Source organism: Meles meles, chromosome 3, assembly GCF_922984935.1.
Source record: "Meles meles chromosome 3, mMelMel3.1 paternal haplotype, whole genome shotgun sequence".
NCBI classification, from domain to species: Eukaryota; Metazoa; Chordata; class Mammalia; order Carnivora; family Mustelidae; genus Meles; species Meles meles.
Genome location: NC_060068.1, coordinates 104,079,131 through 104,220,531, shown reverse-complemented (window position 1 = coordinate 104,220,531; position 141,401 = coordinate 104,079,131). Strand labels below are relative to the sequence as shown.

At 45.6% G+C, this 141,401-nt stretch overlaps 4 protein-coding genes and 1 long non-coding RNA gene across 14 annotated transcripts; 3 read left to right on the top strand and 2 right to left on the bottom strand.

The window, feature by feature from the left end:
* Positions 1–21,447: 21,447 nt before the first annotated feature.
* Positions 21,448–37,058, top strand: DELE1 (DAP3 binding cell death enhancer 1). Of its 2 annotated transcripts, XM_045999927.1 has the most exons (13): positions 21,448–23,220; positions 23,886–24,000; positions 24,092–24,215; positions 26,566–26,713; positions 27,667–27,828; positions 28,087–28,175; positions 28,275–28,371; positions 31,236–31,378; positions 32,215–32,373; positions 32,459–32,551; positions 34,758–34,923; positions 35,459–35,698; positions 36,475–37,058. In XM_045999927.1, the coding sequence occupies exons 1-12, from the start codon at positions 23,190–23,192 to the stop codon at positions 35,695–35,697; spliced, it is 1,566 nt and encodes a 521-aa protein (XP_045855883.1). In that variant the 5' UTR covers positions 21,448–23,189; the 3' UTR covers position 35,698; positions 36,475–37,058. The 2 variants fall into 2 exon arrangements, with proteins under 2 accessions (XP_045855883.1, XP_045855882.1); XM_045999926.1 differs by having other exon boundaries at positions 21,451–23,220; positions 35,459–37,058.
* Positions 37,059–42,353: 5,295 nt separating this feature from the next.
* PCDH12 (protocadherin 12) lies at positions 42,354–56,984 on the bottom strand. The gene is made up of 5 exons (XM_045999703.1): positions 56,931–56,984; positions 53,213–56,490; positions 49,668–49,765; positions 47,387–47,538; positions 42,354–43,495 (listed from the first exon to the last, which is right to left on the bottom strand). Exons 2-5 carry the CDS (start codon positions 56,090–56,092, stop codon positions 43,026–43,028), a joined length of 3,600 nt encoding a protein of 1,199 aa, XP_045855659.1. The 5' UTR covers positions 56,093–56,490; positions 56,931–56,984; the 3' UTR covers positions 42,354–43,025.
* Positions 43,273–85,270, top strand: RNF14 (ring finger protein 14). 9 transcript variants are annotated; one of them, XM_045999706.1, is made up of 11 exons: positions 43,282–43,399; positions 63,878–63,945; positions 65,122–65,285; positions 69,437–69,612; positions 71,500–71,669; positions 72,716–72,867; positions 75,688–76,215; positions 76,868–77,096; positions 79,666–79,838; positions 81,104–81,234; positions 83,024–85,270. In XM_045999706.1, the coding sequence occupies exons 5-11, from the start codon at positions 71,516–71,518 to the stop codon at positions 83,079–83,081; spliced, it is 1,425 nt and encodes a 474-aa protein (XP_045855662.1). In that variant the 5' UTR covers positions 43,282–43,399; positions 63,878–63,945; positions 65,122–65,285; positions 69,437–69,612; positions 71,500–71,515; the 3' UTR covers positions 83,082–85,270. The 9 variants fall into 9 exon arrangements, with proteins under 9 accessions (XP_045855663.1, XP_045855662.1, XP_045855664.1 ...); XM_045999707.1 differs by lacking the exon at positions 63,878–63,945 and having other exon boundaries at positions 43,273–43,399; XM_045999708.1 differs by lacking the exons at positions 43,282–43,399; positions 63,878–63,945; positions 65,122–65,285 and adding an exon at positions 67,002–67,095.
* A 450-nt stretch (positions 85,271–85,720) lies between these two features.
* On the top strand, positions 85,721–92,755 carry LOC123938485. The gene is made up of 2 exons (XR_006817724.1): positions 85,721–89,450; positions 90,852–92,755. It is a non-coding gene; the product is annotated as an uncharacterized LOC123938485 (long non-coding RNA).
* Positions 92,756–93,185: 430 nt separating this feature from the next.
* On the bottom strand, positions 93,186–104,550 carry GNPDA1 (glucosamine-6-phosphate deaminase 1). Its single transcript, XM_045999887.1, has 7 exons — positions 104,511–104,550; positions 103,491–103,620; positions 100,337–100,438; positions 98,739–98,921; positions 97,528–97,712; positions 95,494–95,668; positions 93,186–94,588 (listed from the first exon to the last, which is right to left on the bottom strand). Exons 2-7 carry the CDS (start codon positions 103,612–103,614, stop codon positions 94,488–94,490), a joined length of 870 nt encoding a protein of 289 aa, XP_045855843.1. The 5' UTR covers positions 103,615–103,620; positions 104,511–104,550; the 3' UTR covers positions 93,186–94,487.
* Positions 104,551–141,401: the final 36,851 nt, after the last annotated feature.

The window sequence follows — 141,401 nt, the reverse complement described above, 5'->3', positions numbered from 1 at the left end:
CCTGGGGGTCTGGGACCATGTCTTTTGGGGTTCCCCACTGAATTTGTGGCTAGGAGATGGGGTTGGAGGGTATGGACCTACCCCTGACTCAAGGGGAATACATATGATGTAGTGGTGAGGAACACTGGTTTTGAAGTCAGATAAGTTAGAATTCAAATCCTAACTCTGCCACTTACCATCTGTGTGACCTTGGATGAGTTACTTAAATGATCTGAGCCTCAGTTTCTTCATCTACTAATCGGGGATAATTTAATAATTGACTCATACAGCGTTTCTGTGGATTTAAGATGATGCATGTAAGTACTTACCAGAGTGCCTGGCTTATAGTAAAACTTAGTAAATGTTAGTGGTTATTAATATACGCATAACCCAACACATAACAACCCAACACAAAACAATCCTGTGTGATCCTGCCTCCCCCATCCTCCCTAATTTTGTTCTCCAGTTCAGTAAATGTATATCTAATGCCTAGTATTTTCCAATACTGTGCAATCGAGATGAAGTTATCCAGGAATGAGGAGGTTTGTTTGCTTGCTTATCTTCCCTAAAACACCCTTTCATTCACCTCCATCCCTCCTTTCAATTTAAGTTCACTCTCATTATACCCTCCCACCTACTTCTAGCTCTTCCTTCATTATTCCCACTCCATTCCTCCTTCGTTCACTGCAGTCTAATCACCTCACTTTGATTCTTATCCTCCTAACTCACATGCATCTTTTACCTTCTACATCATTCTTAATCCCATTTGGGGCCATCAAAGGGAATAAAGGAGTTGAATTTTCAAAAGAGGAGAGAGAGTCCTGAATTGTACTCTGTGTGTGTGTCTAAGGGTTCACATTCAGCAGTCGGTCTATATGAACACTCGTATTTGAAGATTTTATATATTTATTTGTCAGAGAGAGAGAGCACAAGAAGAGGGAGCAGCAGGCAGAGGGAGAAGCAGGCTCCTCACTGAGTAAGAAGCCTAATGTGGGACTCGATCCGAGGATCCCAGGATCATGACCTGAGCCGAAGGCAGATGCTTAACTGACTGAGCCACCCAGGCATCCCTGAACTGTCATATTTGAACTGTGTGCTTATTTGCTTGTTTATCCCCTATGTATAAGCCTTACTACACTTAAAATAGAAGTCTGTTTCTTTGCCTACCTATCTTCCTGCTCTGCCCCTGCCTTTATCTTCTTTTTCTCTGAATGGGAAACCCTGCTGTTAGTTAGTAAGAGAAACTGATTTATGATGATGCATTTGTGTCTCTGCTCAACTGGCTTCCTACCCTTCACCATACTGGCTTTTTTGCCCAATGTTTCCAAGAAGTCATTTCACAACTCTTTGAGGGCTTGGTTCAGTGCAAAAACAGTAACTACTCTATGTATTTTTTAAAGATTTTTTTTATCTATTTATTTGAGAGAGAGAGAGAGAGCGAGCACAGAGGGAGAAGGAGAGAGAGAACAAAAGTCCCAGCTGAGCAGAGAGCCTGACGTGGGACTCAACCCCAGGACCCTGAGATCATGACCTGAGCGAAGGTGGCTTAACTAACTGAACCACTAAGATGCCCCTACTCTATGTATTTTAAACTGAAAGGAAATTAACGTAGGGGATTCAGTGCTTACAAAAACAATGTAAACACTTGTGGAATAGACTCCTAATAACTGTACCAATAAAACTAATACCAGGAGAACTATGTATGTGCCATGATCAGGAAGATGGAGGTTAGAATGCCACCACTGAAACAACAGAACTAAAGAACACATTGCCAGAGATTTGCCATCTAGGAATTAGAAGAGACAGGAAGTTGGAATGGCTGTTGCAGGAGAACCCCATGTCTACAGGATCCTGCTTGCCAGCAGGAAGCCCAAAATAGCAAAAAGAAGGCCTCTTCCTCCTTTTTGTCTTCCAGTCACACAAGTGAATGTAAGAGAGTGAGAGAAATGTATACCAGCTTTCTAGTCTTTGTAACACAGCAAAAGAAAGTAGGAATGCAGGATGCATGCCAGCTGACCATATTCAAACTAAACTGGACTCTGGTATTTAGGTGTTCACAAACTGGAGGAGGTAACACCTGGATCAATGTAGATGGAAAGGATGAGCCAGAAAGTGTCTGTGACAGACCAAACTTCAGCCACATGAGGTATGGGATCTTAGTAGTCTTAAACTGATCCCAGATCTCATTTGGACTGTGGAGCTCAAGCTCTGCTAATCACTGGCAGAACAAAGCTGAAGAGTGTAGTAAGGAAAGGAAAAAAGAGGAGACCATGACCCATTGTCCAAGACAGTTCTCACTTCCAGCAAGGGGCTGTACGTGGTAATCTAGGGGGACCGGGAGTGCAGTCCCAAGAAAGGAGGGCCTATATTCAGTGGCAGCTCCTCCCACACCCTGGCTGGTTTTGGTTTATGTGGCCTTATGAGGCTCACCCATCACCTGCTTCAAGACCATCATTCTAAAGTGAGACCCCAGGATCACCACTGGAAGAAGAAAAGCACAGAGGAGAAAAGACTAAAGTGGGCCTATTTCTTGAGCAGGTGTGCCTGCACCTAGGAGTGTTTTGCTGGGCAACTCTGAGGAGCTGGCACCTTCCAGCTGTCTATATTTGCTTCCTCCTGTAATTCCAGATGGTTGGGCATCTCTCCTCTTCTATGACTCCAGGAACCAGGAATCAGGTTCAGGGGTGCCTGGGTGGCTCAGTGGGTTAAAGCCTCTGCCTTCAGCTCAGGTCATGATCCCAGGGTCCTGGGATAGAGCCCCGCATTGGGCTCTCTGCTCAGCAGGGAAACTGCTTCCTCCTCCCTCTCTGCTTACTTGTGATCTCTGTCTGTCAAATGAATGAATAAAGTCTTTAAAAAAAAAAAAAGGAATCAGGTCCAGTTTCTGGGACAATAATGGCAGCTTCCAAGATCCCCAATCAATCTCAAGTCCATAAATGACTTTAGTTTATATCTACTGAGTGAGTATGAAGGTTTAAGGATAAGGACTAGACTGGCATCTTCTTATGGGCTTAAAGTGGAAGGTAGCACATGCTGGTGGATAAAAGTGTGGCCTCAGGAGTCCTGTCCTGGATTAGCTGCTTCCTAGTTCTATGACCTTGGGCCAATGATCTAATCTCTCAAAAAAAAGAATATTATGTACTTATCTCAGAAGATGGTTGGATCATTAATTGAAATAATATTACATAAATATGTATAAAGTGCTTAGTCCAGTGCCTGGCATATAGTAAACTTCAAATAAATGGTAACTGGTAGTATTTTTGTTATTACTGTCAATATGGTATGTTCTCAGCAACAAACATCTTCCCTCTTAATTACCAGGAAACATATAGAAAAGGAGGTTCTTGGCATCCCTGGCTGGCTTAATCAGAGGAGGATGTCACTCTTGGTCTCAGGGTCTTGAATTTGAGCCCCATGCTTGGTGTAGAGATTACTTAAATAAGTAAAATCTTGAGGAAGGAGGAGGGGGAGGAGGGAGAGGGGGAGCCAAAGGGGGTGGGGAAAGGAGGAGGGGAGACGGGGAAGAGGAGAAGAAGAAGAGGTTCCTTATACAAAGCTTGCTCCAGAAATATGAGCTCTTGGTCACATTCTGGAAAAGTGGTGAATCAGATAGGTCAGGATGCCCCCTCCAGCCTGTTCCCTCCATCTGAGGAGTCGATCCCCTTCAATCCTAGTGCTATCCCTGTGTGCTTCCATTGGGCATCTTAACACAGCCCAGGAGGAGAGAAGTATGCTGTCACTCGGGCAGATGAGGGTGGGAGAGACTGGTGATATTCAGAGGTCCAAGATCAAAGTAGTTTGGAACATCTGCTCTGAAGTTGTGTGCCCCTTTCCCCGCTCTGCCCTCCTTTCTCCAAACCCTCCAGCTTCGTTTCAGTTTTATTGAGCATCTACTATGCACCAGGCGCTGTGCTCGGCACTGCTGGTACAGTAAAGCATAGAGAGAAAGGCAATCCCTAACCAACTGGAACTCTCAGTTGAATGGGGTCACAAACAATACAAATGTAATCACATAAATAATCACTTAATTATGGTTATAATAGGTGCATCCAAGGAAAATGTCAGAGAGTAATGAGAGTGGATAATGGGGGAAATTAACCTCCCTTGTTAGTCTGGGGGAGGAAGGTACAGGAAAAGAAGGCCAGATCAGACCTGAGGATTAAGAGTCAGCCAGCCAAGCATGAGGAAGTGCCCTGGGAAGACTGACTTCCTGCCAAAATGTTAGATGATAACATTATAGTGTGTTGTCTTGACCAGAGGTATTTGATTCTTAACTGGGGACTCCCAAAGGGATAAATAATTAATGGTGGGATTTTTGAGAAGCATATGACCAGCTGATAGGGTCAGAAGGCCTTCTCAATAGCATTCACATCAAACCATTTGGCCAGGAGTCCTATCTCTGGGTAATTTGTGTGAGTGAGTGTGAGTATGTGTGTGTAGGAGTGTAAATGCATGTTTGTGATTATAAATGTCAGTGCAGGTGTCTGTGGATAAATGTAGAGCTGTAACTAATAATTTTGAGATCTGGGCCGAGCAAGAGAAACATATCTTTAAATCCAGGGGTATTCCAGCTCATAGCGGAATTGGGGGAGAGCAGAGAAGGAAGACCATTTCTCTACGTGCACACAGGAGCCCCAACAGTTTGGTTTCCTGCCCATGACTTTGGACATCTCAGATCATCCATCTCTGCCAAGTGTCAGGGGCAAAGTAGCCAGCCCTGCTAGGAAAACATTGGTGCTAAAGGTCGGGGAGGAGGAGAGATTCTACATTTCCACAGGCTTTTAGAAAGTCAGTATGTAGAATGTTGGAACCCTCTATATTTTTATTCTTGGGCTCCTGGTGAGCATACCTTTATTGAGACTTTGAATGTACATATGCATATATATGTGTGAGAACCTTAGTTGTATGTGCTTCTGTGTGTATATGTATATTAGGTGTGTGTTTATTTTTTAAAAAAGAATTTATTTATTTGACAGAGAGAGAAAAAGCACAAACGGAGCAGCAAGAAGAGGGAGAGGGAGAAGCAGGCTCCCCACTGAGCAAAGAGCCCAGCGCAGCGGGGCTCAATCCCAGGACCCCAGGATCATGACCCAAGCTAAAGGCAGACGCCCAACCAACTGAGCCACCCAGGCACCCCTAGATATGTGTTTCTGAATAGGTGTTTGGGGACTACAATGTAAATTCTTTTTTTTTAAAGATTTTATTTATTTGACAGAGAGAGACATAGCAAGAGAGGGAACACAAGCAGAGGGAGTGGGAGAGGGAGAAGCAGGCTTTCTGCCAAGCTAGGAGCCCGACGCGGGGCTTGATCCCAGGACTCTGGGATCATGACCACAGGTGAAGGCAGACGCTTAATGGCTGAGCCACCCAGGTTCCCCTACAATATAAATTCTAATAATGAAGAGCCCCTGTGTGCTTGGGGCCAGCAGACATGTTGCTGCCCTCCTTCTTTCCAACTATGCCTGTCTCCACTGAGCTCATGAGGAACAGAGGCAGGGATTATCTGCTGGTCAGAGCAGAGTACCTTCATATTAACAACAGTCTGCAAATGTACTGACCACAACAAGGCAAACAGAAATAATATGCTCACATTCACCTCCATTCCATAAAGTAAGTGGAACCTGGGCCCATTGCAGTGAATGAGCTTCAATAATTCATCCCAGCTGCCAATGTGATATTGATATAAAGCTAATTTAACGCTGGGGGAGCCGAGGAGGTGAGGAGCAGTTATGCTTTCACCTGCAGCACAGTCTGCTGGCTCTCGGGTGCCACGGTGGAAAGCAGAACCCAAGAGTGGGAAAAGGGTCGAGAGGTCACTTACCCCCTTTTCTCTTTACAGACAGTTGACTTTCTGAAACTGTTAAAATGGCATTCTATTGTCTTCTTGATGATATTTTTAAAAAGGTTTTGTCAGAGACAGAGCGCACAAGCAGGGTGGGGAGCTCGATCCCAGGACACCTGAGCCAAAGGCAGATGCCCAACCGACTGAGCCACCCAGGTGCCCCTGCCCCTGATATTCTTTTGTTCTTTTTTAAGATTTTATTTATCCATTTGACAGACAGACATCGCAAGCAGGCAGAGAGGCAGGCAGAGAGAGAGGAAATAGGCTCCCCGCTGAGCAGAGAGCCCGATGTGGGGCTCGATCCCAGAACCCTGAGATCATGACCTGAGCCTAAAGCAGAGGCTTTAACCCACTGAGCCACCCACCCCCCATATTCTTGAATAGAGACTTTCTCATCCCCATCTCAGGATTCAAACCTGCCAACGGGGAAGGAGATGTTTCTTAGATCAGACCAATGTTTCTTCTATATCTCCTTCCAAGGGATCAAAACCACTGGCACCTTCAATTGGGTATAACAGTTAGGAAAGTGAGATTGAGGTTTGCCAGAGAGAGAGGGAATCTGTGGTTATTTTTTTTTTTAATTTTTTATTTTTAGTAGGCTCCATGCCCAGTCTGGAGCCCAACACAGGGCTTCAACTCACTACTCTGAGAGCAAGTATAGTTACTATCTTAAATGATAGCTCACAACCCATGTGGTTTTCTTTCTCAAAAATGAAACTCACCCATTTAATGTCCCCAAAACGTTTGAGTTCCTGTCTTTCTTCCTTTATTCAATAAATGCTTAGTAAGCACCTATTGGCCCTAGGTGAACCAAACAGTCTGGAATCTTGCCTTCATGGGTTGACAGTCTAATGGCAAAGAGAAGCATTAAACAAATACACAAATATATAATTCCAAATTGTTCTTGTTGCTACTTATTTTTATTAATGCATTAATTCAACCATCAATTCGATGAGGGAGAATAACTGTAAGGAACAGCTTTGGAGGGGTGCCTGGGTGGCTCAGTGGGTTAAGCCTCTGCCTTCAGCTCAGGTCATGGTCTCAGGGTCCTAGGATTGAGCCCTGCATCGGGCTCTCTGCTCAGTGAGGAGCCTGCTTCCCCCTCTCTCTCTGCCTGCCTTTCTGCCTACTTGTGATCTCTCTCTCTCTCTCTGTGTCAAATAAATAAAGAATCTTTAAAAAAAAGAAAGAAAGAAAGAAAAGAAAAGTAAAGGGAACAACTTTGGAATGGGATGACTTCTCTGGGCCCTAAAGAATGAATAGCCTGGAGAAGAATGTGGAAAGAATAGATCAGGGGAGGAAAAGGCACAGGTTTAATGTTTTGCTTCTTCCGTAAGCACATGATTAAATCTTACTGGGGTTGGTGGGAGAAAAGAAATTGGAAAAGAAAGATCTGAGTTCAAATTTTGCCTTTGCCACTTTGTAGTTGGATCACCTTGGGTGAGTTAATGCTCTCCTTCAAGTCTCAGTTATCTCATCTATAAAATGGAGATGATAATGTCCCCCACTTTATGGAACTATTGTGAAAAATTAAGTTAAATAATGTTCTAAAGTGCTTACCAATGCTTGGCATATAGTGTCAATAAATTACTATTATTGCTATTTTGATTAGCCTCAGACGCTCCAAGTTCATTATTACCCCCAGGCTTTGGCACAGTTTGTTCCCTCTGCCTGGATCACACCCCATTCCTTTTTCTCACTTATATGCATCTTTCAAATAACAGCTGAAATGCATTCCCTGGAAGGACTTTTCTGACCTCTATATCACTAGCTATCAAACTTCAGTGCATATAAGAATCACTGTGTGTGTGTGCAGGCGTGCACATGCACGCTTATTACAAAGCAGATTCCCAGGGTTGTTTTTTTTTTTTAAGATTTTACTTATTTATTTGGTAGAGAGACAGCGAGAGAGGGAATACAAACAGGGGAAGTGGGAGAGGGAGAAGCAGGCTTCCCAGCGGAGCAGGGAGCCTGATGTGGGGCTCGATCCCAAGACCCTGGGATCATGACTCGAGCCGAAGGCATCCGTTTAATGACTGAGCCACTCAGGTGCCCCTGATTCCCAGTTTTGACAAACTACCATAGTAATATAAGATGATAACATCAGGGGAAACCAAAACTGAATGAAAGATTTATAGGAACTCTCTCTACCATCTTTGCAACTTTTCTGCCAATCTAAGATTACTCCAAAGTAAAAAGCTTATTTAAAAAAAGCAGATTCCTAGACAATCAAAATAATGATGAGATACCACTTCACACTATAAAACCAACCAACAAACAGAAAGTAACAAGTGTTGACAAGGATGTGGTGAAATTGGAACACTGGTGTACTATTGGTGGGAATGTAAAATGACCCCTTTGGTAAATAGTATGGTGGTTTCTCCAAAAATTAAAAATGGAATTACCATATGATCCAGCAATTTCACTTCTGGTTATATACCCAGAAGAATTGAAAACAGGATCTCAGAGATCATTGTACACCCATGTTCATAGCAGCACTATTCACAACAGCCAAAAAAGTAGACACAAATGTTCATTGATGGATGAATAACCAAACAAAACGTGGTCTATACATCTGATGGAATATTACTCAACCTTAAAAAGGAAGGAAGTTCTGACATTTGCTACAACACGGATGAACCTAAGTGAAATAAGCCAGTCATAGAATGAAGAATACTGTACGATATTATCTATATAAGGGACCTAGAATAGACAAATTTATATAGACTGAAAATAGAAGAGTAGATGCCAGGGGTTGTGGGGAGGGAAAAATAGGGAGTTTTTGCTTAGTGGGTATAGAGTTTCTGTTTTGCAAGACAAAAAAATTTACTTACACTATTGAACTGTAAACTTAAAAATGATTAAGATGACAAATTTTGTGTGTGTTTACCATAATAAAAAAAAAATTTAAAGGGGTGCCTGGCTGGCTCAGTCAGTGGAGCATCTGGCTGTTATCTCACAGTTGTAAGTTCAAGCCCCACATGGGATATAGAAATTACTTTAAAAAAATGAAATCTTAGGGGCACCTGGGTGGCTCAGTGGGTTAAGCCTCTGCCTTCGGCTCGGGTCATGATCCAGGGTCCCGGGATCAAGCCCCACATCGGGCTCTCTGCTCAGCAGGGAGCCTGCTCCCTCCCTCCTGCCTGCCTCTCTACCTACTTGTGATCTCTGTCAAATAAATTTTAAAAAATATTTAAAAAATGAAATCTTAAAAAAATTTAAACAACAGATTTCTGGACTTCAACTTCAGAGCTTTTGACTCAGTGAAGAAATGGAAAAGATCCTAAAATTCATATGGAACTGTAAGGAACCCTAAATAGCCAAAACAATCTCGAAAAAAAGAACGGAGTTGGACCACTCACATTTCCTGATTTCAAAACTTACTACAAGGCTACAGTAATCAAAATAGTGTGACAGTGGCATAAAGACAGACATATAGATCAATTAAATAGAATTAGGAATCCAGAAATAAACTTATATATCTATGGCCACCTGGTTTCAACAAGACTGACAAGACCACCCAATGAGAAAAGAAGTTTCTTCAACAAATAGCGCTAGAACGACTGGATATCCACATAACAAAATGAACAAACAAAACAAAATGGAAAAACAAAAAGCAAAAAAAGAAGCTGGATCCCTACCTTACATTATATATAAAAATTAATTCCATTTGAACAGAGTTAAAACTATAAAACTCTTAGAAGAAAACTTAAGGGCATTGGAGTCCTCGTACAATTCTAGTCAGCTTGTAAAATTGTGTAGCTGCTGCCAAATACAGTTTTGTGGTTTCTTAAAGAGTTAAACATGGAATTACCATATGACCCAGCAGTTTGACTCCCAGGTATATATCCAAGAGAATTGAGAACAGGTACTCAAACAAATGCTTGTACAAGAATACTCGCAGTAACAATACTCACGATAGCCAAAAGGTAGAAACAACACAAATCTCTACGGATGGATTAATGGATAAACAAAATGTGGTATATCCATATAATGGAATATTATTCATCAATAAGAAGAAATGAAGTACTGACACAGGCTACAACATGAATGAGCCTCAAAAACATTATGCTTACTGAAAAAAGGAAGATACGAAAGGGTCAGGTAGTATGACTTCATTCTTTTTTTTTTTTAAGATTTAATTTATTTATTTGAGAGAGAAGAGGGTCAGAGGGAGAAGCAGACTCCCCACCAAGCAGGGAGCCCAATGAGGGACTCAAATCCCAGGACTCCAGGATCATGACCTGAGTTGAAGGCGATTGCTTAACCAGCTGAGCCACCCAGGCTCCCATGTGATTTCATTCTTATGAAATGTGCAGGATAGGTAAATCCATAGGGACAGAAAACAAATTAGGTTTACCAAGAGATGTCAGGAAGAGGAATGGAGTGTGACTGCTTGATGGGCATGGGGTTTCTTTTGGGGATTATGGCAATGTTTTGGAACTAGACAGAGATAATGACAGCATAACGTTGGGAATGTACTAAATATCAGTGAAGCATATACTCTTAGATGGCTAATTGCATGTTAGCTAATTTTGCTTCAGTTTTTAAAAAAGCATATTCCTGGCCCCAGCTTCAGAACTTTCGACTCATTGCATTTGGCACGAGGCCTAGGAATCTGAATTTTGTACAAGTACCTCAGGTGCCTTTGATGCAGGTGGGCCCACCTACCATATTTTGAGAAACTTTACTAAATTACGTTAAACCTTATTTGAGCCTCTTACGTAGATCCCCGAGCCTCTCCTTTTGTAACACACCTCATAATTGCAATTACCTTGCGCTTCTTTTCCCCTAGATTGTAAACTCCTTGAGGCAGGGCCCATGTCTCCCTCATTCACCACAAGATCCCCAGCATTTGAAAAGCACCTGGACATTGAATGTTCTCAGCCGATAGAGGGTGAATTGAATTACTAAACTGGATTAGCTAGAAGGGGTGAAGGTAAAGGGGAAAATCCTAAGGTATCTCTAGCCCAGGAACCCAGAGTCTGTGTGGTGAGTCCAATCTTTGAACTCCTTTCTCTCTGGGATATCTACCGCATGACAAAACCAATCGGCCCTTGGTGTGGAAATCAGCACACTCTGTCTGGAAAGGCCTTCCCCAGCACCGCATGCTGGGCTCTTCATGGGAGTACCTCTAGGGAGTGTCTGTACAAGCTTGGGCACCAGTCTCTGTTCTGAGTGCTGGAGTTCTGGCTGGAAGACCCTGGCCAGGTTTTCTTGGCTTCCTGGCTAATCTCAGTGCCTTTTGGCTGGGTGACAATTTTTATGCTTGGCCATTTCCATGGTGTCTTAGAGCCCACAGTCAGCAGAATGGCTCCTCTCCCTGTCACTAAGCTGGGCCCGGGCCACCCTACTGTGTCCTGTGCTGACATCTGAGGCCACAATCCACACTGCAGGAAGCGTGACTGCAGGAGATGTCTCAGGGACTGGCTGGAGCCTGATGCCCAGGCCTCGCATGTCGGGCCTGCACAGATGTAATCGTCTCCTCACTGCTCTTACCCCTCTTATCCGTGTCCCCAGTGTCTTCCTCCTCTCTGTGTCTTCTCTGAGCGGAATAGTTAAGTTTTCTGACTCTGTACTAAGTTTATGGCTGTGAATCATATCATCAGATCTTCTTAGCACACATGGGAGTTCCAGAAAACAGCATGAATGGATGAAGGGTTGAAGGGCATGTACATTTCTAGGGCGAGTTTAGAACCAAACCATAAAGCCCAAGATATGCAGCTCTACCCCACCCCGCAAGGAGAGTCCCACGTCACATGTGCAGAGAAGCTTGGACTGGGTGGGATAGACATCAGGAAAGAATGTGTGTTCAGTATGTGCTTCACAAAGGATGGTGCTGTGCAATAAATCTCACACTTGGAGTAATCCCTCCATTCTACTCAGGACTGGAGATATAGCCTTAGGCCTTCGCAACAGTAGGTCTTACGGGGCTTGGTTTCTTACATTCAGATGGTCCCATTCAGGGGTCTGTGGGTGTCCTAATACCTAAAGACATCCTCAAATAGAACAGGTAGCTCTGTAAGTGGGTGAATTTTCTGCAACTGTCAGGGAAGTCTGCAGGGATTAGGTAGGAGACAGGATGCGATGATCTTAAGATCCTTTCCATATCTGCGCCTATGTTCTAAGTTTAAATGGATACTGTTCCAAGGTGCCAGACATTCTGAACCACTAATTTCTAGTCTTTTCTTCTGCCTCATGGAAAAGAGGGTACACCCTTTCTGCCAGGCAGATGGCTGATCCTGGGAAGCTTGAAGGAGCAGCTGGACAAGGGGTGGGGATGAGATGGGATGAGGATGAGAAAAGCCTAGAAGTATGTTCTGGTTCTGTTCTACTTCAGCAAACCTCTTCACTACTCTCGGCCTCAGTTTCCTCATTTGCAAAATGTATCTGAAAACGAAGTCACCCCCATTTTATAGATGACGGATCTGAGGCTCAGAGATGCTAAGTTGCTCAAGAATTCAGAGACTCAGGATTCACACTCAGGTAGTCTGACTCTAAAGGTGAAGCTCTTCCTTACTAAGACTTACCAGTAAGCCAGGGTGCCTGGGTGGCTCAGTGGGTTAAAGCCTCTGCCTTTTGCTCAGGTCATGATCCCAGAGTCCTGGGATCGAGCCCCGCATCGGGCCCTCTGCTTGGCAGGGAGCCTGCTTCTCCTCTCTCTCTCTCTCTCTCTCTGCCTGCCTCTCTCCCTACTTGTGATCTTTGTCTGTCAAATAAATAAATAAAATCTTTAAAAAAAAAAAAAAAAGACTTACCACTGGGGTAGGGGCTGTGCAGAGTGAGTTGGGAGGAGGAGGAAATACTGTAACTATTTCATGCGGACCTCTACTGTTAAATGTTTCCTGGTTTCCAAATTGTTAAACCGAGAGTAAGTGTGTTTTAGCTTGAAGGGAACGCAGTATTGTGGGTGGGCAGGAAGGAGAAGGAATGGAGACCCGATGTGATTTGACTGTCTCATGCTGTTTCTTTCTTGGGTTTACAGCCACAGGCAGGCCCCAAGCAGGGGAAGAGTCAAGTTAGCACGTGCCTAGGGCGCCTGTCCCCCAAGATGAGAACGTGGAGCAGGCCTTTTCTAAAGTGTGCCGCTGACCACACCACCCCCCGCCCCACCCCGCTCCCCTCGAGCCAAGGTTTAGAGGAGGGAGGTTGCTGTGCAGGCCGTTCCCACAGTTTATGTTCCTCTAGAGCTTCGGAGCAAGATTTCCCCAAAAAGCCATATTAAATAAATAAAAGGAACTTCAGCAGATGGGAACATGAATCAATGAAAACTCCCATATGAGTGCGAAGATTTATGTCAAAAAACAAAACATCAACATCTGGGAGCTGCCGAGTCTCCTCTTGGCTGCTCGCTAGGAATGGATTCTCAGTGTCGCTTTCCTCCTCTTTCTGGCCCTGGGAGAGGACAGAAAGAAATAAAGAATGGAGCCCATTTAAAAAATAGTCAGTTTTTAATCAGGAGTGAACGCTGCTCTCCCCCCGCTCCCCCCATCCCCCCCGCCAAGACTGGATGGAACGTGATCCAGGCAGCAGGGGGGCGGCGCATGGCCCCGGAATGGCGGGCAGACAGAGCCCCCTGCTGGACGGCGAGGGGTGCCCCTCGCTCCCCGGCCCCTGCGCCTCTCGGGAGTCCATTACCTCCAGATGTCACAGCTGCCGGGCGGCGCGAACAGACACCCGTTGCGGCCCTCCGCACTGCGGGCCGCGCTCAGCTTCTCCGCGCTCGGCGCGTAGGTGGGGGCCCGGCCGGGGACGACGCAGAGCAGGCCACCCCCCTGCCGTCGCTGCTCCTGTGGCCAGAGCCACCTCTGCGTGGGTTTCCGCGGAGGAGAATCGCGCACACGCATTTGGTGAAAGAGGAACCCAGGCCTGAGGAACACGCGGCTGGGACGAAAGCCCTCACGCCACTCTTGGACGGCACCTGGCAGGGGTTAAGAGGGCAGGCCCTGGGTCCTGACGTTTGAGTTCAAATTCCAGGTCTGCCACGGCAATTGTGTGACCTTGAGCAACTTAACTTTTCCTGGGCCAGGGTTTTATTATCTGTAAAATGGGAATAATAGCACCAGTGTCCTAGGGAACTTGTGAAAAATAAGAAAACTTATGCAAAGTACTTAGTACATACAGCCCTCATATACATAACATTGAATGTTCCCTATTATCATTAGGATAAAGGCTCAAATTCTCATAGCCTGAAAGACTTTGCATAATCCATGCTGCTAGCTCTGTGGCGTTCCAGAGGCCACTGCCTGCCTTCATCTCTGAGCTTTGACTGCATTCACCTCTGGCTGCATTTAATCACCGGACAGCCTAGTTTCCTTCTGCCTCAGGACCTTTGCATGTACTATTTCATCTGCTTGGAAGGCTCTTTTCCACCCTCTGCTTCAAACCAGCCTGACCTTCCTTTGAGCCTGAATTTACTTGTCACACTATCCAGGAAACTCTCCCTGTTTTTCCCCTCCGCCTGATGTAGCCTCTTCTCTTTGTTCTTATAGCAGCCTGGGCTTCTTGCTAGCACTGCTCCTACTTAAAATGTATCATCAGTGTTGTCACCTTTAATGTCCACCACCTCCTGAAGAATTTGTTCCATGAGGCCAGAAGTCCATCCTATTGCATTCATCTGGATTCCCCAGCCCCCCAACAGTGCCTGGCCTGGGTCCTCTATCTGTTGTAAATGACTCACAGCTGGTGGTGAGACCCTGAGGCCAGAGGGAATCTGGAGTCTTCTCTACTGTTTCACCAGTTCCTTCCGATATTTCTTCCGACGTTCAAACAGGGGCACCTTCTGCTTTAAAGTCAGAGCTCCTGTGTCTTTGGCCACTCTGGCTCAGAGCAAACAGTTCTGAAGGTACCCTCAGCATGGTGCTGCCAGTAGGAATCCAGTCACCCAGAAGCAGAGAGGCAGGTGGGAACAAGGGGCTGAGGGCCAGGTGAAAGCTGTACACTCTGCTCCACACGTTGAGCTTAATGAGGAATGTTCATGAGGGTGGCAAAGGAGACCCGCAACGACTCAGCTAAAAACAGGAGTGCCTCTGGCTTCTGTGCTGCCATATCCCCGGCACCGGTGGGAGGTCCCTGCCTAAGCCAGCCTCAGCGCCCTGAGAGTGCTGTGCTCACCTTTCACACCCACCTCAAAGCTCCACTGATCCTGCTACAGCTCCTCTCACTACCCCTGCGGCCTTTTTTATTTTTATTTTTTAAAGATTGGATTCACATCCTTAATTTGCTCTCTTAATGGCAGCCCTGCCTGCTCTCCTGGATTCCGAGAGTCAGCCAGCAAAGGGTTTGGAGGCTTACAGGGGAATGGTTCCTCAGAGTTTTCTCTGCTGAAGCTTGGCTGAAGTGATGTCGGGGGTTCCTTTGAAGATTCAATGAGACCACCCTTCTTTGTTCCAGTCTCCTCCACCCTCCAGGGCTCAGAAATCTGCATCTTCCAGGAGTATCAGGTGAATTCTGACAGGTGGATCTGAGGTCACAACAGGACATCTAATGGAAAAGTCTAGCAGATGATGTCAGGCTAGAACTCAGGAAAAAGAACAAGGATAAGGCTAATAATTGTTGCCATTTATTGAGTTCTTTCTGTGTGCCAGGTGCTGTGCTAACTAAGCACTTTACGTGTGATTGCTCAGTGAATCTTCTCATCAGCCCTGTCAGGAAGGTACTGGTACTACCCCCATTTCACAGATGAGGAGTTTAGACTCAAAAAATGCAAGTCACCTTCCCAAGTTCACACAGCTAGTAAGTGGCGGGAGATTCGAATCCAGGCCGTTAGGACTCTGGAATTCAAACTCTTAACCACTCCGCTCTCCTTCAGGAGTCAACAACACAGAAGAGAGTTCGAGAAGAGGTCAATGGACAGAGAACTGAAACATGGGCAATGCTGTGGGCCAGAAGGACCCAGATCAGGAGAAAGAGGCAACAGCAGACACAGACTGATCAGGAGGTAAACAAACACGAGAGATGCAGTACAAGGGAAGCTGGAGAGGAGACAGATTCAAGGACCTGATGCAAAAGATGGTGATTTTTTATGGGTCTTAAGTGTGGGAGTATTTAGCACCTTTGCGGTATCTGTGCGGATCATGAGAAATCCAGAAAGGAAGCTAGAGAGAGGAGACTCACTTGATTGAGTCCTAGTTCCACGGTCCTGGTCTTTCCTGGGTTCTGCTTGCAGCCAATTTCTCTCCACTCCTCCATATCCTGATAAAACTTTTCCAAAAAGGTAGCTTCAGTGAATTTCCAATATTCGCACTAAAAGTCACAACCAGTGTGGGGGAGGGCAGAGAAGGGAGTTGAGCCAACCCTGAGTTCAGGGTTTCTTTCCTGAATGGCTTGGGGAAATGATACACTTGACAGAAATAAGGAAGTGGGGCGCCTGGGTGGCTCAGTGGTTTAAGCTGCTGCCTTTGGCTCAGGTCATGATCTCGGGATCCTGGGATCGAGTCCCGCATCGGGCTCTCTGCTTGGCAGGGAGCCTGCTTCCTTCTCACTCTCTCTGCCTACCTCTCTGCCTACTTGTGATTTCTCTCTGTCAAATAAATAAATAAAATCTTTAAAAAAAAAAAAAAGAATATCTTGTTAAAAAAAAAAAAAGAAATAAGGAAGTGGGATGATGAGGTGGTTTTGTATGTGGAATTAAGGAGTGGACAGTGAACTGAGTCAAGTGCTCTGGGCCAAGGAGATTGATTGAGCAAAGGCCCACTGGTGGTTAATGAGGTGGTCTTTGATGACTGCACTGACAGCTGTGTCAGAAGAACAGTGATGGAAGCTGGGAGACAAACCTGAAAAGCAAAGGAGTCGTGAAGTCAAGGGAGGCAGTATGTGCTACTTAATTAAGAAATCTGGCAGTAGAGAGAATGAAACAGAATGGTAGCTGAAAAGGGCAGGAGGATCAAATAAAGGATCTTCTCCCCAAGATAGGAAAGGTTCTTGTGTATTTCATAGGCAGAAAGAAAACAACTAGTAGAGAGACATGCTTTGGCATGAGGGTCAGGATAATTATAGAGACAAGGTTCTAGAAGAGACAGGAAGAGAATGGGACTAAGAGCAAACACAGAGTTTGGCCTTAGAACAAAGGGAAGAGACAGACATCTCCAAATGAGCCTATGTTCTTGTTATTTCCTCTAACTCCTCTTCATGCCTTACATTTATTTGTATAGTGTGCAACTAAACATCCACAGCTATATTCACAGCAGCTCTCAAGTTAGAACCTTCTTCATCATCACCATTTATTGACCATGTGTGTGTCAGGCAGTGTATCTATTGTTATCTCACAAGGAGGCTATGATTGTCATTCCCATCTTCCTGGTGAGGAAAGTGATGGAAAAGATTTTATAATTTTTTCTTTTAGTACTGTTTGGCTTTTTCCTAGACTAGGGACTCCTTTAACCAACTGTTTCTTTTTTTTTTTTTTAGATTTATTTATTTATTTGACAGACAGAGATCACAAGTAGGCAGAGAGGCAGGCAGAGAGATAGAGGAAGGGAAGCAGGGTCTCCACTGAGCAGAGAGCCTGATGCGGGGCTCGATCCCAGGACGCTGGGATCATGACCTGAGCCAAAGGCAGAGGCTTTAACCCACTGAGCCACCCAGGTGCCCCTAACCAACTGTTTCTTAACTGAAGGGTAAAATCCATGGAGCCTGGTCTGTTCCCTGTTCTTGGTAGGCAGGCTCTTCCTAACACACTTTATACTTACACTTAGCTACAAATTGTTTGGCCACCGAGCCAAGGTCACGTTCAAATCCTACCAGGTAGCAGGCTTCCTATGACATGTTCTTTTTATTTTTAAAAATATTTATTTATTTATTTATTTTAGGAAGGGTCAGAGGAAGAGACTCTCCAGCAGACTCCCTGCTGAGTGTGGAGTCCGAGTCAGGGCTCCATCCCACAACCCTGGGAGGGCATACCCTGAGCCATCCAGGTGCTCCTGATGTGTTCTCTTTAAAATAAAAACAAGGGGCGCCTGGGTGGCTCAGTGGGTTAAGCTTCTGCCTTCAGCTCAGGTCATGGTCTCAGGGTCCTGGGATCGAGCCCCGCATTGGGCTCTTTGGTCAATGGGGAGCCTGCTTCCCCCTCTCTCTCTGCCTGCCTCTCTGCCTACTTGTGGTTTCTCTCTCTGTGTCAAATAAGTAAACAAAATCTTTAAAAAACAAAAATAAAACAAAAACAAAAACAAGAAAACTTTTACAAAGCAGCTTGCATTGTTTCAATAATGAAAATTTCCACTAATGGGGTGCCTGGCTGGTTCAGTCAGTAGAGCATGTCCTTTTTTTTTTTTTTTTGAGATTTTATTAATTTATTAGGGGGAGACTGAGAACGACCAAAGGGAGTGGCAGGCGGAGGGAGAAGCAGGCTCTCCACTGAGCAAGGAGTCCTACACAAGAGTCAGTCCCAAAACCCTGGGATCATGACTTGAACTGAAGGCAGATGCATTCACCCAGGCATCCTGAGAATGCCACTCTTGATCTCAGGATCGTGAGTTCAAGCCTCATGTTGAGTGTAGAGAGTACTTAAAAGTAAAATGTTTTAAAGAAAAATTCCCTCTAATAAAAAGTGAAAAGAACTGGTATCAGTGTGTTGAGGCTGATTCCACGTTAAAACCTGTTAAACCCCGAGGGCCTGCGTGGGCCTACTTAGCCATCGTGACGCCATGTTGCCTACGTAGCCATTTTGTTGTTTAAAAAATGCCTCAGCAGTTACTGATACTGGTTCTGGGTAACCGTTGCTGAAATACATACCTAAAACAAGGCCATTTTGTTGTTTAATAAACGCCTCAGCAGTTACTAGTATCGGTTCCAGGTAACTTACTAAAACACACAGGTAGGAGACATCCAATCAGCCAAAGCCACACATGTAGATGTCTGCGGTTGTGCCATATAAAAACTAGCCTGTAAGACCGCTCTCTTCGGAGGCGGCCCTGGCCAGTCAGTCTGACTTCTAATGCTTGACATAGAATAAAGCTTTACATAACTTTCACTTTGTCTCAGTCTCGTTCCCCTGGCCGGTCAGTCTAACTTCCAATGCTTGGCATAGAATAAGGTTTTACATAACTTTCACTTTGTCTCAGTCTAGTTCCTTTGATAACGGACCCAACAAGTGCTAAGGTGATGACTCAATCCTCTCGGTGACAAAAGTGAGGTTGGTCACCGGATAGAAGGGTGAAAATGAAGATTTGACCCCCTGCAATCTGTGCCCCACACAGTAGCCAAGAGCCTGTGTAGGGTCCCTCTGGCCTGATCATGCCCCTGCTTCCTTCCTTGGTGTACCATGCCCTCAGGACAGAGTCTAGACCTCTTGGGGGACTTACAAGACTTTATGATCTGGCCCTGTTTATCTCTCCAGACTAAAGGACTATCACTATTCCATACCGTCCCCTCTACTACTTCCTCCCCTACCTCCCACCCTACTCCCCAACCAGCTACAGCCACACTGATCTTAAATTGTGCTCTCTTTGCCTCTCTGGGACTTTGCACCAGATGTTTTCCTTGCCTGAACTGCTTCCCCTTCCCTTCCTCATCTGCTTCTTTCCCAAACCTCATCATTCAGGTTCATTAGTTGAGATGTTGCTGTTTCCAGGAAGTCTTCCTGACTTCCATACCTAGATGTTCTCCTAGCTAGCACCCTGTACTTTCCCCACTAAACCACACTTTCTAGTATTTGTGCTCACATGTCTTACCCTCTGCACTGATTGTGGGCTGACTGTATGAACTGCTTCAGCCAGCAGAGTATAAGTGCAGGTTCTAGGCCTAAGGCTTAAGATGCCTGGGCGCTTGCACTTTTGTACATTGAGAAGGTCTGAACCACCATATAAGCTCAGCTACTCAGCTAGAGAGACCCTGAGACAACGTGGAGAAGGAAAGAGGCTCAGCCATTCCAGTGTCCTAGTTGAGCCTTCATAGGACTCCAGCTGTAGCTGCCAGCTGACTGCCCCCTCATGAGAGACCTGTAGGGAGACCAGCAGAATGACCCAGCTGAGCCCAGTCAATCCACAGAACTGAGAGAGGTAATAAAATAATTGTTTTAAGCTGCTAAATTTCAGAGCATTTGTTATGCTGCACTAACTAAAACACCATGCTGTATTTTACTTGTCTACTGAGTTTGTCTGCCCTGCTAGACTATTTTCTCTGTGAGGACAGGGACTACATCCATTTTTTTTTTAAAGATTTTATTTATTTATGTGAGGGAAAGAGAGCATGAACAGGGGGAGAGGCAGAGGGAAGAGAGGGGGAGAGAGATAATTAGACTCCCCAGTGAGCAGGGAGCCCAAGGGGGGGTTCGATCCCAGGACAACTGGGATCATGACCTGAGCTGAAGGCAGTCTCTTACCTGACTGAGCCACCCAGGTGACCCGACCACAATCATTTTTAAAAAAATTGTAATATACTCAGGACATTCTCTGTAGAATAAGCACTAATTTATTTGATTAATATAAATTAAGAATCTCTACAAAAACAAAGATAATAAAAATGTCTAGAATATTCACTCTGAGGAGCATACAGTGTCATCAACAAGAGGTGAGGACTGGATAACTGGGCAGTAGCTTTCTTTCCTTTTTTTTTTTTTTTTTAAAGATTGTATTTATTTATTTGATACAGAGAGATCACAAGTAGGCAGAGAGGCAGGCAGAGGGGGTGGGGGGAAGCAGGTTCCCCGCTGAGCAGAGAGCCTGATGTAGGGCTTGATTCCAGGCCCCTGGGATCATGACCTGAGCCGAAGGCAGAGGCTTTAACCCACTGAGCCACTCAGGCACCCCAGTAGCTTCCTTTTTAAAGATTTTATTCATTTATTTGTCAGAGAGAGAGAGAGAGAGCATAAGCAAGGGGAATGGCAGGCAGAAGGAGAAGCAGGCTCCCCATTTTGAGCAAGGAGCCCGATGCCAATCCCAGGACCCTTGGGATCATGACCTGAGTTGAAGGCAGACACCTAACTGACTGAGCCACCCAGGCCTCCCCAGGCAGTAGGTTCCCAAAGTAAGTTAGACAGCTTATCTCTGTAAAAGGATTGAGTCAAATTGACTGGGCCACAAGCCAACAACAGACAGCAACCTTGGGAGCTAAGAAGAAAATGGCCAATGGCTTTAGCAAAGGTAAAGGCAAGGGAACAAAGTTGTTGTTCTGATGGTGCTCCTCCAAGCAACACTGAACAGGTGATCTGGTGTGCCACTGAGGACTCCAGCTGCCCATGCCGAGGCACATAAGTGGTCAGTGTTTAGATTTCTAGAAATAAGAGACATGGTGTCATTTTACACATGGAAACAAGATACGTTATCATCACAATGTTTCAGCTAGCTTCAAACATGAAGGGCCCTCAGGATTTATATGTGGAATGAACATATTCCTACCCAAATCAATAAATCCCTGATTGGGGTCTAGTGCTCTTGTCTGTAATTGTCTTCAGCACAAGGTGTCCAGTCAAGAGACACTGTTTGACAGTTCGTCAAGTTCTATGTGGGACACAAAATGGGAAAATGCCATCCCTCCCCTGAGGGAAAGAACTGGGGAGAGTAGACTTACACAAATGAGATAATTAAATAACAGGACAACATATAATTACTGCTCAATTGTGTGGTAAGAAATTAAGTGCTACAGGAATTGGGAAAAGCAGAGAACAGTGAGGGCTCAAACAGTTGTCACTGAAGAGCTGGACGTGGCCAAGCCTGGGGGCATGAAAAGGATTGCAGACAGGCTGACAGGAAGAAAGGTGCAGAAGTCCCCGGAGGAAGAACAGAGCCAAACCAGCACGCTGGTTATTTTGAGGCAGCAACACAAGGAATGTGAAAGGTGGCTGTCCCAAATCCCAAAGCAAGGGTATCTCTAAACAGTTTCCCAATATTTGCACTCCTGAGCCTTTATTTTTTGTTTCTTCTGCGTGTAATGGCTTTCTTCTTTCTCTGCCTAGCCAACTCTTTACTCATATGTAAAGGTCCAGCTCGAATGCGACTACTTTCCTGAATCCTTTCTCAGTATCCCATAACCCAGTGCTCATGCTTCTATTGGGACATATCTATTGTTTTTGTCTGCTCACCTCCTCCACCACTGCAATAGCAAATTACATTGGGCTCTTACTATGTGCTAGGGGCTATGCTAAACATTTTAAATGGATTATGTAATCTTCAATTTCAGGGGGTATTTTTTCTGTTTTATAGATGAAGAACCTGAGGCTTAAAGTGCCTAAGTAAACTGCCCAAGAACACATAGCTAGGAAGTAAGAAAGCCAGGGTTCAAACCATTTGTGGAATTCCAGAGGCCATTCTTAAAACATGGGATGGTGTATTCAGGGAGGTAACAAATGCTCTTTACTTAACTGTCTTCTCAGATTCTAGCATAGTGGCTGCCATATGGCTTAAATACTGTTGAATAAATACAACTGTCTTGTCATGCCAGGGTCTAAAAGTAGGTGATCCCAGTAAACTGTTACCCCAGGTGTAGACTTCCACCCAACCGCAAGTCATGTACCTGGGGGAAAGGAGGGTGGAAGTCCAAGCATCTTACATTTGAATTTGAGTTCCTTTATAGATCCGCGTGGTGAAAGCAGAACCATTCTCTTCCACACAGAATAATGCATAGATAACACTGGGTGGGTCTGTGACAGGTTTTGATTAACGGGTGTGTGTGTGGGGGGGAATCTCCTCTTAGGTATTTGGAAAGCAACTCCCGCAGTTCCTGTTGAGCCAGCAAGGACTAGTCGAGATCACTCCATCAGATCCTATCATGGCGCAGGCTGAGGCCCAGACAGGAAAAGGGGTCGTGCGGAAGCTACACGGTGACAGAAACCTGAGCCACAACTGGAACCCCGGAATCAGAACGCTGTCTTTTTTCAGTCGCCTCCCCGTTCGGTCCGGGCCGCATCTCCTAGTAGCGGGCCTCGGACGGGAGAGCTCGGACTACGAGCTTCTCTCGTTGGACCCTTGAGCTCCTCAGCCACCTGGCCCTGGTTACTCGTCCAGTGAGGGACTGGTGTCTGCAAAGTTGTCCGGCGCAGGCGCCACCGATCTGCGCAACCGAGACCCTCGGCCCCACCTCTCCACAGTCCCGTTTCTGACGTGGTTCGGCTCAGCCACCTGCGAACCCCCGCGGCTGCGCGCTCTCCCCGTTCTCGGGCGGGCGACGAGCGACGCCTCTTCCAGGGGGAGGTCGGGCCCACATCCATGTCCTTGCTGCAGCTCACCTCCTCGCCAGCCCTGAAGACGCCTACACCCCCCACTTCCTTTCGCGCAGCGCCCGGCCTTCCGGCTGTGACCCTTTCTAATTGGCTGACTGAGTGCTTCCCTGGGACTCGGCCATTCGGAGGGCGCCACAGCGGTCCCTCTAGCCGCCGCCCCGTGGCCGGCCCTCGGTCTTGGGACTGCGAGTTCTCTATGCTGTTGGCGACGGCATGTGGCGCCTCCCGGGACTCCTGGGCCGCGGTAAGAGGCGTCGGAGCCGCGGGTCGTGAGGCAGCTGAGGCCCTGAACTGGAGAAGGAGGATCGGCCATGAAGACTGAACCGAAGCCTTAGCAGGCGGGGTTGAAGTTGAGGAAAGGCGGAGTCTAAATGGGCGGGGCTACACCCGCCTGTCAGGGCCGCGGAATTCGAGGTGTGGGTGGGGCTCATGGGAACAGTGTGGAGCGTAGAGCCACGGAAATGGGTGGGGCTATTGGAAGGGGAGGAGTCAAATATCCGGGGCTTGGAGTCCGAAAGACAAGCACGGCAGGTGGAGTAGGCGGAGCCAAGAAAAGAGGCGGGATTTAGAGACGGAGCCTTCAAACGCTGAGCGAGGTTGTGTGTAACTGCCCGGTAATTTTATTATGACAGTGATCGTCAGCCCTGGGAGGATTTCAGAGTCACCTGGGGAGCATTTTCAAAATATGCCCTGAATGATCCTGGCTTATTGGTTTTGGATGGCACCTCAGAAACTGCACTAAGCAAGAGTCCCCGTATGTCCTTGTCTAAGAACAGTAGGGCAGCCCGCCAGTGATTCCTGGGTTCCTGTGGTGTGGCTCTGTCAAGCGGACAGAGGAAAGATGGGTGGGGCCTCCACTGCCTGAGTTCTATTTATGTCAAGGTGACTGATTTTTGTGGTTCTACACAGCTCTTCCCCGTCTGCTGGGACCTGGCCTCCGGGGGGTGACCCCCAAGTCCACTAACCCAGATGGGCCGCAGGCTGCCTCCTCCAACCTGCTGGTCCCTGTGCCCAGCTTTGATAGGTGAGATACTCCCATTCTGTCACCCATCTCTTCCTCCGGCCTCCTCCTCCCACTTGGGCTAGAACTTGATAGTCTTTCTTGCCTCATCTAGGTCAGGCTCCCATGGCCCAGGCCCAGGCACAAACAGGGGCCCAAGGTCCCATGGATGGAAGGATGCCTTCCAGTGGATGTCTTCCCGTGTTTCCTCAAACACCTTGTGGGATGCCGTATCATGGGTAAGTCTTCCCCAGTCCTGTCCTTGCCCTTCAGTGTGGATGAGAATGATCCTGCATGGGAATATAGCCTAGAAACAAGAGCTAGAGCATCAATGTTCCCACACTCAAAATTTGAGTAACCCATGGCATTTGGAGCATATCTGGTGAGGTATTGCTGCTCCCCTTCTCCCTGCCTTCTTCTTCCTTTCATTCAGTAAAAATGTGTTTAACATCTCTGAGCATTTTTGTTAGGCACTAGTGATGCAATGGAGAGCAAGGTAGATACGATTCTTACCTTGATGAAGCTTACAGTGAATAATACGAAACAGCTGACATTTTATGTATTAATGAAATATTATATATGCATTATCATTTTTAATCCTTACAAAAATCTTGCAAGGAAATATAATCTCCATTTTATAGATAAGGGAACTTGGGCTCTGAAACTAGGTAACATGCTTAAGGTCATACAGCTATGAAGTAAAGAAACCATATTTATTTTGGAGCTCATGATCTTAGCTACAAGGCTCTACAGCTTATTGTTTATTTCTCTGTGTACTTTAATTTTGTCTTTCTCCCTTAATGAAGATGTAAACTCCATGGGGACAGAGACTGTAACTTGTCTTTGCCAGTGTACGCAGCACCTATTGTAATAAAGAAGTATTTGAGTATGCACAGGAAGGGACAGGGAAATGCTAGTACAGATCCTCGTATATGATAATTGCTCAGAAAATATTTGTTGGGGCGCCTGGGTGGCTCAGTGGTTAAGCGTCTGCCTTCGGCTCAGGTCATAATCCCAGGGTCCTGGGATCGAGCCCCACATCGAACCCCACATCAAGCCCTGTATTGGGCTCCCTGCTCCATGGGGGAGCATGCTTCTCCCTCTTCCACTCCCCCTGCTTGTGTTCCCTCTCTCGCTGTGTCTCTCTCTGCCAAATAAATAAATAAAATCTTTAAAAAAAAAAAAAAAGAAAATATTTGTTGACTCTCCCATAGGTCAGTTGACTCGACCTATAAAGTCAGGTGCTCAGTAGCGAACACTAGGTCCAAACAGGGCAGAATGTTTGCCATCCAGGCTCTGTACACACCATTTTCGTGTCTGTCACATCTTATCCCTATCACTTTCTTGCTGTATACTTTGGGCAGGTAACTTGACTTCCCTGAGCCTCAGTTGTCTCATTGTAAATTGGTGTTACCAGCAGAATGGAACTTGGAATGCCTCTGTGGCAAGGCCACTTCTCTCTGTTGGGGCTGTGGACTAAGGGCATAGCATACCCTGGAGAGCAGAGCATTTTCCCAATTTGTTGAGGACCTGAGCCCTAAAGCAATTCCACAGTGAGTCCTTTTGGAAACTGGGTTTGAATTCCAGGGGTCCTGATGCTGTCCCTCAGCTCTGTCACTGTTGACCATGTGAAAGGGCCTGGGTACAAGCTGTCCCCACTGCCGTGGATACATGTCCCTTCTCTTCCTTCTGGTCTCAGTTCACATATCACTCCTCCAAGAGAGGCTTTCTTTGATGCCCTATTTTCTCAGACCTCCCTCTTATGCTCTGTGAAAACTCCTGATTTGTTTTGTTTTGTTGGCATTTAGCATAACTTGTAGTTATTGTGTTTATATTTCTGTGTACTCAAAATCTGTCTTTCTCCCTCAGTGAAAATGTAAACTCTATGAGGACAGAGACTGTAGCTTATCTCAGCCAGTGTACTCCGTGCCTGTTGTAATAAATAACTGTTTGGGTGTTCACAGGAAGGGAGGGGGAAAACCAAGCAGTCACTGGACTAGGAGCTAACTTAGGTCTTCCACAGACCTGTCAGAGAAGAGACACCAAGACACTTTCAGCAGGCCTGTACCTGTGACTGCATCTCTGGTGGGGTGGCTTGGGCAGAGGGAAGGAAAGACTTGTGCCCCAGGCTACAGAAGGAGAGTGAACCTGATGGGGAACTCTGACCTGTCACTATAATTGTGGCCAAACCCCGGCTTACCGTAACATTATCCTTTTGCCTGCTTGGCTTTATTTATTCATTAACTTACCATGCATTTGATAAATACATGTATATTTTTATTAGTACTATATCTTAGTACTCTCTTAGGCTCTGGGGATACATCAGTGAGCAAAACATACACGATTCCTGCCCTCATGGGGCTTAGAGACTAACAGGAGAGACAGAACTTAGGTAAATAATTGTTGAGATGATTGTTGAAGCCCCAGTGTGACCAGGGCTTTATAGGGGAAGTTTGGGCACTGGGAGATTAGTTGATCTCAGCCGGGAGTCTGGAAAGACTTCTCGAGGAAGTGATGTTTGAGCTGAAGGGTGAGACTGAAGGAGGTGACCGGTACAGAGTCCGGTCCCTGATGTGCTGTCTTTTCCAGGGCACTCTGGCCGTGCTGGCCCTGCAGCTGGCAAGGCAGATCCACTTCCAGTCGTCCCTGCCAGCAGGACCTCGGCAAACGGGGTACTGCTCTTGGCGCAGTCCCCTGGACCGTTTCCTCTCATCTCCCTTGTGGCATCCGCGCTCCTGTGAGTTCTCAGTCCCAGGGACAGCAGGGCTAGGCTGGGAGTATCTCTGGGCCAGGAAGTGTCTCTGGACACACCTCAGGAAAAGAGCCATCAGCAGCTCCTTGCCTTTCCTATCTGAAGTCAGAGGAAAGGGAATGTGAGGAAGTTCTATCCGCCCAGAGTGTGGGCCACACCTGCTCTTCGGTGTCCTCCCATGTCCTCCCCTCACCTTCCATGGAGGGAGCCCCACAGGGATCCAGACTACTTCAGATCCTGGGTGTGGCTTCCTGCTTACCCCTGAGCCAGTTAGGTCATTCTCTGGTTAGTCATTCATGAATAAGTGAATCTTCATTGAATAGCTATCATGTAGTATGGTACCCAGGCAGTATAACCCAAGTGGTTAAGACCCTGGAGTTAGTGTCAGGGTTCAAGCCCCAGAGCTGTTGCATACTAGTCTTGTGTCCCTGAACAAGTCACTTTTAACTTCCTTGTGCCTCAGTTTTGTCATCTATAAGATGGGGTAATAATAAAAATCTACCTCATAGGTTTCTTGGGAGAAGTAAATGAGTTAATACATGTCAAAGAGTTAGAACAGTGCCTTGCACATAGTAAGTACCCAGAAAGTATTAGTTTAAGTTCTTGTTCTTACGATTACAATCATGATCCATATTATCATCAAAGTGCTAGGTGTTGAGGCTACAATAGTGACTAAGGTAGATGCCTCCATACTACTAGAAAAATCTAGGCAGATGAATGGTTTATACCCAGGGCAGGTGATCAGCATAAATGGTGGCCCCTCTGGACCCCTACAGATAGAAGCCAGCAAATGAAATGGAGGAGGGAGGTCGGGGTGTGTGAAGGAGGTGACAGGAGATTCCACGTTTTCCCCCCAAACCTCGGGGAACCCTTAGGCCAGCTCAGGCAGACCAAGCTGATCCCCTCCTGATGGGACTGCTCTTATTGGGTCTTTCCAGCACTTCGGAGACACATCCTTCCCAGCCCTGATGTACCAACTCCCAGGCATACTGGTCCCAGGGAACCCAGGCTGGGCCAGGAAGAACGCTCCACTCAGTCGGAGAACCTCTCTTCACACAGCTCCTTGAGGGCATCTGGTCCTCAGGGCCCTTGTGAGGAAGGTATGTTTCCACCACCTATAATCAGCCAAAGGTGGGGGCGGGGTGGGGAATTGGGCGGATAGACCATTTTTGGTGCATATGCGGGATGAGGGGATTGTTGTTCTTGTAGGGCACCTGCTTTCTGGGGCACTTCGGAATGAATCTGTTACCTGGTAGTGGCGCTGGCTGGAGGGGTTGGGGAGACTGAGACAGGGAGAGAAAAGGAGAAACCACACTTTCTCCTTTGTCCTGACTGGGTGTCACCCATTTTCCTTGCAGATCCCAGTGATCTCAGCTTCCTGCCCACCAGTGGTAACTTTCGACCCAGGGCAGAGCCAGCCCAGCTTCAGCCCACTGGAGAAAAGCAGGTATTGTTCAGATTTGGCCTCCAGATTCTTGTAACTTTCCCCTGGGTAGGTGGCAGTTCCAACGAACCATCCCATGATGAGTCTTTATTTCTTCCCCAGGAACAAGAGAAATCAAAAACTCTTTCCCTCGAGGAGGCTGTGACGTCCATTCAGCAGCTCTTCCAGCTCACCGTTTCCATTGCTTTCAACTTCCTGGGTAACTGGGTGGACCTTGCTTCAAGGCGGGCGGATGGGAAAATGGAAAGACTTTGGGGCTGGTCAAACAGAGTTAGGGTAGGGAGTGCTTCAAACAAGAGAGAGTTTATTTTCGCCCAGGTAGGTAGACCAAATCTGGCATGGTGGCACAGTCAAGTCAGGGACCCATCCTCTTGATTCTGCCATTCTTAAAACTGGCTTCCATCTCAAGGTCCAGTTTGGCTGTTCTGGCTTTTTTCTGGAAGGGGAAAGGTGGGAAAGCTAAAGAATCACCCCTTTGCAACCTGCAAGTTGTACAAATCATTGTCCAGAGTATAGGCTTATGGCCACGCCTACTTGCAGAGGAGACTGGGAAATGTAGTCTGTAACTGAATGACCAGGTGCTTTCCTGAAAATTCTGTTATCGTGTAAGAAGGAGAAGAGAAATCTTGGAGGATACCTTGCATTTTCTGACACATCTAGGCAAGAACAAGCCCCTGAGGTCTGGAGCAGGCCCTCAAGTACACAGACAGGAGCACTTTACCCACATCTGGAGACTCCAGGTGCCGCTCCACTGTCTGTCCTGTTCTCCATGGTGGCTTGGCTTAAGTTTCAGGCCTTTTAATGTGGCGACTCACATAATTCGCAGATGGGTGAGAAGCTGGGATTCATTCAGTACAAATTTCACCTTTTGCTAGGCCCTATTTTAGGTTTTAGGGATACAGTGATTCATAAGACAGAGTCCTTACTCTGATGGATCTGACATGTGAATCAAGGTGGTGGCGGGCGGGGGCAGGGGAGAAAAACAATAAGTTGGCAAACAAGAGAATTTCCAGTGGTGGTAAATGTTATAGAGAAAGGTAAATAGAGGAGTGTGTCAGTGACTTGGGGAAGTCCTCACTGATGGAAAGAACTTTGTGCTAAGGCCTGATTGACAAAAACAAGCCAGTCTTGTTTCCATCCAGAGAAAGAGCTATCCAAGTGGAGGGAACAGCAAGTACAAAGGTCCTGAGGCAGGATTGAGTTTTGCTTGTTAAAGGAACAAAAGAAAGGTGAGTGTGGCTGGAACTTAGAGATCACCAGGAGTTTAGAAAAAGATGAAGTCAAGGGATGCCTGGGGGGCTCAGTTGGTTAAGCCACTGCCTTCGGCTCAGGTCATGATCCTGGGGTCCTAGGATTGAGTCCCGCATCAGGCTCCTTGCTCGGCAAGGAGCCTGCTTCCTCCTCTCTCTCTGCCTGCCTCTCTCCCTGCTTGTGTGTACTCTCTCTCTCTGACAAATAAATAAAATCTTTTTTTAAAAAAAAGAAAAAAATGAAGTCAAGAAGCAAGGAGGGGTCAGATCAGGCAAGGCCTTCTGAGCCACAGAGGAGTGTGGTTTTTTGAAGCAAGATAAGCCAATGGAGGTTTTACATTGGAGCAGGAGGAGGGACCATCACATGATCTGAATTACTTTTTCAGATTTCTCTGGTTGTCGTATGCACAGTCGTGGAGTGCAGAGATGTCAGAGGAAATAGGAGGCTGGGTTGGAGCTGTTGCTGATAGCATAGCAAGGCCTCATGGTGGCTTGGTTTTGGTTAGGGGCAGAAGAGAAAGAGAAGAGAGATGGATCAGGGAGCCAGCGGGGTGGGGGGAATGGACTCAGGGTGGTATCCTTCGCCCTCTTTAGTCTTCTCAAGGACAGAGGGCTCTGTGAATCCTGGACAGCGAATTTTCAGGTAGCGGGGAGGTGACTTTAATTCACTGGGGAGGGCTGAATGGAACCTGGCTTCTGCCTCATTAGCTTTTTGTAATTTTGATGGGCAGACAGTCTCTTCTGAGAATTTTCTTGCCCATTCCTTCATTCATATATTCATTTATTCAGCAATGCTAAGCAGTGTGGCAGAACACAAAGGGAGCATAAGCCATAATCATACTTTGCATTTGTATAGAGCTTTCACCCAATGCAAAGTTATTTCTTCTACATTCTTTTTCTGCTTCTGCCTCCAGGATTTTGCAGTCTAATTGAGGAGACAGTGCTTGTCCTCTGGAAACAGTTTAGTTCAGAGAAAAAGGCTTGTATATTAAGTAAATGCCAAAAGAGTGTTTAAAACCTGAGTGTGGTCTGAAGGTTCCAGAGAAACAGGATGGGAAGGCCTGATGGTGGAGGCAGAGAGATAACCCCAGGCAGGAGAGACAGCTCAGGAAAAGGTTTCAATGGGAACTCGGGGACTTGGCTGCACCCAGCCCTGTCTCTGTTTTTCATTTGTTTCTTTGTTTCTTTGTATCATACAGTGCACATGGGCTTGGCTGTCGGACATCCCGAGTTCATCTGTGTTGTAGTTCTTATATTCTCTCTGATGAGTTCCTCCTAAAGCAGGATTAACAGTATCAGCTGTTATCAGTTACATTTAGTTGGTTACAAGCAGCTCGAACCCCCTCTGGCTATCTTAAGCACAGAAGGAATCTGTTGGGATCTGTTGACTTGCCATGTGTCAGAAAGAACAAGAATGAGGGGGGCAGTGACTTAGGGATGGTGTCTTCAGAGTGCTGCTTTCACAATAAACCTGCAAAAGCTGTTTCTCATGCCTCAACCAGGTTAAGATTCCAATTCCTGAGTGAGGGACTTATTGGTGGAGAAGAGCACAGTACATGGATTGGTAGCATGGGGAGTGGGGGAAAGGGGAGGTTCTCCTCCCAAAGGGAGATTGGGATGCTGTCACCAAGAGGAGGATGTTGTATAGGAGGACAGAAGCCACTGGGGTCTTTGGCAAACCAGTGGAACATTTGGAGGATGGAAACATGGAAAGTGTCTAGCACCAAAAAGCAAGGAAGCAGCCTATGAGTTGGCCAAGGATGTGGGGAAGTTCAGAGAGGAAGCTGTATTTCTGCCCTCTGCTTTCTCACAGGCACAGAGAACATGAGGAATGGGGACTACGCGACAGCCTTTTCTTACTTCCAGAAAGCAGCAGACCATGGCTACAGCAAAGCACAGTACAACGTGGGCTTGTGTCACGAGCATGGCAGAGGCACCCCCAGGGACCTGGGCAAGGTACCAGACCTTCTCTCTGTCCTAGGCCTGTCCGCCATGCTGCACTGTCGAGAGGTGACCTCCAGAAATGAGCAGTGGGCAGGGGTTGGGGAGAGTTCGGCTTCTGTCTCTCAGCCACAAGAGAAGAAGAAGAAGCTCCTAACTTCTAGGAATTTCGACTCAAAAGGAGTCAGGGACCTTGTTGGTCTTCTTCGCAGCTGTATCGTCAGGACCTAGAACCTTACCTTGGGGAATGGATTAATTCATTCTAAACAAGTAGGAAAGTAGACAAAGATGTTCTATACAAGGGTGAATTTCTTAGAATTGTATATGATGGCAAAAGAAGAGGGAAGCAGTTTGAAGTTCCTTCCATTGCATTGGTTTATAATATCTATGTGGGTCTTAAATATAATGGGCTAGGTCTGTATTTACTGGCAGGGAAAGACATTCTCTGTGTATTGTTAAGTGAAAAAATAGGTTACAAAATTGTGAATGTTGTTCTCTGTCTCTCTGTTTATTTTCCTCTGTTATACACACATACATTTATATACGTCTGTGTATGTGAATGTGTATGCGTGTAGGTATAAACACATGTGTGTGGGGGAAGAAATTTGCAAAGCTGTGAACTAAAAGGTGAGCCGAGAATGATCTTTAGAAGACAGAATCTCTTGGGATTTCATGTTTCTATTTTCAGTTTATCTGTATTTTGAAATTTGGGCTTATCTGTATTTCCTGACTAATCTGTATGGATTAGGTCCTATTTAATTAAAATAATTTTTACAAATTTCACTCGAAGGGAAAGCTGGCTTGCAGGGGTACCTGCTAACTTGGGGAGGGGGTCTCTCCCTTTGTCCCAGGCAGTCCTTTCCTACCAGCTTGCTGCCAGCCAGGGCCACAGGCTGGCTCAGTACCGCTACGCCAGGTGTCTGCTGCAAGGCCCAGCCTCCATGGGGGCACCTAAGCGGCAGAGGGCAGTGTCCATGCTGAAGCAGGCTGCTGACTCGGGCTTGAGAGAGGTGAGTGCCCATGCGGGGTGTCTCCTGGAGCACGTGGGGCCAGGAAGGGACCAAGATAACGTTTCTCCTTCCTCCCTGGCCACAGGCTCAAGCTTTCCTCGGGGTGCTTTTCACCAAGGAGCCACACCTGGATGAGCAGAGCGCAGTGAAATACTTTTGGCTTGCAGCCAACAATGGGGTAGGCCATCTCCAGCGTCCCACCATGTTGGGGGATCGAGTCTGAGGAAGGAGGGGATTTGGGAACTGGTACTGAGCTCCAGGGTGCACAGGATACGGTTGACGGGGACACATGGGGTGGGCTGGCTTTAACTCTTAACTGTCACTGACTTACTGTGTGACCCCTGGGCAGGTCTAGTGGCGCAAGGGAGCTGGCTTACACCAGTCTGCAAGAGGTGCTGGGGGGGCCTTAAAATCAGCTGTGGGAGGAGTGTGTGCCACACAGAAGGGACTCAGGACTACAAAGCAGGGCTGGTTTCACTGGACAGCCTGTGATTACATTTATCAGCACATGACTAGGCTGGTGGCTTCTTGTTTCCCTTGTCTCAGACTGCCTCACCTGTCTGCTGCTTCGCAGGGTTGTTGTAGTTGTTGTTGTTGTGAGGAGCCCAGTGTACCTAAGGTAACAGGTGTGCGAGCGAGCACTTGGTAAGTGGTGCACGAGGAAGGTGCGTCCTCATGAGCTGTGCGGTTCAGGGAAGTCAGAAGACATGGAGTAGTTTGGGGGTGGTGGCACATGTAGGAGGGTATTGTCGCCCAGCCTGCGGGAACCAGAGTATATCCTCTGGAGTATTACTTCCAGGCGGTGTTTGTAAGTAATCCAGGGGAAAACATGGTCCGAGGGGTTTGGAAATACTGAGCCAACCAGCTGTCTTCAATGCAGGAGATCTCAGAGCTTTCTCTCCGTGCCATTCACCAAAAGGGCATCTCTGATTTGCTGTACTCCTCAAGTGTACTTGACTAGGATTTTTCTTTTTTTGGTGTGGCCTCTTGGAGGACCAGGAGTACTGGATTAATGCAAGTCATGGCCTTGGATGAGAATTTCCCTGCAGAGGGGCTCCTCTGTGTTTTGGGGCCAGCACAATGATAGCTTCAGCAAACTCCTGGGCATCAGAATACTTTCTTATTTTTACTTGGTGTTATCTGTCGTTGCCGTCGAAAGGAGGGCAATGTCACTCACCAGTACTGCCTCTGTGCCTGCCTTCCTTGATAGAGCCCCAGGATCTTCTCGGGCTGAGGGTGCCTCACATCCTTCACGAGCTGGACAAGCCTGGGGGCCCTTTGGTCTGCTTTAGTCACGCAGCATGCTAGGAGATGTGCACAAAGTGTGCTGGGCGCAGTCCTCACACTCACCCACTCAGCAGGAACTGGGTCTCTGTAGGTTTGTGCTGAGCAGTGTGGCAGGGTGGGAGTTTTGGACTTATGAGTGTCCGGTGCTGGCCGTGAGCCTACCATATTTATGATGTAGACTTTGTTCCACATGTTACAGAAACTTGGTCCAGAAATTTGACACTAGAAGGTAGAAGAGAAATGGGACCGTGGTTGGGAATCAACAGAGTATTTTGGTTTTTTTTAAGTTGGGGGCCTGAATATAACGATAATATTCCACCAGAGAGGGTGAGATTAATGATGGGGGCAAATAAAGGTATGAAAATAATAATAACAGTAATCTAAGCATTGTTCATGTATTAATGTATGTTATCATCATAACAATGCAGTAAGATAGGTACTGTTACGATTTCCCACTTTATAGATGAGGAGACTGAGGCACAAAGGCATGGAGTACTTGCCTAAGGTTCCTCCACAGTAGGTGGTGGAGCTGGGATTGGAACCCAGGCAGTCTGCCTCGATAGGTTGTGCTCCGCAGCCCTACCTTCTCCTAGTTGTCAGGGGAGAGAGGATTCAGAACCTTTTAATCTTTCAGACGGGGAACATTCTCTGGACTGTATGTTTTGTGGGGCCTTGGTAGAGGTTTAGAGGGCATGCAGGGCCTTTGGGGAAGCTTAGCCTCCCCTCTCGCTCCTGGCTCTTTCAGCTGAAGTAGGAGCCTGACTCCCGGGTTCTCCATACTTGGGCTGACTGCTCCCCATGGCCCTCATGTCTGCCCGCCTTCTGCACCAGCCTTGGCCAGAGAAGCAGCAATGCTGCTCTGGCTCGAATCTTCCTGGGCAGAAGGATCCCCAACTCCTCTGTGCTGGGCAAACTCCAGGCCTCTGGCTTTTTGTACTTGTGATCCCTTGGTCCAGAGAGGGCCAGGACTGGGCCTTGAACCTGCACAGATGAAGCCCGGGTTTGTCTGACTGCTCTGCCTTCCTCCTGCCTTTGCATTTCAGTTCTTCACTCCTGCAGGTGTACACATCTGTGTGTCTGTCCATCTTCCCCTTTAGGACTCACAGAGCAGGTACCACTTGGGAATTTGCTTTGAGAAGGGCCTTGGTGTGCGGAGGAACCTGGAAGAGGCTGTGAGATGTTACCAGCAGTCCGCAGCTCTGGGCAATGAACCTGCCCAGGAGAGGTTGCAGACCCTCTTTTCCATGGAGGCAGCAGGTAAAGGTGTGTGTCGAAGCCAACAGGTTCCCTCCCACGAGCTGATTACCCTGTGGCAGAGAAGGGGGTGGCAGTAGCCCTTGGTCCAATTGCCATTTCCTCCCCCAGAAACGGGTAAGAGTATAGCTTTTTGAGTCAGATACGCCTGAGTTTTAACCGCTGCTCTGTCACTGAACTTGGACTTGGTGTCTTTGAGCCTTCGGTTCTTCACTTCTGAAAGTGAGAGTACTACTGGTACCTCCGTCACTGGGTTGTAAGGATTAAATGGGATGACTCTAGAGGGTTCAGCACAACCTAGCACAGAGCAGGTATTGAATAAGTGGGAGCTAATCTGATAATTTTTCAGGAGAGACGGTCTCCCAAGATACCGCCTCATTGTCCTGAATTACCCTTCAAGGCCTCTGAGAGTCCTGCTCACTCATGAGTCACTCGGGCTGGCCTGGGTTAACAACGCCAGAGCCCACTAAGTCCTTGAAGAAGTCCTTGCTCTGAAGTAGGAACCCACAGTATGAGTAAGAGCTGCTCTCGTTTCTCCTCACAGCCCTGGGGACCAGCGAACTGGCAGTTAAAGGATTGAAGTCCTTCTCCAGTCCCTCCCTCCACAGCTTCAACACTCTGCTGGCCGGGACCTCCCACCTCCCACACGCCTCGAGCACAGGGAACCTTGGCCTCCTCTGTAGAAGTGGGCATCTCAGAGCCAGCCCTGGAGCCCCCAACATTGCTCTCCCCCCGTTCAGCTATCCCTTGGAAAGAAGTCTTGTCAGACTGGGTTTTGGCTAAGGTGAGATAAGACCTAGTCACTTGTGCCTCTCACTGGTGTTGAGGGGGAGAGCAGAGAGGTTGGATGGTAAGAAAAACAGGTGTCAGTGTCCTTTTCCAAGGTGGACATGCCAGTGGGAGCTGAGGATCTCAAGCAATTTCAAGTACATGGCCCATGAATGACTTTGACCTTTCCCCCAGTTGGTAGCCTCCCAAATGAGAAGTGGAAACAACCACAGTGATTTCTGGTTCTGTGCACAAAAGGGATTCATTCAGTGACCTGTGAAAAACTCTCCTGAAGGGTCCAGAGACCCTGGACCTCACCTTAGCCTATGACCTTGAGTAAACCCCTTACCTATTTCCTCCCGTGCCTCAGTTTCCTCAGGCTCCGACTATATCAGTTTTTGCCAACATCTGATGTATGTGCCTCTGGTGGTTCATGAGAGGATTTTAGGTACTCAATATTTTCTATCTTACTAGTTGGATATTTAATAAATGGATAATTAATAATGCAAAAATGTGACTAGCACATCATGGTTTCACAGATATTAAAAATAATCCATTTAAAGAAAAACATTGTGAAATTGGATAAAGGGGAACACAGATCCGGAGAGGTGGCAAAAACCATGAGGGTGGTTCCATGAATGGCTAAAACTCAGAGAACACTTAATCAGGCCATTCTCAAGATGAGCCCCAACATTCGCTTTTATTCATCCCCTGTGGATTCATGATCATCTCCCATTTCACCTTTGATTTGGAAGGAACGAGTTTCTTGCCGTATCTGCTTGACTTTTTCAGATCCTCTCACTTCAGCCCTAAAGAAGGGAGCCTGTGGGTTCTCAGAGAGATACCACAACTTGAGCCCCAGAGCAGAGGCCAGTTGTCTTCTCAACTTCCCAAAGAACCTTAAGTACCTGCCCCAGCACAGTAAAGAAGAAAGTGTGTGAAGACCCAAGTCCAGGCCATGTCAGCTTGAAGCAGTGACCTGACCCACTACATTGTTTTCTCAGTTGTAAACCAAAGGCATTGGTGTCTGCCCTTCTACCCTACTGAGCCTATGTGGGGCATTTTGTGGCAGAGAGGACCTTGGTCCTCACTGAAGCCCAGGGAGGCGGAGTGGTGCCCATGGTTACACAGCTTTATGAGTCAGTAGGCCAGGAGAAGACCCAGGCCCCCTGACTCCTAGCCCAGGGCTCTTTTGTGCCTTTCACACAGTAGCTTTATGTGAAAGTGTTCTTGTCATCCGGCCAGTGTGAGGGAGGAAGTGGAGACTGAGCGCCTGGAGGTTTGCAGCAGGGAAGTGTAGATTTAGAGATCCTTGTTTGTGAAAGGTATGCCAGAAAGGGATGAGAGTTTAATAAAATAGATATTGGATTATCTCATCACTCTTGCCCTTGAGTATGTTGGGGAGACCTGGGGGTTGGGCAGGGGGAGCTGAAAGCTGAGGCTCCAACCTCATTTCTAAACTCTCCATTAACCAATTTGAAGGGTCTTAAAAGCTTCTCCAAGAGAGAGACTTAGGAAAAAATGATTTCTGAGTCAACGCTAATGACTCCAATTACTGAATTTGTGCATAGCTGTTCCCTGGCTTCTGGATCTTAGCCCAAGTTCAATAGCATAGATGCGGTGGGGGTGAGGGTGGGGGAAGGACTGAGGACCAAATCCTCTAGTAACTGTTCAAATGGGAAAGACCACCCAGCTCCGCTAGTTGAGAGGTGGGAGGAATTGGGCGGGAGAGGGTTGTCCATGTTTTCCCCTCTGCTCCGTATCTCTCCCCACCCCAATCCTGCCAACCTCTAGTGGGTCCTATCATACTCTTCTAGCACCTTCCTCTCACTACTGGCTTCCTCCAGCTCCAGCATCTCCCCCTGACTGCTGTTTCCTTTCCAGGGCTGCCTTGCACACTGGCCACTGCCACCCCCGCCCCACCCCCACCACCCTCCACTGCCATGCTGGTCCCCTTATGCAGTTGCCTCCCACAGATGGCTCCTTGGGATCTGGGACCTTGTTGTCTTTGTAATCTGGAATCCTCAGCACTTAGCACAAGGTCCCTTGCTGGTATGGGCTCCATATACACATTGGTTAAAGCTCAGGTTTTTAAATTGTGCAACGCACTAAACTCTGGAAAAAAAAAAAAAAAGGTTTCTGTGGTCAAATAAGTTTGGGAAATGCTGTACCAGACATCACTTTTTTATAGATTCACAATGCACATCAGCATCTTTAAGGTTCCAAGAAGTCCTGCAGTGAAGAACTTGGTTAACCCTTTCCCAGCCTGAGCTGAGCCCAGAGCCTGGATCCATGCAGACTGCCCATCAACCTTCCCAAGGCACCTTCTGGAGACTGTCATTTCCTGCCCACCCTGTGGAGCCCAGCTCTTCAGCCGGTTCCCTTCCTGTTGTCATTCTGGGTTCCTGATTCCTTCTGGGGAAGGAGGGGCAGTTCACACAGCCCCAGGACAGTGGGTGTCCTGAGTTGATGATCAGATGTCACCCTCGTTCCTCCCAGTAATTATAAGTTAAGTATTTTTTTTTAAAGATTTTATTTATTTATTTGACAGAGAGAGATCACAAGCAGATAGAGAGGCAGGCAGAGAGAGAGAGAGGGAAGCAGGCTCCCTGCTGAGCAGAGAGCCCGATGCGGGACTCGATCCCAGGACCCTGAGATCATGACCTGAGCCGAAGGCAGCGGCTTAACCCACTGAGCCACCCAGGTGCCCCTATAAGTTAAGTATTGATTCAATTTGGGGTACCAGCCGTGGAGGTAGGATATTTTTAAGTTCTCCTGCTGGAGAGAGAGGATGGGAGAGTCATGAGAGAGGTGTTGTCAAGGGACCAAAAATCCTTGGCTGTTCAGTCTCTGTAGGCTCCACATGGCCCCAGGGGATGGGCTTCTTCCACAGACGGGGCCCTGCTGTGCTTTGCCTTTAAAATTCCATTATTAATGGCTCATTGTCATTGCCCTGAAAGGGCATACTGAGGGAGAGGACAGGGAAGTGGCCCTAGCCTGGGTTAAAATACTGGGGGACCCAAGTCTGGGGACCTAGGGCCCTCAGCAATGAGACTTTTGTGGAATTCTCTGCTGCCTCAGTTTCCTTATCCAGAGATGCTGTTTTCAGGGAGTCCTGATGCTATAGTCGGAATGAGGCTGTTTAAGTCATTATATCTTCAGTTCTAATACAGTGCAGGGTACTTAGTACATGTTCAGTAAATATTTATTCAAAAAATGTGTGGTTTTATGCACTGTCCCCCTCTCCACGCAATACCTAGCACCAAGCCTAGCTAACACATAGTAGGTGTTTTAAATGTTGCACCAGTGTTTCTGTATACCCCCCACTGCTATTTCTGACACATAGCAATTACTCAATAAACACAAAGTGTTTGTTGAATGAATGTTTCTGATCATGCCTCTCTCCTCTCCCTACCCATTACATTGTACTCCCTCCTTAGTAGGAGCCGGAAAAGGCTGGCCTATTTTCTAGGTGCATATTATGTGCCCAGCCGAGCCTGTGCTAAGACCACCTCCCTCCCTCTACTGTTTTCCTGTGGGGACTGGGTTCTCTCCAGAGTCCCCTGGGTAGTGGTTGCCGTCTCACGCTTGTTTCAGCCGAAGGAGAGGCAGGGTCAGCGAGCTGCCAAGCTGAAGTTGGGTGACAGACAGGAGGCTGCTATCAATCTCTGAGTTGCCCCCAGGCTCCAACTGAGCACTGCAGCGCACGCCTCGTGCTGGAGAATGGCTGACTATTGATAAAAAAAAACGTCCCTCTGTGCTTTCCAAATTAAGACGACATTTAACTGAGTGCTGGCTGGCTTGCCTGCTCCCTCAGTCTCCCAGGGGACAGAGCCCATCTTGGCGAAAACTGTTCTGAGCCTGTCCGAAGTCTCAGCTTTGACATCTGAGCTGATGCAAACACGTTCAGCATGCCCCATTCTGTCAGCATACCCTCTGTCACTCTCAGCCTATTCCTGGGAAAGGGCTGAGTGTCCCCAAGCTAGGATGGGTTGCATGGAGTCCGCAAGAGCGCTGACCTCATGTACGTACGTCCCCACGCTGACTGGACGTCAGCTGCCCCAGAACAGAAACCCCTCTACCCGTGAGTTCTCCAGGGTCTGTGGGCAAGGCAGAACCGAGGACCGACAGAGAGGATCACAGGGGTCCTCCATCTTCTGTAGGTCACAGACCCTTTTGACAATGTGGTGAAAGCACTGACTCCTTCCCATAGAAAAGTGGGCATTTTCTCAACTGTGCACGCAATTGAGCTGATTCTGGGATCCTGAAGGCCAACCAGGGACCCCAGCTCAGGAACTGTTGATATACTAAAAAGAATATTAAGGGCGCCTGGGTGGCTCAGTTGGTTAAGTGGCCGTCTTTGGCTCTTGTCACAGTCCTAGGGTCCCAGGATAGACACCTGAGTTGGGCTTCCCGCTCAGCGGGGAGCCAGCTTCTCCTTCTCTTTCTGCCCCCTCCACCCCCGCTCATGCTCTCTCTGTCTCGCAAATAAATAAATAAATACAATCTTTTTTTTTTTTTAATTTATTTGACAGACAGAGATCACAAGTAGGCAGAGAGGCAGGCAGAGAGAGAGGAGGAAGCAGGCTCCCTGCTGAGCAGGGAGCCCAATGCGGGGCTCCATCCCAGGATGCTGGGATCATGACCTGAGCTGAAGGCAGAGGCCTTAATCCACTGAGCCACCCAGGCGCCCCAATAAATACAATCTTTAAAAAAAAATAATAAAATCCTATGAATCCCAGATTCAGATCCTGGCCCTGCCACACACCTGCCATGTAGCTTGGTGCAAGGCAGAGTTTTCAGTCTCGCCTTTTCCTTGGCGATAAAATGTTCTAGCTTCTTATGACTAAAATTGCCTGTGTTTGTGGAGGTCGAGGCCTTGCCTTAAACCAATGCAGCATAACCTTTCATAGGTCAACATGTGCCTTAGAGAATCCAATAAGGATTTCCTATCCTCTGCCTAGAAAAATCTCTGTACACAAGGATTTGCCTAGTAATCCTGAGGTCTAAGGATTACAGATTCAGGACTTCTGACCTAGAGTGAAGCAGTGATCCAGGGTATCCAACGATCCAGCTGACAGCCATGCTTCCAGGTTTCTTTTTAATTAATTAATTAACGAGTTGCCAGGTTTCTTAGGTTGCCTCTTCCCTCATCACTTCTTCTCTCTACCCTCCCAACACCATCCCTGCGTCAAAAATCCACTAGTAATTGAGGAGGGGGGTGGTGGCAGTCAACATTGTCTACTCCAGTTCTGTGGTTTTTAGACTTTGATTTCACATAACGGAAACTTTTTTTCTTAATAATGACATCTTAGCTAGAGCTCCAATACAGATACAAAGGGACTCTGAAACACTGATTTATTCATTTATCTGTCCATTCCTGTCTTCAGCAAGTAAGTATGCATTAGGTGTGGCTTTGGGTCAGTCTCCTGGCTGGTCAGGCTGGTCTCAGTGCCTGCTGAGTCTCCCCTGGCCCCTCTCATTGGCTTGGGGAGCCCAACAGCTTGAAAATCACAGATCTTGGGAGGAAGTCACTGGCACCTGAAGTGACGTAATCAGAACCCCAGAGACTCTGCTCTTTAAGCTCTTAACTTTGGGGAGCCTCATTTTTATCATATGTAACGTAGAATAACAGGATAATGGTGCCACATTGGATTCCAAGTTTACATGGCTTTCATTATCCTTGATGAGGAGTATGATTGGCCCATTTCTTTGGACAGTGAACATGAGTATTGGCCTCCAAGAGGGATGGAAGGAAGAGCACAGAGAGGAATTTTTGTCTTCAGTGTCAAGGACAGCCCTATGCTACTGAGAGGCCTGAATGGCTAGCGAATGACTACTTGGAAATTTCCAGGAAATTTATAAGGCTGAGCCTTGGAAAAATATGGGCTATTTCTTTGCTTCCTCTTGCTCTGGAAGTTTTTGCTGCTGTCAGTATCGATTTCATAGACCCCATTCGTACACTGTCCTCTAGGGCCTGAATTCATGGGCCCAAACCTGCTACGACAGAGGAAGGTTTACCCACGAATGCTGGGTCCATGAAGATGACTACTGTACCTGAGGGGCTAATCGCTGGGAAAGGACAGGAGCCTGCAGAGGCCCAGGCCTGCGTCAGATCAGATCCAAGTTCCTCTTGGAAATGCAGAGCCGTGCTGGTCTGAGCAGCTTTAGAAATGTTCAAGTGTTTCATGAGGGGAACACAGACAAGTTCACTACTGGCAAAAGCTCACCTGTGGGGTCTTTTCCTTTCTTTTCCTTGGTTGGCAGTCTAGAATCAAGTTTAAGGGCATAGGTTTTGGTGTTGGTCAAGCCTAGTTCCAAATCTGGCTCTGCCTCTATATTCTCTCTCTCTCTCTCTCTTTTTTTAAGATGTATTTATTTATTTTAGAGACAGAGAGTGAGAGAGTATGCATGTGCTGGGGGAGGGACAGAGAGAGAGGGAAAGAAGCAGACGTCCTGCTGAGTAGGAGTAGCCCGACCTGGGCTTGATCTCATGACCCCGAAATCTTGACCTGAGCCAAAATCAAGAGTTAGATGCTTAACCAACTGACCCACTCAGGTGCCCCTCTGCCTCTACCCTTGATCTTGGGCAAGACCCTCTATTTCTCCAAACCTCCTGTCCTTGTCTGTGAGATGGGGATAACACCTCCCTCTCAGGGTTGCTGGAAAATTAAATTAAATCCTAGTGTAAAGCCTGGGACCTGCTTCACATAAACATTCTATAAATAGTCATGCTTTTCTTAGCCCTAATTTTGCAGCCGAGAAGCAGATTATTTGATAATGTAGCAATAGAGAAGTGGGGTCAAGGGTCCACATGTTCATCACTGTGTACTGACCTCTGTGTACCCATGTGCCCTACTCCTGTCCAGGTCCAGTGTACCTTCTTGCCAGGGAACAGGCAACAAGGAACCCTCGCTCTGTTACCCTTCCCTACCCCTCTTGACAGGTGCACACAGGAAAATAAGCCAGCGTTTTTCCTTTATTAGGAAGTCAGAGAGCTTCACCTGGCACCCCAGGATCCAGCCCCCACCCTCAAGTATGTGATGAGGCCAGCTTTTTTTTGCTTAGGACACTCCTTGGCATCTGTCCCACGGGGAGGACTGGCCCTCTGTGCTCTACATGTGTTTTGCCTGCAAACACTCATTTCAGCCACAAATGTCTCCATCCTCCAAAAAATTCACAGGCAGAGTCAGCCCCTAACAAGGGGCTGCTCTGATCAGCCATCCATTAGTTGTGGGGCCCCTGCCTCCTCTGTGGGGCACCATCAGTCACCCTAAAGTTCTTGGGCCACCTCTGGACCTCGAGTTCAAAGATTCTAGAAAGCAGCTCATGTCCCAGCATCCTCAGGGCCTGGGCTCCCTGCCCTCCCCCAGGGCCCCTGGTTCCTGGATCCACAGGCCCCTGCTGCTGCTGCTGCTGCCAGTCCTGCCCCCGGCCCCCTTTGTTCCCCCCGGAACCCCCTGTCCTTCCGTGCCCGAGGCCCCGCTGGTGGCCAGGTCCAGACTGAGGGTCCTCCCGCAGACAGACAGCCGCCGCAGCACCTCGGAGGCGGCCTCCACGGGTACGCCGGAGCGCTGCTCCAGCAGCATTTCCAACAGTGAGCTCATCTCGGAGAAGAAGGTGCTGGCCAGCCGCGTGCCGGTCAGGCTCAGCTCCGGCCCCGGCGCCTTGCCGAACGTCTGGAAGGTCCTCGGCTCCTCCACGGCCGGAGTGTCCGGTGAGAACACGTTGTCGCGGTAGTTCATGGTGAGGGGCAAAGAGAGCCTCGCCATCCAGGCCGGGTCGGGGGCGCTCAGGCGGTCCAGGGCCAGACCTACGCGGGGAGGAGGGGAGCCAGTGAGGGCTGGCCCGGGGCAGGGCCAGGCAGCCCAGGGCGGGGCTGTGGGCTGGGGCTCCGGACAAAGGAGGGAAGGGAAATGGCGGGGGACAGACGGGGAGCCCAGAGGGGGACGGGAAGGAAGAGGCCCTGACAGGGAAGCTTGTTGGGCAGGAAGGCTGCCGACTGAAGTACCCACAGGAGCTGAGTGGGGAGGAGGCAGGAGGAGAAAGGAGGCCTAGAATTAGAAATTGGCCCTTTTCTAAAGAATTTCCGATCCTGCTGTATTTCAAGTTAGGTGTCTTCAGCCAGGCTTTTCACTCCCTCAGGCTGCGAGTAGCTGCGGATGGAAGGGACACCCCTTTTCTTAGGCAAGGCTGGAGTTCCTGGCTTGGTGCTGCCCTCTGTTTGTATTCATAGTAATAGTGACCATTTATTAAGTTCTTTCCCACCAAGCAATTTATGGAATCCTCTTATTTAACCTCCGCATAAGCCTTTGAAGGGAAGAGTGCTATTCCTTTTTATGGATGAGGAAACGAAGTTCCAAAGTTGAATCACCCATCCACTAGGCAGCCAAACCCAGATTTGACCCCATATCTGATGACTTCGAAGCCCCATATGCCTGCCATCCTACCACTCTCTGAGTAGCTTCCCCCCACTGCCCCCAGGGCGCTGAGAGTGCGCACCTGTGGCCTCTGGGTTCCCCAGGCCTGCGAAGTTCTGTCCAGTCACCATGCCCTAAACTCCCCACCTTTGCTTCTCAGGCAGCAGGAAACAGGCTTAGAGGCAGGCTGAGAAGGGGTTGTCTGCCTAAGCACTGTCCCAGGAAAGGGAAGGGGAGCAGTGAGAAACTGTCCCCTAGATCCTTAATACCACCATCACACTTTTCCTTTTCCCATCTCTTCAACAAAAACACTATCTCAAAAAACTAGCCCTAGACCAGATGGTAGAGGCCAAGCCAAAGAAAGACAGTCTGTATTGTGGTTAAGAAACTGGGCCTTAAAAAAAAAAAAAGGCCCAACATCCACTTTAGCATGTGTTTAATGTTTGCTTAAGGTGAGCTACTTTAGAATCTGTGCATATAATAAAAGACTAAAAGGAGGTATGTCAAATGTTAACCGGAATTACCCCTGGACAGAAGTGATTCATTTACCTACATTTTTCTACCTTAACCAAATGTTACTATTGTAATTTGGGAATGTTATTCCAAAATACAGCTAATGGCGGTTTATATTGATAAATGAGTCTCCATCATGCCTTGTCAGGGCAGAGTCTTAAAGGCTGGGAGGCAGGGTAGGCCTCTTCCCACCTGGTCCAGCCACACCTGGGACTCAGTGAGTATTTCTTGAATGACTCAGTGAACATAAATATTAACCCTGGGCATTTGGAGAATGTAAACCTTAGTTATCTGAGCCCTGGGGGTAATAAGGTTGAAACTCTTTTGGTTACAGAATCAGGCCTTTGTACCAGGGTCAGAGAGCTTATGAAGCTTGGAATTAGAAAATCGCTAGAGTGTGTGAGGATGGCTGAAAAGCAATGGGGAGTCCACCTGGAGGCAGGTGGGTGCTGGGCAGGCCTGGGCTTGATTTCTCATCTCTGCCATTTACAACCAGTGTGACCTTGGGAAAATTGCTTAACCTCTCTGAGCCTCCTTCATCTCTCATAAAGTGGTGAAATAGTAATACTCATCTTGTCAGGTTGCTATGAGCATTCACTGAGCTCATACAACCATTAAAATGTCCCCATCACATCATAAGATGGATGCACCCATGACCCCTGGGGTCAGTAAGCTCACCAAAAGCCCCCGGCAGCCCTGTCCTGTGAGCAGCACAGGTTTTTCTATCCCTGCTGCCCTCAGCATCCCCCAGCATCCTCCATGCCCTCTTTGCCGTAGAGAAGCAGGACCATGTGGCAGCTGAGCCCACAGGTTCCAGCCCAGAGCTGGCTGGGACAGATGTAATGTGAGCCATAGAGGTCATTTTCAATTTTCTAGGAGGCAGGTTAAAAAAGTAAAAAGAAAAGGTAAGATCAACTTGTAAAACATTTTTAAACTTAATATCGTTTTATCATGTCATGAATATTTTTTAAATTGATGAGATTTTTTACATTCTTAAGTCTTCAAAGTCTGAAAGTGTGTTTTATATGTTTATCACATCTTTTTTAAAAAACAGTAAGTTATACTTTTTTAATGCTTTTTATTTTTATTAAACAAACGCTATGCCCAGCATGAGGCTTGAGGACGGATGTATGTTTTTTTAAATATATATTTTTATATTTATATATTATAATATAAATATACATATTTATATTAATTTTTTAAATATATATTTTTCTTTTTTAAGTAATCTCTATGCCCAATGTGCAGCTTGAACTCACAACCCTGAGATCAGGGGTTGCATGCTTTGCCCACTGAGCTGGGCAGGGCCCCCCATCTACCACATCTTGATTGTGACTGCCATTTTCATATGTGGCTAGTGGCTACTGTATTGGACCTCACAGCTGTAGAGTCTAGACAATGCTGTCCTATAGAACTTTCTATATGTGTGCTATCCAAAGCAATATCCGCTAACCATATGTGGCTACTGAGTGCTTGAAATGTGACTGGTATGACTGAGGAACTGAATTTTTCATTTGACTTCATTTTAATTAGATTTAATTTTACTTACTTTTAATTTAGAGCCGCATTGCCAATGTTAGTAACCATTTTCTGCACAACCTTGGGAAAATTATTAAACAAACTTGCCCCTCGGTTTTGCCTTTATGAAATGGTGATAATGAATAATTCCTATCTCATCAGATTTCTCATGAGGAACATAGAACAGGGACTAGCGCATAGAAAGCTCTCAATAAATGTTAGCTCTGTTTTTTTAACCAAGGAAAAGGAAGCCCCTGCCATGCTTTCAATGTGTTTGCAGCCAGATGGAGCACATAGGATACGTCCAGTTGAGAAATGGATTATTAAACTAAAGAAACAGAACACCGCAGTGTAGGGATGGACAGAGGTGTGGTGTGTTACCCAAAGGAGGTTCACCAGTGTCCAGTTAGCACATTCTTTTTTAATTTTTTAAATTTTATTTTAATATTTTGCTTTACTTTTTAAAAAGATTTTATTTATTTGAGAGAGAAACAGAGAGACATAGAGAGCATGAGGAAGGGGGAGGGGCAGAGGGACAGGGAGATAGGGGGGAAAAGCCTTGATCCCAGGATCCTGGGATCATGACCTGAGCCAAAGTCAGATGCTTAACTGACTGAGCCACCCAGGTGCCCCAGCTAGCATATTCTTGAATTAAAGTCCATACTATGGACTTAACTGTCAAAATGAATTGTTTCTCTAGAAAATATTATTTTTGTTTCAATTAGAAATGTTAACACATTAAAGAGTTGACTCAGTTCTCAGGATGGAAGGATATTTAAACCCACCAAAGAAACACAAATGGGTGGTTTAGGAAGTAGGGAGAGGTCTCCTGATGGCAGGCAGACCCAGACTGGTTCCCCATCAGTCCCTGATGAGCTAAGTGACTCTGGGCAGGCTGTGGTACTTCTCTTAGCCTCAGTTTGCTTATCTCTAAATTGGAGCTCATAACTTCTACCTCCAAAGACTCTTTGGAAGCTTAACTGAGCTAATGTGTACAAGATGCTTCCTAGTACCTGGCACACACCAAGAACTCATTTACTATTCTTAGGATTTTTAAAATGGATAACCAAAGTAGAATCTGGTCTTTAAACAAATGAAGACTGCCTGAAGCGTTAGGGAAAGTAAAATTTTGCTGATATTCCTGCCCAGAAAGAGAATGTCTGTGTTCTCCTATGGAGAAGGCTGACACCTAGACATGCTGGGGGGACCGTGAGTACAGAAGCAGGCTCAGGGCAATCCTGAGGAGTCCCTACCTGTGTGTGGGTCCAACAGGCTTGACAGCTCTTCTTCTAGCAGCTGTTTCACAGAAAGGTCCTCTTCAGGATCCAAGCACCCTTCCTCCTGGTCTGGTTCTGCCTGGCCACCAGCCCTGGCACCTGTGCCATCTGGGTCTGGGATTGTGCTCCTGTAAAGGAAGCCAGCCAGTTCACAAGGGAGGAAATTCACACACAGATTCATTCATTTTTGCTCATGAGCCTTCTTCTACTCATGACAGCATTCATCCATCCACATAAGGAGATGGATACACAGCCTGGCCTTCAGAGTCAGATCGACCTGGGTTACTTGGTCCCAGGCATCCTGCCTACTCGGCCTCTGTTGCCTTATCCGTGAAATGGAGGTAATAAATAACACCCACCTCAAGGGGCAGGCAAAATGAGACAGTGTATGTAAAGAAACTGGTAACCAGCCCTTTGTAAGCACTGAGCAAATAGAAGAAACAATGAATGCATTGATATCATTATTCACCATCATCCCTCCCATTCCTTCACATTGCCTGGCCCAGAGTAGGAGTGTAGTAACTCAACTTGAGATAATGCAGTCTTCTCTCCTTCTGCCCATCCAACCACCTCCATCCATCCAAGTATGAGCTCCAGTGAGAGCAGAAATTTTTGTCTGTCTCATTCCCTGGTCACCAGAACTCAGAACAGGGCCTGACACATAGTAAGTGCTTCATAAATACTTTGTGGACAAAATGACTGAATGTTCCCTATTTGAGGTCCAATCCCAGACCAGACTAGCAGGGCAGAAGAGGATGCAGCTGGGGTGAGGCCACAGAAGGCCACTGAGACTCTCCCTGGCCCCTGTGGTCTCCATCCCGGCCCCTCCCTCCCACAGACGTTGCCTGCCCCCTGGAACAGGCCAGTTCCTGGGACTGCCTCAGTATCGGTGGCCAAGTCTGGCCCCACATTCCAGCAGGTGGGAGGGCTCCTTAAAGGGTAAGGTCTGGGGTCCTTTCTGCTTTTTTTTCTGTGACTGTTTCTGCTGTCATGAAGGGATCAGTAGGGAGACAGCAAGTTTGCAAGTGATGATGTAAACAACAAATGTTTATAAAGCAATCACTCTGACTCAGACCTTATGCTTTACAAGGTAGAGGCACCTTATCCTTAAACTTCTCATATCTGTAACTTTTCATATCTCTCTTTTTTTAAAGATTTTATTTGTTTATTTGACAGACAGAGATCACAAGGAGGCAGAGAGGCAGGCAGAGAGAGGAAGGGATGCAGGCTCCCTGCTGAGCAGAAAACCCGATGTGGGGCTCGATCCCAGGACCTGAGATCATGACCTGAGCCCAAGGTAGAGGCTTTAACCCACTGAGCCACCCAGGCGCCCCTGTAAAGGAGTTCTCTTGTTATCATTCCTATGTTGTGAATAAGAAAACTAAGACTTGTGAAAATTATGCACCTTGCCCAAGATTCCGCAAAAATTCAAATCCAGGCTGATGTGGCTATGGAGTGTGTGCACTCACTGTTACTCTACATTACCTCCCACCAGATTTGCAAAAAAGAAGCTATGAGTTGTCAGGGCAAGAGCACCGAACCTGGAGTCAGTGAGGTCCCCTGAGCTGGTCTCAGCTTGGCCACTCACTGGCTATGTGACCATGAACAAAGTCACTTTGGGAGGAAAGGACTTTTAGCATCAGTTGTATACCAGTCACTGGGCTATGGGCTTAAAATACATTTGCTCATCAAATCCTTACCCCATCCTGCAAGGATGTGTGATGATCTCCATTTTACAGGTAAGAAACTGGGGCCCCAAGGATTTACCTGGCTTCCCCAAGTTGAGCATAGCTGGGTTGTATCAAACTATTTAGAGCCCCAGTTTCTACATCTGTACCAAAAAGGAGTTAGATTAGATGTCCTCTTGAGCTCTCTTTAATTCCAGGACTGCCCAAAAGAACACACTCACACACTCATGTCCTTAGCTGGGGAAACTTCATATTATGTGTAAGAGTCAAGACAAAGAATGCTGAAACTTACACATTTAAAGCCCATAGCCTAGCACCTCTGCAATCAGGGGACAGATAGAGCCTCAGGAATGAAGTCATTTCCTTAGAGACTCTAGGTCCTGTAAAAACTATAAATACAGTTGCTCCGGGACCATGCTGCCTGGGATGGGGGGAAGGATGCTGTCCGCTGCTCTCCCAGGGGCCTGCTCTCTGGGATGTGCTCACCCTTCCTCAGATCACAGAGCCTCCAGGGGTGAAGGCAAGCTGGTGGGGGGCTGGAGAAGCCTGTGGGTCCATGTGCTGCTTACCTGCCGCCGCTGGGCTTGGCCAAGTACTTATTTCCCCGGTGGTTTGGTTTGGGCTGGAATTGGCCCTGATGCAGCAAGGACAGCAGCTGGGAGATTTGCTGCAAGACAGGAAAAATCTGTTGACTCCACACAATTCCGACCCAGCACACTTCCTTGCCGGATGTTTCCCTCAATGCCGGCGCTTTCTTTTTATAGTCTTTCCTCCAGCTTCAGATGTTTGTGTGATCAGATGGGGGATGGTGAATGGTGACGAAGGCAGGGAACCGTGCAGGCAGGATCCTTGCTTTGTCATGACACCGCAGGACCTGGGTGTCTGAGGGAGAGAAGAGTGACCCCCTGGGCCTACCCCTAACGTGCTCCCGCTGGAATCTGTGGGATGGGGCTGAAAAGGGCATTTCCTGACCATAAACTCATTCTTACTTTGATAAGGATTATCTTAAGGAGTTATTTCCCCCCCTTCAGTGGTACTCAAACACTCAGCCAGTTTTGGTGGGGCCAGATGCAAGGCTCTGCTGTGGAGAAAGCAAAAGGCTATCATTCCATCATTCATTCAACAAGAGTGTGAATGAAAACAGAAGGCACTGCAGGCTGAAAGTCTGAAGGAGAGGGTGGAGGTTCAGGGAGGCTGTGGAATGGCATGGGGGCTGGCCAAGACGTCAGGGCCAGACCCTGCAGGGCCTTCTGAAGGCGAAGGCAATACACCAAGTCTTGGTAGGCTGTTCTAGTTCAAGGTCATTTCTAGTTTGTTTAATGTCAGGCAGGTTTTTAGACATACTCAGACCGCAGTTTCCTCGTCTCTAAGTTGGAGCTGAAAATACCCATGCAGCCTTCTTCACAGGGCAGTCAGGATTAATTCACGCAGTGGTATGAGAATTTAAAATGCTCAGAGAAAAATGCTGTTTCTCTTAGAAAGACTGCCGCTGGCTCTTGGACCTGCCAAGAGCCAGTGTTCCCTGAATCTTCCCTGTCTTTTCTGAGAAGGCTGGCTCAGCCTCTCTGGGCAGCTCCAGATAGAAAGTGCCAACCTCAGAGGACAGTTGGAAGAGGGCTGGGGCCCAGTTGCCTGCCTCAAGGCAGATCACATCTCCTGACCCAGGCCCCAAAGCCCTCCTAAGACACCTACCACTCTTCCAAGCGTTAACTGGTAGTTCAGGGACATTCCCTGAGTGCCACGGCCTAAGCATAGTGCTGTCATTCAGGGTCTCTTCATAGTTAAGAGTGTAGACTCTGGAATCAGTCAGACTCGGATTCAAATCCTAAATCTGCCCCTGCCCCAATTCCCTCTGGATTTTTTTTTTTTGAGAAATTACTTCAGCATTTTGAACCTCAGTTTCCTCAGCAGTAAAAAGGGAATAATATCAAGGTCCATGTGGATTGCAGTTATAAGGATCAAAAGAGTGAAAGTATATCTTTCATTTATTTATTTTTTAAAACTTTTTTTTTAAGTAATCTCTGTGCTCACTGTGGGGCTCGAACCCATGACCCCAAGATCAAGAGCCAGCCAGGAACCTATATGATTCATTTATTAATAGATCTTTAGACAAGCACTTAATAACTCTAGTGTGGTATATAATCTCATTTAATTCTTTTTTTTTTTTAAGATTTATTTATTTATTTGACAGACAGAGATCACAAGTAGGCAGAGAGAGAGGAGGAAGAGGGCTCCCTGCTGAGCAGAGAGCCCAATGTGGGGCTCCATCCCAGGACTCTGGGATCATGACCTGAGCTAAAGGCAGAGGCTTTAACCCACTGAGCCACCCAGGTGCCCCTCATTTAATTCTTATAATAACCCTAGGGAAAAGATACCATCATACCCATTTTGCAGATGTGGAATATGAGGCTCAGAGGGGCTACACATTCAGTTAGTGGAAGGGCTAGAATTTAAACCCAGATCTGACTCACTGTGGCACTGTGCTGCTGGAAAGACATGAGCATTAGGCAAGCTGCTTCTTAACCTCACTTTGATCTCAGCCGGGCACCCTTCTTTCCATCAACCCAGTGGATTTACCCCCAGTGCCTGTTCTCTGCTGTCTCTGTTCAACAATAACCAGCACAGTGTTTGATTCAAAAAGCTCACTCAGTATGCATTTAAAGAATGAGTGGATGAATGAATGAATGAATGAATGGCTCTGGGCAGCGTCTGGAACTACAGAGGGCTCAGGGTAAGACTCCTAAGAGAGCCGTGGGGCTCTCCAGGTGGCTTCCTGGGGAGGATATGTGGGAAGGAAGCTGTGTCCTTGCTCCACAGGAAACCAGAGTCGATTGCCTGGCCAAACACACATGTGTCTTGAGCGGGGAGCCTGGCACAGGGAAAATTTTTTCTTTTTAAATAAATTGTTTTAAATTTTATGTATTTATTTGACAGAGAAAGGCATAGCAAGAGAGGGAACACAAACAGGGGGAGTTGGGGAGGGAGAAACAGGCTCTCTGCTGAGCAAGGAGCCTGATGTGTGGCTGGATCCCAGGATCCTGGGATCATGACCTGAGCCAAAGGCAGACACTTAACGACTGAGCCACACAGGCGTCCTTGGCACGGGGAAAATATCTTAAGTGCAGAGGAACAGATGTGGGTATGAGATCAGTACTGTCCCTGAAAAAGATTTCTCATTTTTGTCTAGTAAATCCCAGGTCACTAGCTATTTTGTCCTTTGTTATGCCATTTAATCCTCAACCCCTGGGAAGCAGACACAGGGTAAGTTTGGCATCATAACTGCCATTTGAAGAAAATGAGGCTCTGATATTGGACAGACTTGCCCAAGGTTGACCAGCTACTGAGTGCCTATACTGAAATGTGAACCCAGGTCAGATTTCCAAGTTCTGAGATTTTTTTTCCTTACCCCATGCCGTAGGCTTCACCATCACACTCTAGTCTCAGGCAAGTCAAATGCAGCCCCTGAGCCCAGAGTCAATGATGCCTGTGCTGGCCAGCTTCATAGGAAAGCTGCCCAGATGAGAAGAGGGCAGGAGGAGATGAAGAGCTTTGCGGAAGTCATTGTAACCATTTGCTGAGTGCTGACTGCGTGCCAGATATTATTCCAGGCCTTAAGTGCACTCATTTCATCTTCAAGCAAATTTAGGAGATGGGTGCTATTAACATAGATATCTTCAACAGAGAAGCTGAGTGACATTCCTATGGTTCACAGCTAGGAAGTGGTGGAGTCAGGATTTGAACTCAGGCAGCCTTATCCCAAAGCTTGTATTCTCAAATGTGCCCTTTGCTGTGTGTCTACTTGTGCCAGGCACATCGATACTTGCTTTATAGGGATTAACTCATCAAATCCTCAGGACCACTCTGCAAGGCAGATGCTCTTACCATCATCTCTGTTTTATAGACAGAGAAACGAAGGCTCAGAGACAATAAGTTGCCCAGGATCACACAGCTAGATTTTGTTAACCCTAGAGCTGTGCCCTCACCCACTGCCGCCAATGTATCATAAAGTCCCTGGAAAGCCTAAGGAACGAGTGTGACAAACATAAGGGTAATGGGGGTGTCTGATGTGGTGGTCCCAGGGTGACCACAGAGAGAGCTGCCCACACCCGGGTACCTGAACAGGAGGGGAATCCATCGTGAGCTCCTCGACGGGGTTCCGCTCTGCAAAAGCAGCCACAGAAAGCCGGACCAGACTCCGCAGGATCTGACGGGGACCTGACTCTTTCTCGGGGGTCACTTTGCCATGGAGATTCGGCTGCCGCCTCAGGGTTGCAGAGGAGGCTGGTGGACTCAGTGGGGCTTCCTCACTGCCCGGGTCTCCTGGCAGCCTCCCTGTGGGGCTGCCCGTAACCTTTGGGGGCCTTGAGCGTGGCTGTCCCATCACAGACTGGGACTCAGGAAGGTTCAGGTTCTCCCGGGAGGCATTCCTCTGCCTGGGATGGTTGAAAAGGAGGTTGACAGTGTCTTGCAGCACCTCTCGGCTCTCAGCCTGTGCTCCCTGGTTGCCTTGGTTACGCAGGGTTCTGTACAGCGTTGGTGTGAGGTGAAAGGGGGCCTGCAGGCAGGGGTCCCAGCCTGCTTCCATCCTCCCTTCCTGACCTGCTTCCTTGTGGGGCTGCCCGACTTCGCCAGGCTCGTCCGGCTGGCCCCGGAGCACAGGCACAAGGTGGATATCTGCCTTCTGAATGTGTTTCTGGGGCCTCTTGGGCTGGTGGCGGTAGGTAGATTCAGCCTCCCGACAGTTGTAGGCCCTGTTGTCCTTCTTCTCTGTCCTGCAGATGGACATGATCAGAGCCAAGATCAACCCAAAGATGGCCAACAGCACAACCAGGCAAATCACCGTCAGCACCGATGTGCTCAGGGTCCCAGGCTCCCGGGCCCAGTCCCTCAGGTGATCCACGCTGGTGACAAACAAGACCCTCAGCAGGGCTTGGGTCTGCAAGGAGGGGCTGCCACGGTCTTCCACCACTATCTCCAGCTCCCACTCACTCCCAATGAGGCTGCTGGCGTTGGTGATGTTGATGAACAGCTGGCCCAGGTGGGGGCTGAGGGCAAAGAGACGGGCTTCATTCCCACGCCTAATGCTATAGAGGAGCTCTCCATTTGCCCCCGAGTCTGCATCTCTTGCTACAATGGCAACCAAAAGGAATGGCCTGGAACTGGGGGTTGCCAGTGGCAGTGTGTCAGCCCCTGCTGGTCCCAAGCCATTAGGAGTTTCAATGGGCACCAGAAGGTGGCCTGTGGAGGCATTGACGAGCACTGAGAGGCTGGCTTTTCCATCACTGAGTATAGGGTGGATCACCTCTGGGGTATTATCATTGACATCCAAGAGGCTGACCCACACAGAGACGCTGGATGCAAGCTGGGGTTGGCCCTTGTCCTCTGCGATCACACGGAACTCAAAACTGGTCATCTGTTCATAGTCTAGTGACCTCTGGGCAGTGACATCTCCTGTGTCTGGGTCAATAGCTACCAAGTGAGAAACTGGGGAGTCCTGGATACGGTATGAGATTTGTCCATTTAGGCCCAAGTCTGCATCATGAGCCTTGACGGTAATGAGGTGAAGAGAAGGTAGGTTGTTCTCCCGAGTAGAGACCTCATACCTGCTCCTCTCAAACACAGGTGCGTTGTCATTGGCATCACTGATCTGAATGCTGAGCTGTTTCTTGGCTGATAATGGCTGGAGTCCTTGGTCTTGAGCCAGCAGAGTGAGGGTATATTCAGGCCACTGCTCTCTGTCCAGTGTGGTGTTGGTTAGCAGCATGTATGTGTTGCCGTTAGTCCTTTTCAGCCTGAAATGGCCCAGTTCTTGGCTCAGCCAACAGTGGACCAGACCATTATTTCCTGAGTCCAAGTCATCTGCCATGACGAGAGCAATGAAACTATCCTTTGGAAGAGCCTCTGACACCAGAGATGGCTCAGATGCCCAAGTGATGTGGATGCTTGGGGCATTGTCATTGACGTCCAGGACCTTGATGAGGACTTTGCAGTGGGCTGGGATGGGATTGGGACCTAGGTCCCTTGCCTGGACGTCCACCTCATAGGCAGGATTCTTTTCATAGTCTAGGCGTTGACGCAGAATCACCTGGCCCGTCTTTGCATCAATACTGAAGGTGTCCAAAACCTCTGGAGGCACATGTTTACTGAGGAAGAATTCCACCTCCCCATTGGGACCTTGGTCAGGGTCTGTGGCAGTCAAGTTTATGAGGAGAGTACCAGGAGCAGCATCTTCTTGGATTTCTAGTGCCAGGGAGCTCTCCGCAAACATAGGACTATTGTCATTGGAGTCCAGGACATTGACCTTGACCAAGCTGGTGCCTGACTTTGGGGGGCTCCCACTGTCATAGGCAGTTAGCACCAGATCAAAAAATGAGTGGATTTCCCGGTCTAGCTCCTTCACCACTACAAGTTCTGCATGTTTAGTTTCATCTGGCCCCACGATGACATCCAGGGCAAAGTGCTCACTGGGAGACAGTGTGTATGAGTGCAAGGTGTTGGAGCCAGTATCTGGGTCCAGGGCTCTGTCCAGGGGGATCCGGGTGCGCAGAGAGGCACTCTCCGAGATTTCCAGCTCCTGCTCACCTTTGGGGAACTGTGGCTCGTGGTCATTGATGTCCAGCACCTGGATCTCCACATGGATCAGAGCCAAGTCCCCTGTGGCAAGCACGTCAAAGGAAACCAGGCAGGGATCCTGCTGCCGGCAGAGCTGTTCTCGGTCCAGCCGGCTCCCCGTGCTAAGCAGGCCGTCCTCAGGGTCCACCTGGATGGGGAGTGCCTGAGACAGCTGCAGGACATGGAAGGCAGCCTTTGTCTGCCCGCGCCCCTCCTCCCAGCCCAGTTCCTGGGACAGCTTCCCTATCACTGTCCCAGACGGCACCTCTTCTGCCACTTGGTATTTCACAGTGAGAGTGGCCACTTCCTGACCATGCCCTGGAAGGAAAAAGTAGCCACCTGGCCCCAAAAGCCCCAGCAGAAGTGGCAGAAGTCGCATCATGCTTACCGCCAGAATGGGCTAGACTCAGAAACCACTACAGTCCTTCAAAGGCTAGGCAAGTCCTCCACGCTTTCCCGAGGGGCCCGATTAGCCCCGTTCTCCTGCCCCCAGACCTGCTGTCACAGCCTCGTCCCATAATTAGATGATGATGGAAGTAGCAGGATTCCCAGGTAAGGCCATTTTCATCTGAAGAGATCTCAGAGGTCCAAGCACTGATGAAGTGAAATTGCCAAGGGACACCCCGCACAGGGGCACCCGCGGGTCCCCTTCAGTAAATGATGGGCAAGAGCCGGTCCAAGAGGGACTTGACCCGGTAAAGCAGGATGTGGGGATCCGACTTCCAAACAGTTGCTGGACTGGGGAAATGGAGAAGCAGCTTTTTCCTATGGAAACCCCACCTACAGGAAAAGGGAGGGCTGTAAGTTTCAATGCCAATTAGAGAAAGAGGGCTTCCCGTGAAGCCAGAGGGGCCTGCGGTGGAGGAGGATGGGCTGGGGCTCTGGGACAGGGCAACAAGGTGCTATCCACGCAAGGCGGCCCCTAAGGGAAAGGGAGCCACTGTGTAGGCAAGTGGGCAGAGAGCCTGAGACCCTGCCTACCCCAGTATCCCTCCTGGGCGTGTCATGCTCTTTTCCACTGCTCTCTTTGTTTCCTTCATATCCCCATGATTCCGCTCCCGTTCCAGTCTTCTCCCCACACTCATCTATCTCTAAGTCCTGACTCTTCCCTGATCACCCATTTTTGTCTCTCGGGAAGCAGCTATGATCGGCCATCGGAGCTAAACCGCTTAGGTTCAGATTCTGACTCTGCAATTTACCAGCTGGGACAAGTCACTTACCCTCTCTGGGCGTCCACCGCTTCATCCTTAGAGTGTGGACAGGAATAAGCAGAGTAGCCCTCACAGCAGGAAATTGTGAGGACAAATGAAATGATGCATGAAGGGCTGGGTCCTGGCTCAGAGGGACAGGCGATGATGTTTTGTGAGTGGTGGGTGTTGAGAATGGAATAGCTAGTCTCACCTTGTAGCTCTGGCCCTTGCACTGGCCCCAGGGCTGTCCCTGCTCACACGACCCACGAGCATGCCTATGGCCTTGGCTCCTGAAGCCCTGGGATCTCTCTAACCTGACCGTGTGGCTTCCCTCCCCCTTCCCTTCCTGCTTTCCAGCCTGGAGGCCCATTGTTCTCTGCATCTGGTCCAGCTTGAGTCCCTATCTGGGGGAATCCCCACCTCCGGCTCCCCTCCTTGGGAGGCTGTTATACTTGTCCCTCTCCCACGCCTTCCTCTCCTTATCCCTCCCTTCCCCTGATTCTTCTCTCCCCCCTGCTGTTTATGACTGAGTCCCACAAACAGATCTCCATCCCCATCCCACCACTCCTAGGGAGATGGATGTTTTCAGATGTGCCCTCCCCTCATTTACCTCCTCACAGAGGTAAGGCCCAGGATCACCTGGGTGGCATTTGTGGTTGCTTGTGGCTTCTTATTTCCCTCCTCACTTGCTGTACCCAGCACCCTCCTGGTCTTCTACCCTGCCTCCGGCTGAGTCTAGAAGTTTGTAAAACATTAGAAGTGTTGGGAATTTAAGGCCTGCTTCCTTTAGGTGGCTGTTTGCAACTGAGTCTTTGAGGCTGGAGGTGCCCGTTGGGACACAGGGGACCTCCATTAGGGCCTGTTGGCTTGTAGGCCTGTGGCCATTAGGACAGGGGCCTCTGAGGGAGCGCCCAGGCCTCAGAGCCATCTGTGCTCATCCCTGCCCCCAACTTTTCTTTCCCGCTCTCTGTCCTTTACTCCATGTTCCACTCCTCGAGGTTTCCTGTCCTTGTCACTTGCTGAACCACAGCAGTCCATGGGGCCATCTCCTATGGTGTGGCCCTGTAGACAGAACACCCACAAGCTTGGAGACACTGCACAAGTCACTTAACTTCTCTGCGCCTCGGTTTTCTTCTCTGCAGAGTGTGGCTGTCACCCACCTCAGGAGACTGTGGTAAGGATTCAGTGAGATGATACCTATGAGGGCCCAGCAGAGGGCCTGGTCCAGAGAAAGCATCCATTCCATGTTACTGTAGCTTGTATTATTTTCCAGGTCTGATGCAAATGGTAAGGATGACCTTACATTTGTCCCTTCACTGTTTTTTTTTTTTTAATTTAAAATTGTATTTATTTATTTGACAGAGAGCACAAGCAAGGGGAACAGCAGGCAGAGGGAGAGGGAGAAACAGAGCCCCCTGCTGAGCAAGTAGTGGGGCTCAAACCCAGGACCCTGGGATCATGACCTGAGCCAAGGCAGACATTTAATCAACTGAACCATCCAGGTGCCCCTGTCCCTTCGCTGTTTTCTCTGCCTGCATGGCCAAGGAAGCTCAATGTCCAGGGCTTCCTCAGCCCATGCTGGGGCCAGGTACTGCCTGTGCTTCAAAGGGAGCAAGCACAGGCCCCAGGCTCCTGTTGCTCAGAGATGGGCCCTGGGCTTACTGCCCTTGGAGGACAGCCTGCACAGCAGCCTCACTCTCTGGCCCTCACTTGTCCTATCGTGTGCAGTGCACCTAGCAAGACAAGGTGCCCCACAAGTGGCTTGCAGTCTAAGGAGGGAGTGGGGAAAAGGAGGAAGGTGGCCCAGTAGCTCTGTGTTTGGGCGTGATGGTCACGGGCGGCTCCTCACGGAGGGCATTGGGCCAAATCCTGAAGACAGGGAGGAGTTAGCCAGAGGAAGGTGGGTAAGCAAGGGAGAGGCAAAACAGGCAGGGGGAGCAGAGTGGACAAAGGCTGGAGGTGAGTGAGCTGGCTCCTTACAGTATCTTCAGAGGTCTGTGTGGAGAGTGGGAAGGAAGAAGGTAGGCAGGGGAGGTCAGAAGGGGCTGCCAGACCCTCCTGGAAGGCCTGGAGTCCCATGTTTAGGATTTGGACCTTGTCCTACGTACCATGGGGTGCTTTTAAATGGCCCCAAGAAGGAAGATGAGGACAGTAGCTCTATGCCAGGCCTTGTCTCGAGTGCTTTACCTATCCCCTCCTGTGCCTCCCTCGTACACAGGCCATCAGGATAAAGGGTGAGCTAACTGCCCAAGATCACGCAGACTGCACCTCCAGAAAGCCCCTTGGGCTGCACTCTGGAAAATGGATTGGAAGAAAACAGAGGAGGGAGGGGGAGGGCCGTTGGGAGTAATGCAGGGGAGCTTTGGTGCAGAAAACTCTGGTGCTGAGAATGTTTCCAGAATGCCATCTGGTGGCCAAAGGCAGAGAAAAAGGCCCAAAGGTGGAGAGGTGGGTACCTGGAGCTCACACATAGGCACAGCTCTAGACCTGTCCTGCATGGAACACAGTGGAAGGAGCTTACATACAATGACAGTCACTTACCATGAAAAACCTAATGTGACCCCCTGCCCACTGAAGGATTTATGGAACTCACGATTTTACCAGTGTTAACATTTATATTCTCGAAAGGACATTGTCCTATTTATGCTCTGTGTATTTGTTACCTTAACTGTACCATGGTTGCAAAAAATGGACTCCCAGGTCACAAAATAAGAAAGGTTTTTTTTTGTTTTTTTTTTAAGATTTTATTTATTTCTTTGAGAGAGAGAAAGCACACAGGAGGGCTGGGGAGGGGTAGAGGGAGAGGGAGAAGTCTACTTCCCACCAAGCAGGAGCCTGACACAGGGCTCAATCCTAGGACCCTGGGATCATGACCTGAGCCAAAGGCAGATGCTTAACCAGCTAGCCACCCAGGCGCCCTGCGACAAAGTTTGATTCCGCAGACAGTTTTTATGGCTATGGTTTGTTTGTTTTATTCACATTGGGGGCAGAATCCCAAGCCAGCAAATAAGACATGCCAAGGGGCAAATGGAGCTGTCACTGGAGTTTGTCTGGAGAGCCTTTATCCCTCTGAGTTTTGAAAATAAATTTGAAGTTGCACAGGTCCCCTGAAATTGGTTTGGAAAAGCTAAGGATGCCTCCCTCAAGCCTGAAATATTTTTTTAAAGAGGGTAGGAATCAGGGCTGGTGTTTGGAAGTCTGGCTCGCCACCAACCTTGAGGTCATTCACACTTGGGCCCTTGGCTATGGGGCAGTGTTGGGGGATGAAGTGGGAGGTGTGGGGGTGGGTCAGGAGTTTTTTCAAAATGCCTGATGTCCTGAGGATCCTTGAGGGATCAGTCCAGCAAGGTGGGACTCTGACCCTTGGGGGGCTCCCAGGTCCACTGGGTGAAGGCTAGGATCATGCCACACCCTATGAACATGTTGATCAGCTGGCGGCCCACCCTCGGGGCTCCTTGTGAATATGCTGAGCAGCAGTCACAGTCACTGTCACCAAGGCCGCTTGGTGAGGCTCAGAAGCTTCCTCCTCCTTAGGATCGTTCCCATTGGGAGGGTGACAGGAACACCCAAGGTCAGCCTCTTTCTTTGAGCGAGACCTTGTTGAAATTGGAGCCAGTGTGGCCAGGAATCTTGACTGGGAGACTCGGTAGATGGGTCACCTGCTCTTGATGTGACACTTTGTGCTCTTTGTTGGGACAGGTGAAAGTTGTCTACTCCCACACAATAACACCTCTTTCTGGGCCCAGTGTAGGGAAAAAAATGTACTTTATAGTAGAAATCTGCCAAATAATAGAACATTTCAAGAAATGAAAAGGCTTTGTGTCTTGGTTGTCTTGCATTAGAGTGGTAGCTCTCAAAAGGGGACAAATATCAGAATCACTTATCTGAATACCAAGGAAAGGGCAAGAAAATTCCTACTCTTCCCCTTTCCACCCTGCCAAAGAAAATTTCGTAACTGCCAGCTCCCTTAGAAAAGGCTTCCCTTTTCATTTGGGACAGAGTTGGGGAAGTTGGTTTGAAGTTTTTTTCTGGAAAGAGAGGCTTAATTGATCTACATAATAAAAGGAAAATAGGAGAGGGGATCGATGAAGGCTGAGGGGACCATTGAGGGGGTTCATGAGAGAACAGGGTGGGGGGCTGTGAAAGGAAGTATTGTGAACATGAGGACTTGCCAGTGAATCGTTGTGGACTATGGATCTCCTTCATGATTTTCAAGAAAAGTGCAAGAAGAGACTCAGAATTTATTTTGTACTTTAGTAACCATAATCGGACCCCATAAATTCTGAGTTGATAAAGGTTACCCATATGTTTTGTCTTTCTCTCCAACCTCGGAGGGAAAGTGGGCCACTTCTAGCATGTAGATTTTAATTCTCTATGCAGCTGGACACGTGCCCGGTCTCCACCTCAATGTCATTGAGAACCACTGATTTAGAACTTCTTAGAACTACTAGCATCTTTGTAAGGGCCAAAACTCTACAGCCATCAGGATTTCTTACTGAGCACCCTTCTGGTCGCCCCCCTCTCCCTCATGCCTATGTCACTGTTCAGCGAAGGTCTGTGCATAGCCAGTTCTTCCCCCATGTTTCTACAGACTCTTCCTTTGGTTTTCCTTCCTTCTGACTCCCAGGGATGGGCATGTCCCCAGACACTGTCCTCAATCTTCTCTTCTCCATAGGGTTATTAGCCCAGAAATTGTTTGTCAGATGGAGCAAATAAAAATACAAGTGCCAGTTAAATTTGAATTTTAGGTAAACAACGGCAATTTTTTTAGTATATTTTTACCAGACCATCCTACTCAGAAATAATATATACTCTCAACACAAGTTTCTCTTCTGTTTTTCTGTTTTCTTTCCTCCTCTTCCTCCTCCTCTTCCTCCTCTCCTTCTCCTTCTCTTCCTCCTCCTCCTTTTCCTTCTTCTTTAGAATTTTGATTTACACTGTGAGTTTGAAAATCTATCAGCGAACACAAAATTCAAACACATTGACTGGAAGCATCATCTGTACATGAATATTCAGAAGCTGACTGTGTTGATTGGCCTTGTTATGTATTCAGCATTTCTGGGTGACTCCAGGATCGAACTGTTCTCACACTGACAGAACCACCCTTGGGGAAACCTGGCTCACTCTCATTCATTAACTTATTCGGTCATCCAGTCATTTATCTGGCGGAATGTAGCATGTTCTTCTTTATTTACAAGGTCAATTTTTTTTTTCCAAGGGAAGTAGCTGAAGTTGACCCACATTTTCCTTTCCTCTCAACCACTGGTTTGGTTCTTTCTTCACATAGAATCTAATCAACCTAATTCTTGCCTTGCTTCAGAAAGGTTCTTGCAGGAAGGAAAATGAGTCTTCCCATCATTACATAAATTCTCATGGGGCTTCCCTTTATAAGTTTATGACAGCCAGGAGTTGAGCCTGGAGCTCTGAGAGAAACAACCGCACACTGATTTATGATGGCAGCTGCTGCTAAATCTTACCCCTTTTCCTTCTTACAGAGCCGTGTTACCTTGGGGTTACAAAACTCTTTTCCCTGTTATTCAGGGGAATAATAATAAAATGCCAGGTTGCAAGTATAAACATGATCATTCTGTGCCTATTATTGTAAATCACATTTTACCTTGCATCAGAAGCACAGAAAACATTTTATGCTGTCAGCCACCTCAAGCCTCTTTAGGAATCTGTTTTTATATAACCCTGGGATGACCTGAGGTATTGTTGGAGCTGCCTTGACCAGGGAAGCTGGTCACACAGGTGATCCGTTTCTCCTTACACACCCAATTAATCATTTTCCTTAAGCAAAGCGTTAACTTGATCTGAGCATAGCAATGGGGTTAAGGATGTGGGCTCAGGGCTGCAGCTGCTTGGGTCCAAAGCATTTGTGTGACAGTGAAAAGTCACTTCACTTCTCTGTCATCAGTTTCCTTAGTTTTATTTTTTAATTTCTTTGAAAAGATTATATTTATTTGACAGAGAGAGACACAGCGAGAGCAGGAACACAAGCAGAGGGAATGGGAGAAGGGGAAGCAGGCTTCCTGCCAAGCAGGGAGCCTGATGCAGGGCTCGATCCCAGAACCCTGGAATCACGATCTGAGCTAAAGGCAGCCACCCAGGCGCCCCAGTTTCCTTAGTTCTAAAACAGAAATGATAATGATGCTGGTAATTATGTTTTCAGGTTCTGTAAAGTTTGGCATAGTCAATACACAGCATTTAGAGCAAGGCCTGGTATGTGGGTAGCCCTTAAAGGTTTAGTTATTTATAATTGTGCTTTTAAGGTAGTGGTTCCTCATTTGTTTTTGACCCTGAAGCCCCCATTTGAAAGAAAAACCAATGTTTCAGATTCCCATGTGATGATTGGAAACTTTTAGGAGGGGCGTCTGGGTGGCTCAGTGGGCTAAGCCTCTGCTTTCGGCTCAGGTCATGTTCTCAAGGTCCTGAGATCAAGCCCCACATTGGGCTCTCTGTTCAGCAGGGAGCCTGCTTCTCCCTCTCTCTCTGCCTACTTGTGATCTCTCTCTCTCTCTCTCTCTCTCTGTGTGTGTCAAATAAATAAATCTTAAAAAAAAAAAAAAGAAAGAAAGAAACCGTTTAAGATCTACATGGTGAGGGAACACACAATGACAAGATGCTAGTGGGAATCCAGTGATACCCCTATCTTAGAATGGAGCTCACCACCATCCAGACCCATCCCAGAGTTGGGGAAGGGCCTTTCCTTCTACACTGCTACCCATCTGTTGTTAAGGCTTGTTTCAGGGCTGCTCAGGAATGGTAGCCATTGAAGAGGAGACTGTTAACACCGGGCAGGTGGGATGAGCTCAGCAAAGTCTCTGGAGCAAGCACTGGATGCCCAGTGATGGATGGGGATAGGTACAGGCACTGATCAAAGCCTTCTAGTCCCTCCAGTCACCAGCATATTTGGACTCACTCCTGCTTCTCTACTCGATGGTCCAGCCATGCATGAGTCCTGACCTCTGTTCTAGGTCACACATCCCATCCTCTTCTAGCCTGCGGCTCCATCATCTACTGTGCTTGGGGACAGGCGATGGAGGTGAGTCTCTTTCTTTCTCTCTGTATTCTCATTCTCACCTAATCTAAAGTCATAAAATCTAATGCTGACTTCCTTAAGGTTTTCCCCTTTAATTCTTTTTTTTTTTTTTTTTAATTTGAGAGAGAGAGAGCATGAGTTGGGGGAGGGACAGAAGGAGAAGGGGAGGGGTGCCTGGGTGGCTCAGTGGGTTAAGCCTCTGCCTTAGGCTCAGGTCATGATCCCAGAGTCCTGGGATAGAGCCCCGCATCAGGCTTTCTGCTCAGAGGAGAGCCTGCTTCTCCCTCTCTCTCTGCCTACTTGTGATCTCTGTCTGTCAAATAAATAAATAAAATCTTAAAAAAAAAATAGCAGACTCCTTGCCGCATGGAGCCCAACATGGGGCTCGATTCCAGGACTCCAGGATCATGACCTGGGCCGAAGGCAGCCAGGCAGATGCTTAACACACTGAACTACCCAGGCACCCCTCCCCTTTAATTCTTAAGGCAAGAATGATTTTGTTCTCTCTGTATTTCTGCTACAACAAGCCCAATTCTTTTAGAGTCTACAGGAGAGTGTCAAACTTCGGAGGACCTGGTCCTAATCCTGTATTTCCCCACCGTATGACATCAGTCAGATCACTTCACCCATTCGTGCCCCAATTTCCTTAACTATAAAATGGGGAAACAAAATTGCCTCCCTTCTGAGATCCTGGGTATTTAAATGCAATAATGCATGGAGTGCCTGGGTGGCTCAGTCAGTTGAGCATCTGACTCTTGGTTTCAGCTCAGGTCATGAATCTCAAGGTTGTGAGTTCGAGCCCCATGTTGGGCTCTGCTCTCAGTGGGGAGTCTGCTTGAAGATTTCTCTCCATCTGCCCCTCGCCCCACTCACCGGTGCGCATCCATGCTCTCTCTCTCAAATAAAGAAATAAATCTTAAAAAAAAACCCTAAAGGAAGTAAATAAATGAGATAATGCATGGTAATGCTTAGCACAGTGGAAGGCTGGGCACACAGGGAAAGCTCAATTTAAAAAAACTCTACAGGCACATAAAACTGAAGACACAAAAGTCTCTTATTTTTATGGAGTCTAAAACCAAAATTTATTGGAAAACTCTCTTTATCCATTCCTGACCTCAACACTGGACTCTAAATATTTAGTCCACATTATTAACACTGCTTTGACATTCTCTTTTCTAGTCCCACCATCCTGTGACCTCTGGCATGATGTCATGATGTGATGTCATAATTCACCTCCTGCTCCGATTTGTGAGAATTTCCCGAGCTGGTTCTTAGGCTCCCTCCCTTCTTGCATCTGGGAGGTTGCTGGCAGGATTCATGGTCTCACCTGTGAACACTCAGAGGTAAGTTTGCCATATATTTTGCTCTTGGTTTTACTTCCTTGGCCTAACGTGAATAATGATATTAATGAATGGCTTCAGAGACTCTTCCTCCATCTTTGTGTCTGTAAGGAGTATGTTTCTGGTTTGGGTATGATCTGTGACAGTGTAGAAAATTAGGAGTGATTATTTACATCTCAAAAGTTTTCCCTCTGTGGAAGTCAGGTAAGCCCTTCAATGCCCTGATTCACCCACTTGGTTTTTCTTCACTCCTGGGTGCAGGACCAGCTACATAGTTTGTGGAACCCAGTGCAAAATGAAAATGGAGAGCTTCCTGTTGGAAAATTAAGAATTTCAAGATGGCTATAGGAGAGCATTAGACCAAGAGCAGTTTTCAGCTCTCTTGGTTATACACCCAGGAGTAGAATTGCTGTGTCTTACTGCAACTCTATGTTTAACTTTTTGAGGAACTGTCAAACTGTGTTCAGAGCAGCTACACCATTTTATGTTCCCAGAAATGTATGAGTGTTCCAATTTCTCTCAGTCTCATCAATACTTGTTATTATCTGTCTTTTTATTACAGCCATCTTAGTGAGGGTGGTTTCTCCTTGTGGTTTTAATGTGCTTTCCCCTGATGGCTAATGATGTTGAGTGTCTTTTCACGTGCTTCTGGACCATTTGTATATCTTCTTTGGAGAAATGTCTATTCAGAGCCTTTGCCCATGCTACAACATGGCTAAAACTTAAAAACATTTTAAGTTGGTGTTTTTTGTCTTTTTTATTGTTGAGTTACAGGAATTCTTTATATATCCTGAATATTAGATAAATGATTTGCAAATATTCCTATTCTGTAAGTTGTCTTTTCACTTTCTTGATAGTGCATTTGAAGCACAAACGTTTTGAATTGTGTTGAGTTCAATTTATCTATTTCTTTTTATTTTGCTTGTGCTTTTGGTTTCTTATCTAAGAAACTGTTGCCTAATCCAAATTCATGAAGATTTACTCCCACATTTTCTTCTAAGAGTTTAACAGTTTTAGCTCTTACATTTAGGTCTTTGATCCATTTTGAGTTAATTTATACATACGATGTAGGGTAGAGGGCATGCAATTTTAATTCCCGCTCTGCCTCTCAATAATCATGTACCCTTTGGCAAATTCCTGAAGTCCCTACGTTTCAATTTCCTCATTAATAAAGTGGAAATAACAAACAGTACCTAAAATCTTAAAGGTTACGGTGAAGATAAAGAGAAAATGTACATAAAGCACTTAGCAAAGTCCTTGAAGCATCCTAACCGCTCCATAAACGTGGTAGTTATTACTGTTATAATATGAACAATGGGTAAATGCTTTCATAGAGGAGGTACCATAAAGATGGGCAGCATCTCTGAGAAAGAAATTGATATGTGGGAGGCTTGCTTAGTCTACCTGAAGGAGCAGGTGTGGGATTGTTAACCGGAGTGTCTGTTTTGGATAGACCACTGCCTTTCGTTCACCTCTTGGGACTGGCAAAAATTTTAATTCCCGGGCTCATCCCAGAACTACGGCAAGGAGCCCCCGGGGCACAAAATCTGCATATATATCAACTTGTCCAGAAGCACACTTAATTTCCAGGCGGGGGTACGGAGGTGGTGACGCAGATTGCGCCGGCAGCGCCGCCTGTAGCCTTCAGGGGGCGGCCGAGGGCCCGGGGCGGTCACGGCGGCTGCGCAAAGCCCTCCCCTCGCCGGGCCGCCCCAGACGGATCTGCCGGGCTCAGCTGACAGCTCCAAACACGGAAGAGGCGGTGCAGAGCGCAGGTTGAGCCGGGCAACCGTAGGCCGGCGCGGCGGTGGTGGTGAGGAGACCAGGGCTAGGGCGGAGGGCGGAACTTTCGGGCCCGGAACGGCGGAGTGGCCGGAAGGTACGGTGTGGACCGCGCTCCGGGCGCGTGAGGCCGAGGAGAGCGGCCGGGCCGGGACTGCACAGTGGGCCCGAGCCCCCGAAATCCCGAACGGGGCGTCCCCAGCGGGGGCCGGCTGACATCCCACCCACCCCCGGGCGCTCCGAGGAGGTAGGGGAAGGTCGAGGCCCTGCTGGTTGGGGACGCCTGGGGCCGGCTCCCACCTCCCACGTTCGTACAGCGCCCACTGTGTCCAAGGGCTAGGGCCGGTGGCGAGGCTGGGGCTTGCTCCCTGGTTGTACGTGAGTCGCACAGACAACGACTCAGCACGCCGGGTGGTCCCTTGGCGGCGTACTGATTGCTGAGCCAGGGCTGACCCTAGATCTGCAGTTTGCCGGTGTGGCCTGGGAGAATGAGTAGGATTTTCCCAGGCCAAAGGGAAACCCGGCGGAGGAGGGCTTCCCTCCATGGTGTAGCGGTCTCCCGTTTGCCAAGGCTAATATTAAACTTGATGTCCATCTCTTATCTGATGGCGCCGGGGTTTATTCTAGTTCCTGGGTTCCAGATGAAGAAACAGAGTGGTCTGAACCCAGATTTAGTTATCTACTAGCGGTGTGACCTTGGGCCCGGAAGGGACTTAAAACGGTCACTTTTCTTGTTTGTGTAATGGAAGCAGTAAGAGGACTTGTTTCATGGAGTTGTGGGAATCTAATAGGAGGTAGTGCATTTAAAGGGCTTACCACAATGCCTGATACACGCTTAAGAGCCCAGTAAGTGTTACTTTTCTGGTGTTATTGTGAATCCTGCTATTAGTGGGATGTGACAGAGCGGTCACTGAACCTTAAGGTTCTGGTCCCCAGTTTCACCACACTGCATCTCACACCCATTCAGTTACACTTTTTTCCCCAGTGCCAGATACAGGGCACTACTAGATGGCAGAGGACAACACAGAGATGGAAAAGATCTGATATTTGCCCTTAAGGAGCTAATGCAGTCTGTTGATACAAGTTCAGAAACTGCTATAGTGCCAAGGGTTGATGTGGTAAGGTGGGAAAGTTATAGTAAAAAAATGTTGGCTCGATCTTTAAAGACTTGACATGTAAGTGGAACATTTTTACATAGAATAGGGACTTTGGACGTGGCTCTTGAAAGCTGAGTGGATAAAATGAAACTGTGGGTCTGCCTTGTGAGTTAAGGGACTGCGACCGGGTGGCAGCTTTAGACGGTGGGGTCTGGTGGGATAGGTTATGAGGAGCTGTTTACCGGGACCACTGTTTGGAGTAGAACTTCTCAATCCTAGTTGCACTTAAGAATCATCTGGAGAGGTTGGATAACTACTAGTGCTGATTTAATTGCTGTAGAATATGGCCTGGGTATTGAGAGAACACAGTTCTCCAGGTGATTCTAATGTGTGGACAAGATGGAGAACACTAACCTAAAACCAGAATCATTATAAATTCATCTTTCACCTCATTTATAAGTGTTCAAACAGAAACGTAATTATGTTATCACCACACACTATGTCTGGTAAAATTGTTTAAGATTAAATAAGGTAATGTGAAAGGACCTAATACAGAATACATAAGGTGCTCAATAAATGTAAATTGATTCTGAATTTCATTCTTATTTGGGAGTCACATATGAGAATCTGGTTTAAAAATTACTGCTTCATATAATATTTTTGCACATAACTTCATGGTGTTCTTAGGTTTCTCTGTAACCACCCTTTCCTTCCCCCTTACTCCTAGTTAAGAAGTCTGGCTCTAAAACTTCCAGAATTGAACTTAAAAGTGTGTATGTGTGTGTGTGCATGTGCACGCTTTTGTTGTTTTGTTTTAAATATCTTGCTGTCATGGTTAAATTGACCTAATGTTCAGTGTCCCTAGCAGGAGTGATTCATTAGTGAGTGAGAGGAAAAACTGGAGGGGGATAGGAAATGAAGAAAGAGGAGAAGCTGAAGAGGAAAGAAGAAACAAAAACAAAAACAAACCCAAGAAGATGTTTAGATGCTTGTTATGGGACTTAGTGTGCTCCTGTCACATATGACCTTGGTATTCCACCTTGGCTCCTCCCAGGGCTGAAGGCAGTCAGATAAGGCTTGTCTCCTCGCTGGGGACATGCAAATACCCCTTTAACTACGTGGCTCAGTTAGGCTCTCCTAGAGAAAGTAATATGCAGCTGTAGATTGGCATCGACTGTGTTAGGATGTGTTTGACTTAAATGGTAATAACAGAAATTCAGAATTTAAATTTGGAGAGTGTCTTAACACCATCTTTTGTATTTTTTTTTTCTGCAGATGGCAGGATTTCTATAGTATATCTAGTATGAGTTCCAGATCTTGGCCTTTTATCCAACTTCAACAGTCTCATCTCCGCCTTCTGGAGGATAAATGGGATTTGCATAAATTCCAAATTCTGAACTGAAAAACAGACTACATTGCTAATATCCTTTTCTTCTTGTTGTTATCAACAGGTACCAACTCACCTCAACTGGAACATGTCACTGTATTGTTTGGGGTAGGGATGCTGCTTAAGCAGAACCGAGATCATCTTCTGACAAAAAAAATTTTTTTGAAAACAGAGTCATTTTAAATGAACTTGTTCAGGTTTTGTAGTGTTACTTTTTATAATGTCCTAACTTTTCAGTTGTGTACATTTCAATTAAAATTTTTTTTTTAGTTGAGAGGGAGCATATTTGCAAATCCAGTTATAGTCCAACATTTTAATTGATGGAATGCTAATTTTCTATTGTTGCCTTAATAAGGTAATTTCCTTAGATTCTCATTACACATTTTTCCACATATATATTACCTGAAATTGTGGTGCATCTTTCAGTTGATGCACTTAAGCCTCGATTTTACATTGTAATTGCAGTGTATTTTCATTCTTAGTTTTGCCTAAAATAATGGTGAATCATAATTGTTGTGAGTGTTGTACTTGAAAAATTTAATGTTCCTTTGCTGGCCTCTAAGTTATCTAACCTCTCTGTAACGTTCTCTAGAGCAGGGTGTTCTCAACTGGGAGCAGTCCCTCTGCTGCACCCCTGGGGGGGCATATTTGGCTATTTTGAGGGGGAGGCACGCTCTTGGCATCTAATAGGTTGAAGCCAGGGATGTTGGTACATCCTGTAGGGCACAGGACAGCCTCCCACCACAAAGAATTACTTGCTCCAAAGTGTCAGTAGTACTGAGGTTGAGAAAACCTGCCCTAGAGATTTCTGTGCATTTAAAAAATTTATTGATTTTTAGGAAGTGTATCACATATACTTTAGTCTTTCTGTGAGCAAGGCACTTTGCTTGTTTTGGGTGACAAGTCAAAATAATTTGTGATTTGTTCTTTTTTTTTTTTTTTTTAAGATTTATTTTAGAGAGAGAGAGAGAGCTTGAGCAGGAGGGGCAGAGGGTGAGGGAGGGAGAAACTCAAGCTGACTCCATGCTGACGTTGGACCTGCTGCAGGGCTCAGTCCCACAATCTTGGGATCACTTCCTGACCCGAAATGAAGAATCAGAAGCTTAACCGACTGTGCCACCCAGGTGCTGCCCTAATGATTTGTCCTTTTTAAAAAATTTTTTTTAAATCATGCTTTTTCCCCCATAAATCAGTGATACTTATAACTGATGAAGTCAGCAATTAGAAGCACCACAACTGGGGCGCCTGGGTGCCTCAGTGGGTTAAGCCTCTGCCTTCGGCTTAGGTCATGATCCCAGGGTGCTGGGATTGAGCCCCACATCAGGCTTTCTGCTCAGCAGGGAGCCTGCTTCTCCCTCTCTATCTGCCTGCCTCTCTGCCTACTTCTGCCTACTTGTGGTTTCCCTCTCTGTCAAATAAATAAATAAATAATCTTAAAAAAAACAAAACAAAACAAAACAGAAGCACCACAACCATCATTTTTGAAAAGCTGTTACTATTGAGGCGTCTGGGTGGCTCAGTCGTTAAGTGGCTGCCCTCAGCTCTGGTCATGATCCCAAAGGGTTCTGGGATCGAGCCCCGCATCGGGCTACCTGCTCAGCAGGGAACTTGCTTCTCCCTCTCCCACTCCCCCTGTTTGTGTTCCCTTTCTCGCTGTGCCTCTCTCTGTCAAATAACTAAATAAAATCTCAGGTGCTCGCTTCGGCAGCACATATACTAAATAAAATCTCAGAAAAAAATATATACTGTTTAAAAAACAAAAGCTGTTACTATTGCAAAGCTACTAGGATATTAGATATCTCTTATCATTTCTAGTTGAGCGGAAAAGTGAGAATATTGATTCTTTGCAGTTGTTTGTGAGGAACTTTACTTTTTTTTCCTTTGGTGCCACTAGACTTTTCCAGACTCTGTACCTTTTCTATTCGTAACTAATTGGAATAATTATCTTCAGCTTCTCAGAAAATTAAATGTCGTCAGAAGATCGAGAAGCTCAGGAGGATGAATTGCTGGCCCTGGCGAGTATTTATGATGGAGATGAATTTAGAAAAGCAGAGTCTGTCCAAGGTGGAGAAACCAGGATCTATTTGGACTTGCCACAAAATTTCAAGATATTTGTGAGCGGTTAGTTAATAATATTCTCTTAAACAGATTTTTCTAAATAAAGGTTATTCTCAATTTCTTAGTGTACCCTAAATTATTTGCCATCTTGTGTTTATAGGCATTAGTAGTAGATGATAGTATTACAGTTTGAACGCATGTTTCTCTTTTAATTGAAAATTGGACAGAGGGTAAATAGTTCTCAATTTGATTCACCTTTTGACCACTGAATTGGGATATTATCCTACATACTTCGTGTGTTCTAATCTTCTAGCTAGCAGTTTATCAGCTATGAGTCATTGGCTGTTAAATAGGGATAATAAAAGAGAAAATGACATAATGTATGTGAAAATGCTTGGAAAGCTTTAAAGTACCGTGGTGGTTGTTAATATTATTTGGTTTCCAGAATCATTTCAACTACCATAAACCTGTGACATATGCTGTTACTCTGACCTTTTGCTTCAGAAAAAAACAAAAAACTGCTGCTTTTGATAGAAACGTTCACAGAAGACTTTGGTGCACACTTTCTCAAAAAGTTTCTACTATAAAGGCATTGAGTAAAGAAAGTAAGTGTGATAATTTAAAATGAAACTTTGATTGTGAGAGTGTTGTGTGCTGTATCTTGCCCTCGAGCCTGAGATCATTGTATTGGCACAAATTCTCCCAGCTATGATTCATGGATAGTTGGCATGTGCTGCTCTAAGTAGGTCATGGCTCTTAATAGAAATAAACATCCTTTTCTCTAGATGGTGTCTGTAATCATCTACTGTAAAACAACAATGAAAGAAAACTTTGGATATTACTTGCTTTCAGTTAGTGTTAGGAATTTGTACTCAAAAGTGTATGTGATAGTAAGTTATGTGCCTTCATTAGAAATTTCACGATGCTTAGTAGATTTCTCAAGGGCTTACAAGATTTTTTTTTAAGGTGGTGGCTACGATCGAAAGTGCTTTGGGGGAGGGTCTTTATCCCCTCAACTAAAGCATTAGTCTTTCTTGAGCACCGCTCAACAGTGATGGACACTCAAGTGTTGACCAACTGATTCTTTCTAATCTTTGTTTTTGGTTCAGGCAATTCAAATGAGTGTCTCCAGAATGGTGGCTTTGAATACACCATTTGCTTTCTGCCTCCACTTGTGCTGAACTTTGAACTGCCACCAGATTATCCATCCTCCTCCCCACCTTCATTCACACTTAGTGGCAAATGGCTGTCACCAACTCAGGTTAGACCCAAAACTTAATTTCTCCTATCCATTTTTAGAAACTGAAAAAATCATCTTTAATTGAAGACTGCCTTGATGATCTTGATTCAGTGCACGAAGAACAAATGGCTTTGATTTTGTAATTTTTTTCCCTTGGCTTCATGAATCCTAATGTTAATAAATTGAAAATGTTGGGTATTTTAGAAAGGAATGGCAATGATTAGGATGACTAATCATTTTGAATTGCAGTAATAATAATTTTTAATCAAGTATATATATTTTTTTTCTGTATCTTGCTATTTACCCATTTAATCTGCATTGTAATAGAGACAATAAGGTCCTCCTCATTTTCCTTAGATGTTGGTATTACTTTTTTTTCTTAGTGTCTTATCCAGTCCTTAAATAAAAGATTTAACTGTAATTAGGAGGACTAAAATTGAGCTGATGTACTTAAAATAAACACATTTCCTAAGTAAACATAGTAAGTGCTTTTATTTTTAGAGATCTGTGTATTAATAACAAATAATTGTTGACTGGTCTGCCATGGATATAAATGCACGCAAATAGAAATGTGTATGATTCCTACATCTCCTCCCTCATGAACCTCGTATTGTGAAATCTTCATTTCCTCCGGCTTACATATCCTTTTCTAGTAACAACCTTGGCTCTTGATTGAGATGTAAATATGACTTGAAGCTAATATAAAGTACTCTGGATAGATAATGGATCAACAGCAGCTACTTTTCTAGAAGTCGTGATGAAGATTGATAGGCTGATGTGTATTGAGACAAAAGCTGTCAGAATTACTTGACCTCAAGGAATAGCTTGTCAGTTTCTCCCTTTTGATCCATGGAGTTTTCATTCCACCCCACAGACCAGTCTAATCTTTCAGATGAGAGTGCTTTTGTAAAATTGAGCTTATGATTTAAAAACAATTTTAAAAAGGGTAATACATGTCGAATAAAAAAGGGATATTACCTAACATCCTGATATCTGTGCCAGAGGCAATATATGCAAGACAGTGGATAATTTGCCCAAGAATATCAAGACTGTTTGACATTTAGATCACAAGAGAGTTGACTGAATTCTTTAGATATTGATAATCTCATTCTTCCAGAGAGCTCATGATACTTCATATCCATGCATGTGTGCACATGCATACACACAGGTAGGAAACAAGGACAGATTCAGTGAGTGTGTGGTTGCAGTTTCAGATTCCAGCCAAGTAGCATCTACTTTTTCTGCTGGCTTTTGGGAATGTGGGGAGAGGAGAGTTGTTCATTATTTAATGTGTTACAGCTGAAATTACAACAGGATTCTCTATCAAATAAATTCTTGTGCATATGATTGATGTTTTAATTGGCCTCATATCCCTTCTTTGTTCAATTCTTGTTGTTTGCTGGGCCCTGATTCCTTGTGATAGTGAATCTCACCTGTTGATAGAGAAGTTGACACATGGTCCTGGCTTCCCCTGGATTGGTTGGTACAGAGAAGGGAAGGGAATTTAGCCTCATAGTATTTTCCATTATGCTTCTCCCACTATATATACAAAAACACAGTCTCTCTTACTCTTTCCCTCTTTCAGTTCCCCCCACCTCACATTTATGTGCATCCCAGCTGCCTCTTTTGAGAGGGGCTCGAAAAGAAAAGAGGATGGAGGAGAATGTCTTCTTCATTGGACTTGGTGGCTCAAATAGCACTCAGAGCTCCACTTCTAGTATTTATTACATTTTACACATTTCAGCAGGTTTCTCAGAAGTATGATTGATCTTAGAAGCATATTCATGTAAATGTGAAAAAGCATTTTGCATGGTATTTAACATCATAAGTTTTCAAGTTCAGGAAGTGTTTATGTTTGTGCCTATGGAGGATTTAGTGAATGGCATCACATAGAACAAGGAATAGAAAATGTGGTCCTTTTTCACTTGTTATTTAAATTTACACAATTTGTCTGCATCTGGAAGGCTTATTTTTTGTGTTTGGCTAAAAAGAAAAGCTGCTTATAATTCCTGAGCTCTACTTACTAATATTCTACATTTCTAATGGAAAATCCTCTTATATTTCCCTTTCAGATTGAACAAACCACCTTAAAGAGGAAAAGTCAAAGTAGTTTAAACTTTGGTTGCTTAGCTTAGGAAGTGTGAAACCACGTTGAGGGCTTATAATCATGTCCAGGTTCCATATCAGTCTGTCTCCCTCCATTAATTAGAATCTCGTGTAAGCCCAGATTGCTTAGTTAAAACCGGCTTATAAACCTGACTAACGAGGCTTCTGAGGTTGGATTCTGTTAGTGATTCTTTCCCATGAGTTGACTTTTTGATGGGACTGAAAAAGTTAGAATTAATAACTTGGATGATATTTTTAAACTGCTCTCCTTCTAACCATTATGCAGGGTACCTACAGGACAAGGACCCCAAAGAAATAGAAGTAGCGCCTTTTAGAGTTCCATCTCTTTCTCCTACATGAGATAGGTAGCAATACTAAAACAACAAATACAGACAAGATCCTCCGTTTCAGTGGCTCATACGGGGGCGCCTGGGTGGCTCAGTGGATTAAGCCGCTGCCTTCGGCTCAGGTCATGATCTCAGGGTCCTGGGATCGAGTCCCACATCAGTGGCTCATACGTAAACCTATAGTCTCGTTTTCGGCTTACTTCTTTTAGCTTCTGACTATGTGTTCTGCTGTGACTCACGTTGTTGAATAGTGTAAGAAGTGCTCCACTAAGATCATGTTAGGAATTGTAAGGGCTTAACTCAGAAGTTAAAAAGATTTCAAGAGAAATAAGGAGTTGACCGTATCATCTTCCCACACTCACCAGCACCCTCCTGTGCTCTCTCCTAGCTCTCTGCTCTCTGCAAGCACTTAGACAACCTGTGGGAAGAACACCGTGGCAGCGTGGTCCTGTTTGCTTGGATGCAGTTTCTTAAGGAAGAGACGCTAGCATACTTGAATATTGTCTCTCCTTTTGAGCTCAAGATGGGTTCTCAGAAAAAGGTGCAGAGAAGGACGGCTCAGGCCTCTCCCAGCATGGAGCTAGAGTTTGGAGGAGCTGCTGGATCAGATGCAGAGCAAGAGGAGGCTGTGGATGAGAGAGCCGTGCAGGATGTGGAATCCTTGTCAAGTCTCATCCAGGAAATCTTGGACTTTGATCAAGCTCAGCAGATAAAATGCTTTAACAGTAAATTGTTCCTGTGCAATATCTGTTTCTGTGAGAAGCTGGGGAGTGAATGCATGTACTTCTTGGAATGTAGGCATGTGTACTGCAAAGCCTGTCTAAAGGACTACTTTGAAATTCAGATCAGAGATGGCCAAGTTCAGTGCCTCAACTGCCCAGAACCCAAGTGCCCTTCCGTGGCTACTCCTGGTCAGGTAATCCTCTACTCTGCTGAGAGCTGCCTCCTGATTCTCTTTCACCAAGGGGGGCATCTTCTCAGGAACTTCCTTGTTGGGGCTCCTCCAGGCAGGCTGAGGCCTTGGTGCCAGGTGCAGGTTGTTTCAATGTATCTGTCAAGAATGCCTCGATCTTACTCAACTTACTCAGCTGTTGAAGTGAATGTAAACGCTTCCTCTGCTGGCCTGGGCTAGTTCTTGGCAGGGATGAGTGTCAGAAAAGTAATTATAAAGCATTTTGGTGATTTACTTTATCTGCTGGGATCCCATCAACCTTGCATAATCACTAGTCTCCCTCTGTGTGAGGTTGAGATCCGAAGGGCAATTCCTTGGCATGGTTAACAGAGTCAGGGATAGCATCCTTGCTCTGAACTTTTTTTTTTTTAATCAACTTTATTAACCCATAAATGTACCCATTTAAAGTTTACAGTTTACTTAGCTTTGACACATGTGTAAACCCATGTAGCCCGCATCTCAGTCAAGGTATAGACTTGGCCACATTCGGTTTGATTTTGAAGTAAGAGAGTTTGAGTTCGTGTGCGTCTAGTTAGCACCAGCATTTTAAGGATCGCCTCAGAATCAGAACTGGTTGGGAAATCCTCACATTTATGTATTTTCTATTTCCCTTCAGGTCAAAGAGCTGGTGGAAACAGAGTTATTTGCCCGTTACGACCGTCTTCTCCTCCAGTCCACCTTGGACCTGATGGCGGATGTGGTGTACTGCCCCCGCCCATGCTGCCAGCTGCCTGTGATGCAGGAGCCTGGCTGCACCATGGGCATCTGCTCCAGTTGCAATTTTGCCTTCTGTACCTTGTGCAGATTGACTTACCACGGGGTCTCTCCATGTAAGGTGACTGCAGGTGAGTTGTAACTTTGAACGCAATACTCCTGTCCTCTGCACGCACATACACGTGTACACACACACACACACCCCACCCCAAGAAAAAGCTTAAACACTTACACACACACTGCCCCAAGAAAAATCTTAAACACTTGAATCGTGGGATTTGGAAGTGTTCATCTAACAGATACTTTTTTGTTTCAGTTACTATCCTAGGCTCTGGAGATACCGGAGTGACCAAATACCCTCATGGAACTTAAATTTTAATGGTGGAGACAGGCAAACAAAATAACAAGATTAGATGGTCATAAGAGCTATGGAGGAAAAAAAAGTGGGGACAGGATATGAAATGTTGTGATGGGGAAGTGGCTTAGGATTTTACTTAGGGAAGTAAAGGGGGAAGACCCCAGTGGTAAAGTGGTTTCAATAAAGACATGGAGGAACTAAGGAAACAAGGCATGGAGATAGCTTGGGGTGGGGGTGGGGACATGACAAAGAAGGAATGGCACGGTAATTTCTATCTAGGAACCTGGGATAATGCTGCTCCTACTTGGCCAGTGCAGACCATCTTAGCTGTCACTCTTGTTTCCATGGCACGTATGCCTGATTTGTCATCAAGTTCTTTATCATTGGGTCAAGGAAAGCCTCAGGATCTTCCTTCACCCTCAGGGCTTCAGAAAGCCACCCTTTATTGAAGCAGGCACAGGAGGTGAAATCTGTTCATACCTCTGATCTAAATAAGGATTGAGAAATCAGGCCTCTGACCTCAGTTTAACTGGACTTTGATAGCTTAGTCTTCTTACACTAACGGGGTAATGATAATAGCTATTTCATAGGGTTGTTTTAAGGTTCAAATAAACTATCTAGTGCTTACTCGGAGCTCCATATCCTTGTTACACTGATTTGTGACAAGATAAATAAAGAAATGGAGAGACAGGGCTAGAAAGTTGCAGCGATTTCACAGTAATTTTATGTGTGAACTAATGAAAATTTAAGCTTATGTTTCTTGTCTTTTTATAATTTTTCTAATAATTCATTTGATTGTATTTTGCAAAAGTTTTGGTCTTTGACAGAGTGGAAAAAACTGGTCCTTCACCATGGATAGTTTGAGAACAAAGGGCTAATCTATGGAAAATGCAAAATGGTAACCGTTAATACCATTATTACGATGGTTGCTAATTGTTCCCATTAGCAGAGTGTTATTACCTCCAAAAAAGTGACCCTAAGAGGAGAACAACTAGATTCTTCCAGTTGCGTAGAGCAGAGTCTTGTAGTGGGTATGGGCAGATGGGATGGAGAATTCACCAGAGGAAAATAGAAGTCTGTGCTTCAGACTTCTGTAACTTTATCCTTGAGAAGCTGAAGTACGTCTCACGTGTTTCATAGCATTTATGGAAGAAATCAAAGAAGCTTGGGGGCTTCAGCAAAATTAAGACTTGCTTTCTATATCTATATCTGTATATATATGTACATATTAAATACTATATAAAGTATATGAAATACTAACAGTTATTTTGAGAACGCTAGAGCAGTAATCTTTGTCCTTAAGAAATCTGGAGACACAAACATGCTTTGAATTTTTAGAGCGATAAAAGTGACAGGATAAAAAGGTACGTGTCTGCTCCATCAAGTAGAAGTGATGGAACCATGGGAGTGCACCGTGCAAAGAAATCTTCCGCAGAAGATCCGCAGCGTAAAAAGGAAGTCAGACATCTAAGTAATACAAGGAGAGTAAACTAATAAAATAACTAGGAGAGTGTTGAGGTCTTCAATTAATGGTGTTGAAAAATTAAGGTGACAGAGTATGAACAAAAGCCTCTGTCTACAAGTAAAGCCCTTGAGAATGGCTGCCCTTTCCGTCTGAGTTAAGCAATGGAACAGTGCTGTGAGATTGAAGAATATCAGGGGAAAGGTTGACAGGAGGAACTTGGCAGTACCTGTGGGTGGCAAATTTTAGTCACTGACATTTTTTTTTTTATCTACAGAACTGAACAGTCTTTGCTCTTGAGCCAAAGATGCTTTTGTTTATTTGGTAGGGCTTGTTATTGTCATATGATGAATGATGCTGACTTTGTGGAGAATCAGTGTCTCTTTCCACCTTCGTGTCTTTTAGCTAAGTCAGTCTTAAACTGTGTGCTACTAGTTGCACAAACGTGCCAATATTAATAAGTCAGAACCAACAAAAAAGATGACCTCTTATTCTGATACCTAGCTTCTCTAGCTGGAGCGTTCTTTTATGTTCTTTGTCATTTGTACACGTGTCATTTTTACCTACTTACAACCTAAATAGTCCTTCTGGATTCTGTAATGAGTGTTTTAATTGAGTTGTAACCATCTCATAAGTTTTTAATAACTAAATATTATGCCACTAAGTGGCTCTTTCCCATGTGGTTATTCCTTTGGACATTTAATTTGTTTGCCATTGTTATATGCATCTCCATGCATATAACTGTACTTTGGATTATTTTCTCATGATTAAAGTTCCAGTAATAGCTTACTGAATAATCAAGGGTTATGACCATTTTTTAATGGTTTTTAGTCAGCTTTGCATAGTTGTATAAAAGTTAATTTTCCATTTCACTTTCCAGAGAAATTAATGGACTTGCGAAATGAGTACCTGCAAGCAGATGAGGCCAATAAAAGATTTTTGGAACAGAGGTATGGTAAGAGGGTGATTCAGAAGGCTCTGGAAGAGATGGAAAGTAAGGAATGGCTAGAAAAGAACTCAAAGAGCTGCCCGTGCTGTGGGACTCCCATAGAGGTAAAACTTTGGGCCAGACTTGGCAGACACACTTGTTAATGAGCTTGTTAATGAGCTTGTTATGATTGCCTTAAGAAGCCTATTAATTTTATGACTAAGAAAACCCATTTATTAAACCTACTTACTTGTAAAATGCAAATTCACTACCAAATATTGTTATTGATCTTAAATGTAGGTAAACTTACCTTTTTAAAATGCTTTCATAGAGTGATAATTGTTCTCACATTGTATCCATAGCAAAATTGAGTGGGTTATGAGGAAGGCCTAGTAGAGCTACAATTAACTCTTTTTTTTTTTTTTTTTTTTTTTAAGATTTTATTTATTTATTTATTTGACAGAGAGAGAGATCACAAGTAGGCAGAGACGCAGGCAGAGAGAGGCAGAGAGAGAGGCAGAGAGAGGAGGAAGCAGGCTCCCCGCGGAGCAGAGAGCCCGATGCGGGGCTCGATCCCAGGACCTTGAGATCATGACCCGAGCCGAAGGCAGCGGCTTAATCCACTGAGCCACCCAGGCGCCCCGAGCTACAATTAACTCTTAATTCATTTACATGATTTAAAAAAAAATCAAGCCTGACTTCTTAGAACTGTTCATCCTGGAATTTAACACACCTGCTTAAGAAGTATAAATTTAGGAAATGCAGACATTTTCCTATTAATCTGAGCCAAAATAGATATTTTAAATCTATTGATTCTTGACAAAATCGTAATATGTTTGAAAGTCGGAATTTATCCTTGGTTTTGATTTTCCTATTACAGTCCATTGTATCTGAACTGGACCTGGTGGTTATTCCCCAGTTACTCTGTCAAAGAAACTGGCATTCTGTTTAACTACATCAGACATGTTTCAACCCCATGTTACAGTGAAGTTCTTGATACTAAGTGTTTACCTAGATTTGTGTAAAAAGTTTAAAGTCACACATACTAAATCCAAATATTTTAATAGTAGTTTACACGTTCAGCTTATAATATACATGTTTGGTTTGTGTCTACTGTTTATCAGAAAAGAATTGGGGGAAATATCTAGTTGTAATTTGCTAAATATTTATAAATTTATAATAGCTAAATATGCTAAATATTTTCTGTATTTTACTTGTAAAGCAACAGAGAAAAGCATTTAATAGTTACAGTGTGTTCCTGTATAGCTCAACCCTTCATGGGGATAAAGGAGATGACTTAGGGGAAGTTTGTACTCAGTCTTGTTGGCATGTTCTTTTCTCTTTTGCTTTTATAGCCTTGATACTATTCTCTTTCTATCTTTTCCACCAGAAACTAGATGGATGTAACAAGATGACATGTACTGGCTGTATGCAGTATTTCTGCTGGATTTGCATGGGTTCTCTCTCTAGAGCAAACCCTTATAAACATTTCACTGATCCTGCCTCCCCGTGTTTTAACCGGTATGTATACACCATCCCCTGCTCTCAGCAGCAGTTTTTGGTACTTCATTTGTAGGCCACTTTGCTTAAAGAGTTCTCTTACATATTTTCTCACATATATAGATAGTCTTTTACATTTTCTTGAAAGTGTATTTATGAACAAAAATACGCTGTCCGGAAATTTTCTTATTTATCCTCCTCAAGTTTTTATAGTGAAAATTTTCAAACGTACAGAAGAGGTGAAAGTTGAAAGAGTATGATTAGTGGATACTGTCTAGCAAAATGAACAAGTGATAATATTTTGTCATATTTGTTTCCTAATACATGATCCTAAGTTGGAGATAGGATGCTTTCTCTCTAACTACTTCCACATTGTCTCCTAAGATAAGAATAATTCTTCTATACAACAATACTTATATTTAACAACGATGGCATACTATCATTTAATAAACATATTTTAAAACTTAGTTATCCCTAAAAAAATCTTTTGAAGCTGTTTTACTGAACCGGGATCTAATCAAGTTCAAACATTTTACTTGGTTCTGTCTCTTCAGTCTCTTAATATAGAAGAGTTTTGCCTGCCTTTTTTTTTTGTATATGTTGAGGGGAATGTTGATATTTGAGAGAGTCCAGACCACTTGTCCTGTGGAGAACATCTTACTTTCTAGAGTTTTGCCTGTCCCTGTTGTCTTTTAGTTTCTCTGTCCTATTTTCTGTAAATTGGAAGTCAGATCTGCACTGAGTTTGAATAGATTTCGAGTAACATTTTTTTTTTTTAAAGATTTTATTTATTTATATGACAGACAGAGATCACAAGTAGGCAGAGAGGCAGGCAGAGAGAGAGAGAGAGGAGGAAGCAGGCTCCCTGCTGAGCAGAGAGCCCAATGTGGGGCTCGATCCCAGAACCCTGGGATCACAACCCGAGCCAAAGGTAGAGGCTTTAGCCCACTGAGCCACCCAGGCGCCCCTCGAGTAACATTTTTGGTAAGACTACTTCCTGAAGGATGATGTGTACTTCATATCAAATCACATTAGGAAAAAAAAAAACACATTAGGTCCATAATGTCAGCCTGTCCTGCATTAGTATGCCGCTCAGTTCTATTGTTGACTCCATTGTAAATGTAAGTTTTCTTTTCTGTTGTCAGTAAGTAATCTCTGGGGTGATTTCTTGGCACAGTGTGAATATCCTGTTTTTCAGAGGCTCTGATTTCAGCATCCGTTGATGGCCTTTGTGAAGAGGCATCTCTCTAGTATCTACAGTCATTGGTGTTACTAAATTATAAGAGAAGTTGAAGAAACAAGCTCTGTCCATGAACCATTGTAAATCTAGTGTTGAAAATTGCATACATTTTAGGTAACATAGGGAAGGAAAACAAGTTGGCAGCTATAAAACATTATACCAGTGGAGCGTACAAGGACAATGAAGCAGAGAGTAGAGTGATTCACATATAATAGAATTATGGTGGTTTGGAAGAGTTCCCCTTCTAGATTGCCTGACTTCCCCAATCCTGGCTTAATTCCATTTACTGTGTACATTGAGTATCAGTTTTTTGATACCCATTTCCAATTATTGTTAATCCTTGGCCCTAGAGAGTTGGTCTGGATCTGAAAAGGGCTATTCCTGTAAGCTTCAAGACAGCTTGTTCAGAGGGAGCTGTATTTCAGCTTTCGCTAGTATAGTGATTCAAGGAAAGAAAAGATACACAAAGATGTTTTCAGAAGAGTACAGAAAGTAATTTTGAGAGAAGGAAAGAGATGATATTAAGGTTTTCCCATGTACCTACAAATATGCCTTATTTTATGGTTCCAGGTTGTTCCATGCTGTGGATGTTAATGGAGATATTTGGGAAGATGAGATTGAAGACTAGTTAACTCCTACTCAAGATAAGGAAGTGGAATGGTTTGCCCTAATCTTTTGTCGAGTACACAAAATAACTTTGCAGGATATTTAGGGTACCGTTAATTCACTCTTCCTTTATAGAAGATGTGGAAGAACAAGGTTTCTATTTTCGTGTGGTACTACTGACTAAGGCACATTCTTATGTTTTTCAGTGTAACATAAAGAAAATTATAAGCCAAAGGTTCAGAAAATGAAAACTAGAGAATATTAAATACTACGGTGTGCCCAAAGCCCTGAATAGTTAAAAAGTAAATATTTATTTTCATCACCAAGCTTTAGGTGAGGAGAAGTAAAGGGTTAAACTTACAGACCTTTTTATCTGAAAGCATCCCTCTGAGGCGTTATGTGGGAGTCCCCTCAGTACTATGCCTTAGAACTGGGATGGGTAGAAAGAAGCCTTATTAAAATTGTACTGAGAGCCTGATCTCATTAACTCCGTGTTACATTCCTTTGAACCTACGTTTCTGCCAAGTTAGTTTTCTTCGGAGGAAGCCCTTTACTCTGTAACTGATTGGATGGCTCAGCATCATTTTGATCTACTGCTTCTCAGAATAGAAATTTATAGATAATTTAAAAAATATTTTTTATGCCACAAACACTGTGGGTCGCCTGGTATTTATTAGTGGTGTGCAGTCTACTGGTTTTGAGCCAAGTCTAGAATTTAATGATCCTGGCCCAGAAGAATGTCAGTCCCATTCAACTCTTCTGGATCATAGAGCCCAGATTTAGTATATGTGCTGCTGAAGCGAGCACTAGAGCCCAGATTTAAAGTGACTTGTCTTTGCTACCTTTTGTTTATCCTTCTCTTCCTTCTCTCTGACCCTACCTTCCATCAGTAAGGACGATTTTAATATTAACTCCAGCATCTCATATTTTTATTTCTGCTGGTGTAAGAGAAAGCCTAATATATTCCCAAGCTGAACAAGCTGTACTTTCCTTAATTACCTCCATTTTGAACTCCATACTATTGTAGTTCCAGTCCTCATTTTCTGGATTCTTTTTAAAGGTCTTCTCTAATGAGCTACGGAAATTTGGCTTCCTATCCTTTTTTGTAACAACACTGTTTGGGGGGATAATTTTAATTCCTAGATCGCTGTTTCTGGGTTCTGATGGCTTTTTGAAAAATTGTCTTTCCTTATGGTTTGGTGAATGGCTTGGTAGCAAAATAAGATTTTTTTGAAAAAGAGGACAGAGGGATCCAGCTGCAGCTGTGAACATGTTCTTTTTCCCCAAATTGTCATTGAAAACTGGGGAGTCACTTTTAACCATTTTGTGTGTGTGTATATCCAGAGTCAGCAAGGACTGTTTCTGGATTGTCAATGAGGCTGCTTAATCTTAAAATAAAAGTAATTTAAAAATTGTCTTATAATTAGAGCAGAGTTCCTGCTATTCTGTCTCCAAGGCAACTGATCACATTTTTAAAAACTGTATGGCATGTAACACATGTTCTTAAAGTGAGCAGAAAAAAGTCATGGAATAGCACCTCCTCTCTTAACCAGACTCGTGACTGAACTTAGGTTTTAGTGCCCATGTTTTGTTTGAACCGTATGGTTCATGAGCTTTCATTTTGCACATTTTATATAAGAACTAAAGTTAAAGAATAGAAATGGAAATTAAAATAATTATACAGTATACACCTAAGAAGAGTGGCTTCATGATTGAATAGGAATTCAGGGGAGGTTTTTTTTAGTAGGAGCCACTCAGAAGCTCCTTGGTTCACAGACTGGTCAGTATTTAGTAGAGGTTATTTTATTTTAGGCTTTTGCACATTGTGTTGATGATATAGTGGAAGTAGGACAGAAGCTTCATCGTGAAGTTTTGTGAAAGAAATGGGAGGTTCCTCTTTCTTCATGATTTTAAAAAACACGGCAAGTGGTCAGTCTCAGACTTGTTTGTTTATCTGAATGTTTCATCCTTTTTTCCTTAGGTGCAAACCCTGCAATTTTAACAAGGACAGTAGGGCTTGTAAGGTCTTAATTTTGAGGTATGAGTTATGGAGTAGTTTTAAGGTGGTGTAGTTTGGGGTAGAATATTTTTGTCTCTGAGTAAAATGAAAAATTGGGATAACCCCATGAATGCCCTATGAAATATCTGGAAGGTTGGCATATCAAGAAACTATATGATAGAACAAAACAAATTACACCTTGTTTAATTTCATGAAGGCCTGTTTTGTTGTGTTTTGTTTTTTTTAAACAAGTGGGCCAAGATTTGTCCTACTTTGACCACAAACCTTCATGTGTGCTTTTGGTGAGAGCGAGAGCCAAGGATACCTGTCCGGACTGCCAGTTCATCATGCTCAAAGTTATAGTTTGAAGAGGTCCCGTCTCTTGATTTAAATAAAAGTTTTGAGTCTAGAACAGATAGATGAAAATAAGCTACTAAATAACTTTTAAAGTCAAAAAAGTTTTGTGACTTTTTTTTTTAAAGATTTTATTTATCTGACAGAGAGATCACAAGAGAGATCCCAAGATCACAAGAGATCACAAGTATCACAAGCAGAGAGGAAGGCAGAGAGACAGGAGGAAGTAGGCTCCCTGCTGAGCAGAGAGCCCCATGCGGGGCTTCATCCCAGGACCCTGAGATCATGACCTGAGCCGACGGCAGAGGCTTAACCCACTGAGCCACCCAGGCGCCCCGTTTTGTGACTTTTTAAGCTTGTGATTGAACTGACTTAAGGGCCCACTTTTGTCAGTTGAATTGCATCTTGTCCCGTTCATTTTTTTAAGCTAACCTTTTTAGAAGTTTCGGATTGACAGAAAAATTGCAGAGGTAGTACACTGTTCCCATATATTCCATGTTCCTATTACTGGCATCTTCTGTTGGTATAGTACATTTGTCACAGTAATGAACAAATATTGGTACATTGTTCGTAACAAAAGTCCATACTTGATTCAGATTTCCCTAGCTTTTTCCTGTTGACCTTGAGCTGTTCCCAGGTTCCATCCAGAATGCCACATACTAGGTTTTGTCACGGTGTCTTCTTAGACTCCTCTTAGCTAGCACATTATACCATCCATTTTTATTGTTAGTACAACTTAAATATCCCTTAAATCTTGATGTACCTCGATTGGTCAGACCCTGAAAACCTTTTCTTGGAGACTGATGACCTAATCCTAGCAGGGTCAGCAAATCACTGAATTTTTTTTTTCTTTATGTCTTTTTGTGGCTTTAAATTAGTTATTTCTGCAGATACTTCACTTAAGTCTTTGTATGGAGTTTTAGTGCAGGTACCTGTTTTGGTCATTTTCCTACTCAGCTTCATGAGGAAATCATCAAACTGGATTCCAGGTTTTTTGTTGTTGTTTTTAAAAGATTGTATTTTTAAGTAATCTCTGCACCCAGCGTGGAGTTCAAACTCACAACCCTGAGATCAAGAGTTGCATGTTCCACTGAGTGAGCCAGCCAGGCGCCCCTCACCTGGATAAGTTGATTAGATGTGCGTCATCTGGACCCACAGGTCTCTGCCCTGGTGTGAGAGGATAAGTTTGCAATCTCAGCTAAGTACTGAATCCAGTGAGTGAGCATCGAGTGGACATCTGTTGCTAAAGGAGATGGATAATGGAGAAAACACTTAGCAGCCCTTGGCTAGACTGGTAGCAATCTCAGTGAGGTCTTTTTTTTTTTTTTTTTTTTTTTGTGGTTTATTTATTTAAGTAATCTCTACACCCAGTGTGGGGCTCAGACTTGTGACCCCCAAGACCAAGAGCCACCCGCTTTTCTAACTGAGCCAATGAGGAACCACAGCAAGGTTATTTTTTACTAGTAGAGGTTCTGGTTTACATTAGAAATCCCTTAATATACTTAATTTTTATTTACTTATTTGTTTAGGTGAAGAAAAAAGTAGAGTTAATTAGCTGGGATAATCATAACACCATTCATTCACCAGCAATTTGGAAGGAATTTTGGGAGATCCCAGGGAGTATTAACTTTGTCATAAGCATGACCTGCAGGTGGCAGCAGTTCCCATGTTATGAAAATGCAGTAACTAAGACCTAGTACTTTATTTTATTAAAGAAACAGGTTTCTTTTGGGGATTTTAGTTTTCCTCCTTGTGTTTCATTATAGTCCACTATACATACTGGTAGCTGGAATGGCATCTAGTGAGACCATCGAGGCAGAAATAGCAGTATTAACAAAAAAAAAATAAGGCCAATTAAAACTACACTTGAACCATATAGTTGGCATTGTGTCATAGAAAGTGTCATAGAAAGTGTCAGTCCTGATAGTAGCACTTGTCTCCATCCACTGAAGGAAGCAAATTAAGTTCTCTCTGACACCCCTAAATATGACGGATGTGGTATCCTCTGACACTGGTAAAAATAGCCAGATAGTCTGCTCCCTGAACTTGGGCTCAATAAAAAAAATTGGCCAGCAAACCAGGCTGAGGCTTTGTGGTCGGAGAGCTGGCTTTGAGATGTTCTCACCAATGTTAGTGATAATTATCAACTTGCAGCATTCATGGGTAATTACCCAGGTCGGCTAAAGGTTTACCACTCCCAAGAATTCGCATAACTTTTCTGAGCCAGAGGGCACTTTGGAGAGGATAGTGTATGTTGAGAACATAGTGAAATTCTGATGCCAAAGTTGTAAATACAAAGTCAGCATAGTTACTTCTTTTCTTTGCTTGAGTCTTTTTTTCCCCCCTCCTTCACTGAATCAACAAACTAAACTAAATTAAACTAGTATTAATGCAACATCAGTGCATAGGAATTTGAAAGATGATGGTGTGTCATACTCTCATTCCCATTCCATTTCTTGCAGCCTTTAGTGTTTCCAAGTATTCATTCTTCCTTAACAAATATTAATTGCACACCTCATGACGGGCCTTACTGTTTTTCTGGGTGCTGAGAATGTAGCAGTGAATAACATAAACATAAATCTCTCCCCTTATACAACTTAAATTCTGGTGGAAGGAGACAGACACTAAGGAGATGACAGGGATTATCACCATTGAAGTGCTATGGAGAGAAGTTGGGAGAGGCCATAGGGAGTTAGGCAAGACAGAGTGATGTTGGAATTTTCAAGAAGGTAGAAGACTTCCTCAAGATAACACTTGGACAAAGGCTTGGCAGTACCATGCGGGCACCTGGAGAAGAGAGTCTGGATAGAGAGTGTGGCAAGGGTCCTGGAGTGAGAGCTTGTTGGAGGGCTCTAGGCACAGCATGGGAGCCAGTAAGAGCTGAAGTGGACTGAGGAAGAGAGAGTAGTAAGAGGTAGGGTAGGAGAGAATAGCGAGAAGTGAGATGGCAGAGGCCGACTGCTTGACTTGACCTTCTACTCTGAGATGGGAGCTTTTCGAGGGCTTTGAGCCAGAAGTGTGATAGGGTCTTAGGTTTTAGGAGAGTGTGTGAGCAAGGGTAGAAACAACCAGTTAAGAGACTTCTACAGTAACTCAGGTGACAAGTACACGTGACTTGGAGCACTGTGCCAGCACTTGGAATCCTGATAAGTGGTCAGATTCTATACTTACCTTGAAGATGAAACTTCGAGGATTCACTAATAGATTGCATGTAGCAAGGAGAAAGTAGGCATCAGAGTTGATTTCTAGCTCCTTTTGTCTCAGTAGTTGAGACGGGAAAAGCTATAGGTGGCAGAGATTTGCTGGTAAAGATCAGGAATTTATTTGTGGAAAGATGAGTTTGAGATGCCTGGTAAGGATCTCAGTGGAGATGTTGGGTAGGCAGTTGGGTATTATAGTCCGGAATTGAAGAGAGTCTCAGCCTGAAGATGGACATACGGGAGTCAGTGTATAGATGGCATGTGAAGTCATGAGACTGGATGAAATTACCAAGAGAGTGAGTTGTATGGGAGGAAGAGGTCCAAAGCCTGAGTCTTGGAGCCCCTTTCCCAAATGCCACGAGTTCAGGGTGATGTGAAGGACCCAACAGAGAAGACAGCAACTGTCCAGTAAGGTAAGAAAATCGGAGTGTGATGTCCTGGAAGCCAGGTCAAGTGGGAAGGAAGGAGTGGTCAGCTGTCAGGTCAAGTAATAGGAGCTCTAAGTGTTGACTTAGTGATGCGTGTGATGATTGGTGACTTTGACAAGTGTCAAAGTGACAAGGGAGGTGAAAACCTAGAGTATGTTTGGGAAAGAATGAGGTATGCTCACAATAAGATAAAATGCTAACCAAACTGAAAATCAACTTTTCTTTGATCCATCAAAGAATGGAGATCACAGGGCAAACAACCACAAAAACTAAAGAAAAAAGAAAAATGCAGAAAATACAGATCAGTTCACCTAAAGGAGAAGCTGCTGGAGCCAGTTTTCAGGATTGAAGCAAATAACTGGGGGCTGAATGTGGACTCACTTGAGAGATTAAAACTCCTGGAAGTTACGGTAAGCAGTCCCCAACACTTTGATGGGTTTTACCTCCAGAAGTTTCCCCACGCTCTCCATGTGAAGATGGCAGAAAAATCCCCTCCTGCAAGGTGGAGGGGGAGAGGAGCCATTTCAAAATAAACCCTTGGCTTTGTTTCCACGGCAGAAGGCCGCATTCAGGGAAAACTGCTTTGCCAGAGTCTTCTCTGACCTTGGAGAAAGGCAGTTGGATGTCTTAAGCCCCCTCTAGCCTTTGTGCCTCACATTAAAAAAAAAAAAAAAGGCTAAGACAGTTCTGAAGGTCTTGGCCGAGGGACTCCAGCTCACTAAAAAAAGACAAAGCAGATTTAATCATAAGATACAGCATAATTCTCCTTAATACCATACCATCAGTAGGGCTCCAGTATTATAACCATGGATTACAGCTTTTGAGAAAGCTGCAAGACATGGACTCTATTTCAAGGAGTTTCTGGGGAAACCCCAACACAGAAAGGGAAGACAAAAACAAGGACACCAAAGGAAATCGAAACCTCTGACATAGGAGACATTGAACACAGCCTAGCTGCTAGTTGTGTAAACATAAAACCTCACACTCAAGGCCCATTGACCTCAGTTCCTGTTACCCAAGATATATCATGTCCAGCCACCAATAAAAGGTATACAAGGATGCTAAAACACAGGGGGAAAAAAGGCTGCTGAAACAAAGCAGGCATCAGAACCAGACTCAGATATGGCAGAGGTTTTAGTTACCAGGCTGGGAATTGAAAGTAACCATGATCAGCATGCTGAGGTCTCTTGATGGAAAAAGCGGACAACGTATAGGAACTGAAGGGTACTGTACACAAAAGATAGAAACTCTAACAATCAAAAAGAAATGCTAAAAACAAAAACAAGAGAAACAAATGCCTTTGAGGGGCTCATCTGTCGTCTCAAAACACCTAAGGAAAGACCCATTGAGCTTGAAAATATGTCAAGAAAAATGTTGCAAACTGAAATCTGAAGAGAAAAAAAGTTTTTTAAAACATACGGAGTATCCAAGAACTGTGAGACCATTACAGAGGTATGACATACACATAATGAGAATACCAGAAGAGACAGGGGGAGAGAAGAGAGCCCCAGTAGAGGTAACTCCAGAGGCTTTGCAATAAATAGGATCAGAAAATAAGGCTATGATAGGAGGGGGCAAACGGGGTCAAGAGTTGTGTTTTTAGGGGCTCCTGGATGGCTCCATCTGTTAAGCACCCAACTCGATTTAGGCTCAGGTCATGATCTCAGGGTCATGAGATCAAGCCGTGTTGGGTTCTGTGCTGGTCGCGGAGCTGCCTTAAGATTCTCTCTCCCTCCATCCCCAACCCCCAGTCTTGTGCATGCTCATTCTCTCAAAAAAAAAAAAAAAAAAAAAAAAGTTTTGTTTTTAAGGCTGGCTTCGGTTGCTGCAGGTTGGCGAGCATCTTGCTGGAACAATGCCATCAAGGAGGCAAGAGAAGGTGGGGTCTAGCGCACAAGTGGAGGGACTAGACAAAAAACAAATCGTAGGAAGAAGGCCAAGCGTGAAGGCAGGGCTGGCAGGTGGGTGTGTGTGATGGTGAAGCTTGTGGAGGTTTTTTCCTGATTGCTTCCATTTTCAAGGTCATAGCTGAGAGAAAAGCTGGGAGAAGAGCAGGTGGAGGTTTGAGGCCTTATGAGTTAGTCTTAGAAGAGACTGAACAAATGGGGTGGGGGGAATATAATGTGGTTACCAGCTGGTGTTAAGGCCTCCTTTAAAGCCCAAATGATTATGTTCTGTTTATCATTATTACATAACTCAGTGTTCTGTCACAGTAAAATTTGTGGGGAACGTATCCCCACTTCACTAGCATCTCCTCACAGTAAGGACTGGGGTTCCCAGAAGTAAGGCATCAAGTTGCACAATTAGATCTCCTTAGTAGGCCAGCTGACTAATCTCTTATCATACGGTATGCTGTTATTTCCCCTGGTTATTGTGTATGGTCATTTCTCTTGGCATACAGTTGAACAAATTGAACAGGTGCCTTCTAGACATCAAGGCACTGAGAGGATGGGATAGAGCAGTGTTTAAAGTCCGCCCTCGTGAACCTTTCATTTTGTGGGGAACAAAATACACATCAGGTAGTAAAAGAGCAGGATGAGGGGGTAGGGACTTTGGATTGCTGCTTGATATAAGGGTCAGGAAAGATCTCTGATCAATTACATTGACACAGAGACCTGAAGGAAGGAAGGGAGTAAGCCTTTGATATATCTGTGGGGAAACTGTGGGCCAGGCCCTTGCATCTATGTCTACTTTCTAAGCAGATTCAATAGAAGAGATGACACCCATTTATGTCAACATACTGCTGGTTTTTCCGAACTACAAGAAAACATTGAACACCTTCACTCCTATCTTCCTGAAATATAATACCATTTATACTCAATGGTACCTTTTTCCTCTTTTGAGTATCAGATTTGGGGTTTTGTAGATTCAACTTGTTCCACTTAGCTGTATTTAATATTTCCTTACTGACTACATTGTTGCAACCTGGCCAGGGGGAGCCCCATTAAACTGGCTGCTTTGTCCTTTCAATACTGCCTCAAGCCTTTTTAAAAGCACCCTTATTTTTTGACAACAAGGTATTCTAGGCCTGCTGTAATCCCTCCCACCCACCAAAATGCAATTAGCTGTTTTCCACCGAGCCCTGAGTAGTACCAGAGGCCCGGTCCAGCTAGGGAGTGTACATCCCACTTGACTGGCCTAAGAACTGGTTGTAACCTGATTATACCACTCTTGGGCCACCACAGAAACACAGGCCTGGGAAAGAGATCTTTCTTAAAAGTCCCGAGTTCACACAGGCATCTCCAATGTAGCCGTCCTGACTGAAATTTTCCATTTCATTCTGATATAATTTTTTTCTAGAACATACCTACTTAAAATGTAATCCCTTCTTTACCAGATTAACAAAATATGGTATTTCGGTACCACAGAGTACTGTTTAGCAATAAAAAGGGAATACTGATACATGTTAAGTAGATTCGCATTATGCATCAAAAACATGCTTAGTGACAGAAGCCAGACCCACAAGATGCCATACGGTAGAATTCCACCGATACAAAATATCCAGAAAAGGTAAATTGTAGAGACAAAGCAGATCTGTGGTCACCTAGGCTGGGGTAGGAATAGGGAGCTCTTGGGAGGATGGAAAAGGACGTGGTAGGAAATTGCACAGCTCCATAGACTGACTAAGTATCATTGAGTTTATATTTAAAATAGGTGACTTTTATGGGCATGTAAATTATTTCTTAATACAACTAATAAAAAAATTGATGCCTTCTGCCAATTTCTACCTGTACCTCAGTTGGTGATACTGACCCAAGATGTTCCATCATACTTACTTTTCTAACCGAAAAACCCCACCTAAACCTATTTTCCATACCCTGTGGTTTTTATATCCTGCCTGTTCACAAGTCTCCTTTTCTTTTTAGAAGCAATGTCCCTGTTTGGATCTCAGGTACAGTCAGAACATCACAATTTATTGCTCTTCTGTTCATGCCCTCCATTTTACACAGGTGCCTCATTTTTATTAACTATTTTATTTCCTCCCTGATGACTGAAGAGGTCAGCAGTTGCCAGTGACTGTGCCTTCCTTTAGAGCTGCTGTGAGGAGTGAATGTGAAGCTTTGCTTACCAGCTGTTCCCACAATATGTAAATATCAACCCAAACCACCCTCTGACCTCCAGGGGTGCAACTCCACAAAGACACATTTTATTTGAAAATACTGGATTTAATAGAAAATATCACATTGTAAACAAGTCCATTGATCCATTAGCCTAAGACAGAATGACAGCACAATCAGGTATAAAAGCTCAAGACCAAACACTGGTACCAAACACAGCACTTGAAGAGAGACCTGAGCTGGTCTCTGAAAGATCTTTCCAGAGAGGAAGCAGTAGCTTCAAACAGGCACAGAAACAGGGAGGGGAAGGCAGCATCCACTCCACGAAGGCTTACGAGAGTTAAAAGGCAGAGCAGTAAACTCATGTTGTGAACAAGGGGTGAAGGATAAAGGGCTGTATTTCCCAATGTTCTGGGAACAGCAGAGCACGCCACAGGAACAGGTTGGAAGGGCAGGGTATTTTAAGTGGGGAAAGGTTATTATTAGGCAACTTTAGAAGCATTTGGTATGCTGTCTTGGCACTCACCTCTCAGGGCAGCAGGAGAACATGTCACTCATGTTGTGACCTCAGCCTAACTGAGCTGTTGCCCTGGCCCCTATCTCCTTAGCTGAACACACTGACACTGTGGCAGGATCTGTCGTCCCAGTGAGACACTGGAACAAAAACATGGGGCTCTGGTGGGAAGAGGATTTCCACCTTCCTCCAGGTGGCAGAGGGTCCCGGAGGGAGGGGGGTTTGACGTGGTTAGGGCCCCTGAGGCTCTGAGTTTATCAGCAAAAGCCTTCTCTTTGGCCCTAGCCACCCAGGTCCTCCTCCCCCAAGGAGTCCTCCGAGTTCATGGAAAGGCCAACTGTGAGAGCAGGGGGAAAAAAAAACCCAAACAACTATGGAAAGTAAGGAATCATTTCCTTTTCATGGCACTTATAACTGAACAGAAGGTTGAAGGTTTGTTCCTTAATCTGGAACAGTGATTCTCAAATGAGCGGCCGGCCTACTACCCAAGGGGCTTTCAAAGGCTCTACTACCCCTAGTTGAGAATCAGTGTTCATAATGATAGAAATTCCTGACAGGAGTGTGGTTGTACAGGACAACAGTGCCAAAGGCAGAACAAAAGCTAAAAAAACCGTAATCTCTGTAGGGCAGACATCAAAATTATGGAGTACATTTTTCCAAGACTTTTTTTTCTAATTAAAGTAAATTAACAGAACAAGTCCTTCTCCCTGTAGCTACACTCATGACTGGGCTCTGTGCTGCATAACCAAGAACCATAAATGTACCTGATCTGGAGTAACCATACTGGATTAAAGAAATACAATTCTGTCCTCCTAAAGGCAATTTCCAGAATTGCTCTGTCCTAAAGAGGTACTCAGTGCTAGGATGAACACAGGCTAATCACCGTATGGTTTCTCAGAAGACTGGTTTTTCTCTGTTTCTTTCTCTTTGATACTGTACAAGGGGTCCACCAGCTTGTTATGAACAAGCATTAAACCTGTGAAGAATGAAAAAGAAAAGTAGTTAATGCAGGTAGAGGCAGAGTTCCATGATTATGAACAGTAATCCCAGAGCTCTCAAATTTTGTCCTAGTACTAAAAATCATCTTTTCTCTGTGGCTCCAAATGATAAAAATACTAAGAGTAGGAAGAGAATTTATTATTCCCAATGAATGCTAGAATCCACAGCCTTCTGTAAATTCATTCTTTAGAGGTGTTGGCTACTGAAAGGTTAATCTTTTCACCAAAGCATAAATTCCTAATTTGCCTGCTTCGTTAATGATGGTTCCCCCCTAAGTTGGCTTAAAGCAGTGTGTCCTTTTTATTTACTTTTAAGATTTTATTTACTTAGCAGTGAGAGCACAATCAGGGGGAGTAGCAGAGGGAAAGGGAGAAGCAGGCTCCCCACCAAGCAGGGAGCCTGACTCGGGGCTCGAGCCCAGCACCCTGGGATCATGACCTGAGCCAAAGGCAGACACTTAACTGACTGAGCCACCCAGGTGCCCCGCAGTATGTCCTTTTTAAAATAGAAGAGAAAAAGATCCTCATGAAAGTTCAGTGCCCTACCTGGAGGGAAAAGGCCTGTATGAGACCTTGAAAGATGAAAAAAAAAACCCAGAGCTTCAATAACCCTGTCAAGAGATCACCACATAGCCCACGGATTACTTTTCATTACATTGTCTTTTTGCCTTCTTAGAACGAACAGGCCTCCAGAAATAGACCTTTGCAGTCATGGATGGAAGAGCAATGACTCTGTATTCTGGGACCATTAAAGTTCGGTTTTTATTAAAATCAGAATTATCTCTGAAAATGGCCAGAGCAAGAAAATGAGGTCCACTTCTCACGCCCGGCATACCCCGAATTTGGCCACCCACTGCCATACCTACCTTTTGCCTCCCCTCACCTTTGAAATACTTGACCGTTTTCACTTTCAGCTCCAGGGTGGCGTCCTCGTCACACACAAACACCGTGCGGGGATGCTGCTGGAAGGCGGATACGGTCCACATGTGGCTCACTCCCTCCTCGATGGCCTTGTATAGGGCAAAGGCCTTGTGAGCACCTGTGATGAGGATCATCACCTGGGGGTCAGAAAACAAACTTGTGACGGAGGAGAATGAGCACTGGCACCCGGAGTCCAGAAACCTGAGTTTTGGTCCCGTCACTACAACTGGCTGTAAGCACTGTTGTTTTTAATAGACCATTTTACGTTGTTAGCCTGCAGCACACTGTGCTCACTGCTCTCCGCCTTCCCACACAGAGCCCCGGAGGCTGGGAGCATCACAATCCCCATGTTCTAAGATGAGGAGATGCACTCCAGGGAATTAAGTCAGTTCTGACCTGGAGTCAACGCTCTAGGCCACCCTGTGGTGGTGCCTCCGGGTACCTTTGGTGACATCTACGAACATGTATGCCAGACAAAGGCCCACGCCTCTTATCCCACAGTTGGGACACTGAGTCCCAAGGGGTCCTAGGCTGGGTGAGTTTTCATAAGTGCAGTCTGAACAATAGGGGTTCCAACCTGCACCATCTGCTGGGGGCCACAGAAGTGCCAGTAATGGTTATTATGTGTGGCCCCTGACATTTGATCCCACAAAGGCTGCCCCTTAATCTGGTCACTTTCAATGTCAAGTATTTGACTGACAGGAGTTGGGGTGATGTTTTATGTTCAAATAAAACAAATGCATAGACTCCCTCAACAGTTAAAATATCAAGAACCTAAGTGCTGGAAAGTGATTGTAAAGGAACTCTGCTCTCTCGATCTCCTTTCACTGTAATTCAGCTATACCATGGAGTTGTGAATGGGATTTACTGTTTCTCTCTCTCTTTTTTTTTAAAATATATTTATTTATTTAACAGAGCACAAATAGGCAGAGAGGAAGGTAGAGAGAGAGGAAGGGAAAGAAGGCTCCCGCTGAGCAGAAAGCCCGACGTGGGGCTCGATCCCAAGACCCTGAGATCATGCCCTGAGCTGAAGGCAGAGGTTTAACCCACTGAGCCACCCAGGTGCCCCTACTGTTTCTCTCTTAAAAGATGAGACACCAGAGGCATAGAAAGAATGCAGCTCTTTTAGTTCAGGATCCCAGAAGTCCTGATTTCCAGACCCGGTTCCTTTCCCAGATCCTAATATCCTCCCACGACAGGGAGAGCCCTCACACCCTAGTGTTTCTAAGCTGTAAGGCCAAACACAGCAGAGTGACCACCAGAGATACTGGGTCAAGGTCACCCAAGAGAGAGCTGGTAATGTCATTCGTCTCACAAAAGTTCTCTTGAAATAGGGAGCTTTTTTCCACATATAGAGATACTTGTTTACAGATCTGGGCAAAGAAACAAGCTACAATGTTAGTAGCTGCTTCCCACTGAATATACCCCTGAAAGGAAGAACAAATGCTTTTAAAATTCTAGTGAAAGACAGTAAAGAAACTGGAACCACAGAAAATTGATACCCAACTTTCTAGGGAGTAACACACTAAAGTGCATTTAGACACTTAGGTTTAAATCACAATTCTCCGTATTTATGACTTCTGGAGCACAAGGCCATGACCAAAAATATCCTGGGGTAGCAGAGGGAGCCCCCTTCAAACAGTGACCACCACCACCTGCAGAGAACCAGCAGTTCCTCTCATACCTGGGCAAAGGCAAATTCCTATTCGGACGTTGAGTAGTGCTGGGCTCCTCTTTGCCTTGAGAAGCTCCAAAGGGGTGCATAAGCAGAGGCCAGGGAGCCCGCAGCCTCCCATGCACCCAGTGTGGAAAGGGTTCTGCTGAGAATAGACTAACAGTTGCCTCCAAAGAGGAGGGAGGACCAGTGAGTGAGAGGATCAGCCGGGATTTTAGCCATATTTTTAGTAACAGTGTAGTCAGGTGGTACCTGTATAGTTGGCAACCAAAAGTCAAGTCCAACCCCCCAAGGCAGGCCTGAGCTTCCAGGTGCGCTTACCTCTCTAGCATCCATGAGAGTGCCCACACCCACTGTCAGGGCCATGGTGGGCACCTTGGTGAGATCTCCATCAAAGAACCTAGCATTGGCCAGGATGGTATCCATGGCCAGAGTCTTCACACGGGTTCTGGACACCAGACTGGAGCCCGGCTCATTGAAGGCAATGTGTCCATCAGGGCCGATGCCTGCCGGGGAGAAAAGGCCAGGGCAGCCCTGTCAGTCCCAGGGAGCCAAGAGTTCAAGAACAGACTACCCTGCCCCATCTTGGGCATATAATACCCCTGAAATCCTAGCTCTTTTCTCACTCACCCCAGGCAGGTACATTTTAAGCATAAGATCCTCTCCTTTCTCCACCTCCTGCCTGTTTCTGTGAGGTACACACACGTCCTGGTCACCTTGTGATACCCCTCAGAAAACTAAGTAATAGGTACTCCAAATAGCTTCCGCTTCCCTAGGTCACTGAAGGGTAACTTCTCTCTCCTGCCAGTAGTCAGGGGGCCTGCTGCTGGGAGAGAGCAAATAACAAAACTGAATGGACAAGGAGTTGCAAAGTTTATAAAAGCTTAGAACATGAGTGCTCTTAGCCTCTTCCTCCTACCTTGAATTAAAGAATTAAGTCTAGAGCAGTAAAAGGCAGCCACACTCCTGTGGGCGGCTCCAGAGGTGGCAAAAGATGGAAACGTAAGGGAGTACCCAGGGAAGGAACAAAGCACAAACTGACAAGGGGACACCTTGGGTGTCCTGCTTTCTTGCCACTGCTCCGGCTGACCTGGGGCAAGTCACAAAACTTTTCTGGGGCTCAATGGCTATCTGTAGTGTGCAGGGTCTGAGTGAGGAAACTTCTCGAACCATAGGAGTCTAATTTTAACTGTTTAGGTGAGTCCCATGGACTGATCCATATAAAACCTTAGGACTAGGGAATAACTCTTGAGAGTCCCAATCCAAGCATATCACTTTACCACCAAGGCACGGAAGTGCAGAAAGAGATGTCCAAGATCACATGGTCACTGAACAGCACAGCCAAGGCAAGGAGAGAGGGCACCTATCTATGTCTTCCCTGCCTCCTCAGGGGAATAAATGATTCCTGCTCTTACTAGGGCAGTGAGAAAGCTGCTGGGAGACAGGCCTGGGTCCTGTCCCGTCCTGTCCTTCCACGTGTTCTCAGCACCCTGCACCTGCCCTGGACACGTGCCGCCAAGGGTCAAGCTCACCTCCAACGAACAGCTCAATCCCCCCTGCAGCTCTGATCTTCTCTTCAAAGGTGTCACACTCAGCCTGCAGGTCAGGTGCATTCCCATCCAGAATGTGGGTGTTTTCTGGGAGGATGTCAATGTGCTTGAAGAAGTTGTTCCACATGAAGGAGTGGTAACTCTCTGGGTGGTCTCGAGGAAGGCCTGTGGGACCATGGCGACACTTAGTCATGCCCCAGCTAAGCCAGAGCCACCCTCCCAAGGCGGATGCCAGGATGCCCTCAGACCTCCCCAGACACTTTGAGAGGAATGCCCATCAGGGGCCCTGGGGCATTAGTCCGCAATCAGCCATGATTTGCTGAGATCCCTCTGTCCACCCACCACCACCACCTGTGACGGCAGGACTGGGCCACAGTGACAGTACACCGGGAGCCTAAGAAATCCCCTCATTTTCGTCTCCTTTTCACAAGGGAGTAACTGTATGTGGGAGGGCAGGGCCACTCTGGGTTTCTGGAGGAGGCCTACAACCTGGGGTTAGAGCTTGGCCCATCTGGGAAAGGAAGTAAGCATACCCCTTGCCCTGTGCCTCCCATCCCACCATTCATCCCCAGATACACCCCTTAGCCTGAACCCCAACTTGAACACTAGCTGATTGGAGACAATTATCTCAGGGCTTCCCCAAAATGATTTTTAGCCAAGAAGAAAAAGTTCCAAGTGAGTGAGTGTTTCATTAAACATGAAGAATGTTTAAGGTCAGCTGTAAAAAGGAATGAAATTCTGACACACACTACAAGGACAAACCTTGAGGACATTTTGTTGAGTGAAATAAGACAGTCACGAAAAGACAAATACTCTGTGATTCCACTTAAATGTAGTATCTGGAGCAGTGAAATTCACAGAAGGAGTGAAAAGAAATGGTTTCTAGGGGCTGGGAGCATGGGCCATGGGTAGTTGGTGTCAAATCGGTAGAAAGTTTCCGTTTTGTAAGGTGAAGAGTTCTGGACATTATTAAAAAAAATAGTTTTGAAAGAAAAAGTTCTGGAGATTGGTTACACAACCCTGTGAATATACTTAACACGGCTGAACTCTACATATGAAACCGGCTGGATGGGTAAATGTACCACAACTGAAAACAAAAATATTCAAAGTAAAGCCTTACAAAGTGATGGCAGGTGGGAGGAGCGGGTAGGTGGGGGTGACAGAAGACCAAGGGATAGAAGGGATAGCTTTCCAGGGCGGCAAGGGACACCAGTCTCTGCTCCTCTCCCAGTGCCCGGCATAAAGGGGAGCTGGAGGATGAACACTGGAGACAGCAACCAGACAGACACCGAGGGGCGATCCCATCTGTAATCACTGGTTACAGAAAGAAATGGCATGGAGTGGAGGAGGAGGTCTAATATTTAAAACGCTTGCTCTGTACAAGAGGCTTCCATATCTGTTAGATCACGTAATGCTTACGACCTGAGGTCAGCCTTCAGAGCATTGTATAGCTGAGTACACCAAGGCCTGGAAGAGAAAGCTTTCGCTAACTGAACTTATCACCAAACATCACTGGTTCCTGGAGACCTCCCTATTCCTCTCCTGGAAATCAGGGAAGACCTGGAAAGAGACAGACTCACCCACATACTCGTCCATGTTGAAGGTCTTCACATATCTGAAGGACAGGTCTCCATTCTTACAGTACTCAATGAGCTTCTTGTAGCAGCCAATTGGGGTGCTCCCTGTGAGAGAGGCCACAGCCATGAATCCCCTTCAGCTCCCAGCTCCCGAGGACGCCCAGGAAAGAGGGCTACTCAACAGGGAGAACCTGGCAGATCTCAAGTCCTCCCCCGGTGCCCCAATCCTAATGGCCATCCCATCAGTGCTTCTGAAGGCCAGCTCCCCACTAGACTGGAAGCTCCAGGAGGCCAGGGCTGTGTCTGTCTTGTCTGCTGCTGAATCCCAGCGCTCAGCACACCGCTGACTGGAATGACTGGAATTAGTAACCTGAGTAAATGTCACACTGACCTATTCCGTGAGCACCTCCTATGGGAGGCAGTGGGCCACGTGACGGGAACACAGAGGACAGAGAGACAGCAGCCATTTGGAACGAGCTCACTGGCTAGGACTGGGACATGAAGCAGTAATGTCAGCTGTGACCAGGCTAAGTCTGTGGGTTCAGGAAAGACTTCCCCGAGGAGCAGCATACTCCAGTGAGTTGAGCCTCAAAAAAGTCAAGGTCATAAAGCACACGAAAAAAGCAGGAGGACCTCTGTAGATTAAGGAACTAAATATGCATGAAGTCCGGACACTGGATTATTGGGGCGGGGGACTATAAAAGATAAATATGGACAGTGAGAAAAAAATGTTACTTTAGCATCTGTATATCAGATATTATGGAATGACTTTTTTAATAGGTATGATAACTATTGTAGTTAGGTAAGAGAATGTCCATGTTCTGAAGAGACAGATGCCACAGGATTTAGAGATCAAGTGTCAGGTTTGAGACTTACTTTCAACTGGGTCATAAAAAAATGTGTGTGTGTGTATGTAAATGCAATGGACGAGCCCAGGAAAATGGCACTGTGCTATTCTTTTAGCTTTTGTGAATATTTAAAATTTTTTAAAGAAGATGGAGAGAAACACCCCTCCCCAAATCAGATCTCTCTTCTCAAATCCTACTAATGACTTCTCATTTCACTGAGTAATAACCGGTCCTAACAAAGTCTCTGTAAGGTGGCTCCGGGCCACCATCCTCACCCGTCCTCATCCCGCTCCAGGCAATTCCACCTCAGCCCTCACAGCCGTTCCTTCAGGTCCCTGCATGACTCTCACCTCTTTTACTCAGATGTCGCCTTCTCAGGGGGCCTTCCCTGCCACCCTATGTAACACTGCAGAGCCCCACCCCTGCCTCGACACTCCCTGTCCTCCCCCCCCACCCCCGCCCACCACGCTCCCTGCTTCATTTCTTTCCTTTACTCATCACCATCTAATATACTCTGTATTTTGTAAAGTAACTTGCTTATTAACTCTCCCTCCTACTACCATTTAAGCTTCAGGAAGGTGGCAGTTTATGTCTTTTTTGTTTGTTATATCCCCAGCACCTAGAAGAGCTCGGCATACGGTGGGCATTCACCTGCGGGTCAAAGTTCCCTCCCCGCCCCCATCACAAGTCCGCCCCTGTGCCAGGGCCTCAGCCACGCCTGAGCCACACAGCCTCCCTGGACTTCCCCTGAGCTTCGTCATGTCCACTTTCCAAACTTCCAGCTTTCCCCTCCATTCTTTGAGCTCCCCATTATCTAGCCAATAAATTCCTCTTCTCATCAGCCAGAGCTGCTTTCTTTGCTTTCCACCCAGAGCCCCCGACTGGTGTTTCCCCTAACAGAAGCCATGTTCCAGGGAACCCAGATGAAAATGCCATGCCGGTTCAAGGACGACAGTCAGGTCTCAGAGGGCCCCGAAGGCCACACTGAGGAGCAGGGATCTGACTGTGCAGGTGACGGGGAATTGGGGATTTGGGAGGGATCTCAGCAGAAGCAGAGACTCTGACCCAGAGAAGCTCACAGTTAGAAAACAGGATGTTAGTGCAGCCCCTCCTGGGCCTGAGACGTTAGTGGTTTCGCAGATATTGCTCCCACAAACCTCTAGTGCAGAGGCCCGCAAACTTCATCCTGCAGGCCACATCGGACAGCCTGCCTGTTTTTATACAGCCCATCAGGTAAGAATGGTTTTTACACTTCTTAAGTTTAAGAGTGTGACTTTGTGACATGTGAGAATTATATGAACTCAGACTTCAGCGCCCATCAGGTTTCATGGGTAGATGGCCAGGCACATTGGTTTATGTGTTGTCTGACGCTGCTTCTGAGCCACGAGGACAGTTATGTAGTTGTGAGAGAGGCTTTATGGCCACAGAAGCATCAAATATTAACGATGTAACCATTCACAGAAAAACTTGGAAAAGTTCAAGAAAAACTTGGAAGGTCCCTGCTCTAGTGAATGGGACACTGGGGCAAATCCCCCCAAACTTGGAGAGAAAGAATCAGGACATATGCCTTGAGGAGCTGGGGTCAAAAGAAATTTCCTCCCATGAAGGCAACAAGCTGATTTTTTCATAAGAGACAGAGACTGGGGCGTTGAGCATCTGCCTTCAGCTCAGGTCATGATCCCAGGATCAGCCCCGCATCAGGCTCCCTTCTCCGGGCAAAGCCTGCTTCTCCCTCTCCCACTCCCATGCTTAGGTTCCCTTCTCTTGCTGTCTCTCTCTGTGTCAAATAAATTAAAACTTTAGGGGAAAAAAAAAAACACTTTTTCACGTAGGTCCTGTATCTAGTTAAACCTTACAGAAAATGCTTTGAGTGGATGATCTTCTCAATTCTCCCAAGGATGGTGCTCAGCTCACAGCACTCTAGATGCACAGAAGTTCATTCATTACATAAAATGTATGCCTGAAGGCATTAGGATTTAATTCTGTTAAGAACTCCTAGACTCCCAAGACAGCCTGTTGAGGACAGGGCTGACGTAGAATGGAGCCTAAAAATCTTCCTGCCTAACCAAGATCCCTTCTACTCTAGAACTTTTCAGGAGCAGACAGCATCTAAACCAAACTATAAAGGAAGCCATGTCCTCTTGTTTTGTGTTTTCAGGAAGCAGGGCTGTTCACTCATCGCACCAGCGCCTCAGAGCCCTCCCTGTAAGTCCTTTGGCTCAGTGAGCCCACGTACCCAGCCCCCTAAAAGCCCTAATGCCCACTCACTCCCCAACAATCCACAGCACCCTCTCCATCCCCCAACGCACCAGTGGGAAGTCCCAGGGTGAAATACTTGTCTGGCCCTGGGTTAAACTGGATGATGCGATTCCTGATGTATTTGGCTGCCCACTCGCTGGCCTGAGAATAATGGTCCAGAATGATGAGCTTCATCTTGTCCTGTAGGGGGCAGGTGACAAAAGGAATCAGTGGTAAGGAAGAAGGAGAAAGGGATGCAGGTGGCTGGGGAGAGGGGAGAAGCCCTTCTCACCCAGCAACAACCTCTCCCCTGGGTGTTTGAGCAAGGAAGAGGAAGACCCCAACTTTCCTTAACAGAGGAATTATAAGCTGGGCCAAGTGCCTCCACCACCCACCAGGAGGCGCTGCTGTGAGACAGACCGGGGTTCTAATCTCAGTTCCTCCATTTACCAACCGCAGGTCCTTGGTCAAAGGACTCAAGTTCTCCTAGCCTGTTTCTTCGTACGTGAAAATGGGGACAAGAGGACCCACCCGACAAATTTCACGATGATGAATATTAAATAAGGATGCATGTAAACCACACAATATTCAATGTGTTGGCTACAGTAGTTCGACCCAGCCCTCCTTCCCCACTTCTCTACCACTACACGCTGGATATTCTGTACCCACGGCCTCTTCCTCAGTAGAGGGGTCATGGGATCATACTGGGCCACTGTAGCAGGTGAGGCCCATGGGGTTTGCCTGGAGAGGTGTATTCTCCTGCAGCCCTGGAGAGGGGTGCTCCCGCCGGCCGGCCTTGCTCTGTGGACCCTCAGTTTCCCCCAGTGCACACGGGGTCAATGTAATCGCCCCTCACTGTGATCAATCAGAGTGGGAGGCGGAGGTGGCCGTCTGGGCCCCCCGAAGGATTCAGGAGTATTTTCCCGACAACGATGGCGATCCCATCGCCCCTCCGGCGCTGCACTAGGAAAGGGGGTCCCAGCAGGTCTCTGGGCTCCCGGCATCTGGAGACCGGAAGCTGGTGCAGGGCCTCGACCCGCGCCCGCGCCCACCCGCTAGGAGGGTCCCCGCCAGCCCTGTTCCCCACTTACTCGGACACCTCCAGCCGCGACTGCAGCAACTGTACCGGCGGCCCCGCCCCGCGCGGGTCACGTGGCCCCGGGTCACGCGGAGCCGCTCTCCAGCGGAGGGGCTGACTGCGGGGCCGATCGCCGGGCCTTGGCCACAGGCGGACTCTGCCCTGCGTGGGGTTAACCATCGTCGCCTCTCCACTCCAGGAGCGCGCAGGCCTGGGAGCAGCTGTGGGAGGCGAGGCTTGGAGACCGGTTTTGTGCAGCCCGGAGACGTGGGGACCCCAGGTGGCCCCAAGGAATGAAGTGCCCCGGCCTGGGGGCTGGAGCCAGGTCCTTAGTGCTGGGCGGAGGGAGGAGGAAGGAAAAGCAAAATCGCTTACTTAGAGTCTCCAGGGTTGGGCCAGGCTCTGCCTTCAATTTAACTTTTTTAGATGTCATTTTTTTAACCTAAATATTACAACTTTTTTGCTTTAAAAATAATTGGATTTTTCTTCCTTTAATCTTAATCTTCACCGCAGCCTATATTAGAGGAAGAGGGAGGTCCCTGGTCTCCCCAGCTCCCCACCCAAGATAACATTGCTAAGAGTTTAGGCCACATTTCCACATTGTTTTTCCCTGAAGATACCTAACATTTTACAGAACTGGAAACACACCACACATAACGTCCCCAGGGAGCTAGGTGGCCTTATTCCACAAGTCCTGATGTTGGTCTCACCCCTCCCCTGGCTCTCCACCCCCGCCCGGGGGGCAGCTCCAGCCCAGCTTGATAGAGGGGGTGTTACTCTGGTGAGGCCCTGATGAGGGGATGGAGCTAATCCCTCCACAGTTCTAAGGACTTGTTCTTTGGCTTCAGGGTTGGTTTAGTCGTTTAAAAAAAAAAACCCTGCAGCCAGAAACCTCATCCCAGCTTGGGCACTCTAGATGTTTCACAACCCCAATCTCCAAATGCAGCAGATAAGGAGGCCTGGTGTGCAGCCACTGCATTCAGATCGTTCCAGAAAGAGTGACTTCATGTGACTTTAATTGGGCCTGGGGCCCTCACACCTACCCCACTGCCCTTCCTGGAGGGAACCAGTTCCAGGTCTCTCTTAACCCTGGCAGGTCCGGAGTCAGTTAGGGGACAAATCAGGAAGATCTGGTCTAGTCAAGCCCTGGTTCTTGAGTGAGTGACTCAAGCAAATGACTCAACTTCTCCAGCTCCATATTTTCTCCTCTAGAACACAGGAACTAAATGGGGATAAGTAATCCTGACCTCAGGTATCTGTTGTGAGTACTGGATGGAACAGTAGCAGAGCTTGGCATTCATGGCCAGCCGTGGTTACCCCGTATGTCCTCGTGGCCTCCTTACAACCTACTCTCTGCCTTAACCTCCTGCCTCATCGTGGTCCTCCCACTGCATGCCTGGGTTTGAACTTACCTATGCCCATTCTTCCATCCTCTTGTTTTAGAACTGAAATGGACTTATTCAAAGAATTGTGGATTCATCCTTAGAGTGGAACACTCTGCTGTTGTTTTGTGGATGGATGTTTTCGTACTCTTTTCGTTGTCTTTCCTGTGAGTAAACACGTTGCCCCAGAAAATCCTGCTTGGGCCCTGGGCTTCATGTGGGTTTTGTGAGGCTGGTCCTACCCTCTGGTCTAATCAATTAGAGAGCTCCACGGCCCTGGCCGTGATTGATTCAGGGCTAGGCAGACACGGACGATACGAACCCAACAGCCACTCACAGCCTCCCTTCTTCTTTCCTGCTTCCCACTGTAGCCTCTGAAAAATCAGCTACTCTCCCAGCTTCTCAGCCAGGAAGTGGCCAGGTAACCTAGTTCTGGCCAACGAAGTCAAAAGACAGCTCTGGGAAGATACTCTACTTTCTGAGAAAAGTGACATGCTTGCAAAACAAACTGTGTTCCTTCCCTTTTTTTCCTGCCTCGAAGGCAGATGTGATGCCTGGAGCTGGGAAAGCCATTTTATGACCATGAGGCAACTAGCCTAAGGATAGAGTAGAGAATAGAAAGAACATAAGTCCTTAATATTTGACTAGTGCTGGGACTCCTGCTTCTGGACTTCTTCTAAATAAGTCATAAATATCCTATGGTTTAAATGTTAAACCACTGTTAGTAGAGTTTTCTGTGACTGAAGTTGAAAACGTGACTCATCGTTACAGTGGATGACTCAGGTCTTCCTCAGGGTTTGAGATGGTATTTTGGGAAGATACATTGTGGGGAGCTGTAAAATCCAGGAAAGCTTAGAGCCGCCAGTGAGAAAAGTAGAACCAAAAGAAAAGAGACACAGAACCCTGATGACATCACTTGAACCACTTAGATCTAGCCATGTCTGAAGCCAAATATACCCCATTAAGTTTAATGATTGGGTGAATGAATTAGTGAAAACATAAATAATTTTTTTTTTACCCTGAGGCTAGTTAGAGGAAATTCTGGAAGGATACTTGGTTATCTATATTGCTGCATAATAGATGACCCCAAAACTCAGTGACTGAAAACAGTAAGTCCAGTAAGAGCCAAAGAGAAATGTGCTATGAAGCCTCGAAAAGACTAGGAAGGAAACTCAAAGATGTGTCACAGAGAGAAATTGATCTGAATAGGCTATGTCTGCTATAATATTCCAACGATATAATGTTCTGGAAAAAGCAAAACTCGAGAGTAGAAAGATCAGTAGTTGGGGAGGAAGCGGTTAGGGAGGAGGAAGGGATGAATAAGTGGAGCCCAGAGAATTTTTAGGGCAGTGAAACTGTTCTGTATGATGCTGTCGGGGTGAATATGTGTCTCTCTACCTGTGTCTAAACCCAGGGAATGTACGAGAATGAATCCTGATGAAAGTAGTGGGCTTTGGCTGATTACAACATATCAGTGTGGGTTCATCATACAAATAACAAGTGTTTATTATATTTATAATAACACACGTGCCCCCCTCTGGTGGGAGATGGTAACAATGCAGGAGCTGTGCACCTGTGGGGACAGGAGGCATTGAGGCATTCTCTGAACCTTCCTCTCAATTTTGCTGTGAACCTAAAACTGCTCTAAAAAAATCCTTTAGGGCGCCTGGGTGGCTCGGTCAGTTAAGCATCTGCCTTCGGCTCAGGTACTGATCTCAGGGTCCTGGGGTTGAGTCCTGCATGGGGCTCCTTGCTCAGTGGGGAGCCTGCTTCTCCCTTTGCCCTTCCTCCCACTCATTCTCTCAATCTCTCTCTCACTCTCTCAAATAAATAAAATCTTTTAAAAAAATCCTTTGAAAACCATTTATTTTTTATGATCTCTCATGATTTCTATATGCTAGATATTCAGACAGGGTACAGTGGAGATGGTGAATAGAGCCTTGAATGTAAGACTCGAAGCCTGAAGCTGGAATCCTGAGGCTCGTTTACCCACATCTGGTGGTTGATGCTTGCTGTCAGCGGAAACACTCGCCTAAGGGCCTCTCCTTGTGGCCTGGGCTTCCTCACAACATGGCGGCTGGGTTCCGAGGGCAAGCGTATGGGACAGACCTGGGTACCATAGCATGGACTGGACTCCAGACCCACACTGTCTGGATTTGAATCCCAGCTCTACTGCTTGCTGATTGGTAAGTCACTTAATTCCTCCATGCCCTTATTGCTTCATCCATAAAAAAGGAAAAATATCTTCCTTATAGTATTTACTATTATAATGAAGAATGATTACCTCAGGGAGGAATATATGATTTAATAGACGTAAGGTGCTTAGAATAATGCCTGGAGCAGAGTTAGTCCTCGCTAAAGGGATCATTTTGACATGGGTCTTGAAATAGAATTAGGATTTGGTCAGTGAAGAAGAGGAGGATGTCACTACAGGCAGGAGGGAGCAAAAGCATGGAGGCACAGAGGCTGTGGCTGAGGTGTTCACCAAAGTAAAAAATAAAAACATGGAACACCCAGTTAAATTTGAATTATTCCTAATTGCCTACAAGTATATACTTTGAGATTAAAAAAATTACAAAAAACACACTTGTTCCTTTTTTCTTTTCTTTCTTTCTTTCTTTCTTTCTTTCTTTTTTTTAAGGATATACTTATTTATTTGAGAGAAAGAGTGCAGGGTGGGGAGAGGAGTAGAGGGAGAGAGAAAATCTCAAACAGACTCCCTGCTAAGTGTGGAGCCTGACTCGGGGCTGGATTCCACGACCCCTGAGATCATGACCAGGACCAAAATCAAGAGTTAGATCCTTAACCCACAGAGCCACCTGGGTGCCCCAAGACATAGTTATTCTAAAAACAGATTTGTTATTTATCCGAAATAAATTAAAGTATCTGAATTATGTACCTATTTATTTCATTATATTTCCCCGGTGATTTGGCTCTCCTTAATGATTCCTTGTTTTGAAGAATTTGTTTATACAGTTCCCTGAAGTTACAGTCTACGTTCCATTTACATTTTAAAATGATTTCTGCGGTGGTCATATTCAACTTATTCTGTTCTTGGCCAGTGAGAAATCATGCTCAGCGTTGGCATTACGAGCCAGGATATGGAAGGCATACTTGCAAAGAGTTCACATCACTAAGAATTGCTCTTCAAATGTGATTGGTTGAAGGACATAATACCATCTTTCATAGCATTACCTGCTTTTCCACTCTTTCGGATTACATTGCATCTCTCGATCAATTACTTTGTGAAGTGTCTACTAACAAAAAGGAGCGTTGCCATCAATTTCTATTCCTTTTTTCTTCAGTACTGCACATGTTGATTCTACTTGTTCCCGTTCTGAAAGAGCGTTTAGTAACATCTACGTAAAATAATCAAATTTTTCAATGCTGAAATCCATTTCAAAAGGTAGTCATAGCAAATGCTGAAATAATTATCCACTTTGGGCTGAAATTTATTTTCCAGCTCATACATAATATCCCTTTGAAGAATAGCTTTGAGGGGATCCTGGGTGGCTCAGTCGGTTGAGCCTCTGGCTCTTGATTTCAGCTGGGGTTATGATCTTGGGGTCGTGGAATTGAGTCCCACATTGGGCTCTGTGCTCACTGTGGAGTCTGCTAGTCCCTCGCCCTCTGCTCCTCCCCCTGCTCTCTCACTCTAAAATAAATAAATAAATAAATAAGTTTTGTGTTTTGTTTTTTTTTTTAAATAGCTCTGATAGTTAAAGGGATAAACTTTTCATCAGTTCTTCACCACATTCAACAAGTTCCTTAGCAACGGAGCACTTCCACAACAGCTGTTCTTTTAATTTGCAGGATCCCACTGCAAAATTGATAATGGAAACTATGAACAAGAAATAAGTAAACGTGGGGCACCTGGGTGGCTCCTGGGTTAAGCCTCTGCCTTTGGCTCAGGTCATGGTCTCAGGGTCCTGGGATCGATCCCCGCATCGGGCTCTCTGCTCAGCAGGGAGCCTGCTTCCCCCTGTCTCTCTGCCTACTTATGATCTCTCTCTCTGTAGCAAATGAATAAAATCTTAAAAAGAAAAAAAGAAATAAGTAAACGTCATTTGGTTCGGCATTTAAAAAGCTAATGGGGGGGGGTGGCACCTGGGTGGCTCAGTGGGTTAAGCCTCTGCCTTCGGCTCAGGTCATGATCTCAGGGTCCTGGGATCGAGTCCCGCATCGGCCTCTCTGCTCAGCGGGAGCCTGCTTCCCCTCCTCTCTCTCTGCCTGCCTCTCTGCCTGCTTGTGATCTCTCTCTCTCTGTCAAATAAATAAATAAAATCTTAAAAAAAAAAAAGCTAACGGGAATTTTGGCTCAACAACTGACTTCTTAGAGAAGAAAACCCTTTTCTTTTTTTTTTTTTTAAGATTTTATTTATTTATTTGCCAGAGAGATCACAAGCAGGCAGAGAGGCAGGCAGAGAGAGGGGAAGCAGGCTCCCTACGGAGCAGAGAGCCTGATGTGGGGCTCAATCCCAGGACCCTGAGATCATGACCTGAGCCAAAGGCAGAGGCTTAACCTGCTGAGCCACCCAGGTGCCCCTAGAAAACCCTTTTCTTTGGAATCCAAGTATCCTGTCATGGCTTCACAGGAGTGGAGAATCTTTTCCACTGTGTTTACTAAAGCAAACCAGCAGTTTCTGAATGTGAGAGGAATGAAGAATGTTGAGTGCCAATAAAATCACAAAAATCCTAAATTGCTCACTTAGAACGGTATCAGTGCTGAAGTAGGAGAGTAATTTCATGACAGTTGCTTCGATCTCAGTAAAAAAGCATCAGGTCCTGCTGAGTAGCATTATGCAGAACATGAGCAGGATAACTGACCATGGAATTACTTATGCTGTGCTTCACCTTGAATAAGCATTGTTTATACCCTCATACAAACATCCACCAAAAGTTGGGATTGTATTGTCTCCAACAAAAGTAGTTCAGACGTTTTTAATGACTCTTTTATATACACAATAAAACTGCATGTATTTAATGTATGTAATTTGATGAGTTTGGACATATGCATATACCTGTGAACCATCACCCCAGGCAAGGTAATACACACATATCCATCACCTCCAGAAGTTTCCTGTGCCCCTTTGGGGGTGTGTGTGTGTGTGTGTGTGATAGAGAGAGAGAGAGAGAGATTGAGATTAACTGTGAACTCACTAAGAGTCTCTGCATAAATTTGCTGCTGTTTCTGAGGTCTTGTCTGGAAAAGATTCTATTCACAATGGCCTTATTAGCACACTTTTTTAACAAGAAAAATGCTGCACAAAGGAAAAGCTGTTTCTGCACTGAGATTACTTGCACTGTGGCTATGGCATAAGGTGAGACATTTAGATCTTTGATCATCTCTGTAATGCCAAATGGAGCTTCTATACTTTTATTATAGCAATGGAGTTCATCCTACCATTTGAAATTTGCTCGCAATTGTTTTTGTTTTGTTATGTTATGTTGTGTTCGTTTGTTTTTGCTTACAATTTTGGAACCAGAAAACACTTTCAGGAGTAGTACCTTCAGGTGGTTATTTGAGCTGAAGAGTGATCAGGATATATAGTGTGGAAGGTCATTACATTTCTGCTGCAATTATTTTATCATTTTAACCTGAATTCTTCTTAATTAAAAAACAATCTGTTTACCAATTTCCTTAACACGAGTTAGCTGTTAACAAATGCTGGTTTATATCTGGCTTACCACCTTTTATAAAATACTAAATGAAAAATTACCTACTGCGGAAGGCTTCAAGAGGAATTTTTCCTTGTTTAATAAATGACTATTGCTCAGAAAGTTCAGCACAAAATTTATCCTTGCTTTTGGTTTTGGGGGGGTGGATTCAAATATACAGAAATAAAAAATAGATAATAGAAACTGTTTCAAAAGTCAAAGAGCTTGAATTTGAAGATCTCACAGCTTCAACAGTGCATCTGCACTCACAAGTCTGACCTCACAGCTAACCATCAACAGGGGGCCAAATGTTCAAAGGGCTGTAAATTTGCAAACTAACATTAAATTGAACTTGATGTCTGATGCAAGAAAGATAAACTTCATGTTTGCGTGAAAGTGAGAAGGGTGTTTTTAAGACTTACTCAGCTAGAGCTGGTTTTAGGTAAGGCTTGGGGAAGCCTGGCACAAGGGGCTGGTGGATTTCCACAAGAGGAAGTAGGCAGGGATGTTAAGGACTCTCAGCTGAGTAGACACAGCTGGGAGGCTTTTGACTCGGGACTTTCAAGCTTGGGCTCTGGAGTGAGGAACTTGCTGATTGGCTGTTTGGGCGTGCAGGGTCTGTCGCTGACTGGCTGGCTTTCAGAGGCTGGGGGTTGTCCTTCATTGCTGACTTTCTGAAGCTTGGTTACCAGGGTGAGATTATCGCTGATTGGCTGATTTTCAGAACAAAAATCGTAAGTTATCTCTTATTAATGGTGCTCACTGTTCACGACTTAGGACTTTAGCCAAAGAACACTCTTTTCCTTTCCTAAATATGAAAATAAGTACCTTTAATTTGCAGTCTTCCCTTTTATGCTTCCCTCAGTTAAACCGGCAGGAGACCATATGGCATTGTCCAGATCTTTATTTGTAGAGATATGCTTTTCAGATAGTGTGGCCTTTGATTTAAGTGCCAATAATGGTGGAGGAAAAAATAGCTCTGATGCTTTTTTTTTTTGGTAATTTAATTAAAAAAAAAAAAAAAAAGCTGAGTACAGGACTTTCATGGGATCCTGCCAGTAGGTAGAGAGCTTGGGACAAAATACAGTACATGTCCTGTATATACAGGCAGTTCTGGGGAAAGTGGAGGGAAAAGAAGAATCCCCATCCCCAACAGAAGGATATCTAATTCTCATTTCCTTCTAGAAGGGCATTCATTATAGCGCTGCTTGTTAAAGGAAAATATTGGAAACAACCTAAGTGTCCATCATCAGGAGCTAGTTGGATGAAGTTTTGCAGATCTATAAAATGGAACACAATGCAGCAGTTAAAAAGGATTCTTATTTATTTATTCTCACCATAGCGCAGCAGTTAAAAAGGATTCTTATTTATTTATTCTCACCATAGCGCATACCCTTCCCAGTGTCCATCATCCAGCCACTAATCCCTCCCACCCTCCTTCCCTCCAGCAACCCTCCATTTGTTTCCTGAGATTAAGAATTTCTTATGGTTTGTCTGCCTCTCTGGTTTCCTCTTGTTTTATTCTTCCCTCCCCTCCCTTATCATCCCCTGTCTTGTTTCTCAAATTCCTCATATCAGAGAGATCATATGATAATTGTCTTTCTCTGATTGTCTTATTTTGCTTAGCATAATACACTCTAGTTCCATCCACATTGTTGCAAATGGCAAGATTTTGGGGGTTTTGATGGCTGCGTAATATATATATATATATATATATATATATATATATATACCACATCTTCTCTATCCATTCATCTGCTGATGGACATCTAGGCTCTTTCTATAGTTTGGCTATTATAGACATTGATGCTATAAACATTTGGTGCACAGGCCCCTTTGGACCACTACATTTGTATCTTTAGGGTAAATACCCAGTAGTGTGATTGCTGGGTCATACGGTAGCTCTATTTTCAACTTTTTGAGGAACCTCCATGCTGTTTTCCAGAGTGGTTGCACCAGCTTGTATTCCCACCAACAGTGTAGGAGGGTTCCCCTTTCTCTACATCCTTGCCAACACCTGTCGTTTCCTGACTGGTTGGTTATTTTAGCCATTCTGACTGGTGTGAGGTGATATCTCACTGTGGTTTTGATTCGTATTTCCTTGATGCTGAGTGATGTGGAGCATTTTTTCATGTGTCTGTTGGCCATCTGGATGTCTTCTTTGCAGAAATATCTGTTCATGTCTTCTGTCCGTTTGTTCTTTGGTTGTTGAGTTTGATAAGTTCTTTATAGATTTTGGATACTAGCCCTTTATCTGATATGTTATTTGCAAATATTTTCTCCCATTCTGTTGGTTGTCTTTTGGTTTTGTTGACTTTAAAAAGGAGGATTTCTGTGCTCGCTTCGGCAACACATATACTAAAAAGGAGGATTTCTGTGAACTGCTCTAAAGACTACCCATAGTTAAGTTTGTTTTTTTTTTTTTTTTTTTTAAAAACAAGATGCAGGGGCATCTGGGTGGCTCAGTTGGTTAACCATTTGCCTTTGGCTCAGGTCATGATCTTGGGGCCCTGGGATGGAGCCCCACATTGGGCTCCCTGCTCAGCACGGAGTCTGCTTCTCCCTCTCTCTCTCCTCTCTTTCGTGCTTGCTCACACGTTCACTTGCTCGCTCTCTCTCTCTCTCAAATAAAGAAATAAAATTGTGAGGAAAAAAAAAAAGCAGGATGCTCCAGGTATGGTATCATTGGCCCTAAAGGATTAATGGAGATCATGGAGATAGGAATAAATGTATGTTCTTACATGCATAGAGTATCCCTAGAATGACATTCAAGAACAGTCATGATCTCTTTGGAGGAGGAGAAAAGAAAATCTGTGAATTTGAAGGGAAGGAGCAGGAAGAGTCTTCCTTTTCATGCTATATCCTTTTGATACTGTTTGACTTCTTTATCCTTTGTGAGTGCATTACCTATGCTAAACACTTCAAATTACTTTTAAAACAATGATTTAAAAAATCTAATGTGTTGGGGTGCCTGGGTGGCTTAGTTGGTTAAGCACCTGCCTTTGTCTTAGGTCATGATCCAAGGATCCTGGGATTGAGCCTCACATCTCATCGGGTTCCCCGCTCAGAGGGGAGCCTGCTTCTCCCTCTCCCTCTGCCCAGTCCCCCTCCCCCTTTCATGCATGTGCACACGCTCGCTCTCACTCTCAAATAAATAGATAAATAAAAACTTTAAAAAAAAATCAAACATGTGACCTGGGCATGGACAAGAGGCATAGGTTTGATATGTTTAGGGGAGTGGACAGAATGTTTTCTGAGCCTGGTGACCCTTCTGCAACAGGATGGACCTCTGAGGCTGACCAACCAGCTGTGTGGGATGTTTCCCATGTCTCCAAGTCTCTTCCACATCACAGAGCACAGGAAGTAGCCTGGGGCTGGAAGAGGAGCATCGTCATCCCACATAGCACGTGACCAAGAAACTGAGCTCATAGTAAATACACCAAATTGCACAGGCAGCCAAAGGAGACAGCAACCACCCTCATTGTTTATATAGAGTTCACTTCCTGGGGGCTCCCTGTTGCTGATGGAGATGAAAACCCAGGGTCCTCCAGAGTGGCCTTGGAATTTCAGAGCTGGATGTCTTCTCATGGGAGAGTCAACCTGCTTTGAGAAAAATAGCTTTTTCCTGGCAAAAACAGATCTCTGCAGCCCAGAATGTATTACACAGACAGAGTGTGAGAAGAACTTTTAAAAATAGAGGGGTTGGGAGCAGTAGCACCCACTCTCACAATCACCATCATCATAGGAGGTGATATTTACTGAGCGTTCATTGCCTGTGCAGACAGGTGCTTTGCATACGTCATCATCTCAGTCCTGAGAACAGTCCTGTGAGATAGGCACAGTTATTCCAATTTTACTGCTAAGAAAAGTTTAGAGTTTAGAATTTCACCCAGGGGGCTCCTGGGTGGCTCAGTTGTTAAGTGGCTGCCTTCAGCTTGGGTCATGATCCCAGGTTTCTGGGATCAAGGCCCCATGGCACCTCTTCCAGCCCCAGGCACACAGTAGGTACTCAATGAATGCTTTGATGCTTTTATTATTTTTTTTATTTTTAAGATTCATTTATTTATTTTAGAGAAGCCATGAGCAAGGGGAGAAGGGTGGCAGGGAAGGGGCAAAGGGAGAGAGAATCCTGAACCAGACTCCCCGCTAAGCCCGAAGCCTGACACAGGGATCGATTCCATGATCCTGAGATCATGACCTGAGCCAAAACCAAGAGTAGGCCACTTAATCCACTGTGCTACCCAGATGCCCCGGCTTGAGGCTTTTAATTGGTTTTTAGGCTGCGTTGGAGAAACCTCCTTTTGGAGGCCGTGTTGAGTGAATGGCTAAGAGCAGACAGCTTGAGTTCAAGTCCCAGGTCACCCGTTTACATGACCCTGGGTGAAATTTTTTTTTTTTAAAGATTTTATTTATTTATTTGACAGAGAGAGGGAACACAAGCAGGGGGAGTGGGAGAGGGAGAAGCAGGCACCCCGCTGAGCTGGGAATCCAATGTGGGGGCTCGATCCCAGCACCCTGGGATCATGACCTGAGCCAAAGGCAGACTTTGAACGACTGAGTCACCCAGGCATCCTCACACCCAGTGCTCATTCCATCAGGTGCTCTCCTTAACACCCATCACCCAGTTATCCTATCCCCCTACCCACCTCCCCTCCCGCAACCCTCAGTGTTTCCTGTAATAATCACTCCCTTTGATCACAACTACGTCAGAGTGGGACTGCAGCCTATTCTCTGTCCCCAGCAACAAACACAGGGCCTACAGACAGAGAGATGTCTTTAGGGTTCTAGGGAGGCAAGCAGCAGAAACCAAGTGGCTTGGTTAAACAGATATTCCTGGAAAAAAAAAGATTAGGGTCGCTCCTAGAATCAAAAGAATAAACAGTCCTCCAGAAGGCCAGTTGGGGACAGGCATGTCGGCACCAGCCCCTTGTAGCTCTGCCTTCCCTGGGGCTCTGCCTTCTCTGCCCCTGCTCTGACTTCATCGCTCACCTGCTGGCGCCCTGCCCGGTTCCCCAGGGGCTGACCACCTCCCACCCCAACTCGGGCCGGGCCGGGGTACTGCCTGTAATTGGAGGGTGGGCTTTGCGCCACTCTGGGGTGGGGGGCGGTTTCATCATGTTACGGTCATCCGAGGCTTGCGTTCTCATTATGACACTCTTCTAGCAAATACCCGTTCATGTGTCTGGAGGAAAAGTGTCTCTGTCTGAAGTCACTGCTGGGGCCGAAAGAGCAAAACCAGGCCTGGACTGACAGGGGACATCAGCTTGCAGTGCAAACAGAACAAACCAGGAGGACAGAGACGATAAAGCCAGCGGGAAGGCCGCCAGGAAACGCTCTTTCTCCCCAAGTCTTGCAGAAGCTGTGAGATGTCATAGGGACCTCTCTGTGGGTGACCAGTGCTTTCTGATCTGTGACAAAAGTTAAAAGCAAAGGCACTGGCATCGCCATCATCATGGGGAGTGGGCCAAAGTCTGAGGCACACTGAGGCCGTGTCTCCGGAGATGGTGCCCGTGAACCTGCAGTTAGCATGTCTCTTGGTGGAGAGCTATAATCTTAGTCTATTATCAAGGCTGGGGTCACTGTCAGAAGAGCAAGTATGTTTCACTAGTGCTTTGTGGATGGCTGTCTTTTTAGGGGTCTCCTGTTCGGCTCTCACATGTCTTCCTTGCGCAACTTTTCATCATGGCCTCACTTGCCTTTTTAACATCACTTCCTTATTACACTAGTGCTCTAAGAGTGGTCTCTGGAGAATGCAACAGGGAGCCATCGCTCTCCCTGCTTCTTCCCCCAGATGCAGTTCTGCTCCCAGAGGCTATTTGCATAGGAGCTGCTGTCCTTCCAGGCTCCTTGCCCTTTTTCTTACTTCTTTTGGTCTTTGCTGCTGCTCTTTCATCACTGCGGAGGCAGAGAGAATGCTCCTAGAATGTGAAAGACCCCTTTGCCTTTTGCAATTCAAGGATGAAATTCACACGAATCAGTTTTCCTTTGGATTTGAGGCACTGATATTTTGTACCTAATTTACTACTGGCTGGATTGAGAGAACTGAAGCCTCTTTGTTTATGCCCTTAGCTGACCTTCCCTCCCTTCTTTCTGCTTTTGTTTCTTTCTTTTCTCTAGCTGCGTGGCGGGTTTCCTTTATCAGTCTGGCTTGCTTTGGGATGCCAGGAGAGGAGGTGGAGCTCGAGTCTCTACCTGGCTGGGGGTTTAAGAGGAGGCTCTAGGAGCACTGTGGGAAGAAAGGAATAAATGCATATAAAACACCTTGCTGTAACTCAACAACAGCAACAAAAACAAATAATCTCAACTGAAAAATAGGCAGAGGATTTGGATACACCTTTCTCCAGGGAAGATACACAAAGGGCCGATAAGCCCATGAAAACATAGTCAACCTCACTAACCATTAGGGAAATGCAAACTGAAGCCACAATGAGATACTGCTTTGCACCCATTGGGATAGTTTTTATCAAAAACAAACAAACCCCGAGAATAGCAAATGTTGGTAAAGATGTGGGGATAGTTTTTATCAAAAACAAACAAACCCCGAGAATAGCAAATGTTGGTAAAGATGTGGAGAAATTGGAATTCTTGTGCACCACAGGTAGGAACATAAAACAGGTAGGTGCAGCGATTGTGGAAAATAGTATGGTGGTTCCTCAGAATTAAAAATGAATTTACTGCATGAACCAATGATGCCACTTCTGTGTATATACCCAAAAGAATTGAAAGCAAGGCCTCAAGAAGATACTTGTACCACATTCCTAGCACTACTCGTCACCATAGTCAGAAAGTAGAAACTCCCCAGATGCCCGTTGACAGGTGAATGGATAAACACACTGTGGTGTCTCCATCCCATGGAATGTTATTCATCCTTTAAAAGGAAGAAAATTCTGGCATATGCTATGACCTGGATGAATCTTGAGGACACTATGTTAAGTGACATAAGCCAGTAACAGAAGGATACATATTGTATGATTTCATTTATATGAGGTACTTGGAGTAGTCAAATTCACAGAGACAGAAAGGAGAATAGTTGTTGTCAGGGCTGGAGGCAATGGGGAAGGAAAACATATTTTAATGGTATGGAGTTTCAGTTTGGGAAGATGGGAAGAATTTGGAGGTGGCTGGTGGTGATGGTTGTACACCGGTGTCAATGGAAATTCCCAACATGGATGTACTAACAGACTCCAGAAAGAGTGCCCACTCACAGTTAGGTTACTGCTCTTTATCTTTGTTCGGTGATTCTGTGTTCAGGGATGTGCCTTTCCCCTGACTTTGCTCTCTTTCGGGCCTTCGACGGTCAGTCAGTCCCACAAGCAGTGGTTTTGTCTGAGGGCCCCATGAACAGGAATTGCCATGTGGAGAGAGCTGCTGACCTGGGGGCTCGGGGCTTTGGCTGGGTGAGGAGAGCAAACAAGAATTTCTGTTGTGACTACAACATATGCTCCTGTGGAGAAACCTGCCCTAGTTGGTTTTCTCTGAGGTCTAGGTTTTTTCTAGAAAATCACCTTTCGACTTCCAACCAGGTAGTTTCTCATGCCTCTTGGAGATATTCTGAACAAATTGCTCGTCTTTTTTTTTTCTATCTGATAATAACCCACATGGACCAGTCCCTTAAGTATCTCTGCCTTCCTCATCCCGAAAACCTTGAGTGTCCAGGATCATTTCATGAAGGGAGGACAGTATGGAAATCACTGTTTTCTAAAATTCAGAGATTGCATGCCACTTCTTTCATTTTTTGGTTGCTGTTATCCATGTTCCCTCTGTGTTACTATTTCCTTAATATTTTTTAGTCATTGTCCTAATCTTTAGCACTATCCTAATGAGTTGTTATCTATGAAGTCATGGATTTTATGTTCCATTATACACACATGGACTTATACACATTGTTTGTATGCTGACACTTTACTGAATTCCTGTACAAGTTCTAGCAGATTTGGGGTGGAGTCTTTTGGGTTTTCCACATAAAGTATCATATCATCTGCAAAGAGTGATAGTTTGTCATCTTTGCCGATTTGGGTGCCTTTTATTTCTTTTCGTTGTCTGATTGCAGAGGCTAGGACTTCTAGTACTCTGTTGAATAGCAGTGGTGATAGTGGACATCCCTGCCGTGTTTCTGACCTTAGTGGAAAAGCTCTGTTTATCCATTGAAAATGATATTCTCTGTGGGTTTTTCTTTCTTTCTTTTTTTTTTTTTTAAGATTTTATTTATCTATTTTTTTTAAAAGATTTTAGTTATTTTATTTAACAGACAGAGATTACAAGAGAGGCAGGCAGAGAGAGAGCGGAGGAAGCAGGCTCCCTGCTGAGCAGAGAGCCCGTTGTGGGGCTCGATCCCAGGACCCTGGGATCATGACCTGAGCCAAAGGCAGAGGCTTTAACCCACTGAGCCACCCAGGCACCCCTTTATTTATCTATTTGACAGAGAGATCACAAGTAGGCAGAGAGGCAGACAGAGAGAGAGGGAGGAAACAGGCTCCCTGCTGAGGAGAGAGCCTGATGCGGGGCTCAATCCCAGGACCCTGAGATCACGACCTGAGCCGAAGGCAGAGGCTTAACCCACTGAGCCACTCAGATGCCCCTCACTGTGGGTTTTTCATAGATGGCTTTGATGATATTGAGGTATGTACCCTCTATCCCTATACTTTGAAGAGTTTTGATCAAGAAAGAATGCTGTACTTTGTCAAATGCTTTTTTCAGCATCTATTGAGAGTATCATATGTTTCTTGTTCTTTCTTTTATTAATGTATTGTATCACATTGATTGATTTGCGGATGTTGAACCAACCTTGCAGCCCAGGAATAAATCCCACTTGGTCATGGCAAATAATCCTTTTAATGTACTGTTGGACCCTATTGGCTAGTATTTTGGTGAGAATTTTTTCATCCATGTTCATCAAGGATATTGGTCTGTAATTCTCTTTTTTGATGGGTTCTTTGTGTGGTTTTGGGATCAAGGTAATGCTGGCCTCATAAAATGAGTTTGGAAGTTTTCCTTCCATTTCTATTTTTTGGAATAGTTTCAGGAGAATAGGTATTAATTCTTCTTTAAATGTTTGGTAGAATTCCCCTGGGAAGCTGTCTGGCCCTGGGCTCTTGTTTGTTGGGAGATTTTTATGACTGCTTCAATCTCCTTACTGGTTGTGGGTCTGTTCAGGTTTTCTATTTTTTCCCGGTTCAGTTTTGGTAGTTTATACATTTCTAAGAATGCATCCATTTCTTCCAGATTGTCAAATTTGCTGGTGTATAGTTGCTCATAATATGGTCTTATAATTGCTTGTATTTCTTTGGTGTTGGTTGTGATCTCTTCTCTTTCATTCATGATTTTATTTATTTGGGTCCTTTCTCTTTTCTTTTTGATAAGTCTGGCCAGGGTTTTTTTTTTTTTTTTAATATTTTATTTATTTATTTGACAGAGAGAGAGGTCACAAGTAGGCAGAGAGGCAGGCAGAGAGAGAGGAGGAAGCAGGCTCCCTGCAGAGCAGAGAGCCCCATGCGGGGCTCGATCCCAGGACCCTGAGATCATGACCTGAGCCGAAGGCAGAGGCTTAAACCACTGAGCCACCCAGGCGCCCCTGGCCAGGGGTTTATCAATCTTATTAATTCTTTCAAAGAACCAGCTCCTGATTGATTTGTTCTACTGTTGGGTTTTTTTTGTTGTTGTTTTTTTTTGTTGTTGTTGTTGTTTCTATTTCATTCATTTCTGCCCCGATCTTTTTTTTTTTTTTTTTTAAGATTTTATTTATTTATTTGACAGACAGAGATCACAAGTGGGCAGAGAGGCAGGCAGAGAGAGGAGAAGGAAGCAGGCTCCCTGCTGAGCAGAAAGCCCGATGTGGGGCTCGATCCCAGGACTCTGGGATCATGACCTGAGCTGAAGGCAAAGGCTTTAACCCACTGAGCCACCCAGGCGCCCCTCTGCCCCGATCTTTATTATTTCTCTTATCCTGCTGGGTTTAGGCTTTCTGCGCTTTTCTTTTTCCAGCTCCTTTAGGTTTAGGCTTAGGTTGTGCACTTGAAACCTTTCTTGTTTCTTGAGAAAGGCTTGTATTGTTACATGTTTTCCTTTCAGGACTGCCTTTGCTGTGTCCCACAGATTTTGAACTGTTGTGTTTTCATTATCATTTGTTTCCATGAATTTTTTCAGTTCTTCTTTAATTTCCTGGTTGACCCATTCATTCTTTAGTAGAGTGCTCTTTAGCCTCTGTGTATTTGGGTTCTTTCCAACTTTCCTCTTGTGATTGAGTTCTAGCTTCAGAGCATTGTGGTCTGAAAATATGCAGGGAATGATCCCAATCTTTTGATACCAGTTGAGACCTGATTTGTGACCCAGGATGTGATCTATTCTGGAGAATATTCCATGTGCACTAGAGAAGAATGTGTATTCTGTTGCTTTGGGATGGAATGTTCTGAATATATCTGTGATGTCCATCTGGTCCAGTGTGTCATTTAAGGCCTTTATTTCCTTGTTGATCTTTTGCTTGGATGATCTGTCCATTTCAGCGAGGGGGGTGTTAAAATCCCCTACTATTATTGTATTATGTTGATGTGTTTTCTTTGATTTTGTTATCAATTGGTCTATATAGTTGGCTGCTCCCATGTTAGGGACATAGATATTTAAAATTGTTAGATCTTCTTGTTGGACAGACCCTTTGAGTATGATGGAGTGTCCTTCCTCATCTCTTATTATAATGTTTGGCTTAAAATCTAATTTATCTGAGGCGCCTGGGTGGCTCAGGTGGTGCGTCTGCCTTAGGCTTAAGTCATGATCCCAGGGTCCTGGGATCAAGTCCCATATCAGGCTCTCCACTCAGCTGGGAGGCTTTTTCTCTCTTTCTCTCTGCCTGCAGCTCCCCCTGCTTGTGCTCTCTCCCTCTCTTTGTCAAATAAGTAAATAAATAAGTAAATTCTTTAACCAAAAAAAAAAAAAAAAAAATAGACTCACCCTAGACTTCTACTAGCATTGGGGCATTCTCCCCAAGTTTTTCTTCTTCCTTCTCTTAGAGCTGCTGTTTGTACCCTGCTCCACCACACCTTGGACGGAGCAAGTCAGCTGACTTGCCAGGTTGCCCTTAGAACTCTGCCCAGTAGCCTCAGTCCCAGAGAGGGCTGGGCAGCTGAGATAGGCAGTTGTAGGCCGGTTTTCTTTGCTGGATGTGGTCTATTAACCCCCTTTATAAAAAGGTTTAATTAAAATGTGTTTAGGGACACCTGGGTGGCTTCAGTGGGTTAAACCTCTGCTTTTGGCTCAGGTCATGATCTCAGGGTCCTGGGATCGAGCCCCACATCGGGCTCTCTGCTCAGCAGGGAGCCTGCTTCCCCCTCTCTCTCTCTACTTGCCTCTCTATCTACTTGTGATCTCTCTATATATACCAAATAAATAAAATCTAAAAAAAAAAAATAAAATAAAATAAATAAAATGTGTTTATTTGATCAAATTACAATGTTTATATCTTAAATGTACAGCTTGATGATTTTTTCTGTGAGTAGATACCCATGAAGCTAGCACTAGCACTCAAATCATGGTATAGTCTTGTGCCCTTTGATATGGTGGTTATTAGCCATGTGTGACTATTGAGCAATTGAGGGGTGGCTGGATGAGGGGCCCCTAGACTGACTTAGTCGCTAGAGCCTACGACTCTTGATCTCGGGTTGTAGTTTGGGGCCCACATTGGGAGTAGAGAAGACTTAATAAAATTGAAAAAAAAAAAGTGACTGCTTGGAATTGAGATGTGCTGTAAGTGTAAAACACACTTTCAACAACTTAGCACAAGAAAAGCATATATATCATTGATAACTTTTAAATAGTAATTAAAAGTCCAAATCACAGTATTTTGGAGGTTAAATAAAAATGTGTCATTAAAATTAAACTTCACTGGTTTCTTTTTAGCTTTTTGTTTTATTTTTCAACTTTATTTTTAATTTTATCATTTTAATTATTTGTCAGAGAGAGAGAGAGAGAGCACAGCAGGGGGAAGGGCAGGCAGAGAGTGAAGGAGAAACAGGCTCCCCACTGACCAAGAAGCCTGATATGGGACTCAATCCCAGGATCCTGGGATGATGACCTGAGTCAAAGGCAGATGCTCAACTGACTGAGCCACCCAGGCATCCCATCTTTAGCTTTTTTAGTATGGCTACTAGAATATATTAAATGACATATATAGCTTGCATTATTGTTTTTCTGGACAATGGTGGTATGGAATATTCCCAGCACCCTGGAAGGCTCCTTTGTGTTCCTTTCCCATCAGTCCCATCCCTACAGTTAACCCTTATCCTGATCTCTATCAGCATAGCTTCATTTGGCCTGTTCTTGGCCTTCATGTAAATGGAATAATATAGTATATACTTTTCAGTATTAGGCTTTTTTCATTATTAAACATTAGATCTGTGAAATTCATTCATGTTCTACCATGTTGAAATGGTTTGCTATTTTTTATTGTTCTGTAGTATTCCTTTTTTTTTTTTAAGGTTTATTTTATTTGACACAGAGAGAGAAACAGCCAGAGAGGGAACACAAGCAGGGGGAGTGGGAGCCTCCTGCTGAGCAGAGAGCCCGATGTGGGTTTTGATCCCAGGACCCTGGGATCATGACCTGGGCTGAAGGCAGACGCTTTACAACTGAGAGACCCAGGCATCCCTGTTCTATAGTATTCTCTCGGTATGAATTGGCAACACTTTATTTTACTCATTATGTTGCTGATGAACACTGGTGTTTTCCCAGTGTTGGATTATTGTTAGTAAGGTTATTGTTAATAAGCTATATGATTTTGTGTGTGTACTTGGTGCACGTAAACACACACTTCTATTAGTATATACCCAGGAAAGGAAGAGCTGGGTCCTGGGGTGAATGCAGGTTTTGCTTTAGTAATGTCACATGACGTTTTTCCAAAGTGGTTATTAGAATTTGCATTTCCATCAGCTGTGGACGAGTGTCTTAGTGGTTGTACATCCTCGCTGACACTTGGTATTGTCAGTCCTTTTGATATTACCTAGTCTAGCAGAGGGGCAGTCACATTTTGCGTTGAAAGTAATTCTTACATTTTCTTCTCTTTACAAGGTGACAAGACACCCACCTAGAGGATATATAGAACATAGACACAGGCAAAGTAAAGACAATAAAAATATCCATCATCTCACTCAAGTCAACTACTGTTAACCTTTTTTTTTCTTTTTTTTTTAAAGATTGTATTTTTTTATTTATTTGAGACAAAGAGAGAATGCATAGGAGGGAAGGGGCAGAGGGAGAAGCAGGCTCTCCGCTCAGCAGGGAGCCCAGTGCAGGACTCCATCCCAGGACCCTGAGACCGTGACCCGAGCTGAAATCAAGAGTCAGATGCTTAATTGACTGAACCACCTAGGTGCCCTGCTGTTAACCTGTGATATATATCCATTCTACATTTATTAGTGCGTATAGTGAAAAAAATGGCATCATACTATAGTAATTTTTTTCTGACAATTTACCATGTTCCATCTTTCCATGTCTACCAACATTCATCTACAATATAGTTTTTTTTTTTTAAGATTTTATTTATTTATTTACAGAAAGAGAGAGAGATCACAAGTAGGCAGAGAGGCAGGCAGGGAGAGGTGGGGGGAGGAAGGCTCCCTGCTGAGCAGTAACACCGATGTGGGGCTCGATCCTAGGACCCTGAGATTGTGACCTGGGTTGAAGGCAGAGGCTTAACTGAATGAACCACCCAGGCACCCCTACATCATAGTTTTTAAAAGCTAAATGATGTTCCATTTTATGGATGTGCCGTAATTTGATCAGTCCCCTTTTTCTTGAGCATTTATGCAATTACCAATTTTTTACTATTATAAACAGTATTATAATCAGCACCCTTTCTCACTAAATCTTTGTTATCATCTTTAAAATTTTTCCAATAAGGAGTTGCCTATTAAAAATGTTGGCATGCTGCCTCTCTGCCTGCTTGTGATCTCTGTCTGTCAAATAAATAAAAATAATAAAAAAAAATGTTGGCATGGGGGCACCTGGGTGGCTCAGTGGGCTAAGCCTCTGCTTTTGGCTCGGATCATGATCCCAGGGTCCTGGGATTGAGTCCCGCATCGGGCTCTCTGCTCAGCGGAAAGCCTGCTTCCCCTTCTCTCTCTGCCTGCCTCTCTGCCTACTTGTGATCTCTGTCTGTCAAATAAATAAATAAAATTTAAAAAATTAAAAAATTAAAAAAATAAAAATTTTGGCATGTGTGTTTTGGAGGCTGCCAGTCAGTCTCTCTGAGCAGCTCCCTCCCCAGGCTTGATAAGAAAATTCTATCTCTTTTCAGTAAATGATATTTTGAAGGCAAGAGGGCAAGAGAATTTTCTCTAGAACACGGAGTTACTCTTTCCTAGATCTAAAGTGCAGGAGGCACTGGTCTCCTAAGAATGCTGGGTCAGTTAGTAAGGCAGAAGCTCAGGCAGGTCATGTTACCAGGGCAGAGAGGGAGTCTTTGTGTTTCCCAAGGAAGAGCTATCTGGACCAAGGAAGGGGAATGTGTCTCTGTGATAGGGCAAGTGCTAACTAGGTGAGTCAGACAGACCTGAGGGATCTCTTGGGTGAGATCTGTAAAAAGGGTTTGGGGAGGGGTGCTTGGGTGACTCAGTGGGTTAAGTCTCTGCCTTTGGCTCAGGTCATGATCCCAGGGTCCTGGGATCGAGCCCTGCATCGGGCTCTCTACTCAGCAGGGAGCCTGCTTCCCCTTCTCTCTCCGCCTGCCTCTCTGCCTACTTGTGATCTCTATGTCAAATAAATAAATAAAATCTTTAAAAAAAAAGGGGGGGGTTGGGGAATAACAGATCATTAGGTCTTGGCTGCTGTTAGGGCTTTAATCGTATCCCTAGTGGCCGCCATTGCTCCCTCCAAGTGGGATGTTTTCTCTGTGGAAGAGAAAATAAATGTCTGAAAGCACATGGAAGGACTTGTTTCCCTGCCCACTCCTTTGGGCTGACTTGAGCACTCTACAGAGAAAGGGGTTTATAGAAAGAAGCTGACAGAGCAATTCAAGATGGACACCCCAAGATGGAGGGCAAGCAGAGTCACCAGAGGGCCTAGGTGTGCTGCTGTAGCTCAGAAACAACCAATTCCATCCCCAACCCCCGGGAAACACTCTGCTCTGGGGCCTTTCATGATGGCTGATGCAGAGGTGATGCTTTTCCAAAGGGATTCATTCAGGAGCCACAGTCAGGAAGTGTTGCTAAAGAGCAAAATAAAAAGACCTGGTGACTACAGAGGGAGGGCTGGTTGGTGTGCACTTTCGAGGCTCCTCTCAGGGCTTCCCAGAGAGACCTGGGGCACTCTGAGGAGGGCAGGGTTTCCGCTGTTGCACCTGTGGGGGCTCTGGAGGCTGGTAGCTGTCATGCTGTATTGCGGCTGATCCAAGAAAGATTGAGAAGCAAGCCACATGTCTCTTAGGACCCGGCCTCGTGAGCCACATGCCCGCACTTACACCAGCCATTATGTCTGTTATGTTACCAAGTCCCTCCTTTTGAAGGGGACAGGGTCATGGATTAATGCACATATTTTAAAACAACAGCAACCAGTGATACATCCCCACAGTCTGCACCTTTAGAAAACATTACTGGGAGTGAAGAGAGTTATTAGTTCATAAGTGGTATTATGATAACCAGATACCTATTTGGGAAAAACACAACAAGGAAACAGAAACTTAGACCCTTACCTCACATTTTGCACCAAAATAAATTCCAGATAGTTGAAATAATTGAAGTGTACAAAAGTACTGGAAGAAAACTTAGACAAACCGAAATAGGGTGGAATATGGAAGTCCTTAGTTCTGTCATGCTCATATTACTGCAAACTCAGGCTTTTAAGGGATGTGCTGATGGGTTTATAAGAAATTATTTTCATTGGTTAAAAAAAGGAGGTAGAGAGGGGCATATTGAATCATGACATCCTAGCTTAGGCAACACAAAAGGGATGATTAGTCGATAGGATCATCCACTTGTGAAAATTAAACACATCAGCGGAGAAAAACCAAGTAAAAGACAAATGAAAGCTGGACAGCAATATTCGTCAGTCATAAGCAGACAAGAACTAAACCTTGAGTAGAAAGAGCTCGTACAAATTCATGTGAAAAAAAAAAAAAAGACTCTAAAACGTGTCGGGGAAGTATGTCTCTTGTACTGGGTAAGTACAGAGTAAGGGTGCAGGGGGAAGGTTGTGTGTGCGGTGTCTGCACTGCCCACAGATCATTCCAGAGGCCAGGATGCAGGTTGAGGATGAGTGAGTGTTGATTACGGCTCTTTGTTTTGGTTTTAAAAATGTCTGCATATTATTTCTCTTCCTCACCCTTCAGTTCTCTCCTCTCTCGCTCAGAGAAAGCTCTTCCAGATACTTCCTGTGCAGTTTGTGACTCACAGCTAGATTATGGTGATTTCAGCAAGCAGTGCTGATTTCAGCAAGAAATCCTCCCCACAACATAAACTGGGTCCCTGTGATGCCCAGAGAGTGAATTGGTACTGGAAAGTCAGTGTGGCCATTTAGCACCTCCTTCTTAGGCCCTTACTATGAATCTGGAGCCCTTTTTCTTTTTTTATGATTTTATTTATTTGAGAGAGAGAGGGAGACTGAGTGGGGGGTGGGTAGGGGCAGAGGGAGAGGGAGAGGGAGAAGCAGATACCCGAGCTCAGGTGACACAAAAGAAATGATTAATCAGGGCTGCCTGGGTGGCTCAGTGGGTTAAAGCCTCTGCCTCTGGCTCAGGTCATGATCCCAGGGTCCGGGGATCCAGCCCTGCATTGGGCTCTCCTCCTCTCTCTCTGCCTGCCTCTCTGCCTATTTGTGATATCTCTCTCTCTCTCTCTCTCTCTCTGTCAAATAAATAAAATCTTTTTAAAAAATGATGAATCAGTAAGATCACATGTGAGCAAGGAGCCCAATGTGGAGCTCCACCCCAGGACCAGGAGATCGTGACCTGAGCTGAAGGCAGGTGCTTAACCGACTGAGCCACCCAGCCACCCCAGAACCTTTTTTTTCTTCTTTTTTTTTTAATCTGAGTGTACACATGAGGGAGAGTATGGACAAGAAGAGGCTGGACAAGAAGAAAGGGCATGGCCTGGAGATCCAGGTTTGGGGCCAGTTCTGCTACTTTTCATCTCCATGACCAGACAGGTCCCTTCCAGCCCTGGGCCTCAGTTGCTTCCTGTGTAAAATGAGTCGGGAGACTGAGGGTCCCTACAGGGTCTTCCATCTCTAACATCCAAGGACTCAGCTCATTTTCTCTTTTTCACATGTGGGCTCTGGTAGCTGTTTAACTTTACTTGAGAAATTTTGGAAGTCCTTTGAGAGTCCTTCTTAGATTTTGGAACCCACTGAGAGTAAAATAGAAAGTGCCTTCAATTACTGAAGTTTTCCCTCCATTTTCTAAAAAAGATTCCATCCCACTCATATGGAAAAAGTAAAATTGTGACAGAGCGAAATGACTAAGGTGGCGATGGTTAGGTGTTGAGTCTGACAAGGTCCCCATCTTCGGATCTGGCCACAGATGTGGGTGTGGGAGCCAGGGGGGACCAAGAACTTTATACTTAATTTTCCTGGACATGTGATTGAAACAAGGATGGCATGACATACATGATTCTGGGAGAGAAGGTCTCTGTCCCTAGGTCTTAAACTGCCCATGGTGCTGCTAAGCTGAGAGGATGTAGGTCTGAGCAGAGGGCAGCCGTCATTCTTATACATGGAAACAATCTGATGTGGCATGAGGCCAAGCAGAGGCTACAGAGATGAGAGGTGGTGAGAGCGTCATGGAAAGAGGACATCAAAGAAATAAGAAACAAGAGGGAGATTCAGAGGGGCCTGGAGAGAGAAAGAGAAGTTCACCTTGAAGCTGAAGTCTTGGTTCCTGTAACTGGCCCTTACCGTCTAGAAGCTACCTGACTATCTTCCTAGCTACGGGAGTTAATACATCTTCTCTTTGCTTCAGATAATTTGAATTTGGAAGTGTCCTGAATAATGTACTAGTGTAACTCCAGGAAGCTCTTCTTAAATTGTAAATGTGTTATCCAGAGGGATGACACATGAAACCAGGAATGTAGGTTAGGTTTTCAGATGAGCTGTGACTACTATGTAGAACAGATACATTTTGACAAGATAAAGCAAGAGTATCGCTAGAGAAAAGAGGTATTTCTAGAAAACGGGGAATTTCACATGCTGCTGAGGGAATGGAAAATGGTACAGCCATTGTGGGAAACAGTTTGATACTGCCTCAAAAAATTGACCATATAGGGTGCCTAGGTGGTGCAGTCAGTTAAGCATCCGACTCCTGGTTTGGGCTCAGGTCATGATCTCAGGGTTGTAAGATTGAAGCCCGAGACAGGCTCTGCGCTGGACGTGAAGTCTGCTTAGTCTTCTCTCTCTCCTTCTCTCTCTGCCCCTCCCTCCACCTCCATCTTCACCCCCCACTCACACACTCTCTCTAAAAAACAAAACAAAACAAAACAAAAAAAACTTGAACATATGTTGTGGAATTTAAGAAACAAAACAAACGAGCGAAGGGGAAAAAAAAAGAGAGAGAGAGAGACAAACCAAGAAACACAATCTTGAGAACAGATGGGTGGTTACCGGAGGAGAGGCGGGTGGGGTTGGGGGTGCAGCGGAGGAGGGGGAAAGTGCAAAAAGTCCCTGTTGTGATGAGTACTAGGTGATGTATGAAAGTGTTGAATTACTATACTGTATGCCTGAAACTAATATCATACTGTATGTTAACTATACTAGAATTAAAGTAAAATTTTTTAAAAAACTGAACAAATGTTATCTCATGAGCCAGCAATTCTACTCCTAGTTGTATACCTAGGAGAATTGAAAACATATATTCACACAGAAACCTGTACATGAATGCTCATGGTAGGATTATTCATAATAGCCAAAACCAATTTCCATCCATTGATGACCAGATAAACAAATTATAGTATATCTGTATGATGGGCTATTACCCAGCCATAAACAGGAATGGAGTTCTGATGCATGCTACGACATGAACTTGGAAAAAATGCTAAGCGAAAGGAGCCAGTCACAAAAGGCAATGTATTGCATGATTCCATTTATACGAAATGTCTGGAACAGGCCAATCTATGGAGGCAGAAAGCAGATTATTTGTTGCCAGGAGCTGAGGCAAAGTGACTTGTACACTTTAAAGGGTGAATTTTTTCCCAAGAACCAAAAAAAAAAAAAGTGAATTTTTGGTGTGCCTGGCTGTCTCAGTCCCTAGAGCATGTGACCCTTGAGCTTGTGGTTGTAAGTTCAAGCCCCCCGTTGGGTGCAGGAATTATTTAAAAATAAAATCTTTAATAAAAAAATTTTAAAAATGATGAATTTTTGGTGTGTGAATTACATCTCCATTTTAAAAGCAGGATTACTTTTATCCTGGTCATTCCCATCTTTATATCATACCATCCAGAGTACATTTTGTGGTTTGACTCTGATTCTCCCTCAGACATCCCTCTTCTAGTCCCCCATCCCACCCCAAATCCTCCACAATATTTAGAACCCCTGGAACACGTCCTAGTACAAGAAAAGGAACTGGGGCTCACTTCTCTTTCTAAAGAGCTAGACTCTTTTTCTTGCAGAGTTATTTTGTTGGATAAAGGACCAGTCTTAGCAACTCAAAGGGGATAGGCAGCAGGGGACTGAAACTAATTCACAATTTTGTTTAAATTTACTTGTCAAAGACAGAAATATTCAATTTCATGCGTACTCCCAATTCCCTGCCCTGGGAGCAGATTTCCAGGAAGCAATTATGTAGAACAAAATGTAATGGGTAACAGGGGGTGCCTGTGAATTATTCATAATCCCATAATGATTTTAACCCATTTTTAACATTACCTGCTATTGGTGTGAGCTTCTGGAAAGTTCCCAAAGTAAGCAGCAGAGAAGCTTTCTTTAGCTACGCTTCTATAACCATAAGCCTCCCGCCTTTCCCCAAACCACCTGAATAATTAAAACGAAAAGAGGCCTGGGATCCCTTTCCTCCCTGAGTCTACACAGCAAAGGTAAATGCTGCCTTATGGACTCCCATCTTTTTCACCCATCAGTCCTCCTTCCTATCTTCTCAGGGCGGTGGACGTGGCATAATGCCCAGCAGAGTGCCTGGCTCAGAGAAGGCATACAATATTTACTTGATTTGGGTTATTTGAGTGAATGAATGATGGAAAGAATTCGACGTTTGTGGTAAAGAAGACCTGGGCCAAGTAGTTTTGCTGTTTACCAGCTGTGATTTAGGCAAGTGCCTTGCCCTCATTATTATTGTTGTTTTTTCATCTGTAAGATGGAGTTTTGTGGGGTTCTTGAAAGAATTTGAGGACATAATTATAAGTGTTCAATAAGCAGTAGCTGTTCTTTAGTCTTTCTACTAGCAGTCCTGTAACTTCCCACCTCTCGTAAACAATAGAGAAACAGCCAAACCTTTCTTAGGATCCAAAGGTTCTCACACCTGGGCGTGGATTGGAATCACCTACAGGGTTTTTTTTAAAAAATACACGTTTCCAGATTCTGCCTCTGGAGATTCTGATTTAGTAGCAATAGGATGGGGCCAGAGAACATATATTTTTGGTTTTTTGTTTTTGTTTTTTAAGATTTATTCATCCATTTGAGAGAGAGAGTGAGTACAGATGTGCTCTCACACATGGGCGGGAGAAGGGCAAGCAGGCTCTGTGCCAAGTGTGGACTCCAATGCAGGACTTGGTCTCACGACCCTGAGATCATGAACTGAGCCAAAACCAAGAGTCAGTTGTTCAACCAACTGAGCCACCGAGGCGCCCCTTGGTTCCGTTTTTAAATTAAAGTAAAATTTACCTACAGGGAAATGCACAGTCTTCACAGCGTAGTTGGGTGCGTTCTGGCAAATGTGTGGGTATAGAACATTTTCATGGCCCCAGAAAGTCAAATTGATCCCCACCCTGTATAGATAGATTACCCCTCTTCTGATTTCTATCGCCATAGATGGGTCTTTCCTGTTCTTGGATGTCCTATCAATGGATGTGTCCCGTTTCTTTTTTTCTTTTGCCTCTCAAGAAGTTTTGGGGGGGGCGCCTGGGTGGCTCAGTGGGTTAAGCCTCTGCCTTCCGCTCAAGTTGTGGTCTCGGGGTCCTGGGATCGAGCCCTGCATTGGGCTCTCTCTGCCTGCCTCTCTGCCTACTTGTGGTCTTTCTCTCTCTGTCAAATAAATGAATAAAATCTTTAAAAAAAATAAAAAGAAGTTTTGGGGATCTATCCATGTTGTTGCATGTATCATGTCCATAGTTCATTACTTTTTATTGCTGAGTAATACTCCACCCTGTGGCTATACCTCAGTTTGTTTTCTCTCTTTACCAACAAATGGGTCTTTTAGTGGTTTGTTTTTTTTTTGGCAAATATGAATAAAATTGCCATAAATATGTTTTCATTTATTCTTCTAAAGATTTATTTATTTATTTTAGAGTGAGAGAGAGAGAGCAAGCAAGCAAGCGGGGGTGGGGGCAGAGGGAGAGAGAATCTCCAGCTCAGCTCCCTGCTGAGCGCGGAGTCTGAGGCAGGGCTCGATCCCACTACCCTAAGATCATGATCTGAGCTGAAATCAAGAATCAGCTGCTCAACCGACTGAGCCACTCAGGTGCCCCTGGTATTTTCATTTATTATGGTTAAATACCAAGGAGTGGGAATGCTGTGTAATAGCATAGGGATGTGTTTAATTTTATTTACAAAAGCCCTTCATGTGATGCTGATGGTCACCCAGATTTGGGAATTCCTGAGAAGGGGATGATCAACCCTGATGATTAATGATTTGTTCAGTTTTTATCTCACTATACAGGTGTCCTTCTTTTACCAGGGAAACGTTATCTGTTCTGTCTCTCTCTCTCCCCTGAGAAGCCCAACCCTTGTCTCTCTTGCTTGCCAGTACCGTACCAAAGAAGAGAGTTCCTAGCCAAGGATCCCCATGAGTCTCTTGAATTATGTCATCCAAATAGTTCCAGGAAGCAGAGGGGGTGAAGGGAACAAGAGGAGGCTGCCCATTGGTCAGACTTGCTGTAACCTAGGGATTGCTTGCTTAGGATAAAAAGCTTAACCCTCTAGTCACTTGGAAGGATTAGCTGTTTCCAGGGGACCACCACCTGATATAGGCAGTTCCACCACGTGACATGGGGCAAGCCTGGGGCACTTTGGAACCGAGGTCTTTGGTAGACCACGTGCAACTCCAAGGGAAGAGCTGTGGCAGAGCCCTGTGTAGGCTCATCAGGCTCAAGAAATTGGAATCAGAATTGGTAAAGTAAAAGTCAAAACACAACCATTTTGTTCCAAGAGTCATGCTGGTTCTTGGCTCAAGAATGATATATATATATGCTTTTCTTTGTGAAATTCTTTTTCCTTTGGGGAATGATTAGAATTTCACAATAGGGATGAAGACATTTGGGAACCAAAGTGGTGCTCTAATTCAGTGTTTCCCAAAGGGTGGTATATGTTTATGGTACTCAGAATGGTTTCAGGGATTATACAGATGAGTAAAATTAAAAATAAGTATCTGTTGGGGCACCTGGGTGACTCAGTGGGTTAAAGCCTCTGCCTTAGGCTCAGGTCATGATCCCAGGGTCCTGGGATCGAGTCCTTTATCAGACTCTCTGCTCGGCAGGGAGTCTGCTCCCCCTCTCTCTGTGCCTGCCTCTCTGCCTACTTGTGATTTCTGTTTGTCAAATAAATAAAATCTTTAAAAAAAAATAAGTATCTGTAGAAAAAAAATAAAGCCAGCACATTAAATATGTGATTTCATGGATATGTTTCTTATCATGAAGCCAAGTCAAAAAGGTAATTCAGTTTTCAGAAAAATGTTAAGTATATAATAGTATAGGTGATACACAGGGTGTTTAGAGATATAGATGAGCGGCCAGGATTTAGAAAACTGCCTCTGTCATACCATGCCTTTGATGGATGGAAACCCAAGGCCCCAAGATGCACGTTACTTGCACAAAGTCACACTTCATCAGAGCTAGGACCAGATCCCCAAACTCACCTGGTTCCTGGCCCAGTGCTCATTCCACTAACCTATTACTTCCTTTTGTAAGAAGGGGAAGGGATGTCAATGACCATGTAGCCTAGCCCCTAGATTCAAAGTCCAGTGCATTTGCAGAAATAGCCTGCAGTTTGATCAGACCACAAAGGCAGAAGGAATCCATTAATAGGTCCAGGCTCCAGGAAATCTGAGGTAATGAGAAGGAACCAGACTTCTCAGGAGCAAGCACCAAGATCTTTGTAGCTCTCCTTATATGAAATCTTTGGGTACAGAAGAGGACAGAAGCAGAAGGGACAGCTCTTTTCCCCATCTCTGGCTCCCATCCCTCCAGAACATTGAAAATGGCCTCTAATAGAAGGTGCTAGAGCCATGCTGCGTGAGCGCCCTATGTGGGCAGTCTACCTGTGCATAAGTTTTTAGAGGCCGTAGAAAAAGAGAGCTCTGATTGTTCACAGAAATAGCTTCAGGCAGCGGGCAACATGTAAGGGCACGGCTTCCCAGATGACTGTCATCTTTGAGTCTTTGCAATCCCAGTAGGGACATTCAGAGGCGGCAACTCGGTCAGAATTCTAGCATTTGCTGATTCCCACCACAGTGAGAGTAAAAAGGGCAGGCCCTGGGATGCAAACACCGACTTGAGCTTTCTCAGCTGGAAAATATAGCTAACAGTGGGCGTGGCTGAGAGGGTCCACATTATCCCTTCTCTTCTCAGAATGAGATCTTGTGTCCCTTGCTGAGGTATCACCAACCTCTACAGTCTGGGAGCCATTCATTCTCCCTCTGTGGTACCCTCAGGGTTTTGGGCTAGTGTGTGATCTGTTGAGCCCATCCCTCAAAAGAAGTCTCAGGGACCGAATCATGTGACCCCATCTGATGTCAGAAGAGATGTACTGGGATATACCGTGTTCACGTTTTCCTGAACTTACAAGATCTCAACACTGAAGGGGATGATACATTATCCTCGGGCCAGAGAGAAGTTGGTGTATGGACCCCTTCATCCCCACTTCCTGTCCTCGCTCTGGTTAAGTTAAGTAAGTGACTACAGTGCCATAGCTTCTCCTAACTTCTGTAGGCTCAGAAGGAAGGTTCTTTTATTTAGCAAAACACCTTTATGTGTTTTTAGGATATGCCAGGGTAGGCTCAGGAGTCTGATTTGAGTGGAGGTGGAAAGCCAGATACTTCTGCATTAGAAAGTAGCAAGGAATTTCACGGTTCCTGCTGGGAGCTCCAAGAGAAAGGTCAAGGAGGGAGGGAAACCATGTGATTTCCTTACAGTGAACACTAAGGATAGAAGGCAGTGAGAATCGTTTCTATATGTGGAGCATACCATGGTCTTCTTCTGAGCTATGGCATGTTCCCCATCTGTTACCCCCTAGATCTTCATAAAAGCTGCTGTACTCAAAAACTTTGAGTCGTGCATGGGGTAGGTGGGACTACACATGAGGGTGACTCAGGTGAGGTGGGCAGAAGTCTCCAGAGCAGAGGGGGACCTTGAGCTGGGACTGAACTAGGGCATAAGGCCAGGTTTCAGGAACAGAACTGAGACCACAGAAGTAAGAAAGCAGTTGTGTGGGTGGGCTGGGATGAGGGTGAGGGGTGGAGGGGCATACGCTTGGATGGGTCTCCCTCTGTAAGGGTGGTCTAGATCCTGGAACTGCCTGCCTTTCCCAACCACAAAGAACTTCCCGGGAACTCAGGAGCCTCCTTATTGTCCTCTGACCTCATCCCTGGCCTTTACTGGTTAGTCCAGCTGGGAACTGTCCTGGGCCAACCAGTGGCTTCCTTTGGAATTGTGGCCTTAGAATGGGAGAATGCTTGATGTCAGGCTGACTTCCATGACTGCAGCCTGGAAAAATAAAACTCACAGGGTCTGTCAGTAGCCATGCTGCCTGTCTTATGGGAGAAACCACTGGAAGGAGAAGGAAGGGACGAAGGAAGCTGACAGCCAGGGAGGGGAAGAGACGCTGATGGAGTCCTGATGACTATCAGGCTTCAGACCCCCAATGCATCACTGCCTGAAGATCCTTTTCCCTAAGTTTAGCCTCTACCACTTGCATCCAGAAGGGCCCACTGGGCAGCAAGCACCACTCCCTCCCCCACTTCCTCGATGTGCCCCTCCCTCCGGAAGTGAGGCACTTGGATGAGAACAGAGGGAAATGTACCCCTTGGATCAGAGCTCCTTAGCTCCTTTATCTTCTCTGCACTTACTAGTCCCCAAATCATGTTTGTTTATCCGTCTACTTTTATCACCCTCCCCCACTAGGAAAACGTAAAGTTCCAGGCTGGCTTATTTAATGCGGTGTCTCTAGTGCCTGGAACATAGTAGGTGCTCCTGAGTCACTGAAGGAAGAAATCAGGCTCAAAATCAGGCCACCGTAGACCACCTCCAAGGTCCCAATTATAGTGAAAAGATCTCAGCGCCAGACTCTTGAGTCCCGGATGTCTGAAATTGGCGTGTTCAAGTTATCCGCCCAGCAGGGTGCACAAGTATGCAGGGGCAGGGCGGGGGGGGCGCCAAGGCTGGATACATAATCAGGGCTTCATAAACCACAGATAAAAAGCCCGCAGGCGAATGTGAGGAGGGGCTGCTGGAAGAAGTTCAATGCAGATTACAAAGGTTTCGTAGGGAGCAGGGAATTGAAAGGCAGCTGTAATTAGAAAGCGTAGGCATTCACAATTGCCTGGAGGTCAGAAGGGCTGCGCTGGTAGGCTGGGAGCTGGGGCCGGAAATGGACACGGAGGCACTGCAGTCCTGGACTGACATAATTGGACAGAGACCAGCAGCCCGTTGCCATGGTAGCAACCAATCCGAGGAGCCGCTTCTGCGGTGGCAAGGAGTCAAGGTTTCTAAAGAAGGGGCTAAAAAAGCTGCCTTTGTTCCCACTCTGAACTACTTGCTGTCAGATCGCTGCGGGGGTGATGTAGCGTGGGGCCAGAGCCAACAACTGCTGGCCACGGTGGCCAGGAGGGGGCCACGTGAAGCCTCGAGGGGCTGGCTGGGCTTGGAGAAGCAAAATGTGTCGCCCTGGGGGGCTGTCTGTGCCTCCCGAGGCAGAGCCATGGCCAATGTCTTGCGAGTCTGGGTCTGAGAGCTTGGTGTTCTGATGGCAGCTTGGCCTCCTGGCAGCTGCGGGGCCCTGGGAGCCCTCAGGCCTCAGTTTCCTTACATGGACAGAGGGATGATCCAAATTTTCTTTGGGGTGATTGTCAGGGTTGAGACAAGTGAGGCCCGCCGCCTGTTCATTTAGAGAGTAGTAAATACTCTTGTCGTTGTTTTGACAGATGATACAAATGGCTTCCCAGCAGCTATCTCAAAGAGCTCTTAGCTTTGGGGATTAAAAGCCAGGTTTGGCTTCTTTAAAGGGACCCAAAAGACAGCCAACAGAGACTCAAAAACTCCAGGAGATGACCGTTCGGACTAACAAAGTTGTATTTAAAAAGAAAACATTCTTCAGACTGTTTTGAGAGCTGTGCGCCATCAGGGAATCCTTCTCCTTTGTTCTTCTGGCCAATTTGTTGGCCTGGACAGGATACGGAGTTGAGGCCTTCCTTCCACAGTGGGAGAGAGAAAACAGAGGAGAGGACTCTGAAGGGAGGGCTTCCTCCCATGTTCCTGTGAGGTAGGGCTGGAAGGGCTGAGGAGGGCTCTCTGCTTAGATGGGGACAGACCAGAGGCACAACTCTGGAACCAGAGGCACAGAAGTGCTGGAAGATGCAGACACCCCTTTTTGGACCCTGGTGCGGTCCTCTGTTGCTATGGCAACTCAGTGGGCTCTCTGGTGGGTGGAAGAAGGGCAGCAGCAGCCTGGAAATCAGCATGGGAGGCAGCAGCTTTGCCCTTGTGCTGTGGCGGTCGAGGCATTGCTGAGACTTTTCCTCTCCCCTCTCAGGCGGCCCTGGGAGGCCCTGGGACTCTGGGACCTCCCTCCTGGCTCCAGCGGGTCTCAGTGAGGAACCAGGTTCCTGTATGCAGAGAGAGCTCCCTTGGGACCCTCACTCGGAGTGTGTCTTCTGATCTCACGTTCCTCTAGAGGTTTCCTCTTTTTTTTTTTGGTAGATGTGGTCTGTTCATTTGTTCAGCCTTTGGGTTCTGTGCATCTCCTGTGCAAGGGGCCAGGTGCAGAGCAGCAGATGAGACAAAGTGCCTGCCCATGTGGAGCTTACAGTTTTGTGGGGCGCAGACGGTAAACATAAACAGGGTGTGGTATGCACCGGGGAAATTGGAGGGGTGGGGTCATCCGGAAGGCCTTTCTGCACAGCAAGCGGAAAGCCAAGAAGGAGCCCCTGCAGCTGCTGTGGGTGTGAGGAGTGCCCCAGGGAAGAGCCAGCACAGAGGCCGGGGTGGGTGGCCTGGTGGTTCGAGGAGGAGAAGGAGGGGAGGGGAGTTGTGAGGCCACAGAAGATGGAGCTGGAGAAGTGGCAGGAGGGGATTGGACAGTCTTATCGGCTTTGCCATGGAGCCTGGGTTTCACTCTGAAGGCAACAGGAAGCACTGATGGGTTTTAAGCAGGAGAGGGAAGTGATCTGGTTTGTTTTCCAAGGCCTCTGCTGGCATGCTGGATGATGGGCTGTAGGAAGGCAGGAGTAGAAGCAGGGGGCCAGCCAGGAGACTGCCGCTGGGGCCCTGGTGGGAGCTCCTGGTGGCCTGGCCCGGATACTGATGAAGTTTTAGAATATAAGTGAGGTTCGGTGGGGTGAAGTCCAAAGCCTATGACCAAGAAAGAATTCTTGAGACATTTTTGGTGCAAAATGGTGGTTTATTAAAGCACGGGGACAGGACCCGTGGGGAGAAAGAGCTGCGGCCCTGAGGTTGTGACGGGCAGCTGATTATACACTGTGGTGTTGGGGGAGGTAAGGAAAAGGGAGGGTTTGAAAGAAGACACACAGGATACCCGAGGCTTTGCTATTTGTCTAGTTAATGTTGTTTTTTCTTTCAGTAAGGCATTAGCAGTAAGATAGTTGAGAGTCTCCCGGAGGAATGTCATACTCCTGCTATCACATGTCCTTATCAATGAGCTTTAGGTTTAGAAGAAATTTAACTTTATTTACATTTTCCTGTGCCTCAGCCTCCCTCAATTTTATGGAGGGGAGGATGATATTAGGGCTTCAGGAACTGAGTTATGGGGCTTTGGAAGTTAAGCTATAGATAAGAAAGCCTCTTCCTTGTAAATCACTAGGACATTTATAAATTGAGGGAGACTCAGGTCTTGCCGGATTGTGATCTCTACAAGTGAACTATTTGTTTTTCCTTTAGGGCAGCCAGGAATGCCTGAGGAATGTCACATATATCCCATGGTGGGGGCGGGGGGGTTGCGGGGTGTCAGTTTCTGCTTTGTCCTCAACTTGCCTTCTTTTCTCTCATCAGTACTGGGATGGTAGAATTTGTAGGTCACCCCAAATGGACTTGCTGGGCACCTAAGGGTGGGGGAAGGGGAGAGTGCTGTAACCCCTTTTCTTCACCCACAAATCTCAGTGAAATCACTGGTTTTGAAAGAATATAGAAGGAAGAGTTGCAATGATGAGCATGGGGAGAGCTGAGAATAGAGAAGCCACTAGTAGATTCAAGAACAGGACAGGGACAGGACGTGACCAGGAAAATGTAAGCAACCTTGGATTCTACAGAAATCCTGGGAAGGGAGCTGCCTTGCCATCTACTGTGACAAGGGAAAAGAAGCCAGTTTATTTGGCTGTTGAAAGATTAGGAACAGCCTAAGTGCTCATCAAGAAGAAGATCTTTGCATAAACTATGGTACATCCATACAACAGAATCATAATGGGATGGATACAAAGTACAAAGCACTCACTCTGTACCCTGAAGTGGAAACAGGGCCAAGACAAAAGGTTAAATGAGAAAAGCAAGTTGTACAGTACAAAGAATATGATCCCAGGTAGGAAAACACAACAACCTTCCCCACAAAACAAAAGGCTTAAAATACCCAAGCTACAGTAGACACTTCTTTAAAAAAAAAAAAAAAAAGATTTTATTTATTTGACAGAGATCACAAGTAGGTACAGAGGCAGACAGCGAGAGAAGGGGAAGCAGGCTTCCTGCTGAGCAGGGAGCCTGATGTGGGGCTTGATGCGGGGCTCGATGCGGGGGCTCGATCCCAGGACCCTGAGATCCCATGACCTGAGCTGAAGGCAGAGGCTTTAACCCACTGAGCCACCCAGGCACCCCATACAGTAGACACTTCTAATTAGAGAGTTGACATGGGATGGTTTGGGGAATCGAAAGGGATTTTTTACTTCAACTGAATTAGTCAACCTTTTTTTTTCTGCAGAAATATATTCATGTATTTCCTATGTAATTAAAAATGACCTAAAAGCTCTAAGAAGAAACAAAGGTCCCTGAGTGATGTGCAGAGGAAGGCTGGTGCTGGTTGTCTGACCGCAGGTACTGCCCGGTTGGTCCTGGACACCAGCTACCCTTCTCCAGGTGATGAGCTCCAGGGTCAGTAAATATGAGTAAACATGGGCCCAACTTCCCAGCCTCAAGTCAGACAGTTTTGTTTTAGCGGGGACAAAACCTCTCGTGCCCATGAAGAATCCCAGGGACACAGCCCAGCCACAGTTCGTGGCAGTCACGTATAATGAAACTGGACCTCAGGATAATTTTTTTTTTTTAAGATTTATTTATTTATTTATTTATATGACAGAGAGAGCTCACAAGTAGGCAGAGAGGCAGGCAGAGAGAGTGAGAGGAAAGCAGGTTCCCTGCTGAGCAGAGAGCCCGATGCGGGACTAGATCCCAGGACCCTGAGATCATGACCTGAGCCAAAGGCAGCGGCTTAACCCACTGAGCCACCCAGGCGCCCCCTCAGGATAAATTATTGAGTGAAACAGTAAGGTGGGCAGGGGAAAAAAGCAAGGCAAA

Bases quoted from the DNA above. Each gene is read 5' to 3' on its own strand.
- PCDH12 (XM_045999703.1), bottom strand. From the start codon at position 56,092: ATGATGCGACTTCTGCCACTTCTGCTGGGGCTTTTGGGGCCAGGTGGC. The intron at 47,539-49,667 runs GTAAGCAGCACA...CTTCCTTTACAG, and splicing joins GCCAAGCCCAGCGGCGGCAG to GAGCACAATCCCAGACCCAG. The intron at 43,496-47,386 runs GTAGGGACTCCT...CTCCCCGCGTAG, and splicing joins CCTGTTGGACCCACACACAG to GTCTGGCCCTGGACCGCCTG.
- GNPDA1 (XM_045999887.1), bottom strand. From the start codon at position 103,614: ATGAAGCTCATCATTCTGGACCATTATTCTCAGGCCAGCGAGTGGGCA. The intron at 98,922-100,336 runs GTGAGTCTGTCT...ATGGTCCCACAG, and splicing joins CAACATGGACGAGTATGTGG to GCCTTCCTCGAGACCACCCA. The intron at 97,713-98,738 runs GTGAGCTTGACC...TCTCCCCGGCAG, and splicing joins GATTGAGCTGTTCGTTGGAG to GCATCGGCCCTGATGGACAC.
- DELE1 (XM_045999927.1), top strand. From the start codon at position 23,190: ATGTGGCGCCTCCCGGGACTCCTGGGCCGCG. The intron at 24,001-24,091 runs GTGAGATACTCC...TGCCTCATCTAG, and splicing joins CCTGTGCCCAGCTTTGATAG to GTCAGGCTCCCATGGCCCAG. The intron at 27,829-28,086 runs GTATGTTTCCAC...TTTTCCTTGCAG, and splicing joins TCAGGGCCCTTGTGAGGAAG to ATCCCAGTGATCTCAGCTTC.
- RNF14 (XM_045999707.1), top strand. From the start codon at position 71,516: ATGTCGTCAGAAGATCGAGAAGCTCAGGAGGATGAATTGCTGGCCCTG. The intron at 72,868-75,687 runs GTTAGACCCAAA...GCTCTCTCCTAG, and splicing joins AATGGCTGTCACCAACTCAG to CTCTCTGCTCTCTGCAAGCA. The intron at 76,216-76,867 runs GTAATCCTCTAC...ATTTCCCTTCAG, and splicing joins CCGTGGCTACTCCTGGTCAG to GTCAAAGAGCTGGTGGAAAC.